General features: G+C 48.5%; 2 protein-coding genes across 5 annotated transcripts; one reads left to right on the top strand and one right to left on the bottom strand.

Moving 5' to 3' along the window:
* The first annotated feature begins 677 nt into the window (after positions 1 to 677).
* On the top strand, positions 678 to 59,053 carry CCNJL (cyclin J like). 4 transcript variants are annotated; one of them, XM_067033424.1, is made up of 7 exons: positions 678 to 765; positions 1,527 to 1,641; positions 23,371 to 23,401; positions 32,917 to 33,130; positions 53,369 to 53,671; positions 55,259 to 55,418; positions 56,905 to 59,053. In XM_067033424.1, the coding sequence occupies exons 2-7, from the start codon at positions 1,583 to 1,585 to the stop codon at positions 57,326 to 57,328; spliced, it is 1,191 nt and encodes a 396-aa protein (XP_066889525.1). In that variant the 5' UTR covers positions 678 to 765; positions 1,527 to 1,582; the 3' UTR covers positions 57,329 to 59,053. The 4 variants fall into 4 exon arrangements, with proteins under 4 accessions (XP_066889525.1, XP_066889527.1, XP_066889524.1 ...); XM_067033423.1 differs by lacking the exon at positions 678 to 765 and adding an exon at positions 928 to 1,148; XM_067033426.1 differs by lacking the exon at positions 23,371 to 23,401 and having other exon boundaries at positions 684 to 765.
* A 6,308-nt stretch (positions 59,054 to 65,361) lies between these two features.
* On the bottom strand, positions 65,362 to 80,167 carry FABP6 (fatty acid binding protein 6). The gene is given in 6 exon segments (XM_059062414.1): positions 65,362 to 65,415; positions 67,880 to 67,969; positions 70,169 to 70,231; positions 70,233 to 70,345; positions 71,476 to 71,543; positions 80,112 to 80,167. Coding segments are annotated over 6 exon segments (444 nt in total).
* Between the last annotated feature and the right edge of the window lie 41,729 nt (positions 80,168 to 121,896).

Raw genomic sequence — 121,896 nt, 5'->3', positions numbered from 1 at the left:
ACTTGGGTACCAGTCAGAAACCAAAAGCTCTTTAGTGGCAGCTATTTGTTGTTTGTTTTATACTTGGCATGGAGATTATCCCTTTATATGAAGTATCTTATTTAATGATACAGTATCTCCAGCAGGTTGGTGCAATTTTTATTCCCAATTTACACATGAGGTTTCCAAGCTTACAAAGTCTGAGGAACATGGCAAAAGTCACCCAGCTGCTAGCTGGATTTGAAACAGATCTGTGAACATCCAGAAGACTCACAGAAACTAATCAATCTTCTGTGCAATCAGAGGAGCTGATTAAAGGGCTTGCCTTTCTGAAAACAACTCAATTAAAAAGACAATGCCTTCCATCCAGCGGACCCTCCAAAAAGACTGGTTTTCTCCCAATGTAAGGCGTAGAATTTATACCTTGCAGGAGCACAAAAAAATATCCGTTCATTTACTGAGCCTCCTTTAGAATCAGGGACTCATCAATAATCAAGAGCGGATTTTCTGGCGATTTCGTGGCAACTGTCCGTTTGGAAATCCACCTCCCCATTGCAGGGCCGGTTAAAAAAAAAAAAGGAATTAAAAAAAAAAACAACCAGGTGGAACCGACGAAAGGTTGGCTAGAACAGCGCACGCGGGAGAGAGAACTTTCTGGGGGCATTCTGCCCGCTCCTTTCACGAGTGGCGCGCGCAGGTGGCGCCGCGATCCTGGCGCCGCGGTCCCAGCGCCGCCCGCGTGAGTTCCGCGGGGTGCCCAGGAGGCCACCAGGCGCCCACGCGAAGGTGAGAGGAAGCTTTCCACCGAGGCGGGGGAGGAGGGCTGACAGGAAACGCAGCCAGCGCTGGCGAAAGAAAGATTCCAGTTCCCAGCCCCCCGCCCCGCGGGGTGCGGGGGCCAGCGGCGCATGCGCGAGGCCCGGCCCCCAATTCCCCCGGCGAGGGAGGAAGGCCCCCGGCGGCCCCGAGACTGCGAGCCGCGGCGGGACCCGAGCGCACGCAGGGGCGCGGCGGTGGCGGGGGCTAGCCGGGCTACGGAGGCGGCAGTCAAGAGCGTGGAGCGCCCAGCGCTAGGGCCCATCCGCGTGCAGGCACCCCAGGGCACAGGAGCTCGGCCCTGGGCCGGGGGCGGCCGGCGCCCGCAGCCCCCCACGCCCGGAGAGTGATGCGTGAGTTTCGCCCCGGCTGGAGGGCAGGATGTGGGAGCAGGACAAAGGCTGGGCGGCGGGGGAGGAGTTGGGGACGGCGAGCCGGTGGCCACTGCCGGAGCCCTGGCCTCTGGAGAGGTAGCGAAGTCGGCAACTTTCTCTGCAACTTTTGTAAAAGGGAAGATAAAAATTCTGCAAGTTGTTGCACAGCTGCAGGTCGCCTCAGGTCCCGCGAATAGAGGGGAGGGGGCACTGCAACCTTCCCGGGATGGGAGGCGACCGCCAGCTCCGCTGAGAGGGACAGGAGGGGGCGCCCGGCAGAGACCCCGGCCGAGGACGAGAGAGGATGGGATGCCGGGGGGCGCGCTGCGGCCGCTGAAGTTGCCCGTGTCCACACAGGGTGCGCCCTGAGAGCCCGGTAGCCTCGCATCGCGGCGCCGTAGACTCGATGATGGATGAGCCGTGGTGGGAAGGGCGTGTCGCCTCGGACGTCCACTGCACCCTGCGCGAGAAGGTCAGTCCGTCCCCGCCCTTGTCACTCGCAGGGCTGGGTATTTAAAGTCCCTTTCGCTCTCGATCCCGTATCCTCAGGTCGCCCTGCGTGGGAACTAGGAACTCCCGGTGCTGCTTTTCTTTCCTCCTGCTCTTAGCCTCCTCCTGGGACAGTCGTGAGGTGAGAATCGAGACTGGAGAGCTTAAATTGGTTTTTCTGCTTAGGAGCCCAGAGTTCTCAGACAACTAAACTGTACCCGTTAAGGTGGTATTTCCCATAGTACTGTCACCCGAGATTATTTTAAAGGGTACATGAATGAACTTAAAAAAAATAATTATCGTGTATTTACTTTAATGTGCAATTTTAAAACATATATCGAGCAAGTTCTGCATAGGCTAAATGATGATGATTTTCCATATATTGTAACGATGTAGTTCCTTTTAAAATAAATTTAAAGTAGTGACTTTACATAAAGAATAACTAGGTAAATGATAGTATAAGGCATATGTAGTTAATGCCCCCACCCCAAATATATCTAGGATGGGACTGAATAAGATTTAAGAAACACTAAAGAAGAGGCTACACAGCACTGTTTACAATAGCCAGGACATGGAAGCAACCTAATCGACAGATGAATGGATAAAGAAGATGTGGCACATATATACAATGGAATATTACTCAGCCATAAAAAGAAACGAAATTGAGTTATTTGTAGTGAGGTGGATGGACCTAGAGTCTGTCATACAGAGGGAAGTAAGTCAGAAAAAGAAAAACAAATACCGTATGCTAACAGGTATATACGGAATCCAAAAAAGAAAAAATGGTTCTCATGAACCTAGTGGCAGGACAGGAATAAAGATGCAGACATAGGGCTTCCCTGGTGGCGCAGTGGTTGAGAGTCCGCCTGCCGATGCAGGGGACGTGGGTTCGTGCCCTGGTCCGGGAAGATCCCACATGCTGCGGAGCAACTAAGCCCGTGAGCCATGGCCGCTAGGCCTGCGCGTCCGGAGCCTGTGCTCCGCAATGGGAGAGGCCACAACAGTGAGAGGCCCGCATACCGCAAAAAAAAAAAAAAAGGTGCAGACATAGAGAATGGCCTTGAGGACATGGGGAAGGGGAAGGGGAAGCTGTGACAAAGTGAGAGAGTGGCATGGACTTATATACACTACCAAATGTAAAATAGATAGCTAGTGGGAAGCAGCCGCATAGCACAGGGAGATCAGCTTGGTGCTTTGACTGCCTAGAGGGGTGGGGTAGGGAGGGCAGGAGGGAGACGCAAGAGGGAGGGGATATGGGGATATATGTATACATATGGCTGATTCACTTTGTTGTACAACAGACACTAACACAGCATTGTGAAGCAGTTATACTCCAATAAAGATGTTAAAAAATAATAATAAAATAAATAAAGGAGAGGCTACAAAACTTAAGAGAATGTGGGGAGACAACAAACACTCCCCTGCCAGTTTGCCGCTGGTGGCAGAAGGTGGAGGCAGCTGAAATGTGATCTCTGCTTTCTCCTCACCTCAAAGGGAGAAGTGCTGATGGGCTCCGGGAAGGTGGAAGAGTCCAGGTGGGTTAGAGATGTGGCCTGTGTGTCTTGTCTCCTGCCCTTGGAATGAGACTGGGAAGGGTGGTTTGGGGAACAGGCGTGAAATAAAGGTGTGTATTGGTTTCCTAGTGCTGCTGGGACAAAGTACCATAAACCTGGGGACTTAAACAATAAAAATATGCTCTCTCACAGTTCTGGAGGCTAGAAGTCCAAAATCAAGGTGTTGGCAAGGCCATGCTACTCCTTGGCATTCCTTGGCTCGTGAGGCATCACTCCCATCTCTCTCTATTGTCACATGGTGTTCTATTTGTATCTGTTTTCTCTCCTTAAAAGGACACCTGTCGGGCTTCCCTGGTGGCGCAGCGGTTGAGAATCCGCCTGCCGATGCAGGAGACACGGGTTCGTGCCCTGGTCCGGGAAGATCCCACATGCCGCGGAGCAACTAAGCCCGTGAGCCATGGCCGCTAGGCCTGCGCGTCCGGAGCCTGTGCTCCGCAATGGGAGAGGCCACAACAGTGAGAGGCCCGCATACCGCAAAAAAAAAAAAAAAAAAAAAAAAAGGACACCTGTCATTGGAATAGGGGCTACTTTAATCCAGTGTAACCTCATCTTAATTTAACTAATTACATCTGAAAAGACCCTATTTCCAAATAAGACCACATTTTTAGGTTCTGGGTAGACATGAATTCTGGGGGGACACCATTCAACCCAGTACAGGGAAGGAGAGGTCTTCTTAGTGGATTACCTGGCTCCCTACACAAACAGGTCTTATATCCAAAGCATTTGCACCCGATGTCTATGGAGTTCTGCTTAAAACGTCACCAGCTATTCAGGGTTTTTTCCTCATTAGGGGGTAGCTATCTTCTAGTAAAATTATGTTTTCTTTTCTCCTGTACCTAGTCTATCTCCATCTTGCATTGCTTGTGGCTTTCCTCTGCTTCCCTTGGTCTTCTTCCCAGAACAGAATGGCCCAAGGTGCAAGCACATTTTAGGCATCTGGAGAAGAAATCCAGGTCTTGGTGGTTCAGTTAAAAAGCTGGGGCAGGGCTTCACTGGTGGCGCAGTGGTTGAGAGTCCGCCTGCCGATGCAGGGGACGCGGGTTCATGCCTCGGTCCGGGAAGATCCCACATGCCGCGGACCGGCTAGGCCCATTAGCCATGGCCGCTGAGCCTGCGCGTCCGGAGCCTGCGCTCCGCAACGGGAGAGGCCACAACAGTGAGAGGCCCGCGTACCGCAAAAAAAAAACTGGGGCAGTGGGGATGGTGGACCAGGCAGTAAGGTCTTGGTCCTTTTCTGGAGGTGGTGGCTAAATAAATAAGTGAGGCCTGCTGTGGAAATTGGGCTTCCTTGTTCATTGTAGGCTCGAGTTGTTAGTTCTGCTCATAGCTTAGGAGGAATGGCTTTGACCTCATTGGTCCTTTCTATCAGGAAGGAGTTCTGAGAGCAGTATAAACTCAACCAGCTTAACTACCTGAGAATCCTCAACCTTTTGTATATAAGTAAGATTGTTCTAATCTCTCCTCCAGCCACTCAAGGGAGCAGGGCAGGCAGTTCCCCATTAATTGTGCATCACCCATGCCATAATGCCATATTAGTTCACTGTTGGGCTGCCTACCTTGAAGGAGGATGGGTTTGTCCAGGTTTTTCAGGTTAGAGATAGAAAACTCACTCGGGTGGATACTCGGGGTCACCTGTGACTTGAAGCTTGTCTTATTAGGGTAAATCCTGGGTTTCTTTTTTTTTTTAAATTGAAGTATGGTTGATTTACAATGTTGTGTTAGTTTCTGGTGTACAGCAAAGTGATTCAGTTATATATACGTATTCTTTTTCATATTCTTTTCTATTATGGTTTGTTACAACATATTAAATATAATTCCCTGTGCTATACGGTAGGACCTTGTTGTTTATCCACGCTATAGGTAATAGTTTGTATCTGCTAATTCCAAACACCCAATTTATCCTTTCCCCACCCTCTTCCCCCTTTGGTAACCATAAGTTTGTTCTCTGTGTCTGTGAGTCTGTTTCTGTTTTGTAAATAAGTTCATTTGTATCATATTTTAGATTCACATATAAGTGATATCGTATGGTATTTGTCTTTCTCTTTCTGACTCACTTCATTTAGTATTATAATCTCTATGTTCATCCATGTTGCTGCAAATGAAATTATTTCATTCTTTTTCATGGCCAAGTAGTATTCTATTGTATATGTATCACATCTTCTTCATCAATTCATCTGTTGATGGACATTTAGGTTGCTTCCTTGTCTTGGCTATTGTAAACGGTGCTGCTGTGAACATAGGGGTGCATGTGTCTTTTCTGTCCATTTCTTTTTTAAAAATTAATTAATATTTTATCTTTGGCTGCGTTGGGTCTTCGTGGCTGTGCACGGGCTTTCTCTAGTTGCTGCAAGCGGGGCTACTTTTCGTTGCTGTGCATGGGCTTGTTGTGGTGGCTTCTCTTGTTGAGGAGCATGGGCTCTAGGTGCGTGGGCTTCAGTAGTTGTGGCTCGTGGGATATAGAGCGCAGGCTCAGTACTTGTGGTGCATGGGCTTAGTTTCTCCGCGGCATGTGGGATCTTCCCGGACCAGAGATCAAACCCATGTCCCTTGCATTGGCAGGCAGATTCTTAACCACTGAGCCACCCGGGAAGTACTGCATGTATCTTTTCAAATTAGAATTTTCTCTGGATATATGCCCAGGAGTGGGATTGCTTGATCATGTGGCAACTCTAGTTTGTTTTTTGAGGAACCTCCATACTGTTTCCCATAGTGGCTGCACCAATTTACATTCCCACCAACAGTGTAGGAGGGTTCCCTTTTCTACACACTGGCTTTCCTTGCTTATAATGTCATACACTTTGTTTGTTGCGTGCTGCCAGATGAATACAAAGCGTGTTTCCATCTATGCTGTTGAATTGTCATCATAGAACCAGGAGCAGTTATCCTCACTTGACTGGTGCAGGAAGCAAGCCTGGGATGACAGAGATAGTGAGAGCCCCCCCTCTGTCAGATATGAGATTCCAGTATAGTGTTATACTACAGTATATAAAATGTGACACTGGGAAAACAAACCTTGGTGTTGAATACAAGCTACTAATGGCAGTGAAACCTTGAGCTGCTTATTTAGCCTCTCTAAACCTCTTTAAACCTGGCCCCCATTGTTCATTCTTCCCACAACAGCAGAACTTAGGTTGTGTCACTTCCCTGCTTGAAGACCTCTACCGTCATCCCATTGCAGTTACAATTTCCAGTCCTTACCATCACCTCTGTTACCTGACACAGTCCAGCCCTGGCCTGCTCTCCTGCCTTGTCTCCTACCCCATCCCATTCTGACTTCCTTTCTCTTCCTTGAATAAGTCAAGCTCCTTCATGCCTCAGGGCCTTTGCACGGGCTGTTGTTCCTTCTTTCTGGAGTCTCCTTTTCTCTATAACTGTTCCTCTGTGTCCCTCAATCATATCATCCTGTTTTGTTTTCTATATAGCGTTTAACAAGTATCTGGGATTATTTTCTGTTTTCTTATTATCTTTTCCCCCACACTAGAATGTATGCTCCACAAGAACAAGCCTGTGTTTGTCTTGTTCAGTGTGGGGCCGCAGTGTCCAGAACAGAGCCCCCCCTCTGCAGAATGATGAGATGAGTGAATCTTCTTTAATTTCCTCTTCTGTAAACTGGGGGAAATGTTTTTTAGGAATGTTAGAATTCAGTGAGAGAACCTGAGAGCCGTGTGAGGCACGTGGCGGCTACTTGACAGGTGCTGTGCTTTTCTGTACTTTTCCACTTAACGACCACTGGGGGGGAGGCTGACAGCCCCTTTTGTGACATGCGTGGTTAGGGTAAGGCTTGGGGTTTGTGACCACCCTCTCTGAGGGGTTTGCCAGTGTGACAGGGTCTTCGTAAGAAAGGCAGCCGTGGACCTTTGGATGGTGTTGGGGCTGAGGCTGGGAAGGGCAGCAGTGGGCCAGAAGTCACGTGCCTGCCTGATGAGGGGTAGGACACAGGAACTAGACCCCATCCGCAAGACCTTCTACCCAGCCCAGGGAAGGCTTTCTGACTAGTGAATGGGAGGGTGGAACCCTCCTCCCACCCAAATTGCTATGGAGAGATGGCTCCCTCTCCTCTCTGTGCAGGCCCCCTTTATCCGGCGCTCAACCTTAAAGTACTCCAATTTATTTATTTATTTTATTGAAATATAGTTGATTTACAATGTTATGTTAGTTTCTTGTGTACACCAAGTGATTCCGTTTTTTATATATATACTTTTTCATATTCTTTTCCACTATGGTTTATTACAAGATATTGAGGGACTTCCCTGGCGGTCCAGTGGTTAAGACTCCACGCTTCCACTGCAGGGGGTGTGGGTTCAATCCCTGGTCAGGGAACTAACATCCCACATGCCATGTGGTGCAGTCAAAAAAAAAAAAAAAGATACTGAATATAATTCCCTGTGCTCTACAGTAGGTCTTTGTTTATTTTATATGTAGTAGTGTGTATATGTTAATCCTGAACTCCTAATTTATCCTTTCCCACCCACCTATTCCCTTTGGTAACCATAAATTTGTTTTCTACATCTATGCGTCTGTTTCTGTTTCCTAAATAAGTTAACTTGTATCATATTTTAGATTCCGCATATAAGTGGTATCATATGGTATTTGTCTTTCTCTTTCTGTCTTACTTTACTTAGTGTGATAATCTCTAGGTCCATCCATGTTGCTGCAAATGGCATTATTTCATTCTTTTTAATGGCTGAGTAATATTCCATTGTATATATGTACCACATCTTCTTTATCCATTCCTCTGTTGATGGACATTTAGGTTGCTTCCATGTCTTGACTATTGTAAATAGAGCTGCTATGACCATTGGGGTGCATATACCCTTTTGGACCATGTTTTTCTCCAGATATATGCCCAGGAGTAGGATTGCTGGATCATATGGCGGCTCCATTTTTCATTTTTTAAGGAACCTCCATACTGCATACTGTTTTCCGTAGTGGCAGCACCAACTTACATTCCCACCAACGGTGTAGGAAGGTTCCCTTTTATCCATACTCTCTCCAGTATTTATTATTTGTAGACTTTTTAATGGTGTCCGTTCTGACCAGTATGAGGTAATATACCTCATTGTAGTTTTGATTTGCATTTCTCTGATAATTAGCAATATTGAGCATCTTTTCATGTGCCTGTTGGCCCTCTGTATGTCTTCTTTGGAGAAATGTCTGTTTAGGTCTTCTGCCCAATTTTTGATTGGGTTGTTTTTTTTTTTGTTATTGAGTTTCATGAACTGTTTGTATATTTTGGAAATTAAGACCTTGGAGGTCACATCGTTTTCAAATATTAAATTACTCCTTTGATCATCCTCCCTGGCCTTACTGCCTGCTGGAGCAGAGCTAGAGCCCCCCTCCTTTGACTACTTTTCTGCTGGGGCTGGGGGTGCCAGACAGTACAGGGGAGTCAGGATTCTTCCTCATCACACCTGTGCCCTTGAACTTCTTCCCTGAACATGGGGGGAGGAGCAGATTATCCCCACCATGCTGGTGGTGACAATGAGGCTATTGGTGATGTTTTTCTAGTGACCAGCCGTACACCCCAAGGAGTGTTCAGATTAGACTGACAGCCACTTTTTTTTTGGCCAAAAGATGCATCCACCCAAGTTTAAAATTAGCAGGTTCATGGGATGGCAGTCAGCTTGAGGGCCAACTTCCTGGTCCTTCAAGCCTCTCTCCCTTCCTCCATGTGTCCTGGCCCCAACCTCATGCTTCTCTCATTGTCCTTGTCACCTGTGTAGTAACTTGTCCTCCTCACTAGATTGTGAGCCCCTTGCAAGCATGAGGTATGTGTGATATCTGGGGATTCCCAAACCAGTGTGATGAGGTGTGGAAGGAGGACAAGGGGTGTCCACCCCCTCACCTGCTGCAGACACAGCCACTGGGGGAGCACAGAATGCAAGGACCAGGCTCAGATAGACTTGTGGGGGCACGTTGAACAGTGTTGCAGGAATGCTTCCCAGGGACCCTCCGTTGGCTCTTGGGCATGTCCCAGGAGGTGCCCCTGGCCTGGCTGGGGCAGTCTGTGTAAGCAGCTGTAGTGCCAGGCACAGGACCAGGGGGAGGCTGCCTCCTGGCCTCCTACAGACTTAGATAGTCTCGTTCTCTCCTAGGATAATGTGGGGGGAGGAGAGGAATAGGGGCGGGGCTAGAAAAAGAATTTCCCACAAGGGCAGATCTACTGACCTGGACCGAAGTCCAGCCTCAGGATCTTAGGAAAAGAGCTACAGGTTAAGCCTGGATAATAGAAGTCTAGATCATTCCTCCCACACTTACGTGAGGAAGTTCCATTTTCCTTCCTGAATTTTATCCTCTAATGAGTAGCACAATAGATAGAACTTGCTCTGGTCTCCTTTTGACTGATGTCCATTTTACACTTAATCGTCCCTCCAGTTAGGAAGAAGTGCTTATATTAATGAAGCAAAGAGTGTGTTTAAGGACCCTCATCAATCACTGTGATTTAAGGCTTCTTGGGTATGCGAAAGACTTTCTGAATATAGGGGTTTGTGGGGGGGTTACTTGGGGAAAGAGTACCCCACCGTCCCAAAGCTACATTGACAAGCCCTGCTTGGCATGACTTGGTAGCTTTATCTTCTGGGGCTCTGGGGAGCCCGCGTACCCGAGGCTCGCTTCTCCTCCATCGGGCATTCGTCTTCTCCCAGGATCGGAGTCGCCTGGTACTTTAGGGGTCTTCCCCATCGCCCCAGATTTGAGATCTGCAGAGCAACCAGCCGCCAAATGTGTTTTCCCTACTGAAGCCGGCTCCTTGCACACTTAAAGGTCTTTAGCTGTGTGAGACCATGTTTTTTTGAACCAATGGAGCGATAAAGGACATTTTTACTGATTTGGGACTGAATTTATACAAAGACCTAAGACACCAACAACAAAAATGATGTTTCGTGATGATGATGTTAGTGTCTACTGTTTATTGAGCACTTCCCATATTTCAGGCAGTGTGCCAAGCACGCCCCTGTGTATTATCTCACTCCTCATATCTGCCCCGGTGCTGGGATTGACCCCACGTTACAGATGGAAACTACAAGACTCAGAGGGTGTCAGTCACTCTCTTGAGATCAAATCCCTGATTGTATCAGAGTCTGAACATAAATCTGGGGAGAAAAACATCCATTTTAGCAAAGAATGGAAGTACAAGGCGGGGAACAATTGAGGCTCTGCCCTCCATGATACTGTCGGCTCTGTATTTTAGTTTGTGGTACAGTGGTTCTCCAGGAGCTAGGTTCTCCCTAAAGCATTCTGAGAAGCCTGACTGCCCGGCCGGGGCCTCCCGTGTTTGGTCCTGGTGGGTCCTGTTGCCTCACCTGTGCCTGGTGCTTCTCACCTTCAAGTGATCTGGCCTCTGCTGTTGCCTGCCCTGGGGTGTACTTGGTGGGCTCTGCCTGTTTCCCCTGACTGGGGAAAGGGAGAGATGCTGTGGGGCTTTCCTCTCTTGCCCCAACTCTGACAGCTGCATGTGGTAGAATCTCATCTCTGCTCTGTCCTTCACCTGGGTTAAAACCGCACCATTTTCTAGTAACCCCTAAAGCTTGCACATTCTTTTATCTCTCTTTTCCAACATCAATACTCTCTCTTCTCACTCCTCCCCTTAAATTCCTTGAATTTCCCCACTGCAAGGCTGAACATCTGTCTTCTCATAGAAGGTGGTGACCCAGGTCCATGCTCAACCATTTGGCTAGGTCACCCCCTAACTGGTTTTTCTATTCCCTTCCCCTCCCTCTGGGTTTCTACACTCCCAGGGAACAGTTCTTCCCAAATCATGAGGCACACCCAGATCCACCCATAAGAGAGTGTTCCAGACACTGGGATGTGTCTGCCCAGTTTCATTCCAGGAATGTGTTACTCAGGCCTTTCAGAACCACATACTGGTTTTGACAAACTCTTAGGTACTGACATGGTGATGGTCTTCAAGTGAGACCCTAAGCAGCTGGCCCTCAGGGCCCCTTCCTGGAGGTAATGGTGAGGCTTTTAGTATAAGTGGGAGTTTCCTGCGTGCATCCTGAAGAGATGATCTGGGCTGCTCCCAAGGTGTGGGCAGAGGATGGAAGGTGGGTTGAGAAATGGGCTTTGTAGGTGGAATGAGATGTCATTCAAAGTGGCATTTAGCTTGGAGACGCCCTGACTCCACTGCCTCACCTGTGTTCTGTAGGCAGCTGGGGACAAAACTGAATCAGAACTTGGCATTTTCTCTCGAGTCCTACACGCCTTAGGATAAGGAAGTGTTCAGTGTGCCCTCAACACTCAGCTGAGACTTGGTCTCTGCACCTGATCTGTGGAAGAAGCAGATGATCTTGGAGCCTCCCTTTCATCTGTAAACCAAGAGAGTGACCCCTGCCCCCTGCCTTCCAGGTATCCTGGGACAAAATGGGTGTCCTCCATCAGCCTCCAAGACCCTCTGGAAGGGTCTTGGCGGGCACCCTGGATGGTTGGGAAAGTCTGTGCTCCCTAAGTGAGGGGAGGACAGTTAAGGCTTTGGGTTGGCCCTGTGCCCTTGCCCTTGACTTGTTCTTTGTCTTCCTAAACCACATAGCCCCTTGGGTAAAGAGAGTGTAGCCAACAGTTCTCTCTGAGAGAACCTGGCAGAAAGAGGTGACAGTTTTGGTCTGTTATTTTCTCTCTCTTTTTTTTTGGCTATGCTGCCCGACTTGCAGGATCCTAGTTCCCTGACCAGAGATTGAACCCATGCCCACTGCAGTGGAAGCATGGAATCTGTTATAACCCCTAGACTGCCAGGGAAGTCCCTTCATTTTTTTTTAAAGTTATTAAACACACAGAGTGGGGTTTTTGTTTGTTTGTTTAGGAAACTGCAGAAGTAAATACAAGCACACAGAAGAAAGTAAAATTTCCCCCCACAATCCCACCCCTCAGAAGTAATTTGTTGACATTTTGGTGTAGGTTCTTCTGCTCCTTTGTGTGTCTGTCATCACAATACATTTTTATTTTGGATTTTTTTTTAGTAAAAATGGAATATATCTTTTCTCAGAACACTTTGTTGATTTTCTAGCATGTCATGCTCACATTTCCATTTTATTCTTCTCCACCCAATTCCTGATTATTGGACTTTAGCAAAAAATTAGAAACGATTGTGTTTATTTAGAATAGACAATATAAGAACATGGTAAAAAGGAAAAAAAACCCAGGTTATAGGAAAGGGTGGATGGTGGAGAGGCTCTAGTTTTCCTCCCTGAAAGGTACCACTGATCCCAGTTTCTCATGAATCCTTCCAGAGTTGTTCTCTGCATGAACAAACCAAGTGTGTGTGTTCTGACACAAGTGGTAGTAGCATTTACACACTTCCCTGTACCATTTGATTTTTTTTAATGTTTACAGTTTAATAATTTAAATATTTTTTGTGAAACGACCAAACAGAAGCTCCATGACGAGAAAGGATTTTTTTTTGGTCTTTTCTGCTCATTGTAACAAAGGTATAGCGTAGATACTCAATATATTTGTGTTGAATGAATGAACGAAATATTTCTTTCTGGTAATTTTTTATCCAAATCTATACATTTTATTTTATATAAATGTTATCATAGTATATTATAGTTTTGTAACAATTTTTTTCTCAACTGCATATACTAAGTAACTTTGTATGTCATTATTCTTCTGCGGTATCATGCATAATGTTTTATTGTATAGATATACCATGATTTAACTCATTTCTTTGTTATATACTTAGACGGAGCTGCTTATTCTTTTTTTTTTTTTTTTTTTTTTTTTTTTTTTTTTTTTGTGGTACGCGGGCCTCTCACTGTTGTGGCCTCTCCCGTCGCGGAGCACAGGCTCCGGACGCGCAGGCTCAGCAGCCATGGCTCACAGGCCCAGCCGCTCCGCGGCACGTGGGATCCTCCCAGACCGGGGCACGAACCCGTGTCCCCTGCATCGGCAGGCGGACTCTCAACCACCGTGCCACCAGGGAAGCCCTCTTTTTTTAAAAATTGAAGTTAATTTATATACAATGTACAGATGTTAAGTGCATACTCAGTTTCGAGTATACAGTGAGTTTTGACAAATGTATATACTCCTGTAACTACCACCGTAGTCAAGATACAGAACATTGCCATCAACCTAGAAAGTTCCCAGGTACCTTTTCTCAGTCACTCATCCCATCATGCTCCCAGCCCCAGGCAATCACTGATCTGCTTTTTTTTGTGGTATGCGGGCCTCTCACTGTTGTGGCCTCTCCCGCTGCGGAGCACAGGCTCCGGACGGGCAGGCTCAGCGGCCATGGCTCACGGGCCCAGCCGCTCCACAGCATGTGGGATCTTCCCGGAACGGGGCACGAACCCGTGTCCCCTGCATCGGCAGGTGGACTCTCAACCACTGCGCCACCAGGGAAGCCCTGATCTGCTTTCTTGTCTGTGTGGATTAGTTTGTGTTTTCCAGAGTGTCATATAAATGTAGTTACATGTATGTGCTCTTTTCGATCTGCCTTTTTTAACTTAAGAGATTCATTTTTTTTCTTTTTTTTTTTGCGGCACGCGGGCCTCTCACTGTTGTGGCCTCTCCCGTTGCGGAGCACAGGCTCCGGACGCGCAGACTCAGCGGCCATGGCTCATGGGCCCAGCCGCTCCACAGCATGTGGGATCTTCCCGGACCGGTGTCCCCTGCATCGGCAGGCAGACTCGCAACCACTGCGCCTGCAGGGAAGCCCGAGATTCAATTTTTTTTTTTTTCGGTACGCGGGCCTGTCACTGTCGTGGCCTCTCCCGTTGCGGAGCACAGGCTCCGGACGCGCAGGCTCAGCGGCCATGGCTCACGGGCCCAGCCGCTCCGCGGCATGTGGGATCTTCCCGGACCCGGGCACGAACCCGTGCTCTCTGCATCGGCAGGCGGATTCTCAACCACTGCACCACCAGGGAAGCCCCACCGAGATTCACTTTTGAGAACACTTTTGAGATTCACCTATATTGTATCTATTAGGAGTTTATTTCTTTTTTATTGCTGAGTAATATTCCACAGTATGTATATTACGTAATTTGTTCATTCATCCCCCTCTTGATGGTCTTTTGGGTCATTTCTCCTGTACCATTTGATTTTACACAGCACTGCAGTGGTGATCCTATTCTTCTGTCTGCGAGTGTGCTCATGAGAATAAATGCCTAAAATAGAATTGCTGGTCTTGGGGTGTGATTTTAAGAACTTTGAGTTTCACCAGTTAATAAATTATCAAAAGTTGTACCAGCCTGCACTTGCACCAGTGGTGTGGGAGGGTGTCAGCTTCCCAGTAACTTTGCTAACCCTGGATAGTAGCCTTTAAAAAAAAAAGAAAAGTCCATGCTGGACTTTCCTCGTGGCTCAGTGGTTAAGAATCCACCTGCCAATGCAGGGGACACAGGTTCGAGCCTTGGTCCAGGAAGATCTCACATGCTGCGGAGCAACTAGGCCCGTGCACCACAACTACTGAGCCTGCGTTCTAGAGCCCATGAGCCACAACTACTGAAGCCCATGTGCCTAGAGCCCATGCTCTGTAACAAGAGAAGCCACTGCAGTGAGAAGCCCGTGCACCGCAACGGAGAGCAGCCCCCGCTCACCGCAACTAGAGAAATCCCACACGCAGCAACGAAGACCCAACGCAGCCAAAAATAAATAAATAAAATAAATAAACTTTAAAAAAAAAGTCCATGCCATTTCAGTAGGTCAAAATGGTGTCTCTTGGCTGTGTTTAAAAGAATCAGGAACCCAGAATGGGAAAAGCACTAACAGATGAAAAGGAAGGGGTGCGGAACTCTGAATACTTTCCAGGATCTGGGGAGGCCCATAGGCAGCAGGGAACCAGCCTGAGACCTGTGTCAGGCTGGGTGAGGGCTGCTGACCTTCGGCCCTGGCCAGAAAACTCCCCAGGCTCCCTCTGAGCCCCATTGTTGCAGTGTGTGCTTCCCTCTACCCCCAAGTGGCAGTTACTTGGAAACTTGAATCTTGAGGCGGAATTTGAATTGTCCTGCGGCACTGGCTCCCTTGCAGGTCACTGGAGCAGATGGTACCAGGGCCTGGGCCTTCTTTGTGGTGGCACCAGCTACATACTTAGTCCAAAAATGGTCATCCATTGACTTGCGTGGGTGGGTTGGGATGACAGGGAGGAGTGAGGAGGATCATAAGAACAGAGAAAAGCATCAGGAATTGGATGGATTCAGTTATTATAAGGAAAACTTGGAGAAAACCTAAATGTCCATCAGAGGGGAATTGGTTTCACTGTGGTTCATGCATCCACTAAAATAGGTGGAGTTATCAAGTATGATGAGGTAGATAACTTTCTGCTTAATAACAATTAATTTCCTGATCCTTGTAAAAAAAAAAAAAAATCCAAGTAACTCGGTACTCCTGACTCTGGAGTGAACCACTGTGTTTTCCTTTTTATTATAGAAATTTAAAAAGATACACAAAAGTAGAAAGAAAAGTGGAATGAATCCCTATGTACCCTCTACCCCAGCTTCAGTACCTGTTTCATTTTCCCCAGACAGCATGTCATTTCACCCATAAATATCTACTAAGCAATAAAAACCTCTTTTTTTTGACATAACAACTATGCCATTATTACAAAACTCACCATCATTCATTAATAATCTATTGCTCAGTCCATAATTTAGTTCTCACAGCTGTCTCAGAAATGGCATTTATAGTTGCATTGTTCAAAATCACAATCCAGATAAGATCCATGCATTATGTTTTTTTAATTGAATGTAAGTTTCTTTAAATTCTATAGTGCTTTATAATTTTCAAAAGTTTCACATACATGATTTCATATAATCCTGTAATAACCCTTTTTAAAAATCCCCTGCTTCGGGCTTCCCTGGTGGCGCAGTGGTTGGGAGTCCGCCTGCCGATGCAGGGGATACGGGTTCGTGCCCCGGTCCGGGAAGATCCCACATGCCGCGGAGCGGCTGCGCCCGTGAGCCATGGCCGCTGAGCCTGCGCGCCTGGAGCCTGTGCTCTGCAACGGGAGAGGCCACAACAGTGAGAGGCCCGGGTATCGCAAAAAAAAAAAAAAAAAAAAATCCCCTGCTTCTATATTGTCCTACTCCCTTTCCCTCTCCCCACTAGTAACCAGTAGTTTTGTTCTCTATATCTGTAAGTCTGCTTCTTTTTTGTTATATTCACTAGTTTTTTTTAGGTTCCACATATGATATCATACAGTATTTGTCTTTCTCTGTCTGACTTATTTCACTTAGCATAATGCCCTCCAGGTCCAGCCATGTTGCTGCAAATGGCAAAATTTCATTCTTTTTTATGGCTTAGTAGTATTCCGTTGTATATATGTACCACATCTTCTTTATCCATTCATCTGTTGAAGGACACTTAGGTTGTTCCCATACCTTGGCAATTGTAAATAACACTGCTATGAGCATGGAGGTACCTGTATCTTTTTGAATTAGTGTTTCTGTTTTTTGGTTTGTTTGTTTTTTTCCAGATATATACCCAGGAGTAGAATTGCTGGGTCATATGGTAGTTCTGGTTTTAGTTTTTTGGGAACTCTCATACTGTTCTCCACGGTGGCTGCACCAATTTGCATTCCCACAAACAGTGTAGGTGGGTTCTCTTTTCTCCACATTGTTGCCAACATTTGTTATTTGTGCTCTTTTGACGATGGCCATTCTACAGGTGTGAGTTGATAATCTATCTCATTGTGGTTTTCATTTACATTTACCTGATGATTAGTGATGTTGAGTGTCTTTTCATGTGCCTGTTGGCCATCTTCATTTCCTCTTTGGAAAAATGTCTGTTCAGTTCTTCTGCCCATTTTTTAATCGGATTGTTTGTTTTTTTGATGTTGAGTTGTATGAGCTGTTTATATATGTTGGATATTAACCCCTTATCAGCCATATCATTTGCAAATATCTTCTGTTCAGTAGGTTTTTAAAAATTACTCTTAAGTCTTTTATTCTGTAATGGTTTCCCTGTCTCCCAGCTCTTTAAAATTGTTTTTTTCATGCCATTGGGTTTGGGAGAAACTAGGTCATTTGTCCTGAGACACCCCCCACCCCCGTTCTTAATTTGGCCTATTACTTCCTCATGGTATCCTTAACTTGCGTTCACTGTTAATAGTTTGGCTTGTATACTTCCCTACTCTGTGGGACTAGAATATGCTGCAATCTCCTTGTTCTCTAGTTGGGCCGTCAAACATCACTTCCTCAGAGGAACCTTCTCCCACTCGCACACAAGGTCAGTCTGCACCCCTGTGACGTTCTCAGACTACTCTCGATTATTCCTTCAGCACCCAGCATGACTTGTAATTGTACACTTCTTAGTGGGATTGTTCCATTTGGATCTGGCTCCCTCTCTAGACAGCAGGTGCATGAGAGCAGGCCGGGGCTGTGTTTCCCCAGTTCTGAGCAGAGTAGCTGCAAACCCCTTGGTGTGTGCTCATCACGGATGCCTGGTCTGGGGTCTGTGCCTTACAGCCCACACACACATCGCCTTCCTGAACCTCACTTTCTGGTGGGATAGGTAGCACGGCTGCCAGTAACTCCATCTACTGGGAGAGAAGCAGCCTCCAAGGGCTTCAGCACTTGGCCAAGGTCCCCCATTAAGTGGAGGAGCTGGGACCTTAAAACCTCGTGGTCTGCTGTCTGGAGTCTCACTTTGAAAAAGCAGAGGAGTTGCACGCAGCCTTGAAGGCAGTGATGTGTAACAGGGACTTCCCTCAGCGACGGGGCGACCCTGGGGCGAGTGGTACAGAGCTGTTGGCTCTGAGTGGAAATCTCTTGTTGGTCTCTTCTTTTGTGTTAACTTTCTGTTTTGAAGTATCATCAAACTTAGCAGAGTTGCCAGCACAGTACACAGTTGTAAACACTTTAACACATTTGCCTTATCATCCCCTTTTTCTGTCAGGTGGTTTTTTTCCCCTCTTGGACCAAGATGCAGACATAATACTCCATTATCCCTTAATATTTCGGGTTTATTTTGTATGGTTACTTTTTTTTTTCATGGTTACTTTTAAGATGGGCCATAAAGCACTTTCTGGGGGAACTTGTGTCAAACCACTAGCGACACCTTCCCAGGTAGGAATCCTCCTTGGAAGCCTGTTTCAGGTGAAGGGGATTCAGCATTTGGATCAGGAGGGAGGAAGCTGGATGGCCACAGGTGGCCTGGCCATGAATCTGGGAAGGCAGAGTTCTGGCTCCTTTCCTTGGACCATCCCTGAGGCTTGTTGGCAGACAGCTCTTCATTAGGCAGTCATTTTACTGAACCCCGTGTATGACCTGCAGACCCTAAGAGGCTCTCCCAGGAGATACCACAGCCCCAAGCCCCACTCCAGTCCTGGGGGTTGGGAGGGGGGTATTCTTAGCACAGCTGAGGATAATCATCTCAAACCACTTCTGGCCATGCTATTTGTTAATGGTCGTAATAGCCAGTGAAATGTAAGCAATGCTGTTCCCCGTTAATGGGTGCTTGTTGTGTGCTTGATGTATGTTCCCTCCTGTTATCTAAATCCTCCAGCAACGCCCCCTAGTAAGTACTAAATTATCCAAATTTTATCCCCACTTTACAGATGAGCCTGCTAAAGTTTAGAGCGTTAAATAACTTACCTACGGTCATACAGCAGGTAGATGGCAGAGCCAAGATTTGAACCCAGGCAACCTGACTCCAAAGCACACACTCTTAACCCCTGTACCAGTGGTGACACCCCATTGCCTAGGGAAGTGTGAAGAGCTTCCAAGAGAAGGTGAGATGTGGAGGAAGTTCATCTACCAGGGCTCAGGGCCGCGTGTGAAGTCACACATCAGTGACCTGCCAGGGGCGGTCTGGTGAGTAGGGGAGGAGGGGGAGATGGACCGGGAGCATTGGCTTTGGCATGCAGGTCTCCGTAGATATTTACACTTATCCTGAGACACATGGAGAGCTGTGAGGAGCGAGGGCTGAATCACTGGAAAATGACCTTGGCCTTGGAGACCTGGGTGTTGGTAATGATCCAAGGAGATGGCTTCTGAACCAGAGCAGGAAGTGGGGAGACTTGAGAGTTTTAGGAAATAGGGTCAAAAGGACCAGTTAACAAACAGTGAAAGATTTCATGTTTCTTACTTGTTGGAACAAAGAGATTTTCCATTGCTGAGGGATTGGCCTCTTTCACGGTGAACAGTGTTCTTAGAAAGCTCCTTCCAGCAATTAATTGCTAGTTTCTGTGTCATCTTTCAAGACTCTCACTGCCCTCTAAATTAAGGGAGTAGGTGTTTATTGGGCACAGTATGCCAGACATTGTTGAACGTTTGTTGCACATTATCTTATTTGATAATTAAAGTTGCCTTAATGTCCTGACCAAGCAAGGCACTAGCAGTTCTTGCACATCGGCGCAGGTTCATTCTTGCATCCAACACATGTTTTTTAGCAGCCAACCACATGCCACACACTGCTAGCTCTTGGGGATATAAGTGATGAACAAAACAAAATTGTCTGTCTTCACGGAGCTTATAGTCAAGCATCAGGCTCACGTGAAGTGCTTGTAAAGCATATTTAGGTGCCCAACTCCGTCCCAGGACGTCTGATTCAGTAAGTCAGGAAATGGGGAGTGTAATAGGTTCCTAGGACTGCCTCAAACTGGGTGACTTAAAACAACAGAAATTTATTCCCTCACAGTTCTAGAGGCCCAAAGTTTGAAATCAAGGTGTCTGCAGGGCCGTGATCCCTCCAAAGGCTCGCAGGGAGGATCCTTCCTTGTTTCTTCCAACATCTGGTGGTTGCCGGCCACCCTTGGTGTTCCTTGGCGTGTAGCTGCATCCCTCGGTTCTCTGCCTCCATCCCCACCTGGCCCTCTGCATGTGTTTGTCTTTGCCTAGTCTTCCCTTTGTATGTTTGTGCGTCTCTGTTTTCTCTTCCTATAAGGATACCAGCCATTGGATTAGGCTCCACACTAATCCAATATGACCTCATTTTAACTTGATTGCATCTGTAATGACTGTTTCCAAATAAGGTCACATTCTGAGGTTTCGGGTGGACCTGAATCTGGGTGCAACGCTATCCAGCTCGGTACCTGGGGGCAGCCTCCATGTTTCCCCAGGAGATTCCAGTGCCTGTGATCAACTGACTACAGTTGCAGAAACCCAGGTCAGCAAGGGACTGGAGTCCCAGCTGGAGTGACTGGGGGTTAGTGGTGGTGGTTACCCTAACTGACTCGTTTTGGTCTGCACAGTAGGGTCTGGGTGCCCAGGAGAATCCATCAGAAGGAATCTGGAAATTGGGGAGGGGAGCTGGAAGTGTGGAGTGAAGAGCTCTTGAGGCCACCGCTTAGGAATGGTGACCCAGGGGAACAGGAGGAGAGAGTCAAGGGTTGGACCTGTTGCAGAGAACCACCGTAGAAGGGGGCACATCATGACCACTGCTCCTAGGTGATGGAGGGTGTGGGAGAATGAGGGGTACCCACAGTCGAGAAGGTGTGGGATGTGGTCGTATCAGGAAGCTGCTGAATGGAAGAACTCTGGGGACGTTTAATAAAAAGGTTGTGGGTGTTTTCAGTTCTGGGAATGAGGAGGTGTGTTTAGAGCTGGCCTTCCTGCCATTTGCAGAGTTCAGGGGGCCTGTGAGAGATGGGGTGGCTGGGGGTGACCATTCTTCCTTCCTGCTGGAAGGAAGCTGCAGGCCAGATATCAGCAGGAGAGGATGTCACCAGAATTGTTGGTTTCATGTACTGCAAGCCACCCTCTGGAGAATGTTGAAATAATGTTCCCCGCAGAGAAGTTGATTCTTTACGGAAAATGTCTCCTCGGGGTTTATGAAGCAATCGGGCAAGAGAGGAAGGGAGGGTGAGTGATCCTCCGGCTTTGCAGGGCCTCCCAGGTCTGTGGTGTGTCCTGCTGAGGCCTCTGAAGAACCAACCCACCTCTGTCCCCTTTCTTTTTCCCTTTCAATTTGCAAGTCTCCACTTCCTGTTGGTCACCTTGGTTACCCATGGCATTTCTTCATGTCTTGCTGCTCTTTGTTCTCAGGCCGACTCAACCCCTGGGGCTGTTTCCCAAGCAGCTGGCCCAGCGCCTGGAGGCCCAGCCTCCCTCGGGAGGTAGCCGTTGGCAGCAGGGAGAATGAGCATGGTGGGAAGCACGGGAGGGGACCCAGAGTGGTTTTCATTCAGTGGCTGGTGTGGGAGAGCAGCTCAGCCATGCTCTGCACCTTGGACTGTATGAAGCAGTTGTCACACTCAAAGCAATGTCACAGCCTGGGCCCAGCCAGCTCCTCTGATGACCAAGTCAGGATTTGTCACTAACCTGGAATGTGGCCTTGGCCACTGAACGTCTGTGCCTCAGTCTCCTGGGTACTATTGTTAGTGGCAGTACGTCTGCCCGGCCCGTGTCAAGAGGGTGGGTGTTGAGATGGAGAGCCTAAATTGGCCTAAAGTGTCAGGGGTGTCTGTGTGCAGAGAAGCAGTGTCAGAAGGGCATATGTCGACACTCATACATACTCACAGTTATCTCGTGGTGGAGAGATTGCTGGTGATTTAAATTTTCTTTGTATTCATCGAATTTTCTAAAATTTCTGTAGTGGTGAGATATTTTATAATCAGTTAACTATAGCATTATTTTGCAAGGAAAACACAAACCTAAACTATCCCATGGGGACCCCAAAACATAGTGTTAAGATCACGGAATCAGAAAGCCCAGATTCACATCTGTCCTTTATTAACTAGGTGGCCTTCGGCAGGTTACGTAGCCTCTCTGAGCCATCGTTGTCTGGAATACTGGGCTGCTGATGATTCCCATCTCGTGGGCCTGTTGGAGGATGAGAGGACAAAATGCATGGGATGCAGTGTCTGGCAAATGACATATAAGCTTTCAAATTATAAATATGATACATGTTTTCAAATTATAAATATTATACATTCACCATAATGAGCAAGTCCAGATACTCATCAAGACCAGAGGGGAGGTATAAAACTCAGGGAGCTGAATTCCAGGGGAAAGAAAAAGCTCTGTCCTTGCCTTGGGGTGACATGTGCCTGAGTCTATCCAGTAGCAACAGAGGGTCACCAAGGAGGAACCAGGTCTGTGGTTTACGGAGAATTGGGAGCTGCCAAAGTTATATATATATATATATATATATATATAGGAGATGGGACAGGGGCAGGAGATTTAATCTTGGGTCCAGTCCCTGGACCCCTCAAGGCAGGGCACCCAGCACTTGGCTGCTGCCTGGGGCTTCTGTGGCCCCTCCTAGGCTCCTAATACCACAGCCATGTGGAAATTCTTACCAGGGGCCATTCTTCAGGTGGAAGCTGTGGTTTTTAATCTCAGCAAGCTTTTCAGTTCATCTCTTGATTTCGAATCATCAAATTATTAGGCACGGGCTTCCCTGGTGGCGCAGTGGTTGAGAATCCGCCTGCCGATGCAGGGGACGCGGGTTCGTGCCCCGGTCCGGGAAGATCCCACATGCCGCGGAGCGGCTGGGCCCGTGAGCCATGGCCGCTGAGCCTGCGCGTCCGGAGCCTGTGCTCCGCAACGGGAGAGGCCACAACAGTGAGAGGCCCGCGTACCACAAAAAAAAAAAAAAAAAAAAAAAAAAAAATTATTAGGCACTGAGCCAAGGATTTTCACCAGAGTCTTGCCTTGCAGATGTGTCGGGGTTTCATTTTCCCCAGCGCACCAGGGCCCAGCTGCCAGCACCCTGAAGCACCATTTCACAGAACAAGCTCTCTGGGATGTTGTTAGTCTGCCCCTGAAAAAGGACAGCGGGTGGTAGCGGTCTGTGGATAAATACATTTAACCTAGAGTTTCTCAAGACTATGTAAGTTTTTTCCTGAACAAATGTTTCAGGGCCTCTAATGGGCTAATATGTATGTAGTGTTTCCCAAAGTAATGGCCCAGAGAACCCTTTTTTCAGGGGCTGGGGTGTCAAGGAACACGTGTTGGAAAGCATTACCTTTGGAATGACCAAGTGTGGAGAGCATAATTTATGATTCTTAAAGCTCCCAGTCCTCTGTAAACACTGACCTTCTTCCTCCTCGGTTACCCTGTGTTGCTGTTGCGTAGACTGACGCACACACCGCCCCAAGGCAAGGACAGCTTTCTCTTCCCCTGGAATTCAGCATTTCCCCCACCCCCGCCCTGTCCTCACACTGCCAGGCTTTGTGAGTAGTTGGAATTGCTCAACTAGATGAATAGTTTTATTTAACCTAAGATCAGGAGCAACTCATTTTTTTCTTTCCTTTTCATTTCAAGTATTTGCGGATCCCCAAATTTGGAGATTTGGGTAAGTATTGAGTATCTCTTTCGTGTCAGGTGCTGGGGTCACAGAGCCGAACAAGATGAACCCAGTCCCTGCCCTCGTGATGCCCAGTCAGGGGTGAAGATGGTGCTTGGATGGGTGGAGGGAGGGAGGGATGGATGGAAAGTCCTGAATGCTCGGGGACTGACAGGGGCATGACCAGGGAACACTTTTCAGAAGTGAGACTTTTAAGCAGAGATCGGAAGAAAGAGTGGGTTAATAGTCAATTAGAAAGTAACACAGTGCAGGACACCACGGGGTCAAATGAAGGCTTCCCTTTCTCCCCTAATATGAGAAACCGGGGGTGACTGGCTGAACTTTCACAGTGCACATGACCTTCAAAGCCCTCTGAGGTTAGCCTTAAAATGCCGGCAGAGGCTGTGTGTGAGGGGCACACACTGAATTTTCTTCCCCGTGTCTCCTGCAACAGTGATGGGCTGGGGTCCTGGCTATAGGCTCAGGGTCTGTTGAAGTGCACTTGGGGCTGGCCTTGCCCATGCTCCCACGCACATCTGAGCCCAGCACAGGTGCAGAGGGTTTGCTAACCTCTGCTGAGGTCAGCGCCTCTGTGCTGGGGGGAGGGGAGGGGGAAGCATGGAATCCTCCAAAGGCTCTACAGGCGGCGCTGCTGCCTCTGTGTGTAGCTCGGTTTGGGGCTTCATGTGGGTCATGATTCACTTGTCCCTGGCCTCTCTTGGAGCCCGCACCTCTCAGGTAGTCCTCTTTCTGCTTTGAAAGCCTCAGGAAGAGATCTTAGGCAGCAAGGAGAGTGTTTCTAAAGGACTCAAGCCTGTCTTGACACCCACCGCCCTCCTCTCCCCCCAAATGGCACCTCTGGTATCCCTGGGGTTTCCCACTGGGGGGCTGTTCCCCAACCCCGTTGGTTACCCCAGGGAAGGGTGCAAGACCAGGTAAGGGAGACTTGGGGGAGGAGGTTAGAGAAGGCCCCAGGTGGAGGGAAGATCCCCCAGTTGGTATTTGCTTGGTTTGTACCTGTGTTCATCACAGAACACTCCATTCATTCATTCATACATTCATGCACTCATTCAACAGATATTCATTCGCCCTAACTGTGTGCCGGGTACCAGGGGTACAACCAAGACCTGGAAAGAGGTGGCTGCCTCCCTCCTGGAGATCACATTGTGGGTGGTAGGGGCAGCGGGGGCGACAGATGAACACTTGAGTCAGCAGTAACTGCTGATTGTAGGAATGCTGCAGCAGAGGGGTGTCAGGGAAGGACTCTCAGACGACACCTGAAGGAAGATAGGAGATACAGCCCAAATGTCCAGAATCGGGGTCTGGTTAAGTCACAGTACAACCTCACAATGAAACTCCAGGCAGCCATTGAAACCACAGATTCCTGTGAAAGGAATGTGCTTGTAGATGAGGATCCTGTTCTGTGAAAGTTTGCAGAGAGAAACATCCGAAGAATCCATGTGAAACTTAATAGTACTTCTCGCTGCACCGGGGATTATCAGTGATACTTGTTATTCTTTTTTACTTTAGAAAATGTATCAGTGAGCACATAATTTATAATTACTAAAAAGAAGAAACAAAGGAAAGCACTACTTCTGGGTAGTGCCTTGGTGGGGTCTTTGCATCTTGTGAGGATGAAGCGGGGTATTTAGCCCGGCACTGGCGGGGGGGATGCTATTCTTAAAGAGCTGAATTTGTCAAAGCGATGATGCAGGGTTGCCAGGGAATCCTCCGGGATAAGGTTTGAGCTGGGCCTTACTACCGTGGGTATCTAGTCCCTCTCTCCATTTTTTTCAAACTGGAAACACAGTAATTGAAATAATAAAGCGAATGGTTTTTTTTTTTTTTTTTACAGTGAATGTTTTTAAAAAATCTGGGCAGTGTTGAAAAGCGTGAATGTAAAAGTCATGTGGGATCCCAGCCCTCTGAGATAACCACTGTAACATTTTGGTGTACATCTAATAGTTGTTTTCCTAGTCCATTGTTATTATTTTTAAAAATACCGTAAACTACTGAGATAACAAGAGCAGGGTTTTTTTTAAGGTGGATCCCCTGCCCTCACACTATCACGGCCCTCTGTCCCTGGGCTCCTGCCTCTAGGTGTACCTGAGGCACAGGTGCTCTCCCGTCTGGCTCAGGTGATAAAGAACCAGAACTGGGGAGGGAGAGTTTCAGGAAGCTTCTGCCCTCCCCTCTCCCCGCAGCTTTTGTGCCGGCCACACCGATGCTGCCCCTGGCCCCAGCTCGAGCAAAGTCACGCTGCCTGACTGGTTCCTGCCCCCTTTCCGCCCGCGCCAGCTGCTGCGTGCCTGCCAAGTGCCTGCCTAATCCAGGAGAGCTTCCTGAGCCGCCTCTCAGCAGGCTGCTCTTTGGTTTCTGGAATCCAGGCCGCTCAGCACTCAGCGGAGGGTCTGGCTTCATGCACCCGGAGCTGACTTAGGTCAAGAGTGCTTGGGGAGGAATGCGATCCTTAGAGCAAAGCCCTTGTAATGAATGCCTTTCCCCGCTAATTGGGTTAGGGGAGTAATCGGCTGGACTCTAAACAGGGTAGGCATGCTGGCACCCCGCGTTGTTGTTCATTTGCCAAAGAATCACCCTGCTCTGAGGTGCAGGAGAAAAGCAGAGGCTCAGAGCTCCTAATTCCCTTTGGTTCGGGGCGGGGGGGGGGGGCTCCGCAGAGCACGTGGAGTGGTCAGGCTTCCTGTTCTGCACAGAACCCCGGGCCCAGCTATAACCCCTCAGGTAGAATGTCTCGTTCCACCGTACAAAGCAGCTTCCTTTGAGAGCCCGACAGAGGCAGATAAGCTCAACTTACCTGAGATTTGATTGCCCAGTTTGAGGGAAAGGCCACTGATGCTTGCTTGAGTGCTGGTAAGTGCCAGATGCTTTACATTATGGCACTGTGACCCCCGTTTTTTGCATGAGGACACGGGTTCAGAATTCACATGCCCAAGGTTAGTAAATAGTGGAGGTGAGACTCCACCCCAGAACTGCCTGACTTTACAATCTGTGCCAAGTTGCTCCCCCATATGTGGCAGGGATGGGTGTATTTGGAACAGGGAGGGATGTCCTTGTGTTCATTCTTTTTTTTTTTTTAAATTGACTTTGTTTTTTAGGGCAGTTTTTGGTTCACAGCAGTACTGAACGGAGGGTACAGAGATTCCCCGTGTACCCCTGCCGCCCCCTGACACACACAGAGCCTCCTTCACTATCAACAACCCCCCCCAGAGGGGTCCATTGGTTACAGTCAATGAACCTACATGGACACATTATTGTCACCCAAAGTCCACAGTTTACATTGGGGTTCACTCTTGGTGTTGCACCTTTTGTGAGTTTGGACATGTATCCATCATTATAGTATCATACAGAGTAGTTTCACTGCCCTAAAAATCCTCTGTGCTCCCCCTGTTCATGTCCTCCCCACCGAACCCCTGGCTACCACTGATCTTTTTTCATTCTCTCCATAGTTTTTCCTTTTCTAAAATGTCATATAGTTGGAGTCATAGTATGCAGCCTTTTCACCTTGACTTCTTTCACTTAGTAATATGCATGTAAGTTTCCTCCATGACTTTTTTTTTTAACATCTTTATTGGAGTATAATTGCTTTACAATGGTGTGTTAGTTTCTGCTTTATAACAAAGTGAATCAGTTATACATATACACATGTTCCCATATCTCTTCCCTCTTGCATCTCCCTCCCCCTCCATGACTTTTGGTGGCTATTCATTCCTTTTTGCTCATGCAGATATTTTTTTGAGCACCTGCCCCCTGTGCCAGGCTCTGGGCACTGGGCAGATGGTATCGGCAAGATGGACGTGGCTCCTGCTCTCTGAAGCTAGTGTTCAGCCGGAAAAGGCACATAAATAAGTAAATACCTGGCCCTGAAGAACAGCGTGCTAAGAGAGAAAACAAGGGGCACCTGATTTGGAATGATGAAGGGTCAGAGAAAGTCTGTCTCAGGAAGTGACCTTTAAACCCGTGTCTGAGGGAGGAGGAGAAATGAGTCTGGAAAGCATCGCAGGCGTCTGTTCTAGTTTTCAGAAGCCTGCCCACCCTGGAGACCAGCGTTTTCCAGGAAGCCCTACCTGCTAACTCCTTCTGGAGCTATTGTTGCCTGTTCAGAAGGTCCATAGCTTTTTCTTTTATGCACCGATGGCTTCCTGTGAGAATCTGCTCGAGCCAGTGGGCCCTTTTCACAGGGGAGTGTTCAGAGGAAAGACCTACAGCGTATTGCTTTGAGTTTCTCTTGACACAAGGGAAAATCCAGAGGGAGGGAGTGAAGCTTGGCTGGGCTGAGCTGAGCCGGGAGGGAAGTCAGGACATTGCATATCTGACTTATTGTGTTTGGGGCCTTTGAACCGCCTTGATGAGGGCAGCACGGCCTGGGCCAAAGGTCGCTTGGCTAATTTCCCCGCAGCTGCTGCCTGTGGAACACCAAGGATCTGTGATTGCTTGCTTCTTGTCAAGAGCCGTAGAGGCCTCTGCTTAGAGGAAATGCCCAAGTAGGCTGCAAGCTTGTGGAGGCTGCTGGAGGGTGGGGAGAAGGCCCTGTCGTTGAGGGGCTGCAGCCACACGTTGGCTGCTGATACCAGCTGTCTGGCTGTAGCCCAGGACGAGCCTGGCTGAGAGATCTTCCTGCATGGCTGCTCCGCCCATGTCAGTGCCCTGCTCTCAACCCTTCGCTGGCTCCCCGTTGCCCTCAAGGCAGGCCGGATATCTTTGCAGGATATACAGGTTGGGACCCTGCCCACCCTTGCAGCCTGCTTTGTTCAAGCATACCCTCCCTCTCCAGCTGTTCCAAGGGCTCCAGATTCCCCACACGGGACACCAGTGTGGCCATGCAGGTGCTGTTTTTCCTGCTGAGCTTCCTTTCCTTCATGCTTCTTCAACAGGTTAATTCCTAGACATCCTTCCAGAATTTGGCTAGACAGGTCTCTTCTCCTTGAAGTCCCCACGGACCTGCTCCTCTACACAGATAGCCACGCCTGCCCCTGGGCCCCGGGTGGCTGGTGCTCTGCACTGCAGTCCCGCCCTTCCTGTTCCCCTCCCTTCCTTCACTCCTTCACTATTTAGTTTCGGGCACCTGACCATGTTCTCATCACACCAGGGTGGTGGCAAAACAAACATGAGCAAGATCAGACCCAGACCCCCGCCTTCAGGAGCAGCATGAATCCATCAAACAGAGGAGATGAATAACACACAGAGAAGTCAGGTCTTTTCCACGAAGAAGTTAAGATTTTCTCCATGATTGAGAAAGTCTACAAATCATAAATGCTGGAGAGGGTGTGGAGAAAAGGGAACCCTCCTGCACTTGGTGGGTATGTAAATTGGTGCAGCCACTCTGGAGAACAGTACGGAGGTTCCTTAAAAAACTAAAAATAGAATTGCTGTAGGATCCAGCAATCCCACTCCTGAGCGTATATCCAGAAAAGACAAAAGCTCTAACTCAAAAATGTATACGCTCCCCAATGTTCATAGCAGCTCTATTTACAATAGCCAAGACATGGAAGCAACCTAAGTGTCCACTGACAGATGACTGGGTACAGAAGATGTGGCACATATATACAATGGAATATTACTCAGCCATAAAAAAGTATGAAATAATGCCATTTGCAGCAACATGGATGGACTGACCTAGAGAGTATCATATTAAGTGAAGTGAGTCAGGTAGAGAAAGATGAATATGTGATATCACTCAGATGTGGAATCTAAAAGATAATGTAAATGAATTTATTTATAAAACAGAAACAAACTCACTGACTTAGAAAACAAATTTATGGTTACCAAAGGGGAAGAGAGGGGGGTGGATAAATTAGGAGTATGGCGGTTAATAGATATGTACTACTATATATAAAATAGGTAAACAATGAGGATTGTTTACTGTATAGTACAGGAAACTATATTCAATATCTTGTAATAACCTATAGTGGGAAAGAATCTGAAAAAAATATATATATGTTAACTGAATCACTTTGCTGTACACCTGAAACTAACAAAATATTGTGAATCAACTATACTTCAATCAAAAAATTGTTTATTAAAAAAAGATTTTCTCCATGATTTAAAAAAATAAAAGGTTGAGAAAAACGATACATTAAAATTCTTCTAGTCTCAGATCTAATATTGCTAGTTAGTTAAGCCCTGGGGTTTGTAGGACTTTGTCAAACTCAGTTTCTTCATGTATAATGTTAGGAACAGGAAATAATTGATTCAGGCTTTGGGCATCTTCCTTGAGCACAGCTCTAGGGCTACTGAGAGAGCTGTGTTGTGGACTCAAGGCTCTGGGGGAATAAGCCAGAAGAAAAGAGATCCCAGCATGAAATCTCCAGCAGGCTTCGCTTTCAGAGGGCAGACCTCCCCTCCCTCGGGGAAGACGAGGAGCTTTCCCAGAGTCCACAGCTTTCCTCCGTAGTGTTGATCATGGTTTGGAATTCTGCAATTGCCTTATTCTTTGATGGCCAACTCTTTCTAACTGGGCCATAAACTCCATGAGAGCGGGTGATGTGTCCATCTTATTTTTTTGTAACAACTTTATTGAGATATAAGTCACACACCATAAAATTCACCCTTTTGAAGTATACATTCAGTTGCTTTTAGGGTATTCACAGAGTTGTGCAACCATCCTCACTATCTAATTTCAGAACATTTTCATCATCCCTAAAAGAAACCCCAGATCCATTGGCAGGTCCCCCCACCACTAACCTCCCCAACTGTCCCCAGCTCCCAGCAGTTGCTAATCTGCTTTCTGTTTGTATGGATTTGTTACCGAAAGGGGGGCCCCTTCCAGGGCCCGATAGTGGGCTCTTGTCTAACACTCGGAAATGTATTGTCCGATGAGACACGTATCCTTACAGGGCAAAAGACTTTATTGGGAAGGGTGCCCGGGCAGAGAACAGCGGAATAAGGGAGCCCAGGAGAACTGCTGTGCCACGTGGCTCACGGTCTCAGGTTTTATGGTGATGGGGTTAGCTTTCCAGGTTGTCTCCGGCCAGTCATCTTGCTTGTGCCCCTGTTTTTTGCTCTGACTAGGGTCCTTCCTCATGGCGTGTGCATCTCTCAGCCAAGATGGATTCCAGGAGGTTGGCAGGACATATTATGGGCTGGCGTCTCCTCCCTCCTTTTGGCCCCTCCCGAATTCTCCTGGTTAGTTTTCGGCGGCAGTGTGCCTTATCGGGACCTCCTGTTGTGAGACCACTCGTGCAAGTGGTTATTATTGTGCCTGGCGGAGGCATGCAGTTTTGGTCAACAGCTTTTCCTATACTGGACATTTCATATAAAGGGAATCATAGGATATGTGGCCTTTTATGACTGGGTTTTTTTCACTTAACATAATGTTTTCAAGGTTCATCCATGTTGTAACACGTATCAGTATTTCATTCGTTTTTGTGGCCTAATAATATTCCATGGGATGGACAGACCACATTTTTCCATTCATCAGTTGATGGACAGTTGGGTTGTTTCCATTTGGGGGCTATTATGAATAATGCCACTATCAACATTCCATTACAAGTTTTTGTGTGGTCCTGTGTTTCCATCTCTTGGGTATACACCAAGGATTGGAACTGCTGGGTCATGTGGTAACTCAATGTTTCACATTTTGAGGAGCTGCCAGATCGTTTTCCACAGTGGCTGCACTATTTTACTTTTCCACCAGCAGTGTAATGAGGCTTCCAATTTGTTCCATTTTGTCCACATTCTCACTAACGCTTGTTTATTTTCTCTTTTGGTTTTGGTTTTTATAATAGCCATGCTAATGGATGTGAGGTGGTATCTGATTGTGCTTTTGATTTGCATTTTCCTAATGATTAGTAATGTGAGAATCTTTTCATGTGCTTATTGGCAATTTCTATATCTTCTGTGAAGAAATATCTATTCAGTCCTTTGCCCATTTTTAAATTGGGTTGTTTGTCTTTTTATTGCTGAGTTGTAAGAGTTCTTTATATATTCTGAATTAGAGTCTCTTGTTGATATATGATTTCCAAACATTTTCTCCCATCCTGTGGTTTGTCTTTTCACTTTCTTGATGGTATCTTTTAAAAGTTTTAAATTTTGAAGTCTGGGCTTCCCTGGTGGCGCAGTGGTTGAGAATCCGCCTGCCGATGCAGGGGACACGGGTTCATGCCCCGGTCCGGGAAGATCCCACGTGCCACGGAGCGGCTGGGCCCGTGAGCCATGGCCGCTGAGCCTGCGAGTCCGGAGCCTGTGCTCCGCAACAGGAGAGGCCACAACAGTGAGAGGCCAGCGTACTACAAAAAAAAAAAAAAAAAAAAAAAATTGAAGTCTAACTTATGCATTTTTTCCTTTTTTTGTTCCTTCTGTCTTAGATGTCAGATCAAAGAAGCCATTGCCTATCTAAAGTCATGAAAGTTTGCCCCTGTGTTTTTTCCAAGAGTTTTATAGTTTTAATCTTACATTTAGGTCTGTGTCTATCTCATTCCAGATTGTACCTCCTGTGCCTAGAATAATGCCTGATGTATAGGAGGTACTTGATACTGAGTGAAATAAATGAGTTGATATCTCTTGAATGAGTGAATGAACAGATATCTTCTCATCCCAGAGCTGTTGCTATTTAAGTAAAGCCCCAGGGTTAAGAGAGGGCATTAGAGGGAGGATGTGCACCAATTTGTTTTAATCTCCTCTCCCAGTGAACCTGCTCTTAGTGAGCTCTCACAATTCCCTTTCTGCCAGCTTTTTTTCCCCTGTTTTTCCTCAATTTTGTTTCCCTATTTGACAAAATGTTGCTAAGACATTTCCTAAATAAATTGTGTCTGGTCTACTTTGGTTAAATAGTAAATATGGTAGATATACAAGAAAAATTTTTCCGTCATAAAAATCTTGGTTGGGTGACATTTCTCTTGTTGGTTTTTATTGTGATAGACTAAATAAATTTAGGTGACACGGCAGTGTGTGAATTACAAAGGAAAAGTCACCTCCTAGGGGGACATATGATGTCTAGAACTTACTTTTAGAAAAAAGCGTGTATGTCTGCAGAGAGAGAAAACGTAAAATGTCAACAACTAATGAATCTGGGTGAAGGCTATTTGGGAGTTCTTTGTACCGTTATTTTAACAAATTTTTAATGGTGAATTTTTTCAAAATAGGTGCTTCACATCCATTTTTCATTTAATCCTCAGCTGTTGAGGAAGAAATGAAGGTAAAGGCAGGCTGACCAAGGTCCGTCAAACTGGTTGAGTAGAGGAACCAAAATTTGGATGTGGGTCTCCAACTCAAGGCCTCCTATATGTTTTATGGCCTCGTGCATCTCAGATAGTCGAGCTTTTGCTGGAATGACCCGCTCCTTCACCTGCCTGTCTTCATGTTCTTGACACTTTACAAGCCTGTGCTCAGTGAGGGCAGGTGGGAGACAGTCCAGGAGTTTCTAGCATAGAGGGGCTGCCATCCTGGGACTTGAAGGAGAACGAAGAGGGTGTGGAGGGAATCGAAGCTTCCTCACTAGCCAGCAGGTGGGCCTCTGAGGCTCTCGGGAGACAGCCCTGACCCCCCTTCTGCCCTGCCTGTTCCAGGAGCTGAAGCTGCCCACCTTCCGAGCCCACTCCCCGCTCCTGAAGAGCCGCCGGTTCTTTGTTGACATCTTAACCCTGCTGAGCAGCCACTGCCAGCTCTGCCCCGCCGCTCGCCACCTGGCCGTCTACCTGCTGGACCACTTCCTGGATCGCTATAACATCACCACCTCCAAGCAGCTCTACGCTGTGGCAGTCTCCTGCCTTCTGATCGCAAGTACGTGGAACCCACTTCCTTCCCCGTGCCGTTTCCTCTCACTTGGTGAGCACGGGTGCTCCCAAATCGTTCTACATTTCCTTGGTCTTTGCACATCTTCCGTGTTCATCCTTGGCTGAATGCGAACCATAGTAATAATAACCAACATTTTCTTTAGCATCTGTAATGTACCAGGCCAAGGGATGAGGATTTTAGCAGCTTGATCTTAACGAATCCACACAGTGACACTAGAAGACAGATACTTTTAGTACCCCCATTTCACCGAGGTACGGAGAGGTTAAGAAACTTGCCTTGGGTCACCCAGCTCATCTATAGCAGACAGGATTTGAGCCCAGAACTGCATGGTGCCAGAACCTGTGTCTTAACCCCATGTCACCTGCTTTCTGACATAGGGCTTCTGAAATTGCTGGCGGCGGGGGTGGGGGGGGGGAGCCGGAGCCCGGGGTGGGGGGAGCCCTAGCAACCATTGTTTAGAGGTGTTTAGAAATGTGACTGTTTGTGTGGGCCCCAAGCAAGACCCATTATGTAGTCTCCAGGCCTGGGCACAGGCCTCTTGGAGTTTGTATCTTTCAGTGAGGCCTCACTAAACACACGGCATGGGGACTTCCCTGGCGATCCAGTGGTTAAGACTTCGCCTTCCAATGCAGGAGGTGCGGGTTCGATCCCTGGTCGGGGAGCTAAGATCCCACATGCCTCACACCCAAAAAACCAAAACGTAAAACAGAAGCAATATTGTAACAAATTCAACAAAGACTTTAAAAATGGTCCACATCAGGGCTTCCCTGGTGGCGCAGTGGTTGAGAGTCTGCCTGCCGATGCAGGGGACATGGGTTCATGCCCCGGTCCGGGAAGATCCCACATGCCGCGGAGCGGCTGGGCCCGTGAGCCATGGCTGCTGAGCCTGCGCGTCCAGAGCCTGTGCTCCGCGATGGGAGAGGCCACAGCAGTGAGAGGCCCGCGTACCGCAAAAATAAAATAAAATAAGATTTGTGGACTCTCGTGCTTCCAGTGCCGGGGGCGGGAGTTCTATCCCTGGTTGGGGAACTAGGATCCCACATTCCGTGTGGTGTGGCCAAAAAAAATAAAATGAAATAAAATGAAAACAATATTTGTGGGCTAAAGGAAACGAATGGAGCCAGAGATTCCCTTAGAGCTGGGCCAAGTTGCCCTTCATGCAGACGAGAGGGACACCCCAAAGTGGCCAGCTGCAGTCACATTTCCTTGACATCTAGTCTTTTCTCCTTAAAATTCAATCAGATCTTACGTTCTCTGCTACAGTATGTTATTGTCCTATTTTATTTTATGGGTCCCTTCCCCATCCCCCAGTTCTTGATTCCCTCTGATGCTTTGAGACCACCATGCCCATTTTCTCCTGTGGCTTTGTCTGTCCCTGGCACACTGCTACAGACCCTCCAGCACAATCACCCGGGTCCTAGCCATGTACCCATGGCTTTAGAGTTTTCAGAATTCTGCCTTGTTTTCCACCCTGGCACCTGCCACCTGCTGTTATCGTAATCCTTTTGGCTGCTCTGGGTTTACAGCCTCCTGACTTTTGATTTTCTCTACCTTGAGCCAGCTGGATTTCCCATGTTATACAGGGGAGCCTGTCTTGCTGGGAGTCCGGCCTGCTCACTACTTCAAAGTCTCAAATCGGCACACAGCTCTGTTTCGTCTTGGGAGGAGCTGGGGGATTTGCGAGACGTCCCCGTCAGCGGAGAGCAGGACAGGCATCCCGTTTCAGCGGCCCTCGAGGAGAGTCTGCACCGTGGCCTCTGGCCTGCTGCCGTCTGTGATCTGTGGGTTGCCTCGAGGGCCCTGGGGGCAGGGGACTCGGATTTCCATGGGTTCACCGAGGCTCCCGGCATCTGTCTGGGGAGCTGGGATGAGAGGCGCGCACTGGGGGCTCCTTTGTGCCTGCTGCCTTTCAGAGGGAGAGGCAGAGGCCCTCACCCACACGTCTGAGGACAGCAGCCAGCCTTCGGCAGCAGGAACGGATTTTTCAGGACACCTGCCATATGCTCAGAGGCCCCAGGAAAGAAAAGTTTCCATGACAGCCTGAAATCCTATTCATTCCTCCCTCCCCTCTCCCCAGGCCGACTGTCAGCCACAAGGGGGTTCACCTTGCCTCAGCAAGTTCTGAGTTCTGCTAATTTTGTTGCAAATAATTAATTCCCAGATAAGAAGGGGGACAGTCCTTCTTGCCTGCACCTGTCCGTTCTTAGGTTTTTTAAAGCTGCTTCCAGGTAAGGGCCTTTGCATAGGTGGAGCCCTCTCACCTACACATAGCCCCTTCTGCCCCCAGAAAACAGGAGCCAGTCAAGGACCCATGTCTCCAAGCCTGTGGAAGGGGGCAGAAAAGCAAGGGCTTGTGGGTTGTTCCATGGGGGACCACTGGCAAAGCCACTCTTCGCCTTTCTATGACCAAGTTAACTGCATTTCCTTCCTTAACACAGGAGAGAATTCTACTATAAATATAATCTAGATATAAATATACCATAACTAGAGAAGAGCCACTCTCTTCTTTAGTCTTTCATCTTACATAGCACCCCTCCCCAACTGTCTTTTGGTTGTTGGTGTTTAATTAAAAGGACAATTTGACAACACAGAAACCCCACCACCTGCAGGTGAGTTGGCTTTCACAGTGCCACATAATAATCGTCGTCCCGGTGGGGGCAGCTTCATTGCTCACTGGTCCCTTTCTACATGCCCAGCCCTGTGCCAAGCACTTTACACACACATCACTTGGAAGCCTCACAACCAGCCTACGTGATTGTGCTGTCATCTGACCATTCTGTAGGCTCAGAGAGGCCCAAGGTCACACAGTTTGGAATTTTGCTTTATTTTTTTCAATTGAGGTAGAATTCATATCACAACATAGACTCTACCATTTTAACCACTGTAAGTTGTATAGTTCTGTGGCATTTAGTACGTTAACGCTGTTGTGCAGCCGTCACCTCTCTGTAGATCCAGAACATGTTCATTGCCCCAAAAGGAGCCCATGTACCCATTAGGCAGTAACTCCCCATTCCTTCCCACCCCTGGCCCCAGGCAACCACCAGTCTGTTCTGTGTCTATATAGAGTTGACTATTATGGATATTTCATATGAAAAGGAATCATACAACATGTGGCCTTTTATGTCTGGTTTCTTTCACTTTCTGTTTTCAGGGTTCATCCTTGTTGTAGCATGTATCAATATTTCATTCCTTGTTATGGCTAAATAATCTCTGTTGTATGGATAGACCACATTTGTTTTTATCCATTCATCTGTTGATGGACATTTGGGTTGTTTTCACTTTTTGGCTATTAGAATTAGTGCTGCTGTGAATATTCGGGCACCAATTTGTTTGAACATCTATTTTCAATTCTTTCTTTCTTTCTTTTTTTTTTTTTTTTTTTTGTGCTACGTGGGCCTCTCACTGTTGTGGCCTCTCCCGTTGCGAAGCACAGGCTCCGGACGCGCAGGCTCAGCGGCCATGGCTCACGGGCCTAGCCGCTCCGTGGTATGTGGGATCTTCCCAGACCGAGGCACGAACCCGTGTCCCCTGCATCGGCAGGCGGATTCTCAACCACTGTGCCACCAGGGAAGCCCTGAGATACATTTTTATTGTTAAAAACATACAAAAGATACAGAAGGACTTAGTGTAAAAAAAATTGTTTCCCCCAAATCCATAGTCCCATTCCCAAAGTTTGGGGTGTATCCTTCCAGATCTAGATGTACTTACGTATTTTCATAATTGGGAAAACAAACCTATTTTCATTTCCGGGGGTGAAAGGAGGGAATGAATCATAGATTAACAGCCATATAAACAGCTGTAAAGGGACTTCCCTGGTGGTCCAGTGGTTAAGACTCCACGCTTCCCATGCAGGGGGCACGGGTTCGATCCCTGGTTGGGGAACTAAGATCCCACATGCCATGTGGTGTGGCCAAAAAAAAAAAAAAACTGCCCATAAACAAAACTGCCAGATTCCCTCCCTTCCTCCTTTTTCTATTCTTTTTTTTCCCCCCTTTCTAATCCCAATTCCGTCATACTTTCTCTTTGCAAACTTCTGTTTTCTTTTGTGGTGACTTCCAGACCCCCATCCCACTCCCTGGGAAAACAAGGTTTCTTAGTGCTGAGTTGCTGGTGAGCCCTGTCCTGCTCCAGGCTTCTGGCTTGTGAAAAGCCGTGAAAGCTCAGGGGGACAAGTCCATCTGTTTCTTGGGATAAAGTTCTGACTTCCATATTTTTGTAGGTGAGCCCGAGTCCAGTGCTGGCCTTCATCTCAGCCCTCATCCTCCTCCCCAGGAGAGGGAAACATCAAGCAGGAGGGTGGTCCCACGGCCTCTGCAAGGGAAGGACCCCTCTCTGCACATGGGTCCTCTGGCAGGGCAGCGTCCCGTAGCCCGGCGTGAGTCTGTCATGCTCTGCTGTGCTTACCTGTAGAAAGGCCCATCTCCCTCCTGTAGAGTTTTAAAATTAGAAATGATGTTCTTGGGCTTCCCTGGTGGCGCAGTGGTTGAGAGTCCGCCTGCCGATGCAGGGGACACGGGTTTGTGCCCTGGTCCGGGAAGATCCCACATGCTGTGGAGTGGCTGGGCCCGTGAGCCATGGCCGGTGGGGAGTGACTGGGCCCGTGAGCCATGGCCGCTGAGCCTGCGCGTCCGGAGCCTGTGCTCCGCAACGGGAGAGACCACAACAGTGAGAGGCCTGCGTACCGCAAAAAAACAAAACAATAAAACAATATAGTAAACAGAAATACACAAAAAAGGTTATGTGTTGATCGGTTGTGATCAGAGGCGTAAAGGAACCTAACCCTGTATCTTCCCCTAGGAGCATGGTTCTGTATTCACCAGATCAGTGTGCACAGTGAATAATCAGAATCCATTACATTTGCACAAGTGGATTAATACCAAAGGTGTTTTCTTCATGGTACATTAGGGAACATCTTTCCCGTCTGTATGGATTTACCTTACTCTTTTTACTGACTGCAGAGTTCTCCATATTATAAACATTGACATTTATAGAATGATTCCTCCGTTGATGGATATTTACATTGCCATTTTTTTAATGCTTTAAACAATATGACAACAGCTCTCCTTTCCTCTGCATCTTTGCACACTGAGGTATATCTGTGGGATTGCTTTGGTCAGAGGTGTGTGCATTTAAGATTTTGGTGGGTAGCACTGAATTGCCTTGCAGAGGTTTTGACCAACAGCTGAGCAGATCCCTTTTTTCTTAAATTGAACTTAATGTGTGGGAGCCTTTGGAAGCTTCTCCACGAGAGCAACACACCATCAGAAGAGGAACGTTGTCCCTCCCCCATCCTGGCCCCTCATTACTGTCCACTTTGAGCTTCTGTCTATGCTCCCAGCAGAGAGTACATTTGCATCCTGCCTTTCTGCCTTCTCCTGTCCAGTGTGTCCAGGTGAGAAATGAGTTCCCAGACCAGCTGCTTTTAAGGCTCCTTAAGCCAGAAATCAGTAGCCTCATCTCGTAGGGCAGGTATCAAAAAAGGCACTGCCTCTGGGTCTTGGGAGATTCTAGGAGAGGCCTGTCTTTCTCCTAGGAAAGTGCCTCACTCCCCCTCTCTCATCTCTGCATCCCTCCCCTCCCCTCCCCCTGCTCTGATGACTGAGAAGCAGCTTCTTTGACAGCAAAGTTGGGGGAAGCAGTCCGAATCCCTCCTGGATTTCCCTTCTGGACAAGGATGAAGGAAGGCACCCCAGCTCCCCCAAAAGCTAGGAATACTTGGGACCCCTCTGGGGCACTAATTGTAGGCAGCAGATGCAAAGGGAGCAATTTTTCCAGGTGGCCTTGTTCAGGGGTGTACTTCAGACAAAGCGTAAGATTTATTTATAGGATTAAACCCAAATCTGCGAGGAAATTTGGCTGACCCTGTGCAGGAAATAATTTAACACTCCCTGCCTCTCATGCAAGAGTGGCCAGCACTCAGTTTCCTCCCTGTCATGGTTTCACATTTCAGAAACCAGGATAGGTCTTACCTTTGATGTGTGCGCTTCATATGACCATAGTTTATTATTTCCTCCAAAAAGCTGCTGCAACATCAGCGGTACATCTTCTAATCGGTGACATTTTGGCGGTGGCCACACAGCATGGGCGGACTGAAAACAGTGGTCTGTCACGTGAGGGCCACGCTGAGTAGATCCGGGCTCGGGGCTCCAGTGTTACAGCGCAGTGAGTGAGGACACGGTGATTTTCCATTTCCTGTTCCCATCTCTGTAGACTGGCAGGCTTAGAACTATTTGGGGGGAGGGATTTTGTGTGCTGTGCCGCTTGGATAGCTGGCTGGGCTGGAAATTCAGAAATCACACCATTTGCCTTAGCAATTCTAGTGCCCAGACCTGTTTGGCCAAGGCCTGGGGTTTTTTGAGAGGAGGGGGAATCTTGAGCTGCATGTGTTCATTAATCATGCAGTGTTCAGGAGCCCTTGACCCCGCATGGGTAAAACAGTCAAAAAACATTTATTCCACCTCTGCGATATGCCAGACGCTGCGTTCAGCCCCGGGGAGACGGGGGTGAACAGCAGGGGTGCCTACGGGCCCTTTCGTTGACGATGGTTCATTCCACACACACGTACCTACTATGCGCTGAGCCTGGGAGACTGTAGGGCACAAAGCAGATCAAGTCCCCGTCCTAAAGAAGCAGCCTTCAAGCTAAGCATGTCCAGCAGGTCTCTGGGCACCTGCCAAGAGCAAGCCAGTTGCCCTTCTGAGAAAATCCAAGTGTCCTTACTGTTAGGAGAACAGCCCGGCTCACACAAAGACCCGGACATTGACGCTGGGCACCCTGTCTGCTCCTCACGCTATCTGCAGTTTGGCTGCTGGGAGCTAGGCATTCATCTTTATTTTCTTTTTGTTTACAGTAGCCTTGAACCCTCTCTGTAGTGAATGCTTGTGGCTTGTAGTACCTTCTCCGCTCTTATGGCCAGAATTGCATTATACGCATTCTCCTGCTAGTGCTGAAGTCTGAGAGGGCAGAGCTCAGAGTCCTTCATTAGGCACCCGTTCCCCACACCCAGAGACTGTCTTCCAGATTAGAGCCCCTCCTTGCCTTGCCTAGGAGACTCGGGCTGCACGTGGTTGGTGTTCGCTCCCCTGGTCCCAGCAGCCTGTCCTCCGTGGGACACCCACCACCTGGTCAGCATTGGTCTCAATCGTACCAGCAAGGCACCACCTTTCAGTTGTTTTTAAAACCGCTTCCAAATAGATAACTAATAAGAACCTGCTGTATAGCACAGGGAACTCCACTCAATACTCTGTAATGGCCTATATGGGAAAAGAATCTCAAAAAAAGAGTGGATATGTGTATACATATAACTGATTCACTTTGCTGTACACCTGAAACTAACACATTGTAAATCAACTATACGGTGGTGCAGTGGTTGAGTCTGCCTGCTAATGTAGGGGACACAGGTTCGAGCCCTGGTCCAGGAAGATCCCACATGCCGTGGAGCAACTAAGCCCATGAGCCACAACTACTGAAGCCCGTGCGCCTAGAGCCTGTGCTCCGCAACAAGAGAAGCCACTGCAATGAGAAGTCCGTGCACCGCAACGAAGCGTAGCCCCCACTTGCCGCGGCTAGAGAAAGCCCGTGCGCAGCAATGAAGACCCAACACAGCCAAAATAAATAAGTAAAATAAATAAATAAAATAAATAAATATATTTTTTAAAAATTAAACAAAAAAAAAGATCACTGTCCTCAAAATAAAAACAAAAGCCCCTTCCAGGCCCAAAGGAAATATGCCAGCCTGTCCCCTCTCTGGGTGGTGAGATGAGACTATTTTCACGTTAGGAGTGGACTTTCAAGATGGTCTTCAAGGAGCATGCCTTGCCTTTCTCTATGTCCTAGTCTTGGACTAGGGCAGATCCACATTCAAGAACCTTCTCTGGCAGTTACTTTGCTGGTTCTGGCTTCTAGGGGCCCCTCAGTGGCATCTTGTCTTCTGAGAAGTTGAAACTGCTTTTCCTCAGCAGGAGAGTGGTATTTGTTCCTTGTAGAAAATTAGAAAATAGAAAAAAAATATAAAGAATAAAATAAAAACTAGTTGCAAACTCACTGCATTTTTTTCTATAATCAGAATTTGGGGGTGGAGGGCAGATTGTGGCCTCAGTGATCATGGAACGGTTAATATTTATTGTTTCTATGCCAGGCAGTGTTCTGAATTCTTTGTGTGGGTTTGCTCATTTAATCCTCAGAACAATCCTGTGAAGTAGGCACTGTTATTTTCCTCAGTTGACAGAGGATGAAACCGAGGCCCAGTAGTTGGGCTTTTCTTGGTGTGGAGCATGGGCTCTAGGCACGTGGGCTTCAGTAGTTGTGGCTCGTGGACTATAGAGCGCAGGCTCAGTAGTTGGGGTGCACGGGCTTAGCTGCTCCGTGGCATGTGGGATCTTCCCGGACCAGGGCTTGAACCCGTGTCCCCTGCATTGGCAGGCAGATTCTTAACGGCTGTGCCACCAGGGAGGTCCCAGATCACTTTCTTCCTTGGATGTAGCAAGAAGACTCAAACCAGCAAACGGAGAGGTTGATGGGAGATGCCTGTCTCCTCTGCTTTCTGAGGCTGCAGAGCGTGTTTTAGCTGACCTGGATGAAAACTTCGGCCCTAAGGACCAGGTTTCACGTCTGGAAGTGGCTCCCCTTCTAACCTTGAGAGAGGGGGCCAAGATTGCTGCACTCCGCCCCTCCCCCTCCCCTCCCCTCCCCCTCCCCCTTCCCTCCCCTCCCCCACCTCCTTCCACTCCCCTTCCTCCTCCTTCTCCCCCTTCCCTCCCCCTCCCCTTCCCCCTTCTCCTCTTCCTCTTTCTCCTCCCTTCTCCAAGCAGAGAGGGGTTGGAACAACAAAGGATCCAGGACCCCTCCATCCATGCCTTCAGCACTGCAGCCTAGAAGAGCTCAGCCGACAGCCTTGTCAGGCCCAGTCCAGGGCAGCCCCTGGTGAGCCAGGAGTGGGCATTCTGCAAAGCAGTGACCCTCATTACAGGGGAGGACTCTGTAATGTAACCCAGGCCCCAGATGCCAGCCGTGTACATGACAAGGGGCCACATCCCATGGCCCCTGCTTTTACAGTCAATGATATTATTTGGGTCCCTTGTAAAGAGGAACACAGAGGAGCCTGGGCTTTGTTGGGGCCACCGTGTGAAGTCAGCCCACCAGTTGCTCCATCTTGAGACGGGGGAAGTCCTCGCAGCCTGAAGGGAAGCCAGTATCTGACCCAGCTGGCCGAATGCCACCTCTGACCTCGGAGACATTTTTACAGTTTCCTCCTGGAGAAAACAACCACCTGCAACCTCACCTCCGGTCCAAAGTTGGACTCAGGAACTGAGTCAGCCTGTCAGAAATGTGTTTTCATTCATTCGTGCATTCAGTATTTATTGAGCTCCGCTCTGTGCCGGAGACTGGAGATGCAGCCTTGCTGTGAGGAGGGGAAGGAGGGAGACTCTGTAAGGCAGGGTGAGGACGGGGACTTGATCTGTCTCCCAGGCTCAGCACACAATGAGTACGTGTGTGTGGAAGGAATCTTCAGTGACAGGGACCGTAGACATTCCTTAAGGACCTTTCTTTGTGTCCTGAGGAAGGAAGGGAGCTCAACCAGGGAAGGTAGCCGAGCTTCACCTTCATGCCGGGTCTCCCTGGCCCCCAGGTCTGGCTGAGATTACAGGCTTGTTTCTGCAGGACGTTTCCTAACCTCCAGGTCTCTGAAGGGGTTGGAGCTCTTGGATGCAGCATGTCTGCAGCAGGATAGCATGGGGGAGACACATGCTCCCTGCTTCCCACCCAGCTTCCTCCCTTCCCTGAAAACCACCACCGAAGCACTGTCTTAGAGCTGGAGGGTTTTCTTGCTCTGTCTCTGGCTTTCTCTCTCTCCCGCCTCAAATCCTGTTCACAAATTAAGCTGTCATTGCACCTGTGACTGTGACTGCACGGTTGGTCCTGAAGCGAGCAGAGGTTTATAAAGCAGCGCACGTTCCAATGTTTGTTACACGCTGGACCCTGTTCTGAGCCCACCGAGCCTTTGTGTCATCCTCACCACTATTCCGTCTCCTTCTGTTCCTCCCATTGCACCGGCCCCAGAGGTTGAGACTTGCCCCAGACCACACAGCCAGTGAGTGGCTGAGCCTCTGGAGAACCCAGGGTAGGGTGACCCTCGGCACTGTGCTTGCTCTGCCTCTCCGTGCTGCATCCCAAAGTCAAACAGCCTTTCGGAGGGTGCCGTCCCCAAAGTAGTTTCCTGGCTTCTGCATCAGATTGCTGAAAATCTGTCTCCCCTGGTTCCTCGGAAAGGCACTTGTCTGCTGGACATATGAGCATGCCCCTTTGGGGACGAGTAGGAAGCAACCTTCTGACCTCAATAACAACAAAAAGCCAAAGAGCTGTTTTTTGTTTTTTGTTTTTTGAATTCAAGTATCGTGGGTTTACAGTGTTGCGTTTCATTACTGCTTTACAGCAAAGTGAATCAGTTATACATATATATATACATTCTTTTTTTAATATTTTCTTTTCCATTATGGTTTATCACAGGATATTGAATATAGTTCTCTGTGATGTACTGTAGGGCTTTGTTGTTTATCCATCCTAGATATAAAAGCTTATATCTGCGAACCCCACTTCCCACGCCATCCCTCCCCCCGACCCCCTCCCCCTTGGCAATCACCAGTCTGTTCTCTATGTTAGTGATTCTGTTTCATAGATAAGTTCATTTGTGTCTTATTTTAGATTCCACATATAACTGATATCATATGGTGTTTGTCTTTCTCTTTCTGACTTACTTCACTTAGTATGATAATCTCTAGGTCCATCCATGTAGCTGCAAATGGCATTATTTCAGTCGTCTTTATGGTTGAGTAGTATTCCCTTGTGTATATGTACTGTATCTTCTTTATCCATTCATCTGTCGATGGACATTTCTGTTGCTTCCATGTCTTGGCTATTGTAAATAGAGCTGCTGTGACCATTGGGGTGCATATACCCTTTTGGACCATGTTTTTCTCCAGATACATGGCCAGGCATGGGATTGCTGGATCATATGGTACCTCTATTTTTAGTTTTCTGAGGAACCTCCATATTGTTTTCCACAGTGGCTGCACCAACTTACATTCCCACCAACAGTGCAGGAGGGTTCCCTTTTCTCTACACCCTCTAGGGGAGGCTGTTCTTTATTACAGAAAGTATCCCTGTTGGAGATTTACTCTTCAACTTCAGTTCTGCCATTGGAAATAAAAACTGAGTCTTATTGATCATACAGATCTTTAGTGGAAAGGCTCTGGAATAAATAAGAGGATTGATGAAGACGGGAATTTGTAGGGAACGTGGGGGTTAGATGGAGAGGCTGCAGCTTACCTGATACTCACATCCAAGGGAATCCCTGCGTCCAGGTAGATAAACTCACTATGGAGACTTTCTGGAATTGCAGGGATCTTCGTGATTGTATCTGAGATTTCCTGCTTGTGGTATATAGAAAGCTCTGGACTTTGGAGCCATTTATGTTTTTGTTTTTAAAAAAACCTATTAAGTATTGAATTTGTGCTGGCTGCTGTGCTAGGTGAAGGGGATCTGTAATGTTCTACAAGACGGATGTGGTCCCCATCCTCATGGAATAAGTAGCCAATCAGACTTTTCATTTTGCTCTCGCCCTTCACAGCTGGGTGATGGGGGCAACTCACTTAATCTTTCTGAGCTTCTGATTCCATGTGGAAAACACTCCCAGTCCCTGGGGTTGTACCCAGAATGCACTGAGTTCACTTGTCAAGGGCATAACAGGCGTGGTCCATGGAGGCTGCCCCTCCCTTGGGACTGCCTGCATTGCTTGATGCCTGCTGTGCTGTGTGTGGAGCCTGAGATGCAGAGGGGAACCAAGTATGAAACTCCCTGCCCTCTGGGGCTCATATCCTAGTGTGTGGATTCCCTGTTTCTTGATAACCAGCTGGGACACCTGGGAAACTCCCACCCCTGTGGGGAAGACCCATGCGGGAAAGGCCTAGGACCCCACACTGCCCTTGGCCTCCCTCTCTGTGAACCTTGGAACCACCAGCAGGAGGGTGGAATTCAAGGTCACAATCCAGGGGAAGGAAGCTGGGGCCGCTCTAGCGTCCTCTCTGGGGGTCCCTCACAGCCCAGCCAGTAGAATTGGTGGAGCTGGGAGAGCCTTTGGTTGGACTTATTTCCACCCCTTTTTCAGAGACTGTAAGAAAATGTCTGTATCATCGGCTGCCAACTCTAGTTCATCTCTACTCAACTAATAGGACTTTAGAAGAAAGATGACAGGTCCAGGGTGCAAGGAATAAATAACAACGTTCAGTAAATAGTAGCAGCATCTGCTACCATTTATGGAGTGCTTCCTATGCCCTGGGTCCTGTGCCAGACACATACCTACTATCTCCTTGAACCCTCATGACCACCCTTTGGGGTATGGGTTTCCAAGTGATTGCCCAAAGTCATACAGGTCATAACAGCAGTAAGGATGGAGAACTAGCACTTGAGCCTGAACTCAAAGTCCTTGGAGGGAAAAGGGGAGCATTCTTGCCTGTTTCCAGTCAGGACCTCCCCCAGAATCCGGGTTCTCCCTGGTTAACAGGATGCTCAGCCCTCATTAAATATCCTCAGGACTAGCTGTAAATAAAGCTGGCTGGGGGCTTCCCTGGTGGCGCAGTGGTTGGGAGTCCGCCTGCCGATGCAGGGGACACGGGTTCGTGTCCCGGTCTGGGAGGATCCCACATGCCGCGGAGCAGCTGGGCCCGTGAGCCATGGCCGCTGAGCCTGCGCGTCCGGACCCTGTGCTCCGCAACGGGAGAGGCCACAACAGTGAGAGGCCCGTGTACCGCAAAAAAAAAAAAAAAAAAAAGCTGGCTGGTTCTGCCCCACCTAATGGCCACTGCTCTCCCCTTCGATGAGGGAAGAATCTGAAGAAGGAAGAATTAGTATCAGAAAGGTTTCCACTCAGCCTGGCCCAGCCTGGGGACTAAAGGTCCCAGTGCTTTCTCTCCCAAGTACTGATGAAAAGCCCTTTCCACCAGGGCTTTCTCTTTCCTCTTGGGTCCTCAGCTCCTCTACCGCCCAGCTCTTTTCTACAGTCAGCTCAGAAGATGTCAGGTCCACCTGGAGGGCTAGGCAGCCACTGGGGTGTCTCTTTACCCTCTGACCTGCCTCCCTCCCTTCCCTTTATCATCAGCAGCATACAGAGTAGGTCAGAGAGCTGTGGGAAGGGGGAGGGTAGCCATGGGGTCTCAGTTCCTCATCAGATTTTTTCTCGTTCTCAGATGAAGTGCGGTGGGGGCGGGGGGGAGGACTTCAAATAGGAGAGAGGCCTTTCTTCAGAAAGAGCAGCTTTGACTGTTTTTAAAGGCATTGTACTTCTTTAGCAGAGAAGAATCGTTTTAATAGCTATCGCATTAAAACCTGGGTCTCTTTAGCCAGGGAACTTTGGCCTCATGTCTGAGCCTAGGTTTAGCTCCTGAAGGGGCAGCAGGTAATCCCGAATGAGTCTGTAAATGGGCATCTTGCCAGGCATGAAGGACTGTTGGGGGAATTAACTGGGACCTGTCTAGTAGAGAGTGGGCAGCACCGGGCCTGGGCTTGAGAAACGGGCAACACTGGCTTTTTATAGACTCCCATTCTGTGCTGTTTATGTTTTTGTTTAAGAATTTTTCTAAAGGCAACGTAAATGTGGATGGGCGTTAGAGCTGCATATTGCATTCATGGGGGTTCATTATAACATTTCCTCTATTTTTTTGGTATTTTAAAATTTTTCCAAAATAAAGAGTTTGGTTTTTGTTTCGTTTCGTTTTGTTTTTTAAGCAGTTAAAAATACTGCTTCTCTTGACCCTACTTCAGAAAAGTCAGGAATCTGTTTGGTCTGTTTTAAGACTTGATTGTCAGGACAGTAGGTAGATGAAGAAAGAGCCAGTCTTTAGTCAATTCATAGAGACAGAAAGTAGAAAGGTCGTTATCAGGGGTTGGTGGAGGGAAACAGGGAGTTGTTTTAACGGGTATAGAGTTTCAGTTTTGCAAGATGAAAAGAGTTCTGGAGATTGGTTACACAACAGTGTGAATGTACTTAATGCTACTGAACAGTACAGTTAAAAACGGTTAAAATGGTACATTTTCCGTTATGTGCATTTTACTATAATTTCTTAAAATGCCATTTAAAAAGAGAGAGAGAGAGAAAAAAAAAAGCCAGTGTGTGAGTGTAACTCCTGGGGCTTGCTGGCTTACAGTGTCTGGCCACTGTGGCCTAGTCTTTGGTTAAGAGTTTGGGTCACTTGGTGGCCTCACGGTCATCAGTCCACTAACTAACTCTGTGACCTGCCATGTGTGGCTCAGGCTCTCTTTGCACCAGCCCCTGGGAGTGTGGGAGCAATCGGTCAGCTGGTGTGCAGAGCATCCTCAGAGGTGCTGTTTGGATGTTTCACCACTGCCACCAACACTAAGGGCTCCTGTGCATGTGGCTGGCCTCCCAGATTCAGGGTGAGTGCTCGGATAGGCTTAGGATTTTTTTTTTTAACCTTAGTATGTTGACAGTGCTCTCACTGTTCAAATTTGGGACAGTGTGAATATCGAAAAAGAAAAATGTAGATGAAACGGTAGATTTGTTAAAAATTCTTTTTCTCAACTCCAATGTAATAATTTATTCAGGAAAGGATCCTCCATGGATGCCAAACCATTGAGTTAAAGGCTGTTGGGAAACAGGATATTCACTTATTCTTGAGGTGTCACCTCACAGATGACTTACTAATTTCACAGGAGAATGGTACCTTTAAAATGGAGAGATCTGGTGTCAGCACCTTAACCAAGCGATCAGATGTTAGCATCGCTATTGCTGGGACAAACTGATGTTGTATAATTCCTGATGTGATCTGTTAAGAGGGACAAAACATCACCTCTGTAGTTTTCTTGCACAAACTGTTTGATCATGAGGAAACAATCAGGGAATCCAAAATATAGGACATTGTACAACTGGCCTGGATTCATCCAAAGAGTCCATGTCATGAAAAACAGAGAATGGGACCAAACAGATGTAACGACACCATGTGTAGCCTTTTGGATCTGGGTCAAAAAAACAAAGGTTATAAAAGGCATTTTGGGGACCCTTGGGGAAAGTCACATATGGATTGAATTCAAGTTAGAAAATGTTAACTACATTAATGCTGATGTTCTTGCAATTGCTAATAACATTATGATTAGGTAGGAAAATGACCTCAGGGATGGATGCTGAAATATCCAGGGGTGGCATGTCATGCCTGCAAGTTAATTAAAAAATGGTCCAGTAAAACCAATATTTATATACCACACACACACACACACACACACACACACACACACACACACACACACACACGGCAATTGTGTGGCTCTGTGTCAGCTGTTGGTGAATCTGGGGAAGGGTCATCTGGGTTCATTGTTCAGTTCTTTCTTCTTTCTTGTGGATTTGAAACCTTTCCAAATAAAAAGTACATCAAACAAGTTGAAGACAGTCTGTGGCTCTTGTCTGACTTGGAAAGACTCCGACTTCTGTCCCCCGCCCCTCCCGGGGGGACCTGCCTAAAGACTCCCAGGCATCTGTTGTCTGTGCCATTTGTCAATAAGTAGCAAGCAGCTGAGTGGCGGTGCTCGGTGGTGGCAGGCTGGGGACAAAGGGCTGCCCGGCTCACGGTCATGGGAGGAGGGGAGGAAACGTCTGCCGGGCACGTGCAACACCAGGAAACTCATAAAATCTTTGCTGGCTGTGAAATGTGTTGTTCGCTAAGAGCAGGGGCTGCGAGGTCACTCCTAGGTGTGGAGCTGAGTGCTTGCGTGAGCTTTTTCTCTGAGCCTCTGGGGCTCCGAACAGAATCTACCTGGGAGGATCTGTTGTGTGTCCAGCACAAAGCCTGGTGCCCGGCCCAGCATGGGAGCTCTGTCCATTTCTGTGTGCTGGGTACTTCTTACAGCAGTTTGCATCCTGCATAGCCATGCTTTCTCCGTGTGGGGCGGATTCCTAGAGAAGAAATGAACAGCCTGTGGAGTTTAGTGCTTTTAGGTCCAGGGTCAACTTGTCGAGGATTCAGACCCAGCTCTGCTCTGCTCTGCAGTGCGGTGGGTCCCCATGTAGCCTTCCCAGTGTGGGGAGCAGGTGAATCAGATTCCTCAGTAATCCATGGCCCCTTCCAGTTAAGGGTGATCCTTTTTGGGCCTGGTGGCTGTGGAAAAGGCAGAACTCTGAAAGGTTTGAAAAGCACTGAGGGCAGGGTGAAATTAATCTGACTGAGCACATCGGCCCGTCGGAATAGATTGCTGGCTGCCAGCAAGACGGCGGAAGGGTCTTGGTGCCACCGCTGGCACGATGCAATGGCGATGCTACATTTGATCGCTTGGTTAAGGTGCTGACTCCAGATCTCTGCATTTTAAAGGTACCAGATGCAAAGGTTTCTACCAGAGCCGTGACGTTCACCGTGCCACCCTCTGCTCTGGGAAGAAAAGAGCTCTAGCTATTGAGTGCCTGCGAACAACGTTGGCTCAGGTCAGCCCAAGGTTCAGGGAAACCTTGACAATTTTGCAAGAAAAATATTATTTTCTTTCTTTTTAATTTGCATAAGGAGTAAGTGAATTGTTGGAGAAAAAAATAGCAGATACAAATAATCAGAGAGCATCGGAGAACAATTCAAATGGCCTACAATTCAACTATCCAGAGAGAACCATTCATTCTCTCAACAAATAGGCATTGGGCATCTACTGTGTGCCGGGGACTGTGCTGGCACCTCGGGGCACACCTTCGAATACGTGGGACATGGTTCCTATCCTTCTGGGGCTCACTTGTTAATGACCTGTTAATGGTCAGGTGCTGGCCATTGATACTACTATTTGAGATTAAACAATCTGAGTGTGAGAAGTGCGTTGATGACACTCAGCGGCCTCTGAACTGAGCTCTGGAGGACACATGATAAGGGGGTGAGGGGATGAGCACGCCTGCTGGAGGAGGGGCCAGATTCCAAGTGTGGCTGGATCCAGTGCTTGGGGAGGGTGAGGGGCCCTGAGGCTGCGGAAGGCAGCAAGACCTGGTCGGCAGGGTTCCCCCTACCCAGGATTTCAGCGTTCAAGAGCCTCCTCCCCTTGGGGAAGGGGCAGCACTGTCCTCACCTTTTCCTGCCTGAGTTGCCCTGGTACATGGCAAGGGAATAAGGTGTGTGCTCCGCTGGCGGGGCCGTGGATGGGGCTCGGGAAGGAGATGAGTCTGGGTTGCTTTGCTGCAAGCCGCTTGGGGACCGGTCAGCATCGTCTCTGCTCCTCTGTGGCAAGCACTAGAGCTTCACGTCAGCATCTCTGCCCACCCAGTGGGCTGTTGCCTGGCTCCCTGAGAAGAAGGATGCAGGCTTCCCAGAGTCAGTGGGAAGACCCTCCACGGTCTTGCTGGCAGCCAGCAATGTATTCCGATGGGCAGACGTGCCCGGTCAGATTCATTTCTCAGTGACGTCTTCTGAGGCCTTAGTGAGGAATGTGTTGTATGTGCTGCAGGGCCGCCTGCCTGAAGTGGTGACTTCCTTATCTCTCAGCGAGCCTGAGCGTCTGCTGAGAACTGGGTCAGGGGGCGCTGGCAGTTGAGCACAGGTGTGTGGACGATTTGTTGGCTGTTCCCTTCATCGGCACAGATGTGTGCTCGGAGCTCAGCTTGGTCGTCCACTGCCTCTTCCGACACCTGCTCCCGCAGCTGTTCTGCACCCAGTGAAGTTAGGCTTGGAGGCCAAGGTGACCAGACTGAGGCCACCACCATCCGATGTGGGCATCGGGCAGCACGTGGGGACCATGGTCGGGGAAGGTTTCTAGGGGGCGGTGGCTTCAAGGTGAAGGACAGGGTGAGCTTGGCGGAGTGAAGAGGGAATGGAGAAGGGTGCTCATAGGCAAGGAGGGCACGGTGCCTGCAGAGAACTTCCGTGGCCGAGGCTACAGCCAGGTGTGCGTGGTTCCCCCTAGTGAGGGTGTGGTGGCTGCACGCCCCCTGCCTGCAAGAGCCCTCCACAGCAGAGGCTGCCACTAGGGCCTTCTACAACTGATGATTCTGTCAGGGGGACATTGCCGTGGAAATCCTCAGTTCCCTTGACCCTTGAGTGGGATAACCTCAGGCTTGTGTTTTTTTTGGTTTTTTTGTTTTTTAAAGTCTGCTGTTTATTGAGCCCTTACCATACACCAGCCCCTGGTTTTTTTTGGTTTTTTTGTTTTTTTTGTTTTTTTTTTTAAATTTTATTTATGGCTGTGTTGGGTCTTTGTTCCTGTGCGAGGGCTCTCTCCAGTTGCGGTGAGCAGGGGCCACTCTTCATCGCGGTGCGCGGGCCTCTCACTATCGTGGCCTCTCCTGTTGCGGGGCACAGGCTCCAGACGCGCAGGCTCAGTAATTGTGGCTCACGGGCCCAGTTGCTCCGCGGCATGTGGGACCTTCCCAGACCAGGGCTCGAACCCGTTTCCGCTGCATTGGCAGGCAGATTCTCAACCACTGCGCCACCAGGGAAGCCCAGGCTTGTGTTTTATTTCTGTTTGTTTCTATCTAGCTTCATGTGGATTTTTTTCCTGCAGATTATTTCCAGGACCTTCCAGTATGAGGTCACTGTTCCTTCAGTACTTCCCGAGCTGTGTGACATGTCTGTCTGCGGGGTTTCGCATCTTTTTGCCACTGTGCATTGATATGAATGTATTCCAGTTGTCTGTTCCTGCAAAACAAATCACCCCAAAACTAAGTGATTTAAAACAACAACGATGTGGGTCGTTTGGTTGGTTGCTGTGCTGGTATAACCTGGACTCCTTCATACAGTTGCTGGAGGAGCCGCTGGCCTGGAAGGTCCAGGGTGGCCTCATTCACGTGTGTGAGAGTCGGTGCTGGCTGGGCTGTTGCCTGGGCGTCTTGGTTCTCCCCCTTGTGGCCTCTTCACCTCCAATAGGCTAGACTTGCTTCCTTGCACAGAGGTCTGGGAATGGCACTCCAGGCGGGACAAAAGCAGAGATGCAAGGCCTCTTAAAGCCTTGCTTTGGAAGTCACATGACGCCACTTTTTTTTGTTTTCCAGTTTTATTGAGATACAGTTGGCAGACTGCATTAGTTTAAGGTGTACGGTGGTTTGATATATGCATATATTGTGAAATGATCACCACAATAAGTTAACATCCATAATCTCACATAGTTAGACTTTTTTTTCTTGCAGTGAGAACTTTTCAGATCTACTCTTTTAGGAACTTTCAAATATGCAATACGGTAAAGTATAGTCAGTATGCCCGACGTTGCATCCCCAGGACTAATTTATCGTATAACTGGACGTTTGTCCCTCTGACCATCTTCACATCCCCCACCCCCTCTGGCAACCACCAGTCTGCTCTCTGTATCTGAGTTTGTTTTTTTAAGATTCCACATGTAAGAGATATCATAACAGTATTTGTCTTTCTCTGACTCTCTCATTATTCACTTAACATAATGCCCTCAAGGTCCATCCATGTTGTCCCAAATGGCAGGATTTCCTTCTTTTTATGGCTGAATAATATCCCATTGTATGTAAATACCATATATTCTTTATCCATTCATCTGAAAGGGGACACTTAGGTTGTCTTGGCTGTTGTGAATAATGCTGCAGTGAACATAGGAGTGCAGAAACCTCTTCAAGATCAAGTGCCTTTTTGGCTTTTGTCCCTTTCCTGTCTTCTCCTACTTACAGATCTTTCCTAGGCTCACATCCCAAGCAAACTGTGTCTGGGGGAATCCAAACTAAGAACCCATTGACAGAGTTTAAACTCAGTATTAAAGATACTGGGGAGCCACTGAAGGACTTTTCCACGTCTGGAGAGACAGGGCCAGATTTGCAAGGTCACCGTGACAGTGGCCCCCTGACCAGTCCTGAGGCTGAATTAGTAAGGACCAGATGGGAGGGCCACCTTACTCCCCAGGCCCTTGCTGCTGTTGCTAACTGCTGTTGAGTACCTTCTGTGATCCTCATGCTGGTCTGAACATTTGGTGTGAGGTTTCCCATTGAATCTAACAAAAGCTTTAGGATGTATAAGTTCCATTTTACATGTGAGAGAACTGAGGCACAGAGAGGGTGAGACACCTTTCCATGACCACACAGCACAGCTGGAAGTGATGGCCTGGGGATTCAAGCCCAGGTGTGACAGATCTGGAATGTGTGCCTTTGGGCTTGCTCTTCTCCCTGCCAGCACCATCCAGGTACTTTAAGGTGGGCTTTTACAGCAAGTGTTGTAAAAGTCCCAGTAACCTCTACTTCTCCCTCAGGTAAGTTCGAGGATAGGGAAGACCACGTCCCCAAGCTGGAGCAGATAAACAGCACGAGGATCCTGAGCAGCCAGAACTTCTCCCTTACCAAGAAGGAGCTGTTGAGCACAGAGCTGCTGCTGCTGGAGGCCTTTGGCTGGAACCTCTGCCTGCCCACACCCGCCCACTTCCTCGACTACTACCTCCTGGCCTCCGTCAGCCAGAAGGACCACCACTGCCACAGCTGGCCCACCACCTGCCCCCGCAAGACCAAAGAGTGCCTCAAGGAGTACGCCCACTACTTCCTAGAGGTCACCCTGCAAGGTGGGGCTGATGTCAGGACCTGTCTGCCCTTCCCCCGCCACACGGGGGGCCGGGGTCAGGGGCCCTGAGAGGCCTGCCCCAGGGAGTCCTTGCTGATGCGGGCCCATCCACCCAAATCACCAGATCACTCCACTTGGCAGGGATCAGCAGAGAAGGAGCGACGATTCGACCATGTGTTAGCAGTAACGTGTAAAAGAGAAGTAGCAGCTTGTATGCAGGCAGCTGGTAGCCTGTCTATTTACTGATCACCTGTAGTTTTTTTATACACTAATCTGGAACACAATGCAAATCCACAAGTAGGTCACTCCGGAAGAGCTATCATCATACAAGTAGGGTGGGAGAGAGGATTATGTTTACATCTGCTTTAGCAATAAACTTTTACCCTGTTTGGGGACTTTTATTTAAAGTGTCTAAAGATCTCGGTATTAAGTACAACACTAGGTCAGAAATACTGTTGATAACAACCACCTGATAACCCACTGCAAACCAAATATCAATAATATCAATAACAACATCAACAATTGTGATATCAAGCATTAAATGAGCACTTACTATGTACCAGGCACCTTATTTTAGTGCTCTGCATGCATTGTCTCATTTAAACCTCACAACGACTTCACATGAAAATCATTTGTGCTATTCTCATTTTACGCATCAGTTTCCTTAGTTGATACTCAAGACGTGAAGTAACTTACCCAAGGCCATTGCTGGAATTTGAACCTGGGGAGTCTGACTCTGACTATGTCTGTAACCATACCACCCTGCCTAATTCATACTTTAACAGGCAAATGTTGAAATCATTGAAAGTCATAAACAGTTTAAGACAGCATAATAATGCGCTGATAACTGACTGTTCTTCATGAGAATTGTGGGAATTTCAACAGTTTGCCTTTGCACATAAGTAGTCCCAGCTTTGCCATGTTGCCATATATCAAAGTAGGACGTTAAGATTTCTCAGATCGTTTCCCAGTGTGTACATGTACCAAAACATCACACTGTACACGGTAAATATGCACAGGTTTTATTTGTCAATTATACGTCAGTAAAGCTGGGGTGTGGAGGGGAGGGGGGGAGAATTCCCCAGTAAACTTAAGTCAAGTTCCAGTTTTAGTTAAGAATATCAAACACTTACAGGAATTCATTCATTTGTTAGTTCTTTCAACAGATTGTTAGTGAGTGCCTACTGAGGGCCAGGCTTTGTTACTAAGTAGCCTTCAGTCATAACCTCAAAAAGAAGCCTTCGAAACAGTGTGTGGGTCACCCCTAACAGCCAAAGGAAGGAACAGGTGTTTGGCAGTTCTGCTTGTAGGCCATCAGCAAGCCCATTGCAGCCCCTGGAAGCCAGGGATGGTATTTTGAAAACTGCTGCTCTAGGCTGACATAAGAAACCCAGACTGAGAGAGCCAAGGTGTTTTAAGATTTAAGAATGGAAATTCATGCTGTTTTAATTTTTCATCGTGTGTGTGTGGGGGGGAGGGGAGCAGTGAGCAAACTTGGACCTAATCATTTGTCTGCTGGAGAGTACAAGGCAGGACTCCAGGACCAGGCTTTCTGATACTGACTCTTTTCTCTGTGATTCTCTTTCAGATCATATTTTCTACAAATTCCAGCCTTCTGTGGTGGCCGCAGCCTGCGTTGGGGCCTCTAGGATTTGCCTTCAGCTTTCTCCCTACTGGACCAGAGACCTGCAGAGGATCTCAAACTACTCCCTGGAACATCTCAGCACATGCATCGAAATCCTGCTGGTGTAAGTTCCTCTCCTGATTCTTTGTGTTTCAGAAATACCGAAGTTCCACTTGCTCATAAGACCCACTTCAGGCAATTTCCTGGAGGCTTACGGTGGGCTGGTGGCTCATGGAAAGTGGGCCGTGGTGACTCCTGACAGAATTGGGATATGGGGAGTTGGTCCTGCCTATTTTGAGTAGCTTTGGGTTTGCAGTTTTTAGGTCAAGAGTGCAGCAGCAGAAGAGGGCTCTGTGCACATCTTTCTGAGTGTCTTGGGCTCTTTGACCCAGTGTATCAGTCAGCCTTCTGGGTGATTATATTGAGACACTCTCATTATAAGCTGATTTTCTCAGACATGGCCACAAAACTGACTCTTAGCCAGCTAAGCCCAGAGTGGCTTCACGTAAGAGGCCACAGCCTCCTTGCAAGGGTCCTTGGGAATCTTGGGGAGGAAATGTTCAGTGTTTCAGAGAGGGTGCTTAAAGACATCATAGACAGAACACCCTGAAACTGATATCGGAAGCAAAAGAGCTGAGTATTGACTGCAGGGAGGAGGACAGACAGGACAGAAAGCCCTCGCCTGGCTGCACCTGGTCTCTCTTCTACCCAACGGCTGGTGGCATCTCCTGGATGCTGGCCCCACTGACCACGGGGCCAGCCCCCGAAGAGCCACCTCTCAGCCTCCTGGTGCAGCTGCTCCCTAACCCTTATTTTAGAATCTGTGCCTTTTAGAAGGTGCCCAAAGCTGGAGAACACGGTCTAGCCCGAGTGAGGATAGGGTGCCCCTGGATACTGAGCCACCAGCCCTGCCTCTTCCCCAAGGCTGTCCCTCTGGGGTAGCCCCCTGCTCAGACCTGCTGCAGCCTCCACTTGTTCCTTTCTTACCAAAGCCTCTAATTGATTTGTTTCCCCAAAAAGATTTACTAGGGGAAGCTTTTTTTTTTTTTTTTTTTTTTGAGATGGCAAAAAACCTGTTCCATCCGCCTTTTCAGATGGAGACACTTTGGTCCCTGGGGGCAACCTGCTTGAAATCTGCTGGCTTAGCCGTGGATGGAGCTGGCTGGAAGTGCCTTGAAGGCAGAGGTTGTGCTCACCTAAGCACCGGGAGCTCTGCCCTCTCAGGGCAGGCGCTGTGCCCAGTGTGGGGATGCAGTGATGAGCAAAAGCAGATGGGTGCTCTCTCTCGAACTCTGCACGAGGGACCAGGTAGTGACTGGATTATCTGCAGTGTTGACCGCCAAGGTGGGGCAGCGCAGAGGGGCTGCAGGGACAGCTAGGCTAGTCTTGAGGGATCAGAAGAGGGTTTTTTAGGAAGCAGATCCAAGCTGAGATCTGAGGCCTGAGTTTAGTCAGAGAACAGCTGCGGCAGTGCTTCAGGCAGTGAGCCCAGGCTGGGAGAGGCCCAGCAGTTACAGCACACGGGTCTCCTGACATCCCCCTCAGCAAGTCAGGTGTCTTATGCTGGAGCCTCTGACCTCCCAAGTCTCACCCAAGTCCTTTACTTTCAGAGCTTATGACAACATCCTCAAGGATGCCGTCGCGGTCAAGAGCCAGGCCCTGGCGATGGTGCCCGGCACACCCCCAGCTCCCACCCAGGTGCTGTTTCAGCCACCCGCCTACCCCGGCCTCGGCCAGCCGACAGCGATGGCCCTGGCCCAGTTCCAGACCCCCGTGCAGGACCTGTGCATGGCCTATCGGGACTCGCTGCAGGCCCACCACTCGGGGACCCTGCTCTCAGGGGGCAGCAGCTCATCCCTCCATGCCCTGTACCCCACCCTCCAGCCCCTGGACGTGTGTCCCATGCCGCTGCCCGCATCCCTCAGCATGCACATGGCCATTGCAGCTGAGCCCAGACACTGCCTCGCCGCCACCTACGGGAGCAGCTACTTCAGCGGGAGCCACGCGTTCCCTGCGGGCTGTTTCGACAGATAGGGCACCTTTAGCCACGCAGGGAGGCCTTGGAGATCTGGGCAGAGGAAGAGGATGCTGACGAAGGGAGCCCAGCCCAGTGAGGCGCCTGGGAGGCTGTCCCCGCAGAGCCTCAGGACCCTTGAACAGAGAGGGTGCATGCTCTTTTTAAATAAAACTGACCCGGGGCAAAACAGGCAGTGACATACCTCACCCAAGAGCATTGCTCTGGAAAACGTCTTCCACGTGTGGCTGGGATGCAAGGGGATGGCTCGGTGGCCGACCCCTGGAGACGGGCCCAGCGGGTCGAGAAAGACCTGGGGAGAGGCCAGGAGACTGGGGACTGGATGCAGACCAGCAGTTCACGAGCACGTCCAGGTTTTAGCATCAAAGACTCCTTTATTCTTTGCCGATGGCAGCTACACCACTGAAAAGGGGGCAGCCTGATGTGTCTCCAGACCCCCGCTAGATGCTATCTGGGGTGCTTTTCTTTCCCTGGCTCCATCCACAGGGGCCTGTGTGTGTGTTCATGCCCGAGCGTCTGTCTGCCTTCCCAGGCACAGTGGGCAGCTGTCTTGTTGCTTTGTTGTGGAACCTAAAACCCTCTTCAGCCTTTTAGATATTTCACATGCTGCTGCTTCCCGAAGTGACCTAGCTTTCTGTTCAGTAAGATGTCTTGTTTACATGCTGTATCAGGGATTTTGTGATACTTGAAAAGTCCTTAGGAGAAAAATGATGGTGATTGCCACACTGCCTGTCCCACGCGAGGGCTGTAGGTTTTTAACCTGGCTTGGGGCAGACCTGTGGTTTACCACAGAGCTCCCTTTGCAAAAGCGTATGGTTGGGGAGAACCACTTTCCAGGCTCTCGGTTCCGGAAGATTCCACGTCTTGGATGCTCTGCTCACCTGTAGAACTTCGATAACCACCCAGAGGACAAAGCTTGTTGAAAAGTAGACAAAGATTTAAACCCAGCAATGCTCACCTCCTTCCACCGCGTGCATCTCCTGCTTGAGTGTAAACCCAGCCTCAGCCTCAAGTTTGGCTCAGAGCAGAGGCTCATAATGTGGGATTGTATGCCTGATGCCAACTGGCTTTGGGGATTTGGGGGCGTGCAGGGTCTGTTACACGACTGACAGCCAGTGACAGGATGGATCAGAAGCCAGTATTTGGGTCTCTGCAGTGAGAGGGCTCTCAGGAAGACTCTTGGAAGCATGTGCAATATGTTTTTATTCTGACTCACGGCTTGTGCTCAGCGTGTTTTATTTTTTGGTTGGTTTAGGGTCAGAGGTCCCATTATTCACCCCCTTAGGACTGGGAGGTGCAGAGAACCACGAAAGCGGTTTTTGGTTGTTTTGTTTTTTTTGAGAAGAACCCATCTTAGTTTTCTTGACTTGGTTGCCAGTCCAGACTCTGCCAGGAGTTGGATCTGAAGGCGGTTTTCGGAGCAGATGGGAGCCTCGGCGTGGAAGCTGAGTAAAGAAGAGCCTGGACACGGGCGGCGCGGGGCCGCTTTGTCACACTAGCATAGGAAAGTGCACATTCATTTGTTGTTTTCTCTTTTTCTTTTGCCAACCTCCTTCTATTTATGTGCAACTGGTTTGGATTCCAAGTTATTGTGTTTGTCTTTTCTGGGGCTGGGCGCTTGGGAGGGTCCGTCCGTCTGTGTCGTCGTCTCCCCCCCAGTAGAACCTCACAGCCAGCCCAGCCCCTAAAAAAAAAGTGGTCCCGCAATAAACACATCACCTGCTCGTGGCCTCTCTGGGTTCTCTTCCTGGCCTTCTCTCAGCCAGCCCTCCCTCCCTCTCCCACATCAGCCTCCGGGGATGGGCACCCATACTGGTGCCAAGAGGTTGTGGGCTTGGGTGACAGCAAGACGGGCTCCTGCCCTCGGAGCTGGAGCTGGGCCTCCCTGGGACACGGGCTGGGCAGCAGGAGTGAGTGAGGCCCTGACATCCCAGCTCTGAATCGGGTGGGGCTCTCCGGAAAAACAGAACCCATTATGGAGGTAGTGAGAGTGATTTAGTTTAAGGAAATGGGCTAAACATCGCAAATACCTGGATTAGAGTCAGGGTTAAGGTTACACTTTCTCATACCCTCTGGGTTCAAAATCCATGTCTCCAAAGCCATCTATTCTGTCATCTGAATGCTCCTCTCTCTTAATCCCTTATATCAGTGAGTCTCAGCAGGGCTCATTTGTGCCCTCCAGGGGACTTTTGGCGATGTCTGGACATACTTTTGGTCGTCACAATTGGGAGAGGGACGTGGTTGGCATTCAGCGGGTAGAAGCCAGGGATGCTGTTCAACATCCTACAATGCACAGGACAGCCCCCACACTAAAGAATGGACTGGCCCCAAATGACCACCGTGCCATGGTTGAAAAACCTCAGCCCGCGAGGTCACCTTCCAAAGAGGTCTCTGTCATCCCCCAGGTCTCTTTCCTTTTACCCCTTTTGTTTTCATCATAGCTGTTAAATCCTCTGGTATGACCTTGTTAGTTTGTTGACTGGGTTTGATGGCTGTGCCTTAAACCACCTGCAGCCGATAGGATATATAGATACCTGGTGATCGTGGCGCTAATCACCCAGCTGACGTTCATTAAGCGTTTGCTGTTTATAAAGCACTCTGCTAAGGAATTTGCTCATATTATTCCCTATAATCATCCTACTAACCCTACAAGGCAGCTGTACCTTACAGATCAGAAAACAGGGCCACAGAGAAGTTCTCTGCCTAAAGACAGTGTGGTGAAGGAAGGAGGCACGATTCAAACCCAGGCAGCCTGGAGCCGCCCCAGCCGCCCTGAGATGCCTCAGTCGAGTTTTGAATGAGTGCAAGGCTCCAGCTGGCCATCCTGCTCACCTGGTGAAGAAGACATGACAGAATAATGGATGTGGGTTCGCAAGAGAGTGGCCAGGCATTTGTGCTGCTGATTGACGGGGTCAAGGGGCTTCTCAGAGTGTGCTCAGCAGCAGACAAAAGTACAGAAACATAGCTTTTGCACAGCTGCCACACAGGCTGACGTGATGTACGGCTCCATCTGCCTCTGCCCACAACAGGCTCTGACACGGGACGGGTTCCCCCAGCCCCAGCTGTGAAGGTGAAGATCCGGGACCAGGCTTGGGGCCTCCCCAGAGCATCCCCTGGGAGGGACCCCACCTCTGGGCTGCCTCTGGTGGTCCCTGGCACCAAGTTCCTGGGAAAGAATCTTACCAACCTCATTAACCTCATTCTCTGTTCCTCAGGGAAGCCATTTGTGACGAATTTCAGCAGAAAGGCCATAGCGTTTGGCACAGGCGTCTCAAATCCAAAGGCCCACCAGGACCAGGCAGGTAACATAGTGAGTGAATCAGCTGGATGACTGAGGCAGCGTGAGGTGATGGGGACTGATGAAGCCAGTGTGTCCCCTGGAGGGGGTGTGGCTTCTGTTCAGCTCTGGCTAATTACAGTCTTTCAGGGATGTAAGCCTTATGTTGCCACAACTTCAGATTTTCAGAGAAACTGGATATCTGCACTTGCTAGGAGATCTAATTTTTCGTGATTAAAAAAAAAATCTTTTTTTAATTGCAACGCAATAGAAGACCAATAAAACACACTGCAGGTTAAGGTGGTTCTTAGGCTGGAAGCTTGCAGCTTCTAGTGTACGGACAAGAACGTTAGCCCAGGAGTTGGAAGGTGCGAGTCTCTCTGCTCTTAGCTAGATGACCTTGAGAAAAGCTTCTTCTCCACTCTGAACTTGTCTTCTCGTTTGTAAGGTGAGTAAGCCGTCAGCCTGGGCTGCACTTCAGGTTTATGATAAGAAAGCATGGAATATGTGGCATCATTATTCAGCAGTGAGTTCTGTGACAAATATTGTAGATGAGTGGGCCTCTCCCTTTTGAGGGGGGGCCCAGATGAGCCCCAGAGCTTCACCTCCCCCCATCCCCGCTCTAGCTTTAAAGGAGGAAGAACTCAAGTGGTCAGCCATCTGCTGGCCCAGCTCGGACCAATGTTTCAGGCCCTGCCCTTACCAGAGCCACAGCAGGCAGTATATACTGGAGTCAGACCTTTTGCTACTCCCTAGCTGTGTGGACGAGGGCCAGTCAGTCCCCTGTTCTAGATCTCAGTTTTTTCATCTGCAAAATGGGAGGGTTGGGACTGGAGTGGTCTCCAAGGTCACACCTGGCTGGGGAGCACTTCAGAACAGTGATATCTCCCTGGTCTTCGTACCCAAAGTGTCCTGTTCCGCAGGTCTGCAGTGGGGCCTGGGCTATCCTTTTAATAGGACCCCCCAGGAGATGCACATGCACAGCCATGTTTTGCCACATCTCTCTGCTCTAGAAGCTCTGACCTAGTGTGTTCCCAGTCAACGCCAGTAGAACCTCCAAGAAGGGCCCTGTTTAGTGAGCACTTACTGTGTTCCACGCCCTGTACGTGATACTTTCTTCATGGTTTCTTATTCCCCCTGCTCTTTTGTCCTCACGACAACATCATTATCACCATTTTCCAGATGAGGATACTGAGGTTCAGAGAGGCCCAAGGTCTCACCATGGGCAAGTGGTGTGGATTCAGGTTTGCACTTAGATATGCCGGACTGAGGAGCCTTGTGGCCTCCGCATCGCCCCCCAAGAGGACACACCCACCCACACCATGGCCCAATCACTTGGGATTTCACTGCTCACCCCCCTGCCCCACCCCCAGCATACAAACACCTCGTGGTATCCTTGGGGGCCACAGGTGTGTGGTGGAACGCCACCTAGCGGTACTCTTTAAAGATGCTTTGAGAAGCCCTCATTTCACCAGATGAGCGTGGCAGGAGGGAAATGGTTGCTAGAGGTGACTTCCAAGGGTCAGGGTGAAGGGCACCTGAACTGAGCAGGGAGTCACTACTGCACCTTGAACAGCACAGCAAAATGGTGAAGCGCCTCTAACTTTATGGAGGCCACTAGCGAGGATTTTTACCTTTTACCCTTGCAACTCCTCTGTCACCCGGGAAGGGAAGGTCTTATATTAGCCTATTTTACACATGGACAAGACAGGATGCCAAGAAATACTGCAGCGTGCCCATGTGCCTTACAAGTGAGTGGAGGGGGCACTCCTAACACTTTCATCACAACGGCTTGAGAATGACAGTGCTGATAATGGAGATGATGGTGGTCACGGTCGCAGTGGCTAGTATTTAATTCGTAGCATGACGACTCTATTAGGTAAGTGCAGTTGTTTTCCTCACTGATAAGGTAGGAAACTGAGGCTCAGAAAAATGGATGAACTTACCCCAAGGTGACACAGCTTCTAGGTTGTAGAAGAAGCATTGGAACCCTGGCGGTGTGACTCCAGAGTCGAAGCTCTTAACCACTGTCCCTTCTACTGGCTGAGGAAGCCTCTTTTCCAAGATGCCAGCAACATGGACACTTCACCCCATCTCACCTTACTCCACTTACCCCCATAAGCTGGAATGAAAAACTGTAGCCTCCATCAGCCAGTGATGCCCAGCCCCTTCATTAATCTGCTGTGTGACCTTAGATGAATTTCTTCCCCTCTCTGAGCCTTGGTTTCTATATCTATGGAATACAGAGTTTAAACTAGTTGAGCTCCTTCTATTCCATGAATCTTTGTAACACTGGCTGCAGTGTTTGAATTTGTCCTTGAATCGGTTACCAAAGTATAAACAATCTCTCTTAACCCTCAGCTCTTTCTTTCTTTTCTACTCTTCTCCCTTACTTCTCTCTCTCTCAATTTTCAGCCTAATTATGGTTACCTCTCTGTTATTTAGAGACTTATTATCCAAGCTCATTATGAGTAATTATTCAGTCTGGAGGGGAAACAGCAACACTGCTAGTTTAAGTTAATGCTTACCTAGTTAACTTAATTAGCAATAAGTCTTGGCATTCACAGGGTCCTGGCTTGGTGGGTGGGTGCGGGAGGCTGAGTGCTGTCCTTGGAAAGCAACAAGTTTCAGGGCACAATGTGGGGGGAGGCGAGGACTGAGCTGCCAGTGAGTTGGGCTGTGCTGTCCGTCCAAGCTAAGGCTGGCCCCTTAGAGTGAAAGGCCGTAGATTACACAGGCTGCAAGGACCTGAGGTCAGGTAGCACTTATTAAGCACCTGCTGTGTGCCAGACCCTTCGCAAGGTGTCGGGCAAACCTTATTTCTAATACCCCATATGTGGGACTTGTATGTTCAAGATAATTTAGATCATTCAGCTCTCTTTGTAGTATATGTTTCGGGTATACAGTATTATAATTCAACTTTGCAGTATATTTGTATACTTTGTATATTTGTATATACTTTGCAGTATATTTGTATATACTGAAAAGTGATCACCACAAGTTTAGGTACCATCCATTACCACCATACAGTTGACCCCCTTAACCATTTCACCCACCCGCCTAACCTCCTTCCCTTCTGGTAACCACTAATCTGTTCTCTGCATCTATGAGTTTGTTTTGTTTTATTTTGAAATCATACGATATTTGTCTTTCTCCATCTGACTTATTTCACATAACATAATACCTTCAAGGTCCATCTGTGTTTTCACAAATGGCAGGATTTCATTCTTTTTTTTAATGGCTGAATAGTATTCCTGTGTGTGTGTGTGTGTGAGAGAGAAAGAGAGAGAGAGACAGACAGACAGACATCTTTATCCATTCATCCACTAATGGACACTTAGATAATTCAACTCTTACAGTGAGTGCATTCTTCTCTTTTCAAGGAGTCCTGCAGGCTTTTTGATTAGGGAAGGAGAGAGTTTCCCATTTGGTGCTACTGGCTCTTGTAAGGTTCTTACCCTTTTCACTAAGGGAGGCCTCAGAGTCATGGCTTTGGCAGCAGAATCCAGCTAGAAGTCATCATTGTTCAGCTTTGACTTTTTTTAAATAGTCTTAGTCTATTTATGGCAAATGATGTTGGCTTTCCATGTATATAAGTGATATAAAGTTTCCATTTTAGTAAAAATAAGTGAGTTGCCATAGAGAAAAATATGGGGTAAAAAGAAGTCAGGGTGGGGACTTCCCTGGCTGTCCAGTGGGTAAGACTCCATGCTTCCATTGCAGGGGACACAGGTTTGATCCCTGGTCCGGAACTAAAGATTCTGCAGGCTGCAGGACGTGGCCAAAAAAAGTAATAGAATAGAAGTTGGGTGGTACCCAGATGGGGAACACTCCCAAGGAGAGAGGAGAATGAATAAAAGCCCATCAGGATTAGCGATTATCTAGCCATGGGACAGGCAGACCCCCCTCCTCTTCCATGCCCCGGACAGACTCTGTAATCAGGCAGGGATGTCTGCTCAGTCCATATGCTGCCTCAGGATCCTTCCTGATGCAGGGCTCCAGGCACCTGCCAGGGGATCAGAGTCACCCTTCTGACCACTTTTCCCAGCCCACCGCAGCTTCTCCAAGTTTCTCCTAGGCCCCCCTGTCTGAGCCCTACTCTGACAGCTCGCTTCCTGCCTGGCACCCCCCTAACACCTTTGCCATCTCATAGGCTCCCATTTTCTCCTCAGTCCCTCATTGGTCCTCCTGGCCCCCTCTTGTACCAGCAGGTAAACTGAGACCCAAAGGAACGACTCCACAGCAGATTAGCAGAGAGCCACAGCCGTGCGGAAACACCTTCCCTGGCTAAGCCCTGGTGGGTGCATCCCGGTGTCCGTGCAGCCTCGGGGCCCACAGCGGGGGGCCCTTCCCCACCTTCCTGTGGCCCATCTGAGAGTCAGTGTGCCACCCCTCCGAGGTGATGTTTGTCTCTTGAAAGGGTGGTCTCCAAGCAGAGTATGGGTGGCAGGCTGGGGCGAGGGGTCCACAGAAGTGTGCCCACCATGCGTCCTGAGCACCGCCTTTGCCCTCTCCCCGGGGCCAGGGGTCTTCCGTCCATACCCGTCTCCGTCTGCCATGACACAGGTCCCACAGAGATCTCAGGGCCAAGGTGTGGCCTGTGTAGCCATCGCCAGGGGTTTCCCACCCCCACCAGCCAGAACTGCCCCAAGACACCAGAGAACAAAGACAGAGGTTCTGGAACGAGCAGAACGTCTGTTGTTACGTCAGCTTTATCGGTGGCTTTGCGGCCCCCACGGTGCCCTGCCTACTAGCTCAGGCCAGCGTCTTGCTCACGCGCTCGTAGGACACACCTTCAACGGTGGAGATCTGGAAGAAGCAGCAGGAACAGGGGGTGTCAGTGCAGGGGCCCCAAGGTGACCATGGGGCCCAGAGAAGGTAGACGAGCCTCCAGTCCCAGCCCTGAATGGGAGTGAGCATGATGCACTGCTTCTCTGGGCCTCAGTTTCCCAATTTGTTACAGGACTCATCGTGTGGAGTCTACGTGGCCAAAGTGCTAACAGATATTGGCGTGATGTGGCTTTTCATGGGATAATCTTCCACCCGTCTGTCCATTTCAGTTCACCCATGCCAGGCACATCTGCATGACACCAAGCTTGTCCCCGTTGTACAGATGAGAAAACTGAAGGTTAGAGAAATCAGTCACCCCTCTAAGGCTGAGGGGCCATGCTCACCCCCTGCACCATTTAGCATTTATGGGGCCCCTGTGCTCGGTGATGGGAAGATACATTCCCTGTCCTCAGGAAGTGTAAGCGTTCATGGAAGAGGCTGCAAGAGGATACTGTTCAGTCAAGGCCCACTGGGTGTGGTGCCCTGGGCTCAAGGCCAAGACACGCTGTCTTGAGATGTGTGCATAGCATCAGTTGGTCCAGATCCCCAGCAGAGGAAAGCAGCTTTCTTGTGAGGAGGGGTGGGTGGCAAATGGAGTTTGGTGGAAGCAGTTTTGTCAGAGGGCAGCAGTGTGAAGTGATGTGTGATATGCATATGGGATGGATGGAAGATGAAGTGGAGGGGAAGGCCAGGGAGAAGCCTGGGGCACGGTCTAGAGGAGAGGTGTTGAGAGAAGGGGTGCTGGTGGTAGGTGGAGATGGGAGGAGGGGTGCTTGCAAAATGCACCCATGTTGGTGGAGAAGAAGGGAGGTATCCAGAATGATTCTGGGCCTCCAGAGATGGGAGATCTGCAACCAAGACGGCTTGTCTCTGGTGCCTAGTCTGTATGCATGTGCATTTGCATGTGTGCATGCCTGTGCCTGCCTACTTGTGTGTGCGTGCGTGCGTGCGTGTGTGTATAATGGCCCTGAACTCTGGGCTCTGCTCACACCATATAGGCTCCATGGTCAGGTGCCTCTAGGAATTAGGAAACGGGTTTGTTCCATTTGGGAAGATCAGTTCAGTTGGGCACAGATGTGCTCCATTCTCCTGCCCTGTGTTCTCCCTGCACTCCTCACAGGCTGGGGAGCTTTGCCTCTAGCTTTCATCAGATTCTCCAAGAGGTTGATTTCCATCCAGAAAAAAATGTATAGTCACTTATGTCACACACACACACACACACACACATATGTATATATATACACACACATACACATAGATATATTTTTAAAACACTGTACGTCTATTTATTTTTAGTTTTTTTTTTTTTTTTTTAACTAAAATGAAGGGGAGAAAGAAGACCCATTGGCCTGGGAAGAGCAGGCAGAGAATTTAGAAGTCAGCTGATGCGATCTGTCTCCACCACAAAGTAGCTGTGTGACCGTGGGCAAGTTACTTGTGTCTCTGAGACTCTATGGCTTCTCTGTAAAATGGGAGTAATGGGAGGGCACTGAGCCTCTTGGGCCACATGCTCCTTTTCTCTAGACTGGGCTTGAGATGAGGAAAACAAGGAAACAAGGGAGAGATTGAGAGACAGAGAGAGAGGACAGGGGGAGGCAAACCCTGCTTCCCCCATCACTTCCCTTCTGGAGCGGCTTGGGGAGGACAGACCACACCTCCCCCAGGGGGACTCTAGCCCAGGACACAGGCTCACGAAGGGGGAATGACATGTAGAAACGCCTTCCTTTTCCTCTTAACCTCACACGGTTTCTTTCACCGGGGGAATACTTTGGAGCCCCAGGGAGAAGAGATGGATGTGAGATGAGGGCCTTCCAGCTCAGCACCTCCAACCTGTGTTTACAGAGAATGGCATGTGGGAGGGGTCAGTCCACAGGTGTGTGAGTTGTCCCTGTCAGCGTTTCAAAAAATGTTTAATTAGTTGGCAACATTTGCTAGACTGGAAATTTCACTTGGAAGTGCCAATTTCCAGCTTCTCTTGAAACACCAAAACATCTAGCAGCAAGGGCCTGAAGTCCCTTGTGGAAATGGAATGGAGTGATGGCTACCCTTGCAGGGCCCACCCAGACTCCCCACTTCATTCACACTCTGCGAAGGGTCTAGACTTGTGTCCCTGAGGTGGCCGAGTGTGGGCCCTGGAGTCAGACTGCCCAGAGCCAAATCCCTGCTCTGTCAAAAAACCTCTGTGCCTTCTGGCCAATCACATCCCGTGTCTCAGTTTCCTCACCTGCAAAATGGGGATAAAAATCCTTACCTAACAGAGTGATTGTGAAGGTCAAATGAGGTCACCTGCACCTAGTGCTCAGCACAGAGCCTGGCCCATGGTTGGGCGGGGGGGGGGGGTTGCCCATAAAACCAGCTGCCTAGAGGACCACCTCTTGGGGGCCGTGGCTGGGGGCAGAAAAACATTCTCATCGATTTTGCCAGGAACCAGCAGGACACTCACCTCCACCAGCTTGCCATCCATGATCTCTGCGACGTAGTTGTAGTGGGGGAAGTTCACCACTACCTTCCCACCTTCCATCTGCACAGTGGTCTGGAAGAGAAGCAAAACACAGAGTTGCAGAGCACCCCCAAACACAGGCCAGCCCCTCAGGGATGAAGGGCCTGCTTGCAGCCTCAGCAATCCCCCTTTAGGAATTAATTTGCCCTATAGACATCTGATTACATATATCCAAAGATATAGATAACCTGTGCAAGTCACTGAACCTTTCTGTGCCTCGTTTTTGTTTGTTTAGTTATCTATTTCTTTATTTATTTTTGGCTGCATTGGGTCTTCTTTGCTGTGCATGGACTTTTTCTAGTTGTGGTGAGTGGGTGCTACTCTTGTTGCAGTGCGCGGGCTTCTCATTGCGGTGGCTTCTCTTGTTGCGGAGCACGGGCTCTAGGCATGCGGGCTTCAGTAGTTGTGCACGGGCTTAGTTGCTCCGTGGCATGTGGGACCATCCGGACCAGGGCTCGAACCCGTGTCCCCTGCATTGGTAGGCAGATTCTTAACCACTGTGCCACCAGGGAAGTCCCTGTGCCTCGGTTTTCTCATCTCTAAAATAAGGGTAGTAACTGTACCTACTGCCTGGAGTTATGGGGAGGATTAAATGATTTACTATGATATATATAAAGTGCTTAGAGCAGTGCCTGGCTTGGTGTTGAGCACCCCTTGTTAACTATGGAGTCAGTTATGATCATCATTATTAGAATGATGCTGAAGTCATCCAAGGGTGTTGATTGCAACATTGTTTGTAATAGTGGACAACCTAAATATCCAACCTGTATTATCCACTGGTAAATAACCTAAACATCTATTAATGAGGGAGTGGTAAGTAAATGATAGCATTTCCATACTATAGGATACTGTACCACCATTAAAAAAGAAGAGGCAAGTCAATATGTGCTGACACAGAAAGACATCTGTGAAAAGTTGTTAAATTTTTAAAATACTCAAGTGGCAGAATCTGAATATTATGACTACGTATCCTCCACCTTGGCAGCCTAGAAGCCTGAAGGAGCAAAGTACTCTCTTGGCCAGGGTTGGGGGCTACAGAGGGGAATGGGTGGAAGAACTGGGGGACCAGTCTGGGTAGGAAGGGATAAACAACCACCTTTCAATTCTTTGCTACCCATGACTGCAGTTTCAAACCCAGATGAGTCTGGTTCTAGAGCTGGGCAATTAATCTCTAGGCCACACTGGAGGTAGCATAAAAATGTGGTTATGGGGGGCTTCCCTGGTGGCGCAGTGGTTGAGCGTCCCCCTACCGATGCAGGGGACATGGGTTTGTGCCCCGGTCTGGGAAGATCCCACATGCCGCGGAGCGGCTAGGCCCGTGAGCCATGGATGCTGAGCCTGCGCGCCCGGAGCCTGTGCTCCTCAACGGGAGAGGCCACAACAGGGAGAGGCCCACGTACCGCAAAAAAAAAAAAAAAAAAAAAATGTGGTTATGGAGGCTTCCCTGGTGGCGCAGTGGTTAAGAATCCACCTGCCAACGCAGGGGACACGGGTTCAAGCCCTGGTTCGGGAAGATCCCACATGGCGCGGAGCAACTAAGCCTGTGTGCAACAACTACTGAGCCTGCACTCTAGAGCCCGCGAGCCACAACTGCTGAAGCCCATGGTCACAACTACCGAAGCCCACATGCCTAGAGCCTGTGCTCCGCAACGAGAAGCCACCGCAATGAGAAGCCCGTGCACTGCAATGAAGAGTGGCCCCTGCTCACCGCAACTAGAGAAAGCCTGCTTGCAGCAATGAAGACCCAATGCAGCCAAAAATAAATAAATAAAATAAATTAATTTTTTTTTTAAATGTGGTTATGCTCTCTGGAACCAGACTGCCTGGTTATGCAGGCCCGCCCCTGCTGTGGGATCCAGGCAGCTATTTAATCCTATGACTCAGCCCAACTCCCCCATCTGTAAAATGGGGCAGTAATTCTAGAGACCTCATGGGCTTACCTGCATTAAGATGTGTGACAGATCCAGCAAGTGTCTGGGATATATGTGTGAAGGATTCAGCAAATGTTAACAATTTTTACTATCATTATAGTGTCCATTATTGACGGTAGCATTAAAAACTAGGAGAGGCTAAATTGCCAAGTAACTCAAGCTGTTAAAGCTGGAGGCTAGACTCAAGAAGAAGCCTCAGCTCAAGCCTCAGCTCGGGGAGCAGCCCCCGGGGACATGGTGGGGACCAAGAAGTCAGCTAGAGTCCTGGCGAAGGAGGGAGGGGTGGCTAGCTGCCTCTCACCTTGAACTTCTTGCCCGTCACGGTCTCCATGTTGCTCTCTTTGCCGATGGTGAAATTGTTGGTTAATGGAGGGGCCCCCGGAGTAGTTCTGGGTCCAGGTGAAGTTCTGCCCATCCTGCTGCACCTCTGAGATGATCTTGAGGTTGCGACCCTTTTCAGTCCTGTCGCTGGGGAGCCCTGGGCCAGGGGACGAGCAGAGTGGCCATGTAAGAGCTGCCTATGACTTGTGGCTTTGGGCACGAGCTTGCCTCCCCTACGGCAGGCTAGCCTGACAGTCGAGCACAAGCCCCACGTCGTGAGCCATGTGGCTTGGGCAAGTCACTGTCTCTCCCAGCCTCAGTGTTTTCATCCGAAAAATGGGGATAATAAGGCCCATTTCACAGGGCTGTTGCAAGGATTAAATTACAGTGATTGTGTCTGGTAAAACTCCTGGCATATAGTTAAGAATAAATAATAGCTGCTCTTGTGATAGTAGTAGAACAGAAATTTGCCAACCTCACAAATTTCTAAAATGAAAGAGACCTTCAAGACTGTCTGGAAATGCTCTTGCTTTACAGATAAAGATTCCTACATCTAGACTGTTGTAGGTGAAGCCAAGTCACTGTTCCTTCAGGGCCAGTCCCAGTAATTGACTCAGAAGGGCTCTTGCCTTCCCAAGGCCCCAGGGCCCACGGATCCCGCTCTTGGGGCCCATTTCCTGCCAGGAGGTAGTAGGCCCTGGTCCCCTGGGGCTGACCTCAAGCTAGACAACTGCACTGCCTCACACTTAGCTAGCACACCAAGATTTCTGCAGGATTGTCAAGTCCACTGTCTCTTTGGTTCCTCACAACCAGTGCTACAAATCGAACAGAAGAGTGGGGTCTTTGATTTCCACCCACAGTGCCTAGCACTGTAAGAGGCCCCTGTTTGCTCAGTGACTTAGTGAACGAGTGGCTTGTCAAACCTGATCTCTGTGCTCCCACCCCTTGGTCACCTCTCCCCAGGCAGGATGTGGTGACACCACTCATCCCCTCATCTTTGGGTCCAGGGGGTCTAATGACATCTGCCACTGCTGCACACAGTGTGACCTTGGGCAAGTCTTGCTGAGACGCCCCATCAGTAGCATTGGGTTGCCCGTGCATGTAGCAAAAGAATTCAGGAAATGTTTGAATGAATAAACCAGTCAACTCTCCACCTCACCCATTACTGGCTGTGTGACCTTGCATGAGTCACTCAACTTCTCTGAGCCTTGTAGATTTTGGGTTCCCTGTGCAGAGCCGGCCGTGACAGCCCAGCCCCAGGAAGGTGCTTTCGGGAGCTCCACTCACCCAGGCGCTTCATGAACTTGTCGTAGTCCTTCTCACTCTCCGTCTCATACTTGCCGCTGAAGGCCGTGCTGCCGGGGAGCCGGAGGCTCAGGGACAGAAGGATGAGGAAGAAGGGCTGCGGTGCTGAGGGGTCTGGCGCCTCTGCTTATAAACCCTCCCAGATGCTGAGGCTCAGCCCCAAAGTCAGCCCACTTCTCCTTCCCACCCCTGAAGAGGAAACACTTGCAATTTTCTGACGTGGGCAGGTGGCAGAAACCTGAGGTTATTTATTCATTCACCCTGGGGACTCAGTTGGCTGGAATCCCATTGCCGTTGGCAAGGCCGTGGCCAGCTCTGCCACAGGGTTTGAGGTGTCCTTCACCTCTGCCCAGCCCTCCCTCCACCCATGCTCCCATCTTCCCTCATTCACTCAGTCACCCCTGCATTCATCGACCAACGTGCCTCGGCCACCTCATTTGGGGGCCAGCACTGAGGAAGCAGTGAGACATACCCCCTTCCCAAAAGAGTCTGCAGTCTGGTCCAGGGACAAAACACACCTGCAGAGAACCCCTGTGCAAGCAGGATGGGATGTGTCCCGAGAGACATGCGGATCTGGGGCCTGGGGAAGGAGTGATGGCGTCCAGCTGGCTGGTGTAGCTTTGCATAGGAGATGGCATTTAATACAGGTCTTGAAGGAATTTGGATGTTTACGGAAGTGGTAAGGTTGGAAGAGATTGAGAATGTAGGCAGATAACATTCTAACTTGAGGGAACAATGTGATGAAGGTGGGAAGGGCCACAATGAAAGGAAACAATGAGTTGTCTGCAGCAAAGAGCACTTGAAGGAGAATAGGCACGAGATGGGTGCAGATGGTGCAAGCAAAGGGAAGCAGCTGCCCAGAGGGCCCAGGGAGCCGATCAGTGGAGGCAGTGCCAGGTGCGCTGAAGACCCGCCATGTGCCAGGCATGGGCTGGGAGCGCGGTGAATTTCACTCTATTCCAGCTTCACCACTGGGAGGGCTAGTAATTCAGCCTCCACTTCCTGTCCCTGTTCTGATTCTGGCGCCACTTCACATTAAGGACTCCCATCTCCTTGGTGATAACTCCTGCCCTGCCTGTCTTGTGGGACTGCTCTCTGGATCAAACCGATTGGCCGTGCAAGTATGAAGCACTTACAAAGGCTGTCGCTCTTTTTTTTTTTTTTTAAGATGTTGGGGGTAGGAGTTTATTTATTTATTTATTTATTTTTGGCTGTGTTGGGTCTTCGTTTCTGTGCGAGGGCTTTCTCTAGTTGTGGCGAACGGGGGCCACTCTTCATCGCGGTGCACGGGCCTCTCACTCTCGCGGCCTCTCTTGTTGCGGAGCACAGGCTCCAGACGCGCAGGCTCAGTAGTTGTGGCTCACGGGCCTAGTTGCTCGGTGGTGTGTGGGATCCTCCCAGACCAGGGCTCGAACCCGTGTCCCCTGCATTAGCAGGCAGATTCCCAACCACTGCGCCACCAGGGAAGCCCCGTCACTCTTATTATTATTAATTAAGGAAAGTTTTACATGTGTCTCCTTTTCCAGAGGGGGCTCTCCAAGAATTCCCATCATTTCTATCCAAAGCAGAATTCACCACAGTTGCTAACCCCCCAGACCTGGGACTGAGTGGTTTCTGAACTGATGAAACCAGCTTTGCCACATTTTGCCAGTCTGCAATCTCCAATCTTAGAATTCCTCACCCCAGCCAGGTGTCTCACTTTAAAAAAACAAAAAAAACACACACCCACACTCCCCTCACCCACACCTCATCGTGGACTTTCTGATGCTGAATTATATATATTAAAATTTCATAATTCAGAGCAAGTGACAGTTCTGGCAGAGATGGCCCTTGATAACAGTCGGTAGCTATCCTTCTAGACTTTTAAGTGCACACCTATACTTTCTTCTATAAATAAGATTATATTGTTCTGTCATTTCTTTTTTATGTAATGATGTAAGTACACGTGTATATCATTACGTAAAGGTATATCGTACATATTCTGTGGTATGTATGTTTCATAATTTATGTAACTATTGCTGGGTCTTTAGGGTGTTCCCAGTCTTTGTCTATTATAAATAACTCTGAGGTAAACATTCTCATTCACACCTCTTGGTGTACATGTCAGATTATTTACTGAGATTATTTGCTAAGGATAAATTCCTAGACATACAATTCCTGGAACCAAAGGGGTTTTGTATCTAAAGTTATATATAAACTTATAAGTTATATCTATACCCTAATGCCTTTCTCAGAGGCTAGAACAGTTTACACTCCCACCTGGAGCGTATGAGAGTTTCCCCTCATTGATAATAATGATGAAATAACAATGACAATAATAGCTAACACTTATTGAATATTTATCATGCATTGGGCATGATGCTGAGTGCTCTATATGAATTATATCATTTAATCTTCCAAACAGCCCTATGAAGTAGGGTGCCATTATTGTCCCCATTTTGCCAAGGAGGAAACTTGAGGTTCAGAGAAGTTAAGTAACTTGCTCAAAGTCACAGTGCCCCTGTGTATAGTTCATATTTACTACCAAGGCAACTTACATCATCATTTAAACAGATTTCCAAAAGTCCTCCATAATCCCATTACCCTAACACTATAACTATTTTTACTTTTTTTTATTGTTTTCCTGCCTCTTTCATTCATCTCTGTCCTCTCTCATCCTTTCTTTCTTTCCCACGACTCTAATTATAGCAGGTATATAATAGCCATAGTCACTATATAATGCAATATTCCATTCTCTTTTTCTTTGCTCAGTATTAGTTTGTAAACACAGTCCCATGTTTCTATTAAGCTGCCATGTTTATTATTAGAAATGGCTGCATAATGTTTGCTGCTGCACTTTTAGGGGGAGCCCAGGTTACCCCATTAAATGAGAGGCCACAGTGAGCTTCTTTTTATGTAGAGAATTTTTTTTAAGTATTTCTGGGCTTCCCTGGTGGCGCAGTGGTTGAGAGTCTGCCTGCCGATGCAGGGGACACGGGTTCATGCCCCGGTTCAGGAAGATCCCACATGCTGCGGAGCAACTAGGCCCGTGAGCCACAACTACTGAGCCTGCGCGTCTGGAGGTTGTGCTTCGCAACCGGAGAGGCCACAACAGTGAGAGGCCCGCGTACCGCAAAAAAAAAAAAAAAAAAAATATTTCCTTGAGCTAAAGGCCCCAGTATGGTATTACAAAGTTATGGGGTCTGGAACATTCTTACAGCTCTTAATATGTTTTGCCATCTTGAGACTGAATTGGTTTAGCCCCAGATTGCCTGGGTGCTGAAGTTCTTGGAACTCAGAATTTAGAACATCTATAGTTCTTTTCCCCAAAACATCCTGCTTCCCAACATCATGAATTGTGCCGCCTTGAGATTCTCTTTCTTTCCTCTTTAAACAATCTTTATGGAGGAAAGGGTTTTTAATTTTCTGTTTATAAAAGCAATAGATGTTCATAGTAGATACTTTGGGAAGAACAAAGCACAAATAAACTAAAAGCTACCTATAATCCCACCATGGGGTCTTGTTTTTCAGTTGTAAAATTAATACATACTCAGTGTTTACGAAGACAAAAACTCAAAGCTGGGCAAAGTAAAGGTGAAAGCCCCACACCCCTACATCTCCTTTTCCAGAGCAGTTGCACTTTAATTCAGTATATAACCTTCTGGACATTTCCCACATGCACACAAACTTATTTGTGCTTATCCTTTTTTTTTTTTTCTGTTCTTTTTAACAAAAATGAAATCCAAAGACACTGTTTTATCTTGCTTTTTTCCCCACTTAGCAGTATATCATAGACATTAATAGATTGTATTTCTTCATGGAAACTGAAAACTATCCCATTAATTCTTTTTTTGTAGTTAATTAATTTATTTATTTATTTTTGGCTGTGTTGGGTCTTCATTGCTGCATGCAGGCTTTCTCTAGTTGCGGTGAGTGGGGGCTACTCTTTGTTGCAATGCACGGACTTCTCATTGCAGTGGCTTCTCTTGTTGCAGAGCACAGGCTCTAGGCATGTGAGCTTCAAGTAGTTGCGGCACATGGGCTCAGTAGTTGTGGCTCACGGGCTCTAGAGCGCAGGCTCATTAGTTGTGGTGCATGGGCTTAGTTGCTCAGCAGCATGTGGGATCTTCCTGGAGTAGGGCTTGAACCCCTGTCCTCCGCATTGGCAGGTGGATTCTTAACCACTGCACCACCAGGGAATCCCCCCCCATTAATTCTTAAAAAGGACTTTCCAAATGGAGAAATCCACTAATAAAAAACATGTCATACCAGTCTGGGCATGGGGAAACAATAGAGCATTTGCCATCTCCCTGTAATTTCACAGCAGTATGGGATATAGGTTTGATGTAAGATGGTTAAGGAGGCTAGGGAAGGCTAGCCTCCCTAAGGAGGCTAGGGAGGCTTAGGGAAAGTGGTGTAGTCTCCCGAAATCTCCTGGGGTCTCTAGGTTCGGAGTAGGTGTGCCCTTTGCAGAATCTCACCTTTATGCCTTGGTCTGCATAGAATGACTGCTCACTTTTCACCCGTCTTTCCAAATTTGAATTGTCTTTCCAACTCCACCTCCTCCCAAGAGTCTTCTCTGATTACTCCAACCTGTAGATTGTCCTTTACAGGAGTCCCCCAGGTGTATACCAGCTGCTTGTAATTGCTCAGGGGGAAACCTGGGCTTTTGAGTCACAGTATTAGCCCTGAGACTTCAGACACACAATCTTTAGTCATTCAAAAAATACTGAGTACCTACTGTTCACTAGATTGTGGAACTACCAAGTATCTGCCCTCATATCTTGTGAGAGAACCAGCCTAGTAAACAGGCAATTGTAACACGGTGTGATAACTGAGATAAAGTCTGTAACATTGGGGTATTGTGGGAAAACAGAGGCATCACCCTGATCGCCTCTTAAGGATCAGGGAAGGCGGATGTGAGAGAGATTGGCAAATAAGCCAAATCCTTAATTTACTCATTATTAAATGGGGATAAAAATACCTGTCTTCCAGGATTTTAGTGAGATAATCAGTATATAAATAAAGGGCTTAGCATAGGATCTAGTATTTTGTAGGTGCTCATTGAACGATACTGTTATTCCCACTCATTGGCAGTTTGTCCAACCTATCTGCCTATTGTTTTGAATTATTCATTGTAGCATTAATTTAACGCTTCACAAAGTATGTCTTTTATCTCCCAATTAGATTTTTTTTTTTGGCCTCGCGGCATGTGCCTCTTAGTTGCCCAACCAGGGATTGAACCCATGCTCCCTGCAATGGAAATGCAGAGTCTTAACCACTGGACCACCAGGGAAGTCCCTCCCAATTAGATTATAACCCCTTTAAGGAAAGAGGCTGCATTTCATACTCCTTATGGCTGTGCACCTAGTACACACTGGGATACCTCTGATTTTGTTTTATTTGTTCAGATCAGTTTGGAATAGGCTGTGAGACAGTTTTTCAAATGTGGTCTTTATCATACACTGCAGAGGGTGCAGGAGGGGAGGGCTTGTGAAAAATGGAAACCTCTGGGCCCTGACCCACAGGAGTTCTGATTTGGTAGGCCTGGTGGGGCCCTGGAATCTGCATCTGACAAGTTCCCTGCTGGTTGTGCTGCAGCTACCCTGAGAAGCTCCAGGCCAGGGGACGTGGGCAGGAGCTGGCAGATGGGCTCTCCAGACTCCCAGTTAAGTCCCTTTCCCATCGACTTCCTTGTGCATGGTCAGAACCTCTTTCTCCTTAGTAGCTCATCCAAAGCCAGCGTCAAGGGCAGGATGGGAGTGGCAGGGGTATGGGAAAGGACAGCCTTGGCACTGGGACACCTGACTCAGCTGTGCTCCCTTTCACTGGAGTTTATTTGTGAATTTTACCCTCCAACCCTCCTCCCGTCCACACCTTCTCTCTCTCCCTCTTCAACTGGGGTTCACCTATTTGCTCAGACACTCATTGAGAAACTTCCAAGAGGGGTAAATGAACTCAAACTGCTTCTGTATCACGGTGAGGTTTTATGGGGCAATTGAACCAATAGAGCAGATATACCCCATGGAGATAAAGAATGGCCCCAAGGCTAATCCCCCTGGGCCACCATCATTGCAAAGCATCAGATGACCCCGAGTTCAGTCCTCAGTCTTGTCTTTTCTGTAAGCCCTCACTTCCATGGTGATGTCATCCAGTCCATGGCTTTAAATATCATCTATATGCTGATGACTCCCAGATATTTTCCCCATCTCAGACCTCCCCTCTGGACTTACTGCCCACCTAACAGCTGCACTTCATATCTTATTCCATCTCAAAGTTTGACAGGTCCAAAACTCCTGTTCTTCCGCCCTCAACAAAGTCATCTCCTCCCTTGGCCTTCTCCATCTCAGATAATGAGGAATCCTAGCAGCCAGCTCTGCTGTGCATCTGCAGTATACTAAATGCTTTACTTAAATTATCACCCAATTTCCAGTCTATTGGATAGGTCCTGATATTATTCCCACTGTATAAATGAGTAAACAGGCTCAGAAATGTCACAGTTAGTTGACTGAGGAAGCAGTTTAGCTTCAGGTCTTGCACTCATGACCTCTAACTAAATGTAGCAACTGGATTAGGATGCAGCCTCCAGAACCAGCCAGGCTCTTGGAGACCATTATTCCTCCTGAAGTACTTAGCAAGTGATCCCAATGTGCCAGACACTGTGCTAAGTGCTTGACACATGGCATCTCATTTAATCCCTGCAACAAATTTCCAAGAAAGCTGTCATTATCCCTATTTACCGAAAAGAAAGCCTAGGCTCACAAAGGTTAGGTGACTTGTTCAAGGTCACACAGCTTGTTGATGCAGCTTAGACTTGAACTCAGTTTTCTCTGACCTAAAGTGGTACTTGCCACCACTGTGGATACCGCTGGTTCTCTGATGAAAAGCAGAATGCCAGTCTCTAATGTAAGAGTTATAACCCACATATTCATTCATTCAAAATACGTTTACTGAGCACCTGGCTGTGTTAGGGAAGGAAGATATGCAGCAGAATAGAAAACAGTCCCCACCCCCACTGAATGAATCTCCTAACTCAATGTTCTTTGGCCACCTTGACTTCCCAGGTCCCATCTTTGGACCAAAAAAAAAAAAGTGTCTTTCCACCTCCCATCTCCAGGACTGCTGGCTACAACCAGAAGAAAAGGCATGGGGTCGGGGGGTGCACATCACCACAGATTCATGGTCCGCCCTCAGCCAGGTTCTGAACAGCTCAGTGGTACTCCCCTTCATCAGTGGGTGGTTCTCAACCCCATTCTCCATGCCAACTACCCTTATCAAGTCTTCTACATCACTCTCACTGCCCGCCTGCCCACCGAAGCCCCAACCATCGCTTTAATGGCCATATAGCAATCCACTGTATGGATATATCACAACTTCTTCAACCAGTCCCCTGTTATCGGATAGTTAGGTTAGGTAGGGAAAAGTGCACACATGACTAGGAAACACCACCACGTGGAGAAAACAAAAACAAAAACATTATTCAGGATCATATATTAACATGAATACAGTTGAACAATGCAAGGGATTAGGGGCACAGACCCTCTGTATAGTTGAAAATCCATGAAAAACTTTTAGTCCCCCCCCCACCGTATCTGTGGTTCCTCTGCATTTGCAGATTCAACCAACTGCAGATTGTGTAGTACCATAGTATTTACTGTTTTAAAAAATCTGCATATAAGTGGCACCAGGCAGTTCAGTCCCCTGTTTTTCAAGGGTCAACTGTGGTGTTATTTGAGGTGAGTAGGGTGGGGCTGAAGATCTTCTGGAAGTTCATGGATTACAAACCAGCGGAGGACAGTGACCTCAGAGCCAGTGCCCAGAGAGAAGATGGGAAGTCCTGTAGCCACTGGTCTGCAAGGCAGCCTTCGCACTGGGGACAGTCTTTGCCAGACATGGAAAACCCTTATTTCCTGCTTCTGCTCTGTGTGTCTGCCTGCTCCACTCCCAATTGTTGAGCTATTGGAAAGTCTGACTGTTGTAGACAAAGCCCTTGGGGTTGCAAGTAAAGAAACCCACTTGACCCAGCATAGGCCAAAAGGGGAGCTTACTAGGTTACAGCATACATAATTGCTGCTAGTTGACCTTTTTGACCTATAAAAACAACAATTTCATATAATTCAACCTAATATTTTAAGGATGCAGGGGCAACTCGGAGAACCCAAGGGGAAATAGAGGGCTTCATGAGGAACTAGAGGAATCTCTCTCTCTCTCTCTCTTGCCCCCTCCCCCTCTCTTCATCTCCTGCTTCTCTCTTTTTCAGTTTGATTCTCCACAGACATCCTTTCTCTGCTGTCCATGTGCTTGCAGACAACAGGGCCTTCAGAACACGCAACGGAAGCTGAGTCAGGAGAGAGATAATCTGATTGGTCTGTCATGAGTCAAGTGTCCACCTCTAGTCCAATCAGCTGTGGGCAGGGAGGCCGAGCTGTTCATTGCAAGCAATGGAAACTGATTTGAGCAGAAAATAAATTACTTGTGAGGAGATCAATTAGATCACAGAATTTTCAGGCTTGGAAAACAAGTAGGGACGAGAGTGGACAAACAGCTAGAACCATAGCCACAATCACATCACAGAAATGGTTTTGTGATGTTTTTGCCAGTACCACCAAAATCTGGACTGGCCAGTTTGTAGCCCTTACCAACAGCGGCACTGCATACTGGCACTGCCACCACCATTCCCCTGGGCACTGGACATGGCCCCCACCACCACTAGAATGGATTCTCTTGCCCCTGCTTCTTCACATTTCAAGCTGCAGAGAAAATGTCTTTGCGAGAATGTCTGATGGGTGGCGCCCAAGTCACAGGCAGGCACTTCGTTGCCACGTGATGGGGTGATGAGAAGATGAGTATTTGGCCTTCTCAGCCTCATACTGGAAGGTGGGGTCCATGCAGTGAGGAGTTCTCTGAACAGAGACAGGGTGCAGATGCTCTGCCCCACCAATGGGGTCCTGAGGTACCACCTCAGCAATCAGGACCAACTGTTCTGAGTAGAGAGGGACAGTGTTTGAAGAAGGGATTGTGGGATGGCAGATGATGGAAAGGCATCCACGACAGTGACCATCCCCAAAGATCACGTGCTGTGCCCTCCATGAAGCCTTTTTCTCCACGCATCTAGCCCACCCAGGTCTGGCTCTCTTTTGCTTAGAATCTGCATAGGAGGGTGTGGGATTCAATTGTTACCATTGCTTTTCTATCTGAGATGTAAGCAGCTGGAGGGCAGGAAACTGGCCTTATGTTTCTGTGTGACCTGTATGTCAACTGAGCCAAGGCAGGCCTCTCTTTTTTTTTTTTTTTTTTTATATTTATTTATTTGGTTGAACCAGGTCTTAGTTGGGGCAGGTGGGCTCCTTAGTTGCAGTTCGTGGGCTCCTTAGTTGTGGCATGCGAACTCTTAGTTGCAGCATGCATGTGGGATCTAGTTCCCTGACCAGGGATCAAACCCGGGCCCCCTGCATTGGGACCGTGGAGTCCACTGTGCCACCAGCTAAGTCCCGAGGCCTGTCTTAAGGGGCTTTACAGGTACTTGTTGGGTGACTTGGGGCTCCTTCAGTTGTAAGTACAGACACTGATTCTTGGTGACAAGCAAAAAAGTGGGAGTAGATTTCTTGGAGGGTATAGGGTAGCTCATAGAAGGGATGGAAAAGCTAAACCACCAGACCTCCAGATAGGCCATAGCACTAGAGAGCAAGAAGGAAGGAAGAGACAGACCCCATGGGGCACCCCATTCAACCACCCTCCATCCTTATAGCCCTGCACCTGAGACTCAAATTTCCAGCTCAGCCAATTACTGGCTGTATCACTTGGACACTTTACTTAACCTGTTTGGTATTCCTGTTGGCAGAATGGGGCTAACGATTAAACTGCCTCCTAGAGACATGGGGGGACTGGATAACTCAGTACGTGAAGGTACTTAGGAAGGGGCCTGGTACCTAGCAAATACTTAATAGATGCTAGCTAATACAAAAAAAAGTACCAGAAGACAAAGTTCAATTGGCCTAGCTAGGCTGTATGCAACTCCTGGGGGTGGGCGGAGCCTCTTGATTGACAGTTCCATGAAGACCCCTGTGCAGCAGGGGGAGGGGTAGCTCTTCAAGGAACGTGGAAAGAACATGGAAGGGCTCATACAGAGGAAGGGGAAATGCACGCCGGGCAGGCGAGAACCCTAAGTCCTCTCTATAATTTCTCAACACCCCAGAACTGGGCATGTCCACCCCCGTATCTCCTGGTCTGATCCCTGCTGGGGCCATAGCCAGCAAGGAGGAGGAAGCAAGGGAGGTAGATCCAACAACATCCAAACAACCTCACCTCCAAACTTACAACCAAAGCACCCCATGACTCTTAAAAATATTGCTTCAGGCCAAAGTCAAATGCCGAAAGGTCTTCATCCAGTTCCTGTGCAATTATTCATTGCCCCCTCTCCTGCCGCAGGCTAACCGTGATTAATTCCTGTGGCAGCCCTAGGAATCACTCATAATGAATTTATGATGAACTCATTTGGTGTTAATGCAGTGTGTAATTCCGCAGGACATTCATTATAATTTAGCCTTATTAAGTTATTTATTTATTTATTTATTTTGCGGTACGCGGGCCTCTCACTGTTGTGGCCTCTCCCGTTGCGGGGCGCCGGCTCCAGATGCGCAGGCTCAGCGGCCATGGCTCACGGGCCCAGCCGCTCCGTGGCACGTGGGATCTTCCCGGACCGGGGCATGAACCCGTGACCCCTGCATCAGCAGGCGGACTCTAAACCACTGCGCCACCAGGGAAGCCCCCTAGCCTTATTAAGTTATTGGGAACTACTATTGCTCTAACCTCACAAGCAGGAGAAAAGTAATTATCCGGAGTAGGCAGTTAAATTATGAAAAGGATTGGACATTCAGAGGAGGCCAGGAAGTGGCCACTCCTATTTTTTTCTCCTTGGGGTGTACTGCTCTACAGAGAGGAGTGGGCTGTGTGGGTCCTTGAGCTAAGACACGAGTGCCTTTCCTGACTTTATATTCTGAAATGTCAGAGCTGTACAGGCTGCAGCGTGCATGGTGGGATTTTAAGGACCATCCAAAGGTGGCCCTGCCCCCAGATGGTCTCTTCCACTTGCCTACTGCTTGGGTCTGAATTTCCATCATAGGGATGGATTCCTTTGCATCAGAGAACCCTGCTGCAGGTTGAAAGATGACCTATGGCACACCTCAGAGTTCACGAGGCAGTCCCAGGTAAGTTATCTCATCTGATCATCACAGCATTCCAATTATTGTCATTATACCTCCTTGACAAATAAGAGACTGAGGTTCACTGAGGTGACACGACTTGCCCAAGGTCGCTGGGTGCCAGAGCTGGGAACAGAACCCAAGTCTCCCACCCCCAGGTGAGTTAGCTCTTCAGCTCACCTCTCATTTACTGCCTGGCATGCTTCTCCTGCACATGGCTCATACTGCCACCTAGATCAGACGTTCCTTGAGGTGGGAGCTGTTTCTATGATCCCCTTCACCTATTTGACTGGCCTTCGTTCAGAGGGGCTGCAAGACTCCCTTGATAAGGGTAGGTCAGGGCTCCTGAAGACATCTGGAAGATTCCATCCTGCACAAGTTGATTTCATGTCTCCTTTCCCCACTTCTCCCTGAAATTTTCTTTTTTCTCACTTTCTTACAACCAACTTCATATTGGCTAAAATGTAGATTAAAGTCTTTTTTTGGTTTGAAATCATTTCTCCTGCTGACAAAAGTAACATATGCTTTTTGCATAAAATTCTAAAAAATGAAGAAAAGCCTAAAAAACTATAAGGATCATCTGTAATCCCATCACGCAGATATAACTATTGTTTACAAGTTGGTGTATGTATCCCTCCAGATCTTATTATGATGCACACGTAAATACACATGCCAACCTTTTACCCAGAATGAGATTGTATCATATGTGCTATTTTAGAACTTGCATTTCATAAAACTTAGAAATAGGAAATTTCTGTAGAGAAACAGATGTAGAGAACAAACATATGGGGGGAAAGCAGGGGTGGTGGTGGTGGTGGGATGAATTGGGAGATTGGGATTGACATATATAGACTAATGTATAAAATAGATAACTAATAAGAACCTGCCGTATAAAAAATAAATAAAATTCAAAAAAAAGAAATAGGAAATTTCTGGAAGATAAATTTACATTATCAGATGATAAATAAAAACTAATTTAACAAAAATATCCTTGGTAGGACTTCCCTGGTGGTCCAGTGGTTAAGATGCTGCACTTCCACTGCAGGGGGCGAGGGTTCAATCCCTGGTCAGGGAAGTTCCACATGCCGCGAGTTGTGGCCCCCCCCCAAAAAAAAAATTCCTTGGTAACTCCTCTGGGTTATGGGAAGATACGAGAAGGGGGATTGAGAGAATAAAGTCCGAATAACCTCGTATGCAAGACAGAAAGGAAATTTGCTTATTGCTACCTTATCTTCCAAAACATCATTTAGGGACTTCCCTGGTGGTCCAGTGGTTAGGACTCTGCGCTTTCACTGCTGAGGGGCCTGGCTTCGATCCCTGATCGGGGAACTAAGATCCCACAAGCCACATGGTGCAGCCCCCAAAAAAGAAACCAAACATCTTGTTTCTCAGTCTGATGCAGGAGTTTGGGATGAGAAGACCAGTGGATGCAAGATGAAGGCCTAAGTGCAGAGTCACTTGGCACTGGGGGTCAGGGTGAGTGCACAGGGCTGTGGAGTGCAGAGATGAACCCAGGGGCCCAACATGGCCCTTGCCCACCTCCCCAGCCTCATTTTCTGTCGCATGCTGACTCTCTGCTGCAGACTCATGGTCACTGGAATCTCCCACACTCACTATGCTGTTTTGCACCTCCGTGCCTTTGCATACACTTGTCTCTCTACCTAGAGTGCCCACTGCCATAAATGGTGAAAATTCACTTTCATGCAATGTCCAGGTCAGGTGTTTGCCTATGAGGAAAGCCAGAAGAGGCCCTTGGAGGGCAAGCTAGCTTAGGCTTCCTCACAGCATAGGTTTTGTGTCAGTGTAGAAGGAGGTGCTGGGCAGGTGGGGGGAGGTTTTCTTTCCCCTTTCAGGGTGGAAACAAACTTCTCACAGCCTTCCTTGATGCTGTGTTGAGTTCAGCCACCATGACTATGGGGCTGCACATCCAGGTCACACTGGAACTGTCCTCCTGCCTCCTGGGCCGTGTTCTGGTCTGCAAGTCCCTCTTTCCTATCTCTATCCAGAACTTTCTGTCAGTCCCAGGTGAGGTGCTGTTGGCCTCTGCCAGTGGCTTATCACTGCAGCCAAGGAGGCCCTCAGAGCTGTATGTTTGTTACAGCTATTCAGACGTGGGCAGGAATAGGTAAATTCACGTTGATATTAACGTGACCTGTGTGTGTCTCTGTACAAAAATACACATGGCCAGGTGCATTTATGTCTGCGGTACTGTACACAGGAATTGCATGCATGTGTAACAAAGTATGTGTAGGTCCCCCTGTATCTGTGTATGTAGAAGGATATATGCTTCTTTTGTGTATGGGTGTGTATCACTGTGTATACATGTGGAGTATTATGTGCTTGTGTATACATGCAAAGCAGAGTGCACATGTGCTCAGCTGTGACTTTCTGAGTATGCCTCTGGATCTGTTTGTTCACAGGTATGTGAGAGTGTTTATTTACTGAAGGGAGGGTAGATATTAGTTGGATGCCTTAGACTTCAAGCAAAAACAAACAACCCTCCCCAAACAATAAATAAGTTTTATCTCTCATGACTGGAATTCCAGAAGTGGGGAGGGAAGACTCTCAAGTTGACTGATTGCCTCGATCAATAATGTCTTTAAGGGCCTGTCCACATCTCCACTTTGCTTAATTCTGCATCCTCATGGTCACAGAACGACTGTAGCATTTCCAGATCCCACATTCAGACATTAAGAATCCAGCGACTGATAAACGCATATTTGCTTCTAGGGTGACTTTCCTAAGAATGAGGAAGTTTTCCCAGAAGCCCAATCCTACCTCCCCCCGTGTCTCATTGGCTAGAACTAAACGTTGCCAAAGCTAAACCCATCTTGGAGAGGATGAGACCACCCAGTTTGGTTTAGACTCATCAGGATCCCTCTCCTGGAACTGAGGATGGTATCAGCCTTTCAAAGCACAAGGCTGCTTGGAGGAAGGGTAGTCAGCTGACAGAGTTCTGTCCAGAAGGAAGACAAGTGGGAATGGGTGTTGGATAGACAGTCACTAGTGTCTAGTACAGGGAATCGCCTGGTCTTCCTGTGGTTAGGACTCTGGGCTTTCACTGCTGAGGGTATGGGTTCTATCCCTGGTCGGGGAATCCTGCAAGCTGTGTGGCATGACCAAAAAAAAGAAAGTGCCTAGTACAAAGGTATGTGCATGTATGCACACATGTCACACATGTTAGTGTACATGGGTTTGTATACATGAACATAAGTGAGTATGTAATATGTATGGGTGTTTCAATGACCTATTGTTGCATAACAAACGATTCCAAAACATAATGCCTTAAGACAACTATTTCAAGTTTTATTTATTATTTCCCATCATTCTGTGGGTCAGAAATTTGGGCAGGGTGTGGCTGGGTGGTCATTTGCACCAAATGGCATCATCAGTGGTCACTCACAAAGCTACATTCCACTAGTAGCTAGGCTGAGCTAGAAGGTCTAAGAAGGCTTCCCTCCCGTTTCTGACATGTTAGTGCACATCAGCATGGCTCCTCTCTCTCTTTATATGAATAGCTTGGGCTTCCTCACAGCATGGCAGTCTCAGAATGGTTGCACTTCTTTCGTGGCAGCTGACTTCCAACAAGGAGGAAGTAAAAGCTGCCAGTGCCCTTAAAGCCTGGATTCAGAAATCTCAGAATGTTGCTTCTTCCACAAACATTCAAGAGGAAGGGAATAGAATTTACCTTCTGATAGGTAGGGCAGCATGCACATGCAGAGAAGAAAAGAATTAATGGCAGGCATCTTTAGAAATGATCTACCACAGCAGGAGTATGTCTTGAACATGAGGGTGAGTGTATCTGAGTGTGTGCAGTTTTGTTTGTGTGTGTGTGTTTTAAGGATTGTGGGTTATGTGTAGGTGGCAGTGTGTATGTAAGTGTGCAGGTGTATATGTAAGTGTCACTTTACACATGCATGCCTGTTTATGTGCATATATGCACAGGCAGGTGGGTAAGTATGTGTGGAGAAAAGTGCATATACACACAAGGAAGTGTGCACATGTGTGCAGGTATAAGCGTCTGCCTGAGCCAGGGGCCTGTGTATGTGTGCATACATAGAGGGAAAGTTGATGGGGTGGACCTGCCGGAGCTGTGGCCTTCCTGAGACTGCAAATCCTGGCCAAGGGTAACAATCTAATCATTACTGGGATCTTGTCCTTGACTGGAAGACCTTGGCTCCTGAGCGAGGCAGAAGACTCAGGCCTTATCATAAACTAAAATCACACTGCTGGCAGTGGAGGAGGAGACCTGCCACATTTTTTGATTCCCGAGAGCCTGCCGTTTTCTACTTGGGACACCACTGGTCTCCAACACCCAGTAGGAAAGCTTAGCTGCCATACTGCCTCCCTCCGTGATCCCCACCCCAGCCCCATCCATGGGGCTGTAAACCTCAGGACCGGACTTCAGACAGACCAGGAAGCGGAACTCAAGGCTGCTGGCAGGGTGAGGCCTCCTACCCCAGGTAGGCCCTGAGCTCTTGGCTTCTCTTTCACTCTCTACAGTGCATTTCCCAGTAAAGACAATATGGTGGGGGCAGGAAGCAGGGAGGGAGAGGCCTGACACTGCGACTCCCCTATGGAATTTCACTCCATCTCCACAGGGAGCTCTGAAGCAAGGAATTTGTGGGTCTTTTTATAGATGAGAGAAAGGATGCTTGGAAAGGGAGAGAGTCTTCCCCACAGTCACACCCCTTATAAAGAGCAGAGGTAGGATTTGAACTGCAATCCGCCTGATTCCAGAGTTCACACTCTGTCAACCAGGAACACAGATGTCCAAACATCTTGAAGGAGAGCGATAACTCCTCAACCTGCAAAACATGAAAGCACAGTTCAGGCTCAATGAGGAGCCAGGTATTCGGCTACAATTATTTTTTACTGCCCACAGATCATCTCTCAACGTTGATTAAAGCCATTCAGGGGTTACTCATTGCTATGAGGATAACATTTAAAGCCAGTCTCCTTATTGCAGCTTACAAAGCCCATGGTGGTCTGGCAGCTGCCCACCACCCTTGTCTTCTTTGCTTTGGCCACCCGGGCCTTCTCTTTATTCCTTAAATCTACTTATATATATGCCCCTCTCTTTTTAATTTTTCGGCCATGCCACGCATCATGTGGGATCTTAGTTCCCCGACCAGGGATCGAACCTGTGCCCCCTGCTTTGGAAGCATGGAGTCTTAACCACTGGACCGCCAGGGAAGCCCCATATATATGCCCCTCTCTGCCTCAGGCCTTTGCACCTGCTTGGCCTGCTCTCAGCTTAAATGTCACTTCCTGTCTAAGGAAAAGTTCATTTTGTTTAGGCGTGATGATGGTGTTGTGACTAGATTTTTCTTTTTAAAGAGTCCTTATCTTTTAGATATACATATTTACAGATGAAATAATAAGAGGCCTGGGATTTTCTTTCAAAATAACTGGGTGGGGGTGAAATGAGGGAGTGGGTGTGGTGCAGAGGCAAAACAAGATTAGCCATGTTGTTCATTGTGGGAGCTGGGTGATGGGTGCATGGGTTCATGATAATATATTCTCTATTTCTGTATGTGTTTGAATTCTTTCATAAGAGATTATAAGAGCTTGTTCAAGAATAAATGGAAAAAACAAGTCACTTCCTCAGAAAAGCCTTTCAAACCCAGAGGCTAGGTCAGGTCCCCTTTTCTGTGCTGCCATGTGACCTCTCCTTCACTGCATTTATGCTAAGTGTAATGACATTGTTGGATAGTTGTGTGTTCACAGCACCTCTCTGCCCCCCACACAGCAGAAAGTAGTTATGTCTGCCTAAATCTTACTTCTGTCCCAGAGCTCATTTGGTGAATAAATCAATGACAAGTGAATGAATGAATGAGTTCAGAGACAGTTCACCATGTGAGCTGGTTTAGAAAAGGCAGCTTCCTAAAGAGAGGGAAGAGGAAGAGGAGAAAAGAGTGAAAAGGAGGGGGACAGAGAGGGGAGAAGCATCCCAGCTGGATTCTCTCCAACCCAAATATATTACATTATATCATGTCCTATTATGTTGTATTATATAATTTTTTCTTTGGTCATCATTTCCTTTCATTAAAGAGAGGGGTTTTTTTCTCATTTTTTATGGCTGCATTGGGTCTTCATTGCTGCGCGGGGGCTTTCTCTAGTTGCGGCAAGCGGGAGCTACTCTTCGTTGTGGTGCGTGGGCTTCTCATCGCGGTGGCTTCTCTTATGGAGCACGGGCTCTAGGTGCACAGGCTTCAGTAGTTGTGACACGCGGGCTCTAGAGCACAGGCTCAGTCAGTAGTTGTGGCGCACGCTTAGTTGCTATGCAGCATGTGGGATCTTCCCGAACCGGGGCTCGAACCCGTGTCCCCTGCATTGGGGGGCGGACTCTCAACCACTGTGCCACCAGGGAAGTCCCTAAAGAGAGTTTTAAAATTAATTTTCAAAACAGGTAACATATTCATGTTTCAATATTCAAGAGTAACAAAAGGGGCTGCAAAGAAAACCTCCCTAGGGAATTCCCTGGTGGTCCAGTGGTTAGGACTCTGCGCTTTCACTGCCGAGGGCCCAGATTCAATCCCTGGTTGGGGAACTAAGACCCCACAAGCCACGCAGTAAAGCCAAAAAAAAAAGAAAATCTCCCCTCACACCCAGGTCTCCTGCCACCCTGATTCCCCCCACCCCAGGTAAACAAAATGATCAGTCTTGTATGTGTCCTTCAGAGCAATCTGATGCATATATACACAAATATGTATAAATTTTTATGTGTATATATATTCCCCCCTTCATCATGCTTTGATTTTTTATTTAATACAGCTTAAAGAGTGTTCCATGTTGATACCAAAGACGTCCTCATTCTTTCTTACAGCTGCCTAGTGTTTCATTCTATGACTCCACCATATTTGACCAGTCACCTACTGAAGGGGCATTTATGTTACTTCCAATCTATTGTAATCACAAACAAAGCTGCAGTGGAAAATGTTGTGCATTATTTTACTGTTGTCCGTAGGATTAAGTCTCCTGAAGTAGAAAGGCTGGGACAGAGTATGTGCTCAATCCTGGCAGATCCGCCTCCCAACACGTTGGAGACGGCCTCCCCTACCCCCACCCCTGGGCTGGTTTGAAGGGAGCTCAGGTGTAGCCAGGCCAGGAGGAGGGGTGGAGCCATTCCCAAGGGAAACCCATGGCAGGACAGTCCTGCGACATCGGCTGGTAACACAGACCTCTCCCCCAAGTAAGGGTGCAAGCAGAGGTGGTCTCTGCCCACCACAGCAGGAAGAGCTGGGGCCTGAGAGTTTGAGGATTCTGGGCCCAGGTCTGCCACCTCAGCTTGACAGGTGGCCTTCAGCAGGCCACTTTCATAATGATAATGGCTCTCTCCAGGCACAGTGCTAAGCACTTTGCATGTGTCACCTCCCTCAGCCCTAAAAGGCTGGAACGTCTGCAGCCTGAGCTCAGAGAGGTTAGGGAACCCACTCAAGGTGGTCCAGCTCCTAAGTGACAGGGTGCGGATATAAAGCCAGACTCAACGCTGTGTTTCACGGCCTTGGATTAACACTCAACGAGGTAAGGCAGCGAGACCCTGACTAAGCCTCTTCCAGCTCAGAAAGTCACGTGGCCTGTGACTACGCAGGGAGGGGCTCAATCAGAGAGGAGCTAACTGCAGGTGGGGGTGGAGATGTGGAGCCCCCTCCACAGAGACGGCCATATCCAGCCCCACTTCTTGCAGGAAGACCTGAATGCGAAGGAGAGAGGGACAGGGAGAGAGGCCCCAGCAGGAGGACATGCAGCAGAGCCCAGCACCGCCCTGCCCGCCTCTGGCCGCCAGTGCACGGGGATGCGGTGGCCTGGAACGCCCTCTGGTGGCGCGCTCCGCAGCCAGGCCTGGGAAGGCTGGGCCCAGGGGAGGAGGGGCCGCCTTCTTTACACCACGATCGTCTCTGAGCCCAAGCGGGCCCGCGGCTTCTCCCGGGAGTGTCCTTCCGCGGAGGGAAGCCAGCTTAATAATAGTAACAATGAGTCGCCCTCAAAAAGGGTCACAAAGAGACTGATAAAAGGAGGGAAAGGGGCTTCCCTGGTGGCGCAGTGGTTGAGAATCCGCCTGCCGATGCAGGGGTCACGGGTTCGTGCCCTGGTCCGGGAAGATCCCACATGCCGCGGAGCAACTAAGCCCGTGAGCCATGGCCGCTGAGCCTGCGCGTCCGGAGCCTGTGCTCCGCAACGGGAGAGGCCACAGCAGTGAGAGGCCCGCATACAGAAAAAAAAAAAAAAAAAAAAAAAAAAAAAAAGGAGGGAACGGATTCTTGAAGCCATGGAGTCATCATTAGAGTCATGGAAAGATGTCCAAATCCCCCAAGTGTCCTCCCCACTGTGACCGGGGACATCCTTGCATTTGCCTCTGTTGACGTCTTTGCACCTTTTCCGGGCTGTCCTGTTTGCACCTGCTGCCCCACCACCATGGGCTGAGCCGTCCCTGCCTATGAGCCTCGCTGAGCACAAGGCCACAAAGCCTGCGATGAGATGCTGAGCTGTAGCAAGGACAGGGGCTCTTTAGGCTATCGCATTGTTCATTCGTTTGTCTATTCGATAAATATTTATGGAGCTCAACTATGTGCCGGCCACATGGGCCCTGGGGATGCAGAAATTAATGACAGGCAAGGAATTGAGATTCCAGGTGAGGCAGGCAAGAAAGAAACAAGGTAAGACGTGTGGTCAAAAGTGCCTTGAAGACTACACAACAGGCGGAGGTGCCGGAGTTTAAGGAGACTGTTTTCAGTCGGGGTGGGCAGGAAGGCTTGTCTGGTAAGGGACACCTTAATGCTGAGGACACAGGACTGGTGAGAGCAGGCAGGGGAAACTTCAGGTAAAAGATGGGGGCTGGGGACCACATACGCTTGAAGGTGTGCCAGGGGTTTGGATTTGATTCTGGGGGCCGAGGAAGTTACTGGAGTGCTTTGAGCCAAGATGGTGTGATCTGAATTGAAATTTTAGTAGGTCATTCCATCTGCTTCTTGGAGCACAAACGATAGGAAGGGTGAGGGTGGAAGGAGGGAGGCAGCCACGGGGAGACTCCAGGCCTCCGGATACAGAGGGATGGTTGCCGAACCAGGGCGGGGAGGGGTCAGGTCCAGGGCGGGGAGGGGTCAGGTTCTGATGAACCTGAGAGGCTGGCTGGACAGGACCGGCTGGTGGGCTGTCTGGGGTGGGAGGGGATGGTGGAGACAAGGCTGGTGCCTCCCCCTCCCCCTCCCCACCCCTTCCAGCCTGGGGATGGGGCCACTGAGTCATCTCCCTCAGGTCACTTAGTGGAGGGGCAATGGACCCTAGACTCCATTGCCAGAGGCCCCCAGGGCTGTAGCTTGGTGTGTTCAGAGGCTTGGGACCTGGGGCCAGAGGGACTCCCAGCCTCAAAGAGCTTTTTTCTCTTCCCCTCCATCTGCAGTTTCTCTCTTTCTCCTCCCAATCTCTGTCTCCCTCTCTCTTTCTCCCTCTCTCCCTTCCCTCTCCAGCTCTTGCACACACACACACACACACACACACACACACACACACACACACGCATGCACGCATGCAGTTTACTGCAGCCTTATGGGAAGGAAGCCTCCAGCAGAGACAAAGGGTCTCCATGGACAGAGCCAGAGGAGCTGACTGTGGAGTTTTGCAAGGAGGGGAGGCAGCCTCTGCTGCCTTTCACATTCCACCTCCTGCTCCTGCTGCCTCCACGCCACCCTCTTGGCTCCTGCAGCATTTCCCCTAAGACCCAGGATTCTCAGCTGGAGGCAGTTTTGTCTCCTTGGGTCATTAGGCAATATGTGGAAACATTTTTGGTTATCATAATTGAAGAGGGTCGGCCTCTAGTGGGTGGAGGCCAGGGATGCTGCTAAATATCCTTTGAGGCTCAGGATGGTCCCCCACAACAAAAGAACGATCTGGCCCCAAATGTCAGTTGAGAGCCTGGAAGAGACTGTCCTCTTGATCGCAGTCACACTCTCATCACACTGCCATTTACCAGGCGATCTCTCTGGGACCACATGGTGCCTGCGTTATCTCTTGCAGTCTCTCGCTACACTGGAAGGTAGGAAGCCACTGAAGCTGGAGCTAAGGGAATGTGGCCATGAGTGGGGGACAGGGGAGAGAGATGGGCTAGATGGCCCAGGGCCCTCTAGGTAAGGTTTGGGATTTTATTCCAAGTCAACCAGGAAGGCTTCCAAGGTTCTGATATGCATTTTCAAAAGATCACAGTAGCCCCAAAGCACCTCTTCTCCCTCCCCCAAATGATAGATTCAGCATATATTTTCGAGGATGAATCAAAACAACTTGCCAACGTATTGGGCATGGGGGAAGGGACGGGAGGAGACCTAGAGGACTCCTAGGTTTGGAGACTATGCAACCAGTTACGTGGAAACTGTTCTCAGTTGAAAGGGCTCAGTTTAGGGGTCAGACAGGCCCAGATTTCAATCCTCAACCTCTTCAAGCCTCAGTTTTCTGTTCTGAAAAATGGGAGCAAATGACAGGTGCACATAACCGGTATTAATTATAGCTTGTCCTTTGACCAAAGGGTTTACAGATATCTAGAAAAACAGTATTCTGTTTGAGGTCACATTGCTAGACTAAGCAACTCTAAGTTTTATCAGACAGAAAAACAAGGAAACAAAGAAAGGGGTTCTGGAGGCTGACCTAACACCCAGTTCAAATCTGGGCTCTGAGCCTCACCTTCTTACAGGTAAAGTAGGAATATGTCATCTTGTTACCCCAAAACTGGGTTCACCTCTCGGTGGGTGTTGAGCCAAAAGACACAACCAAGCCAAAGAAAGGAAGAAGGAAGGATTTATCACTTACAACAAGTAAGGAGAACACTGGGGATTTTTCCCAAAGCAGTGTCTCCCCAACAGCAAAACTGGGGAAGTTTTAAGCTAAAGGTACATGCATATTCATGAAGGGGCCTGGGCAGTCCAATCATTAGTTGACTGAAGTCAGGAGGGTCAACATCATCATTCCCTCTTCCACCTGGGTGGGGGCCTTAGTTCCTGCAGACCGCAAAAACATAATCAGATTGTTGTGTATACCCCTTGAGGAGGAACTGAGACTGTTTTATCACTGAACTATTGTTTCTTGACTGCTTTTCCTTTATTCTGCATTCCGTCACCTCCCTTAAGGTCATTGATTACTGAGACCTGTTCAAGGGCAAGCTTTGTGCCCCAGGCTTAGATCACAAAGTGATTTAGCCCCAAAATGGCTTCTTTTATGTCGAGAAAGCTATGCCTGGTTCTCCTTATCCCGGACCCCTTCCCCTTACCCTATCTGCCTACAATTTCTATCTCCTGAGCCTGAGCTGATTGAATGAGATTTGCATGTTGAGCAGCTAATTCAGTGCCTGTCACATAATTGCCCTCAGGAAATGAGGGGAGTGTGGGACCCAACAAGACACCATCCTGACCTCTAAGCCCCCATCTTCTGCTGGGGACACGTACCAGCTACAACATGGAGAATGACATCAATTATGTAGTAGTTTCATCTGTGGTCTGACATCATCCTCACAACCACGCTGAAGTTTGTCAATGTTTTGCAGATGAGAAACAGCTCCAGAAAAGTGAAGGAATCAGCCCCAAAGCCTACATTACAAAGCCTGGGGTTACAAACTGATTTAGTGCAGCCTGCTAGGTTAGGAACACTTTCTGTGTTTTTAAGTGAAAGAAAAAAATATATAAAAAGAAAATTTTCTTGACACCTGAAAATTATAAGAAATTCAAATCAGCTGCCATAAACAAAGTCTTATGGGAACACAGCCCCACTCATTAGTTTACCATCCTCCATGGCTGCTTCTGCTACAATGACAGAGTAGACTAGTTGTGACAGAGAACGCCTGGTCTAGAAAGCCTAAAATATTTATCATCTGGCCCTTAGAAAAAGTATGCTGACCTCTGCTGGGAAGCACAGCTGCACTGCAACTGTTCTGCCCCCAAGGATGCAGAAAGGATAAATACCATCCGAGATAACCCAGGGTCCACCTGAAGGCTACGAGGAGGGAAGAGTTTCAAATCCGGAGAAGGTAGGTCATTGCAGGGACTGTCCCAACCTGGAGGGACCTTGGAGAAATTGAGTGCAGCGTCCTTTTATTTATTTATTTTTTAGAAATTTATTTTTGTCTGAGTTGGGTTTTCGTTGCTGCGCGTGGGCTTTCTCTAGTTGCGGTGAGCAGGGGCTACTCTTCGTTGCGGTGCGCGAGCTTCTCATTGCGGTGGCTTCTCTTGTTGTGGAGCACGGGCTCTAGGTTCGTGGGCTTCAGTAGTTGTGGCACAGGGGCTCAGTAGTTGTGGCTCTCGGGCTTAGTTGCTCCGCGGCACGTGGGACCTGGGGCCAGGGCTCGACCCCGTGTGCCCCTGCATTGGCAGGCGGATTCTTAACCACTGCGCCACCAGGGAAGTCCCAGCGTCCTCTTTTAACACGAGAAAAGCTTAGGCCCAGAGACTGGAGGCAACCTGCCCAAGGCCACTCAGCACGTGGCCAACAGCCAGGTCGGAGGCTGCCTCCCTCAGGGAGTGGGCCAGTGGGCCGGGATGCGGGCGCCTCGGCCCCTGGGGCCTGTAAGGTTCAGTTGGGTCAGGACCGGGGCTGCAGCGGGGGTTGGCGGAGGCCCTTAGCTGGCGGGGAAGGGGAGGTGCCTGCGTCTCGGCCTCCGCCCCTCGTGCTCCGCTCTCCGCTTGGTGCCGCACGCGGCTCCTGCCCCGACTCCGCCGCCGCCCAGTTCTAAGGAGAGTCCCACGCTCAGCCAGCTGGCTACCTGAGCCAGGAGATTGGTCCAGGCTTTTCTTTTTTTTTTTTTTCTCCCCGATTTTGCGAAGCAGGGAAGGCACACCCAGCTGCCTAGGGCTCTGAAAGCAGCATCTGATCCGCGCCTGGTTGGGGATCTCCTGGCTGATAAGGAATCGGGGAGGAGCCGCCGGAGGGCAGCCGTGGGGTGCGCGGTGGCTCCAGCCGCGCCGCTGGAATCTGAGACCCGCCCCAGCCTGTTTTCCTTCGGGGGTGAACTGGGAGGGCCGCCCCGGAGGAATTCAGAAGCTCCTTCCTCTGGCTTCCTGGCGAAATAATAGAAGTAATAGCAAACATTTATTAAAGGTGTGGCTCAGAATAGCAGCTGTGAGAGTAACCGTTTGTGGAACTGTTAGATCCTTCCCCACCAGGAGCCCGAGCTTCCCTTGGCGTCTATCCTCCATCACCGAGACCCTGATTCCCGCAAGCCCGGGCACATCTAATCTGACTCTCCTTCTGCGACCACCCTGCCATGGTGCTGTCAGGAGCCCACAGTCCTCTTCAGAAAACTGCTGATTCTCAGCCTCTTCTCTGCACGTTCTCTTCCCCTTCCTGGCCTGAAACCTGCCCTCCCCCTCCCACCACGCCAGGACTCTGTTCCCTTACTGTCCCCTCAAGGGAAGCTGTTAATTTTCCCAGGTACTCCCGTAGATCAGGGTCTAGGGGGTAAGGTCACTCCTTTGCTTGCTCCTTGTGGAGCTTTGCAACCCATTTCTCCTCCCCTCTCCTTCCACATTGCTTCCTGTGGACTTATTACTGCCAGTCTAGACAGCCCACACACCCTCTTGTTACTCTTTTCTACAGGCTTCTCACAGGCAGCTCTTACTGGTCAGACATCTTCTCCTTTAATCCTGTCGTTACCCGAAAACTGGGTTCGCCTTTTGGTGGGTGTCAAAAAAAGATACAACCAAGCCAAAGATCGGGAAAAGGAAAGATTTATTGCTCGCAGCAAGTGATAACACTGGAGGTCTTTCCTAAAATAGTGTCTCCCCCAAACAGCAAACTTGGGGAAGTTTTAAGCTAAGGGTACGTGCATATTCATGAAGGGGCCTGAGCAGAGGAGAATTCAGCATAGAATTGGGGCCATGATTGATAAGACGCCAAGCTTTAGTTGATTGAAGTCATGTGGGTCAACATCATTCTGTCCTTCACCTGGGTGCTGTGGGCTTTAGTTCCTGCAGAACTCAAAGACTGTATTAAATTGTTATGTGTTTCCCTTGAGGAGGAACTAGGACACTGTTTTTTCACTGAACTATTGTTTCGTGTTTGCTTTTCCTTTGTTCCTGCATTCCCTCGCTTCCCTTAATGATCACTGATTACTACTGATTACTGAGACCTGTTCAAGGGCAAGCTTTGTGGCCAGGCATAGATTACAAAATGGCTTCGGCCAAAAATGGCTTCTTTTATTTCAAGCAAGCCATGCCTGGTTCTCTTTCTCCGGGTTCCCCCTACCCTATCTGCTTACATCGCTATGGTGACCTACAAGGCCCAGTGATCTGGGCCCCATGACCCCTTCCTTGTCTTAGTCTGTTAGGGTTGCTGTAACCCAATGCTACAGACTGACTACTGGCTTATAAACAACAGAAATGTATTTCTTATAGTTCTGGAGGCTGAAAGTCAGAGGTCAAGGTGCCACCATGGGGGACAAGGAACTCTCTGGAGCCTCCCTTATAAGGGCACTAATCCCATGAGAGCCCTTCTGACCTAATCACCTCTCAGAGGCCCCACCTCCTAATGAAACCGTGGAACCCAGATTGGGACTTGAACCCACGGCCTTTTAATCCCACGGTCTATTAATTGAGATCACACACCTGGCCTCAGGACTTAATGAAGCTCAGGTTCTTGATATCTCATCACAGAAAGAATTCAGTGAGGGACAGAGTGATAAATAAGACATGGATTCATTTAAGGAGAAACACTCCACAGGCACAGTGTGGGCTATCTCAGAAGACAAGAGAAGCCTCAGGGTATGGGGTTGTCAGTTTTTGTAGGGGTGAGTAATTTCATAGGCTAATGAGTGGGAGGGTTATTCCAACTGTCAATATTTTGGGGAAGGGATGGGGATTTCCAGGAATTGGATCACCACCCAATTTTTTACCATCTTTGGTCGGCCTTGGGACTGTCATGGTGCCTGTGGGTGTGTCATTTAGAGTACTGATGTGTTACAGTGAGCCTGTAATGAGGCTCAAGGTCTACTGGAAGTTGACTTATCTGCCATCTTGGACCTAGTTTGTTCTAACCAGTTTTTGTCATGTCCTATGGCTATGTCATTCTTTTAAAGGTTGTGCCTGACCCCTTCCCTCCTGTTTCACTAATACCTTCACCTTGGGTGATTTTAACATATAAATTTGGGGAGAACACAAACGTTCAGACCATAGACCTTTTTTGACTCATCTCCTGCTACTCTAGGCAGCCACACTGGCCTTCCCTCCTGTGGTGGGAGCTTGAGCTCCCACCACAGGACCATTGCACTGGTGGTCCTTGCTTCCTGGGAAGCTCACTCCCTCACCTCCCATATTTGTTTCAGTCACATTCTCAGTGCCCACAGGAGGCACTTTTCCTCATTCTTTTGGTCTCCTTAGGGGCTGGAGGCTGCACTGTTGAAGAGGGAAGGAATTTGTATCTGTATTGCCCTGTGATCTATACTCTGCACCTGGGACAGTGCCTAACACACAGGAAGCACTTCAGTAGTAGTTTCAGAATAAATGAAACCAGATTCTCCACAACCTTTAGGGCTTTTGCCCTAGCAGTTCCATTCCTCCAGCTCTTTGAAGTTGAAAAGTCAAGGTGAGACTTCCCTTGTGGTGCAGTGGTTAAGAATCTGCTTGCCAATGCAGGGGACATGGGTTCAAGCCCTGGTCCGGGAAGATCCCACATGCCACAGAGCAACAAAGCCCGTGCGCCACAACTATTGAGCCTGTGCTCTAGAGCCTGTGAACCACAACTACTGAGCCCACATGCTGCAACTGCTGAAGCCCATGGGCCTAGAGCCCATGCTCCACAACAAGAGAAGCCACCACAATGAGAAGCCTGTGCACTGCAACGAAGAGTATACCCTGCTCGCCTCAACTAGAGAAAGCCTGTGTGCAGCAATGAAGATCCAATGCAGCCAAAAAATGAATAAATAAAAGAAGAAGAAAAAGAAAAGTCAAGGTCTCTTCCCTGTGCTGCAGCCCCCAGCATCTCTCAAGTTTTCCTGATAACACTTATCATCACCTGATAAATTTAGTGTGTGTCTCCCCTACCTGATAGTAAAGTTGACTGTCTCCTCTTCCTAGTATCTCCTAGTAGGCATACAATAGGCTCTCAGTAAGTAGTAACTGATCAGAATTTCTCCAATGCCACACTATTGACATTTTGGGTTGGAAAATTCTTTGTTTTGGGGATTATCTTGTGCATTTGGGGATATTTAGCAGCATCCCTGGCCTCTACCCACTCAATACCAATAGCACACCTCCCCCTCCCCACCAGTTATGACACCAAAAATGTCTCCAGGTATTGACAAATGTTCACCAAGGGGCAAAATCACCCCTGGTTGAGAACCACTTAATTAGTTGAATGAATTGGATGAATGAGTGAATGAATGAATGAATGCACTCAATTCTGAGCTCTACCTTGAGCTCTTTTCTTTACTCCCTAGCTTAAAAAGTGCTTTCCTGCAGAAAGATCCCCAGCTTCATTGAGAGAGAGCACAGAAAAGGCCTCGCCATTCCTTTCCCCCAAAAACAATGTCCCAAAGCCTTACACCCTGTTCTGGAGGCTGGAAGTCAGAGATCAGGGTGCCACCATGGCGGACAAGGATCTCTCTGGGCCTCCTTTATAAGGGCGCTGGGCTTCCCTGGTGGCGCAGTGGTTAAGAATCTGCCTCCCGATGCAGGGGACACGGGTTCATGCCCCGGTCTGGGAAGATCCAACATGCCACGGAGCGGCTGGGCCCATGAGCTACGGCCACTGAGCCTGTGCGTCCGGAGCCTGTGCTCCGTAACGGGAGAGGCCACAACAGTGAAAGGCCCACGTACCACAAAAAAAAAAAAAAAAAAAAAGGGCGCTAATGTCCTCCAAACACCGCCCCCCCCACCATTCCCCCTAGTTTTATAGGTTTATAATTATTCAATACCTAGAGGTGTGTGTGTGTCTCACCAGGGTAGGGGTTAGGATGGAAGATGGAACCATCCCCTCCCTTACCCAGTCATTTCCAGGTTAACATTGGCATTACTATACTTCTCCCCTACCCTCCAACCCAGCCCTGAATACTGAAGAAGGAGGAAAAATGTCCATGAATTTTATTTTTTTCCCTTTCTTAAAAATTTAATTTCTATTTTATATTGAGTATAGTTGATTTACAATATTGTGTTAGTTTCTGATGTACAGCAAAGTGATTCAGCTTCTTGTACACACACACACACACACACACACACACACACATATCCAAAACTCCTAATTTATCCTTCCTCCACCACCTTTCCCCTTTGGTAAACATAAGTTGTTTTTTTTTTTTTTTTTTTTTTTTTTTTTTTTTTTTTTTTTGCGGTATGCGGGCTTCTCACTGTTGTGGCCTCTCCCGTTGCGGAGCACAGGCTCCGGACGCGCAGGCTCAGCGGCCATGGCTCACGGGCCCAGCCGCTCCATGGCACATAGGATCTTCCCGGACTGGGGCACGAACCCGTGTCCCCTGCACCGGCAGGCGGATTCTCAACCACTGCGCCACCAGGGAAGCCCCATAAGTTTGTTTTTGAAGTCTGTGAGTCTGTTTCTGTTTTGTTAATAAGTTCATTTGTATCATTTCTTTTTAGATTCTGCATATAAGCAATATCATACAATATTTCTCTTTCTCTGTTTGACTTATTTCAATCTCTGTGTCCATGCATGTTGCTGCAAATGGCATTATTTCATTCTTTTTAATGGCTGAGTAATATTCCATTGTATATATGTATCATTTTTTTTCTTAATTAATTTATTTATTTATTTTTGGCTGCATTGGGTCTTCGTTGCTGTGCGTGGGCTTTCTCTAGTTGTGGACAGCAGGGGCTACTCTTTGTTGTGGTGCGTGGGCTTCTCATTGTGTTGGCTTCTCATGTGGAGCATGGGCTCTAGGTGTGTGGACTTCAGTAGTTGTGGCTACTCTGTTGTTGCTCTGTGACATGATCTTCCCAGACCAGGGCTTGGACCCATGTCCCCTGCATTGGCAGGTGGATTCTTAACCACTGTGCCCCCAGGGAAGCCCTACCTCATCTTCTTTATCCATTCCTCTGTTGATGGACATTTAGGTTGCTTCCATGTCTCGGCTATTGTAAACAGTGCTGCAATGAACATTGGGGTGCATGTATCCTTTCAGACCATGTTTTTCTCCAAATATATGCCCAGGAGTGGGATTGCAGGATCATATGGTAATTCTATTTTTAGAGGTTTTTTTCCTTTTTGTTTTTTGGCCGCACCATGAAGCTTGTGGAATCTTAGTTCCCTGAACCTGGGCCCTCCTCAGTAAAAGCACAGAGTCCTTACCATTGGACCACCAGGGAATTCCCTATTTTTAGTTTTTTAAGGAACCTCCATACTGTTCTCCATAGTGGCTGTACCAATTTACATTCCCACCAACAGTGTAGGAGGGTTCCCATCTCTCCACACTCTCTCCAGCATTTATTGTTTGTGGATATTTTTTAAAAATAAATTTAGGGCTTCCCTGGTGGCACAGTGTTGAGAGTCCACCTGCCAATGCAGGGGACACGGGTTCGTGCCCCGGTCCGGGAGGATCTCACATGACGCAGAGCGGCTGGGCCCGTGAGCCATGGCTGCTGAGCCTGAGCGTCCGGAGCCTGGGCTCCGCAGTGGGAGGGGCTGCAGCAGTGAGAGGCCAGCGTACCGCAAAAAACAAAACAAACAAAAAAAATTATTTATATTTATATATATATTTTTGGCTGCACTGGGTCTTTGTTGCTGTGCACGGGCTTTCTTTTCTCTAGTTGTGGCGAGTGGGGGCTACTCTTTGTAGCGGTGTGCAGGCTTCTCATTGCAGTGGCTTCTCTTGTTGCAGAGCACAGGCCCTAGGTGTGCGGGCTTCAGTAGTTGTGACTTGTGGGCTCTAGAGCAGAGGCTCAGTAGTTGTGGCACACGGGCTTAGTTGCTCCACGGCATGTGAGATCTTCCCGGACCAGGGCTTGAACCTGTGTCCCCTGCATTGGCAGGCGGATTCTTAACCATTGTGCCACCAGGGAAGTCCTGTTTGTAGATTTTTTGATGATAGCTATTTTGACTGGAGTGAGGTGGTATCTCATTGTAGTTTTGATTTGCATTTGTCTAATAATTAACAATGTTGAACATCTTTTCATGTGCCTCTTGGCCACGTGTATGTCTTTTTTGGAGAAATGTCTATTTAGGTCTTCTGCCAATTTTGGGGTTGTGTTGTTTGATGATTGGTTTTAATGATATTAAGCCACATGAGCTGTTTGTAAATTTTGGAGACTAATCCCTTGTCAGTAACATCATTTGCAAAAATTTTCTCCCAATCTGTGGTTGTCTTTTCGTTTTGTTTATGGTTTCCTTTGCTGTGCAATAGCTTTTAAGTTTCATTAGGTCCCATTTGTTTATTTTTGTTATTTCATTACTCTAGGAGGTAGATCCATAAAGATATGTCAAAGAGTGTTCTGCCTATGTTTTCCTCTATGAGTTTTATAGTATCTGGTCTTACATTTAGATCCTTAATCCATTTTGAGTTTATTTTTGTGTATGGTGTTAGAGAATGTTCTAACTTCATTCTTTTACATGCAGCTGTCTAGTTTTCCTAGCACCACTTATTGAAGAGACTGTCATTTCTCCGTTGTATATTCTTGCCTCCTTTGTCATAGATTAATTGGCCATAGGTGTGTGGGTTTATTTCTGGGCTTTCTGTCCTGTTCCGTTGATCTATATTTCTGTTTTTGTTCCAACACCATACTGTTTTGATGACTGTAGTTTTGTAGTATAGCCTGAAGTCAGGAAGACTGCTCCTCCAGCACCATTTTTCTTTCTCAGGATTGCTTTGGCTATTTGAGGTCTTTTGTGTTTCCATACAAATTTAAAAATTTTTTTGTTTTAGTTCTGTGAAAAAATGCCATTGGTAATTTGATAGGGATTGCACTGAATCTTTAGATTTCCTTGGGTAGTATAGTCATTTTCACAGTATTGATTCTTCCAATTCAAGAACATGGTATATCTCTCCATCTGTTTGTGCCATCTTTGATTTCTTTCATCAGTGTCTTATAGTTTTCTGAGTACAGGTCTTTTGCCCCCATAGGTAGGTTTGTTCCTAGGTATTTTATTCTTTTTGTTACAGTGGTGAATGGGATTGTTTCCTTAACTTCTCTTTCTGATCTTTCATTGTTAGTGTATAGTAATGCAAGAGATTTCTGTGCTTTAATTTTGTATCCTGCAACTTTACCAGATTCACTGATGAGCTCTAGTAGTTGTCTGGTAGTATCTTTAGGATCTTCTATGTATAGTATCATGTCATCTGCAAACAGTGACAGTTTTACTTCTTCTTTTCCAGTTTGGATTCCTTTTATTTCTTTTTCTTCTCTGATTGCAATGGCCAGGACTTCGAAAACTATGTTGAATCAAGGTGGTGAGAGTGAACATCCTTATCTTGTTCCTGGTCTTAAAGGAAATGCTTTCAGCTTTTCACCATTGAGAATGATGTTAGCTGTGGGTTTGTTATATATGGCCTTTATTATGTCATATGTGCCTTTATTATGCCCACTTTGTAGAGAGTTTTTATCATAAATGGGTATTGAATTTTGTCAAAGCCTTTTCTGCATCTATTGAGATGATCATATGGTTTTTATTCTTCAATTTGTTAATGTGGTGTATCACACTAATTGATTTGCAGATATTGAAAAATCCTTACGTCCTTGGCATAAATCCCACCTGATCCTGGTGTATGAATAAGGTCCATGAATTTTTTTTTTAAATTAATTAATTAATTTATTTATTTATTTTTGGCTGCATTTGTCTTCATTGCTGTGCGTGGGCTTCTCACTGTGGTGGCTTCTCTTGTGGCGGAGCACCGGCTCTAGGTGTGCAGGCTTCAGTAGTTGTGGCTCACAGGTTCTAGAGCACAGGATCAGTAGTTGTCGCACACAGGCTTAGTTGCTCTGTGGCATGTGGGATCTTCCCGGACCAGGGATCGAACCCGTGTCCCCTGCATTAGCAGGCAGATTCTTAACCACTGTGCCACCAGGGAAGCCCTGGTCCATGAATTTTTAAATCAACTCTTTCTTCCCAAATAACTTCTAGCAGCCACAGCCCAAAGAATCATCCATTTATATATTTATTCAACTAACCTTTATGAAGCATCTCCATGTACCAGGGACTGTGTCAAATGCTTTATACATTAATTATATATTTTATATCCTTTTAATCTTCACAACTCTATGAGATCATGTTATTACCCATTGTACTGATGAGGAAAATTTTTTTAATTTTTAAAAATTTATTTATTTAGGCTGTGCCCAGTCTTAGTTACGGCACGTGGGATCTTTTGTTGTGGCACACGGCCTTCTTAGTTGCAGCATGCGGACTTCGTAGTTGTGGCTTGTGGACTCTTAGCTGCGGCATGCATGTGGGATCTAGTTCCCTGACCAGGGATTGAACCCAGGCCCCCTGCATTGGGAGCAGGAGTCTTCCCCACTGGACCACCAGGAAAGTCCCCAGATGAGGAAGTTGAGGCACAGGGTAAGAAGGTCTGGAGTCAGTTCTCTGCAAAATCTTAAGACCAGCAGGCCTGAAATCCAGGCCAGTAAGTCCAGGCATGCTCTAGACAGAGTCTCCTGGACGCCCTTAGGCATCTCATACTCAGCAGGTCTAAGGAACTTGTCTCTCATTCTCCCAACCCCCACCCTGATTCTCCTGTCATCCTAGTCAGTAACAGGCCACTTCCCTGCCTCTCACTCCTGGATCAAATCAATCACCCTAGTCCTCCTTATCTTTGGAAACTCCACCACCAAACCCACCTCCAGGCATCTACCCCCAGCCCATCACATCCTTCTTCCAGAGTCAAGCTTTCTAAATGCAAATCTTCATGATACATGTTAATATCCTACAGTGGTTCCCCATTGTCTTGGGGGTAAAGTCCACAATCCAGCCACTTCTTGATGCTCCAGTTCCACCTGGCTCCTCCTGTAAAAGCTCCCACCCAGCTTTTACTGGAATTGGGGCTCTCTTATACCTCTGGGGCTCTGTGTGGGCTGCTTCTAGCTCCTCTCTGCCTGGACAATGCTTAATTGGCCTACAAGACTCAGCTCGGCCTTCTCTGTCCCCTAGGACTAGGTGATTCCATGACACCCAATGCTCATCCCTATCCTATTGGAATTGCTATCTGTCTTTCCTGCCCCCCAAGTAGAATGGTAGCTGCACAAGTGCTGGAATCCCACTGGTCTCATAAGCAAGGGCCTGGCAGACACAGCAGGCACGCAATATTACATTTGTTGTCTGAGTGAATGAATAGATGAACAAGTATGTTGCAGGAAGGGGGACCCCTTCCATGGCCTGAGAGTGGGCCTAACACTTGGAAATGAATTGTCCAAGGAGATACACGTGCTGAAAAAGCAAGACGCTTTATTGGGAAGGGGGCCCGGGTGGAGAGCAGCAGGGTAAGGAAACGCAGGAAAACTGCTCTGACATGTGGCTTGCAGTCTCAGGTTTTATGGTAATGGGGTTAGTTTCCAGCTTGTCTCTGGCCAGTCACTCTGACTCGGGGTCCTTCCTGGTGGTGCGCTCATCAGCCAAGATCCAGCTCAATCCAGCCAAAATGGATTCCACCGAGAAGGATTCTGGGAGTTTGGTAGGGCATATGGACTGGAGTCTCCTCTCTCCTTTTGACCTTTCCAAAATTCTTCCGGTTGGTGGTAGCTTGTTAGTTCCGCATTCCGTACCAGGACCGCCTGTTTAAGATAACTCATACAAGTGCTTACTATGGTGCCTGGCCAGGGCAGGCGGTCTCATTCAGTGGTTCCCCGAGTAAGTGGAAGGATCAGTCTGGATGCCAAGCAGAGAGGTAGGCACATTTACACGGTTGCCCTAGAGTAGGGGTCCTCACACTCATGCAGTGGAGTGGCCCAGAGCCTTGGCGATGAAGTGAGATCAACGGGTTTGCATCCTGATTCTGACAGTATCTGTGTGTGTGACATTAGGTGGGCTCCTTGGCCTCACTGTGCCTTGGGTTTTCCACTTGTAAAATAGGACAATAGTATCATCTTCAAGTGCTTAAAATAAAAAGCATGATGGAGTGAAGGGCTGTGCAGACAACGTGTCAAATGGTGGTTCTGTCTCTTTCTGCTGCTACCCAAGATGGCATGACGATGAAGATGAGAATTTGGTGATCAGTCTGCCTGGGTCTGAATATTGGCTCTTCCACATATTAACTGTGTGATTTGGGGCAGTTACTCAACCACTCTGAGCCTCAATTTTGAGGTAATAGTACCTGCCTCCCAAGATTGCTGTGAGAATAAGATAAATATGTAGAGCAGTTAGCTTGGTGCTCCAATAATGGTTGGCTGTATTTTTAGCCATAATTCCTGTAGCACACTTGAGTGCTGTAATGTAGTGTGATGGTCAGGAATCCTGGGTTCTCCATGAGTGACTCAGAGAGAAATTCTTCCTCTCTGTTGTTCAGTTTTCATATCCGTACAAAGGGCCAGCTCAGCTGGCTCCCTCCAGCTCTGAAATGCCATGCTTCTGAGTCCTGCCTGGTCTTCTTCATCCCTGACAGTACCTGGCACCCTCTCCAAGGAAAGTCTCCTTCTAAGGAAAGAGGAAAGACCCCTTCTCTGTCTCTCCAGCTCTGCTCCCTTGGCCTTATCAAAGCTGTCTTACTCCATTACTCATCCCCTCTGGGGGTCTCTGTGCTTCCCGTTTCCAGTGGGTGCTAATGGGTTAATTAGAAGCCCTAATGGAACTCACAGGAACTCAGTGTTCACTTGCTAATGGGTCGCCCCATCTGCCCTCCCTGTAACACAATACCTTCACCCTGGTAAAAGGCACTCAGGGATTTTCTGTTGGCTCCAATCTGCTGGTTTCTAACATCTTGAAAGGTAGAAGGATGGAGAGGGAAGGAGGGGGACTGGTAGAAGTGGGGACAGGGTGGGAGAGGCTCTGTACCAGCAGTCAGGACATCTGGGCTCCCATCTCACTGACTTGCTGTGTGAGCTTGCACAAATCCATCCCCTTTTCTGGGCCTCAGTTTTCTCATTGGTAACGGGGGCAGGTTGGGCTCTAAAGACTTTGTTGGAGCTAACATTATGGAATTATCAAGTCCCGTCCCTTTTGCAGCTGAGGTGTGAATGTCCTCTCAGCATCAGTCAACGTCCAAAACCTACGATGTGCTGGTCTGGGCCTGGCACAGAGTGAGGCACAGTCCCTACCCCGGGAGCTCCTGGGCTCTGGCCATCCTGCTGCAGTTTCTCTGTTCACCACACGGGAGAGAGCAGGGAGGCCTCCATGCTTACTGAGGACCCGCTGTGTGCTGGCCAGGCCGAGGGCATGGAGAAAATACAGGTAGCTTCAGATCTGTCAGTCCTTTTGGTTTTCTGATTATACTGTGTTGTCTTGCCTCCTGGCCATCCCCTCTGCCTGGACTAGTCTTACCTCCCCTGCTCTTTGCCGGTCTAACTCAACTCATTTCTCAGGCCTTACCTTCATTCATCTGTTCACTCATTCATTCAACCCATACTTATAGAGTGCTTTTCTTTTGGCCACGCCATGCGGCATGCAGGATCTTAGTTCCCCAACCAGGGGTCAAACCTGTGCCCCCTGCGTTTTAAGTGTGGAGTCTTAACCATTGGACCGCCAAGAAAGTCCCCCCATACTTATAGAGTACTTATCATGTACAGGGCTGTGCTGAGGATTTAGGATCCAGGAGTGAATAAGACACAAATCTCTTCCTATCCACTTACAGATTCTTATAGGAGGAGATGGTCAATTCAACAATTTCAGCAGGAAAAAAAATTAAGTTGAGATGAACACAGAGGGGGATAGAAACAGGCCGAGATAGAAGTGAGCACTCCTAGAAGATGCAACCACATGTGCACAGCTCAGACGCAGGAAAGAAAAAGCCTTTTTAAAAATATATATATATATATTTTTATGTTTGGCTGTGTTGGGTCTTCGTTGCTGTGTGCGGGCTTGCTCTAGTTGCAGTGAGCGGGGGCTACTCTTCATTGCAGCGCGCAGGCTTCTCATTGCGGTGGCTTCTGTTGCGGAGCACGGGCTCCAGGCCTGGGGGCTCAGTAGTTGTGGCTCACAGGCTTTAGAGTGCATGCTCAGTAGTTGTGGCACACGGGCTTAGTTGCTCCGCAGCATGTGGGATCCTCCCAGACCGGGGCACGAACCCATGTCCCCTGTGTTGGCAGGCAGATTCTTAACCTCTGCGCCACCAGGGAAGCCCCCAAAGCGGCTTTTTAGAAGAGTAGAAAGATCAGTGTGGCTGGAGTATAGTGAGGGAGGAAGGCAGAAGGAGGCTGGAGGGAAGGGCCAGAGCACATCGGCCCAGAGGGCCTTCCTCAGGGAGCTCGGCCCCTCCCCCGTGTCGGGGTGGCTGCTCCTCTTCTCCTTCCCTGTCATAGTACCTTTCACGCCAAATCATCATCGCCTGCTCATTTCTTTGATTCCCCGTCCAGACCACGAGTCCCTAAGGACAGAGACCACCTCTGCTTAAGTGCTGTGCCTGCTGTTCTTGACTGATGGCATAAAACAAAATACACTTTGTGGAGCTGCCCCATCTCAGTAAACAGCACCACCATTCATCCAGCAGCTCAGATGAAAACCCCAAGAATCATCATGGACACCTGGTCCAATTTCTGTCCTCCTGGGAATCTAGGAAAAGACCTGTCCCTGCTACCTCTCAGACCACCCTGCACCTGCTATGGCCACACCTCCCTGGTCCGAGTCACCATGAGAACCTCTCGGCCGGTCCCCCTTCTGTTGCCTCATCACACCACTCCCCTGCTTAAAATGTTGGCAGAAATGTTTATTTTTATTTACTTTGGCTGTGCCGGGTCTTCGTTGCGGCGCGCGGGATCTTTGTGGCAGCATGCGGGCTACTTAGTTGTGGCATTTTCTTTTTTGAAATTGTGAAGACTGAAAAGCAAAACAAACAAAAGCATAGTCACTTCACTGTGCTTAAAATAAAACCATGATCCTGACCTACATGTCCTTGCTGCTCTGGCCTTTTCTAGGTCTCCAAGCTCATCTCCTACATTCTCTCCTTTGCTCTTCTGGCCATGTGGGCCCCTCTCTCTTCTTTTTCTGATTCTCACATATTCCAAGCTTTGCTCCTGCCTCAGGAGCTTCACATGTGCTGTTCCCCCTGCCTATAATGCTGTCTCCCCAGATTTTCATCTGTCCTCCTCGTCCCAACTCAACTCCAGTGTCACCTCCTTGGAGGGGCCTTCAGGCCATACCCCCATCACCATCGTTCCTTGCCGTTCTCCATCCTATGCCCTGTTAGCTCTACCTGCTATTTCCTGTTTGTCCATTCAGTTATTTGTTTATTGTTGGTCTTCCAGACTCTCTCCAAGGTGAACTGCATGAGAGCAGGGATCTTATCTGCCTCGCTCAGAGCTGTAGCCCCAGAACCTGGCACGTGGTAGGCCCTCATTTATTTGCTGTTTATTGAAAACATTTCTTTTTTTTGTTTTTATTTATTCTTGGCTGCATTGGGTCTTCATTGCTGCAGGCGGGCTTTCTCTAGGTGTGTCGATCGGGGGCTACTCTTGGTTGCGGTGCATAGGCTTCTCATTATGGTGGCTTCTCTTGTTGTGGAGCATGGGCTCTAGGCGCACGAGCTTCAGTTGTTGTGGCTTGTGGGCTCAGTAGTTGTGGCTGGCGAGCTCCAGAGCGCAGGCTCAGTAGCTGTGGTGCACGGGCTTAGTTGCTCCGCGGCATGTGGGATCTTCCCCAACCAGGGCTCGAACCCATGTCCCCTGCATTGGCAGGCAGATTCTTTAGCATTGCGCCACCAGGGAAGCCCCAGCTGAAAACTTCATTTTTAAAAAAAAATATTTTTAAGGCAATTCCTTTTTATTTTTATTATTTATTTACTTATTTATTTATTTATTTTTGGCTGTGTTGGGTCTTCGTTTCTGTGCAAGGGCTTTCTCTAGTTGCAGAAAGTGGGGGCCACTCTTCATTGCAGTGCATGGGCCTCTCGCTATCGCGGCCTCTCTTGTTGCAGAGCACAGGCTCCAGATGCGCAGGCTCAGCAGTTGTGGCTCACGGGCCTAGTTGCTCCGCGGCATGTGGGATCTTCCCAGACCAGGACTCGAAACCATATCCCCTGCATTGGCAGGCAGATTCTCAACCACTGTGCCACCAGGGAAACCCTGAAAACATTTCTTGATCTCCTTTATATGCCAGGGTCTGTCCTAAGCACTTTTTCCATATTATCTAACAATATCACGGCGGCAACCCTGAGAGAGAAGCTGCAGCTTAGAGAGATGAAGTGACGAGCCCAAGTTTACGGAGCTAGGAGGCGATGGAGCCTGGATTCAAACCACCGTGTCCCCCAAGACCACACTAGCAATTATAGTGAAGTGCTGGTCCTCATAGCAAAGGCTCCTGCTGCATGAATGAACGAATGTACAGATTATAAACACCTGGACTGAGAGGCATGGCTGAATGAGAACATTCCCAGCTTTAAGGAGCTCACTGTCTTCATCTTCTTGGAAATGTTTTTGGAAAGGAGAATAGAGCGCCCTCATTGCCTCAGGAACCGCTGTGTGCCAGGTACTGTACGCAGTGACCCTTGTGGTTATCTGCTTTGTCCAGAGCGGCTGCCATGTCAACCTGGGTGGCGGCGGGGGGACCTCAGGGAGCACCCCAGTAGCTGGGGGCTCTCCCTGGGCGGCCGGGCTGTCTTGTGAGAGCCGCGTCTCTGGCTGGCTGCCCACCCGCCTGCCAGCCAGAGCTCCCTAGCTCATCAATCACTCCACGGCGCTCTGCCAGGCTGGATCTCAGAGGAAGACAAGTCAGCTGAAAATGGAATGGGCCGCAAGCTCAGGAGGGAATCGAAGACACTGGGGAGTGGGGAGGGAGAGGCCCAGAGAGACAGCTGAGGTCGATTGATTCCCCCCCCTCTGCTAAGAAGGGTCGATGAGGAAGAGGTGGGGGCAGCGTTCCTGTTGGAAAAGCAGTGGGGTGAGCAGAAGAGGTGGAGAAAATGGCTGGTGTGGGCGGGCGGAGGTGCTTTCCCATCACAATGGAAATTCAGTCTCCCCCGGTGCCCTGGCTGCCTTCCGCGGACCCGGGGAGCAGACCCACAGCTCTGGGAAGGCGGGCAGCTTATGGTGGCTGCTTGGCCACAGGCTCAGCTGCCCTCCAGCACTGCTGTGAGTCCCTGTGGCCTGGCTTCCCGGCACCCCCTGCCTCCCCTCCCCACTGCTGGAGAGGCTGGGGCGTCTCTGTCTTCACCACCCCTCTTCTTTCTCAGATCTGAGCCTCCTGGGATTGGAATTGCACTGTCTCCCCGGAGAGGCTCTGCCGAAAGTCAGAACGTCTGCGCCAAAGACTCCTTGGAGATCTTCTAGTCCAGAGAGGCAAATCCGCGGCTTTTGTTTTTGTTTTGCCTGTCAGTCTACACAATGAAAAAAACAAAAATAACAACACACACACACATAACTAGTTGCCAACATTAAAACAGAAATAAAATGCACATAAAAATCTGATTTCTGGATTCTATTCAAACAATCCAACGATCTGGCAACTCTGAGCTGGTTCTCCCAGAGCTGAGCCCACCACGCCCACTTCACCCCTCTGTGTTACTGACCAGGCCCCTGTGGGCTGTGAGTTTCCACCCCTCACCTCTTCCCAACCCCTCACTGGAGAAGGTGAGGCCTGCAGTGGGAAGGAGTGAGAGCAGGGACCCGGGAGGGACATTTACCCTGGGACTGAGAGGCCTCCTGGTTTCTTATCCTAGGGCTGCTTTTTGTGAGGTGTGATCTTGGGCAGGTAACCAGAGAACCCCTCAGAGCTTCAGTTTTCTCATCTGTGAAATGGAGATAACTACAGTGAACTTGTGAGGAATAAATTAGATACTGTACATTTAACATTTAGCACCATCCCTGTATGTTTACAAGGAAGATATTCTTAATTTTTAAAAAAAATTATTTACTCTATTTATTTATTATTTTTGGCTGTGTTGGGTCTCCGTTGCTGTGCATGGGCTTTCTCTAGTTGCGGCAAATGGGGGCTACTCTTCGTTGCGGTGCGCAGGCTTCTCATTTCAGTGGCTTCTCTTGTTGCAGAACATGGGCTCTAGGCATGCAGGCTTCAGTAGTTGTGGCACGTGGGCTCAGTAGTTGTGGCATGTGGGCTCAGCAATTGTGGCGCAGGGGCTTAGTTGCTCCGTGGCATGTGGGATCTTCCAGGACCAGGGCTCGAACCCGTGTCCCCTGCATTGGCAGGCAGATTCTTAGCCACTGCGCCACCAGGGAAGCCTGATATTCTTAATTTTGAATAGGTAATATGTGTGATGATATATATGGTCCAGTTAATATTCACATACAAAGAACTACGCCCAAACTCAGTGGCTTGAAACAACAATGTATTATTGTCTCTTGCAGTTCTGTTGCTGACTTGGTTCATATGGGTGGCTCCCACTTGGGGTCTCTGGCATTGATGTGATCACATGGCAGCTGAGGGTGCAGTCATTTGAATGCTTGATGGGGGCTGAACTTCAAGATGGCTCACTCACATGGCTGCATATGATGTTAGCTGGAGCTGGAGCCCAGGTGGCACTGTGGATCACAGTGCCTGCACAGGGCATCTCCACATGCCTTAGACTTCTCCCAGCATGGTGGCTGGGGTCTGAGAGAAAGTGTCCCAGAGCTAGCTGCATGACCTTTTATGACCTAACCTTCAAAGTCATGTAGTATCACTTCCACCATTCTTCATCGGTCTAAGCAGATGCAAAGCCCCTCAGATGGAACAGGACAGGACATAGATCCCACCTCTTAAAGAATTGCGGGGCCATGTATTAAAACCACCACAACATATGTGTGAACTGAAAAATAAGCCTCACTTCTACCCCATTCCCCCAGGGCGGAATTACCCACCCTAGCAGCAACCACTGCTAACCAATTCCGTGTGTATCTTCCCAGAGAGAAAATACACACATACACAGGGTGAGAGCTTTACATATACAGATATTCCTACTGTCTACTCTGGTTATCCAAACACTATTCCAACTCAGGAACAAAATAGATTCAGATAGCCTCTTGGATGAACTGTTTACTAATGAACTCTTGCTATTTGCTATTGGAAATGAAAGACAGGAGTCAAAGCTTCCAGTAATGTAGCATCCCTTGCTTTGAACCCCTGCTATCTGAATTCAGAAACCAAATAGATTTGGATAGCAAGAGGTGCTTGCATAAATACACATAAGAACATTTCTTCCCCGACCCCTGGCTCCGCCCCAGCATATTAGACACACTGTTCTGGCCCTTGCCTTTTTCACTTAACAGCCTGTCTGGAAGATCAGCCTGTTTCAGCATATGTAGATGTTTCATTCCTTGTAGGTGCACAGAGCGTTCCATTGTTGAAGTACACCATTATTTGCTTAATCAAATCACCTCCGATTGGCTTCTTTTTCCTAGTCTTCTGTGAATCATAACCCACACTACAGTGAATAGCCTTGTCCAGAAGTCTTTATGCGCTTGTGTAAGATTATCTCTGTGATAAATCCCTAGAGGTGGAATTCTGGTCAAAGGGAAGGGTTCCCATGACCATCTCTACTCCATCCTGGCAGGACCTGCTCAACTCCACATCTCTTGTGCTCTGGCTTGGACCTTCTACCCTTGCTTATGCTGTCACCTGTGGGATCCTGCTGGCTTCCAGGGCAGCAGGTGGCGGCTGCTTCCCCGCTACTCACCGAGGTTATATGGGGCCTGCAGGGGTGAGGGGTATGAGGGAACTCCGCAGGGATAGAGATGACGGCCTTTGCAAAAGGAGGGCGTGGGGGAAGCTGAGAGGCACCTCACCCCACGTATTTGCCTCCTGTTTTTCAGCAGCAGCTGCATCTGTTTCTCTCAGATCCCAAAGCAGTTGCTGGGGATATGCAGGTTGCTCTCATACCCTTGAAAGAGAAAAACATGCTTGCTTCTTGCTGTGGATCTGTACTCTGCTGCGTAGAGCCGTCTGTAGAGGCTTCCAGATGTGCAAAGGCCAAGAACAGGCGGCACCATCAGGAGCCCCAGTTGCCCCTTCCTCTGCTTTTCAGTGTCACAGGATGCTGGTAACTGTTGGGTTCTGCTCCTGTACCAGACACAACATTGAACCAGGAGTCAGAGACCTAAATTCGTGTCCTCACAATTCCCATTGATGGGTGCACTTGCCCTTATGTGCCCTGCATTCTGATGAAAAGGCTGTATGGCACGGTGGGTATGCAGGTCATTTACTGTTTGCTCTCAGACCCATACCCTGCCCTTCCTCTGCTGGGCTCACATCTAGGGGGCTGAACTATGTTTCCCAGGCTCCCCTGCCCACTGGCTTCCTTTTCGTTTTGGCCAGTGGGAGGTGCCAGCAGCTTTGAGAGCAGGGGGTGGGGAGAAGTTGAGATGTATCCACCCCATCCCCTACCCCTGACACCACCGCCACTCCTGCAGCCTCTGGCAGTGACTCCAGAGGATGGCCCCTTCCTCCAATGTCCTAGCTACTACCCTGCAGCCAAGGCTCTCCTTGGGCTACAGTGACACTGACTCCTCCCTTTGTCCCATCAGCCCTGGGGAAATAGTGATTTCGTACAGTTGTTAACCTCTAGGTTGCCCCATCTTTCCTTGGTTTTCATCTCTTTTAGCCCCTCTCTAACTAGTTGCCCCTATTAAATTGCTTCTCTTCAACCCTCTGGCGTGGGTTTTGAGCCTGCCTGGACCCCTACTGATGTGGACTCAGGTCAGAATGACTGGATTCAAATCCCAGCTCTACCCCTTCCTAGTTTTGAGACGCTGGGCATGTTATTAACCTCTCCGAGCCTCAGTTTCTTCATCTGTAAAGTGGGAATAATAATAGTACCTATCCCCTTGGCTTACCGTGGAGGTCAATTGGGCTAATAGTTTGTAAAGTGGTTCGAACAATGCCTGGAATATATCGAGCATGCTGTCAATACTAGGTTTGTTATTAATCTTTTCTCATTTAGTCCTCACAACTTCTCTGAGCGACAGGGGCTTTTATTGTGTCAGTTTTATAGAAAAGAAAACAGAAGCCCAGAAAGATAAAGTGACTGAGACACACTTCTGTAGTGACAGGATGCAGACCAGGCCAGTGGGACTCCAGCTGATGGCCACTCTACCAGGCAGTCGATCCAAATCACATTCAGTGGGCAGCTGGGGACCTCGGCGGGGCTGCTGCAGCTCCCATGCTAACTGGTGGACCGTGGGTGTTTGGCCTGCCTGTCACCATATCCCTCACCCCCAGGCCATTCTTGCAAATGGGAAGCCAACACAGCTAGTAGTCTGTTCCCCAGGCCAGAAGGTAAGGGCTGAGACTGTTCTGGGAGGGAAAGGGGTGATGGTGAAGGAGCTTAAGACATTTTCACCATCTTCATTGTAGTGACAGTTTACTGAGCTCTTCCTATGGGGACAGATATTTTGGTCAGGGTTTCACATGCCAAATGGCTTAAGAGTCTTGGAGCTGCATATAAAGGAAACCAAACTAGATTGGCTTAAGGAAAATGTGAATGAATATGTTCTTCAAACTGGGAAGTTCAGGAACAGATTTGGCTTCAAGCAAAGCATGGTGATGTCATCATCGTTATCGTGGCTCTATTTCCTTGTAAGAAGTGACATCACCCACAGGTAGATGCGCTCTCTCTCCAAACTCATATTCTTGCAGCTCAGTAACAGCAGGGAAGAGAAATCCAGTCTCTGGTTGGCCTGCTTGAATCTCAGGTCCACCCTAGGGACCAATCACTGTTGCCAAGAAGGGGATAGCATGACTGGCTGGACATAGTCCGTGCCCCATCCCTGTGGCCTGGAAGAGGCCAAGGCTCTGTAACCAACAGTCTTTTTTTAAAAAATATTTACTTATTTACTTATTTATCGTTGCGTCATGTGGAATCTTTAGTTGCGGCATGCGAACTCTTAGTTGCGGCATGTGGGATCTAGTTGCCTGACCAGGGATCGAACCTGTGCCCTCTGCATTGGAAGTGCGGAGTCTTAGCCACTGGACAACCAGGGAAGTCCCCTGAAAGTCTTAACAAAACACATAGAGTGGTGCGGATCCCCGAAGAAAGGGATGCTAAGAGACAACATAAAAAGAAGGAGTAAATGAACGAATGCATGATTGTGTCACCAGGTAGGCATTACTTTATTGAATCTGTACTATTACTAGCTTTATTTTGCAGACAAGGAGACAGACACACAGAGGTTGAGGAAGAAGGCCACGCTTCATGACACAGCTAGGACTGGGGCCCAGGACTGCCAGACTTCAAAAGTACCTACTTTTACCCGTGATCTCTCCCATCCTTACACACCCTGCAGAGCTCAAGGACATGTGTGGGAAAGGGAGGCATCAGGAGTAGGAGAGGAGATGGAAGATGAGGCGCCGGGCCCTGCCTTCAATCATTTCCAATAGGGAGGTCCAGGCTTTCTCTGTGGGCAGGGCTCTGTTGCACACCCTTGACCTGGGGCCCTGGCTGGGGTTCCTCCAGTTTGTTTTTTTCTCTGTGGCATGAGTCAGGCTTTGCCCTGGCCTCAGGTTCGGGTCTGAGCCATCTGTGCGATTGTATGCGTATGCGCAGGAAGCAGTCCTCATCAAAGCCAGCTTGTCAAACAGGCCCTGCTCCCTGATGGGAATCCCCTGCACCTCCCCCAACTCCGTCTCTAGCCCAGTCACTTCCACTGACAGGCCACAACCTCTCCCATCCCCTGGAGTTTGTATCTCCAGCTGCTCTTTCTGCCTGGAAATGCCTGGAAAGCATTTCCTCTACCCCCTATCCGGCTGACTCCTTCTCATCCTGTGGAACTCATCTCAAGGGTCACTTCCTTCAGGAAGTTTCTATGACATGCCTGCCGCTCTCCCCAGTCTCTAGAAGTCCCTTCTCTGTATTTATTTCTAGCATAGCAGTCATCACATTCTGATGAAATTCTTCTTACTGGTCTGTTTTCCTTACCAAATTCTAAGATCTCTGAGGATAAGAACATCATTTCTGAACACAGTTGGTGCTCCATAAATATGTGTTCAATTAGCAAATGAATGAATAAAGGGCACCACTGGGACCTGTGACATTCTCTTTTGCAGGTCTCTGGCACTGACCAGGGCTGTCTAGGGTGTATGCTGGGCGTGCAGGCAGGGCAGGAATGCAGCCAGGATCCTTGAGACTTCTTTGGCAAATTCCCCTAGTTTCAGTCAACCAGGGCAGGATTTCAGAGGCCTGGGTTATTGCTGGCTTCTCTATGTCCTAAAAAAAGAAAGTAGGTAAAGTAGAATTTACTCCTTAAGCAAATTATAGAGTAAATCACAGATTTACTGTATAATTACATAATATAATTATATAATCTCGTGTGGAACGTTGGAGTCCTGGAAGCTGATGTCAGAGGTAGATTTGTTTTTTTTTTTTGCTTATATAACTGATGTAAGAGAGGAAAAACTTTTTTTCTGCCCTCTTAGATTATGTAAATGGGGGCCTGTGGATTAAACCAACAACAGACAGATTAGAAAGAAAAAAAGATAGGTTTAATCACATAATATACAGAAGTTTACAGAAAAATGTGACTCCAGGAGGTGGTTAGAATTTGGGGTTTAGGGACTTGCCTGGTGGCACAGTAGTTAAGAATCTGCCTGCCAGTGCAGGGACACAGGTTTGAGCCCTGGTCTGGGAAGATCCCACATGCTGCAGAGCAGCTAAGCCCATGCATCACAACTACTGAGCCTGCACGCCGCATCTTCTGAAGCCCACACACCTAGAGCTTGTGCTCCGCAACAAGAGAAGGCACCACAATGAGAAGCCCACGCACCAAGACAAAGAGTAGCCCCCGCTCACCACAACTAGAGAAAGCCCGTGTGCAGCAACAAAGACCCGGTGCAGCCAAAAAAAAAAAAAAAGAATTTGGGGTTTATAGACCATCTTTTTTTAAAAAAATATTTATTTATTTATTTATTTATTTTGGCTGCAGTGGGTCTTAGTTGTGGCATGCAGACTCTTAGTTGCAGCATGTGGACCCTTAGTTGCGACATGCATGTGGGATCTAGTTCCCCTACCGGGGATCGAAACCAGAGTCCCTGCATTGGGAGTGCGGAGTCTTACCCACTGGACCACCAGGGAGGTGCCTATATACCATCTTAATAGGGGAAGGGGAGGGGGGAGAAGGGCAGTTACAGGAAAACAAATTACTATGAGGAAAGAGAAATGGGCCCTTAGGAGACTAGATGGGAGATATGATCACTTTATGACAGTGTCTGTTTAGGTGGGTAATTCTAGTCTCTAGTCAATCTTCCCTTGTTGCTCCCCAGGGAGGGATTTAGGACAATTGAGTTCTTTTGAGAAGCTATGCTTTTAAGCAGATAAAAAATATCAGAAACTCAAATGCCTTCTCCTCAAAGTAATTTTTATGCCCCAGTGGCATATTCTTGACTGTTTCACTGAAAAGTCCAGGGATCCAATACTTCATCAGTTAAAGGTGGATCCAGGGGCTTAAACCGTTTCATCAAGTCTCAGGTCTCTATCTCTCTCTTATACACGTCAATGCATCCATCAATCTGGTCCCCTCTCTCTCCGTCTCTTTTTCTCCCTCTCTTTCCATGGGGTCTCCTTCTGTGATGGCGTCGTCCTCAAGGAAGCTCCCCCAGTGTCATGGCCAGATGGTCTCCAGCACCTCCAGATGTACAGGAAGCTGACTGCTGACAATGTCTCTTTTCCCAAGAGATCCAGCAAAATTCCTTTGGGTGGTCTCATTGGACCCAGCAGAGGTAGGAATCTGCTGATCAGCCAGGCCAGGCCAGGCCTGGCACATGTGCCCACCCTGGAGCCAGGCAGTTTAGAAAGGCCAGGTTAGCCTCACCTGATCCACGTGGACTGAGAGTGGAGAAGGGATTGTTTCTGGAAGGATAACTAGGGCACCTCTAACAAAAGGAGCAAAGTGGATTCCAGGCCAGGGGAAACCACAGATGTCCTCTATACAGAGAGACATCTACAGTGTGAGAAAAGCTGGATCATACTCATGGACTCACAGCCTCAGAAGGTTGAAAGGCCCCTTAAAAGTGAATTCCTGCAGCCCTTTTGTGACAGCTGCTTGCCTGGTGCCTCAGGGAGCACCATCCTGTCCCTGGCTGATGCCTGAGCCCAGGGAGCCTGAGAGGTCAGGCGAAGGGTCCCCCTGGTGTTCCTCCCCCCTGCTTACTTCTCTTCGGCTGGAAGATTCTGGGTCACAGCTGCCCACCAGGGGCCTTGTTTAGGATCCTTCCCAGTGTGCTCTGGGCTCTGGCCATCTGCCAGGCTGGCGGTCAGCCATGCTAACCATGAGCTATAAACTCCCTTCTTGACACAGAGGCCCAGTTGGAAAGATATCCGGGGCTCCTTGGGAGCTAGAAGCAAGCCAGGGAGCAGGCAGCAGTCCAGCCTGAGGCTGAGGCCCAGGGCCCACCTCTGGCCTAGGATGCTGAGTGTCCCCTCCCCTCCCCCTCTCCATCAGCACTGGGAGCCAGGGCACTGCCTCTCCAGCCACAGACCTGAGCCTCCTGTTCAGACCTGCACAGACACTCCTGAGGCCTGGGGCCATTGTGTTTCTCCCAAGCGAGAACTGAAAGCAATAGGAAAGGATGGTCTACTAAACACAGCCTACCAGCCTAGAAAGGCCTTCTCCTCCTCCCTCTCCTCCTCCCCTCTGCTGAACTAGCAGAGGTTCACAGGCTCAACAGAGGCCAAACCAGGTCTCAGAGAGATTCCCCTGCGGCACCTGCCATCTTTCCTTCTTTCCTGTCCTCCTGCTCTCTTCACGTCTCCCTCCACAGAATGTTCCAGCAGAAAGGGAGCTTTAAAAACACTGGCTCCAGAGATTGCAAACCGGTGGATCACAGTTCAGAACATGCATTTGGCCCTCCCACTGTTTGAGAAAAATTTGAGCCAACATTCTAAAAACTGGGAGTTTCACATAAAAATTCATGTGTCTGGCTTCTTTAGAAAGTGGGTAATGGACTTCCCTGGTGGTGCAGTGGTTAAGAATCCGCCTGCCAATACAGGGGACAAGGGTTTGTGCCCTGGTCCGGGAGGATCCCACATGCCGTGAAGCAACTAAGCCCCTGAGCCACAGCTACTGAGCCTGTGCTCTAGAGCCCGCGAGCCACAGTTGCTGAGCCCACGAGTCACAGCTACTGAAGCCTGTGCACGTAGAGCCCGTGCTCCGCAACAAAAGAAGCCACCACAATGAGAAGTGCACGCACCACAATGAAGAGTAGCCCCCACTCGCCGCAACTAGAGAAAGCCCGTGTGCAGCAACAAAGACTCAATGCAGCTAAAATAATAATAATAATAATTAAATTTATAAAAAAATAAAAAGAAAGTGGGTAAGATCTGCTATCACCACGTCTGTATGTCCACACTGGTGATGCTGAGTGTCAGATGCTCCTATAGACAAAGAGTCGGCATCCCACAGCTGCCCCTGCAGACGGGAAGTGGGCGACAGTCCCCTTTGGTCCCCTCCACTGAGACCAAGTGCTCATTGCCATTTTCTTCACCGCTGGCAGTTTTGTCTTTATTATTTTAGATAGTTTGCCTCCAGGGCTCCATCAGAAATAGAAAAAGAGAGTGGCCTTCTTCTTTAAAGAAGGTTCAGAAGAGAACCTTCTTCTTTGTAGAGGAAATGAATATTCCTAGATATTTCTATCATTAGCTTGGCCTCAATGAGCTTTTGGGTTTGCAACCTCAATCTAATCAACCCCCACCCCCTAGTTTTGCAGAAAGACTAAACTGGGCCCAGAAACATGCAGTCCAGCCTCTGACCAAGGGTGCATAGCAAGCCAGCAGAAGGGTATCCACACTTGCACTCCTTGGATCAGGAGGGCTCTTTAGGCTCCTTCCATCCATACCTGCTCAGCAGGGACAAGGACATCCTTTGTAAAGCAGCATCACCCTCATCTCTACTTCTCTTGCTTCAAGAGGGAGACAAACATGAGAGGCCAGGGCTCCCTGCCTATCAGAAGCTTTCCAGGAAGCAGGGGTGGGATGGGATGGACCCAGGGCTGTCCTTTGAAGAGCTGTCTGGGAGCTGGAAGCTGACTTGCTCTCCAAGGCTCCAGGCTCTGTGCAGCAGGCTCTGGGAGGCAACATCATCTCACCAGAGGGGAGAAGTTTCTACCGAATCCTGCTGATTGAAGAATGAGCTGCCTGGGAGGTAGGATGTTCCCACTCTTGGAGATGGTAGAGCCAGTCTAAATGACAATGATGGAGGGTGTTATGAGGAGATTAGAGGTAGAGGGTCTGGATTGAAATGAGGTTACTTTTTGGAGGTTTTCTGATACATATCAGACAGAAGCTTTGGGAAGCCCCTGAAATCACAGAGTGTTATGTGTCTGAAGAGAGTATTTATGGCTTTGTTTTTCAGATTCACAGAGGGTCACCTGAGCCTACAAACAGCCTACCAACAGGTTATCAAGCAAATGGGCAGGTCATTTACCAAGAGGCAGAACAGGGCAAAGTGCAGACACAAGATTGCCTGTGGCTTGCTTGGGTTCACCTCCCTGCTCCACTTCTTTTTTTTTTTTTTTTTTTTTTTTTTTTTTTTTTTTTTTTTTTGTGGTATGCGGGCCTCTCACTGTTGTGGCCTCTCCCGTTGCGGAGCACAGGCTCCGGACGCACAGGCTCAGCGGCCATGGCTCACGGGCTTAGTTGCTCCGCAGCATGTGGGATCTTCCCGGACCAGGGCACGAACCCGTGTCTCCTGCATCGGCAGGCGGATTCTCAACCACTGCGCCACCAGGGAAGCCCCCTGCTCCACTTCTTGACCATCAGCTATGCCATTCCAGTGGCCACTTTCTTAACCTGTCTATGCCTCTGCTAGACAAGAATAATAATGGTTCCTACTTTGTAGTCTTGCTTTTAAAGTTTACATGAACTTACAACAATAGTTGACATAGTATTAGCTGTTATTATTGCTAATACTCCTGTCACCTCTGATTCTACTGTGAACAGAGTCATAAAGTTTGAATATGTACATAACTGCCAGGACTTAGTATAGTCTTATATACTATACCAAGTATAGCATACAAGATGCTGTGATCCCTGGTGGTACAGTGGTTAAGACTCCATGTTTTCAATGCCCTGGGCCCGGGTTCGATCTCTGGTCGGGGGAACTAAAATCCCACATGTTGCATGGCATGGCCAAAATATAAGAAAAAATATATATACTGTGATCCTTAGGCAGGACTCTTTAATACTGGAATATCAATCTGTGGTGGGGCAAGGAGGGAATGCCACATAGTTCCACTTAGAACTTTC

This window comes from Kogia breviceps, chromosome 4 (assembly GCF_026419965.1).
Source record: "Kogia breviceps isolate mKogBre1 chromosome 4, mKogBre1 haplotype 1, whole genome shotgun sequence".
Taxonomy (NCBI): domain Eukaryota; kingdom Metazoa; phylum Chordata; class Mammalia; order Artiodactyla; family Physeteridae; genus Kogia; species Kogia breviceps.
This window is presented reverse-complemented; position numbering and strand designations above follow the sequence as displayed.

Bases quoted from the DNA above. Each gene is read 5' to 3' on its own strand.
- CCNJL (XM_067033424.1), top strand. From the start codon at position 1,583: ATGAGCCGTGGTGGGAAGGGCGTGTCGCCTCGGACGTCCACTGCACCC. The intron at 33,131-53,368 runs GTACGTGGAACC...CTTCTCCCTCAG, and splicing joins CTCCTGCCTTCTGATCGCAA to GTAAGTTCGAGGATAGGGAA. The intron at 55,419-56,904 runs GTAAGTTCCTCT...CTTTACTTTCAG, and splicing joins TGCATCGAAATCCTGCTGGT to AGCTTATGACAACATCCTCA.